Source organism: Dufourea novaeangliae, unplaced genomic scaffold (genome assembly GCF_001272555.1).
Source record: "Dufourea novaeangliae isolate 0120121106 unplaced genomic scaffold, ASM127255v1 scaffold7, whole genome shotgun sequence".
Classification (NCBI taxonomy): Eukaryota; Metazoa; Arthropoda; class Insecta; order Hymenoptera; family Halictidae; genus Dufourea; species Dufourea novaeangliae.
This window is the reverse complement of record NW_015373896.1, coordinates 4,805,353-4,929,398: the sequence shown is the minus strand read 5'-3', so window position 1 is coordinate 4,929,398 and position 124,046 is coordinate 4,805,353. Positions and strand designations below refer to the sequence as shown.

Sequence of the window (124,046 nt, the reverse complement as noted above, 5' to 3'; positions counted from 1 at the left end):
GTAACGGTCAAAAGCAATGTTTCGACACAACGAATTATATAATTATACATTATAGGGGCGGACATCGAAGTTTTAACGTGATAGAAAAACGATGATTTGCTTCGGCCACGAAACTTTTTTTCGATCGTCTCGCCACGCTCTTCTCGCTATTTGTCCCGACGTAACTCTTGCTCTGAGATTCACGGTTTTTGAGTTGGATTCTTCGATCTTGACTTCAGTCTCTTCCCTTCAAAATTTCAATTTTGACCATGTACATAATTTTCAATTAACGATCATTTCAACCACATAATTATTGACGTTCGCCTAGAACAACTTCTTTCCTGTCGAATTATACTTAATCACCAATTTCTAGATAATTATACAACGAAATCTCAAGTGTCCTTTTTGGAGGTATCTGCACTTTTCCTGTAGTAACAAGCACACCTAGGATTTCACGTATATTTGTTGTCCCTTACTTTATTACGATAAATGAAGTTCCAGTACCGCTTTATTGTACAGTGTCAATTGTACTATTTCGATGATTCTTGTCAAACCAAAATAAAATTAACCACTTAGGCTGATCGGTAATTAAACTATGCTGCGGTGCAAAGCTCAATTGCGTCCAAAAGAAGAAAATCTTTGTGAGCAGAACAGCAACTAAAAACAACGTTCGAACAACGATATTTCCATTAGAAACTGAAGTCAATGTAGCTTTAAAATTCGATGATAATCGCGTCAATTTCTCATAGAGTGAACAAACATCCAACGAAATTTGTATGTCTAAACAACGAAAACAAAACGACAGGGAAGTCAGATCAAAGAATCCAACCATCTTGGCCAATTTTGTCATTTTTTTCAAAAGGCAACAATCACACAGTGCCATATTTCTGGGGAGCAACGAGCAAGAGGGATCGCGTGTCAAAGGTGGAAAGAGGAGCGTGGACCGATGCCATGTCCCGGTGATCAACCGCGTGGATCCAAACGAGTCCTTTTGTAATAATTATTGCCGACAAATAATCACCGTGTTGCATGTACAGACTAGCCGTACCTCTTGCCACCAGGATTAAAGGACGCAGAAAGGTGAAAAATACGACAGAAAACGAGAGAAAACAGGTGAATCGCGGAAGGGAAACGACGCGAGCCATGACGATATATATTATAATATATGGATCGATCTAATGGGGATTCCTCGAGGTGACAGACTCGAGGGATCGGTCGTGGCCGATAAGAAAGAAATAATTAGAGAGGGGAAAAGAAATAAAGAAATACCGAAAGGCTTTCTCTAGTTCCGCCGGCCACTTGGTGACACGTTTGTTTCCGGAGTTTTCTCGAGGCTGCGGGGGCAGCGTGCGCGTACTGACGATTGCGCCCTGCGATTGTCGTTTGCGAACGTAGAGCAATAAAACCCTAAGCAATATTAATTAATTAATTAATTAACTCGAATAAAATTAGTCAGTCGGTTCGGGTAGAAAGAGAGTGAGTGAGAGTGAATGAGTGTGAGAAAGTGACGTTAAGCATCGGTAAAAACCAAAAAGAAAAAAAAAAAAGAAAGAAAGAGCGCAAGTGCACCCGTTTGACGCGTGTTTGTTAATTCCGGAAACGGGCGTAACGATCGATCAGCGGGGGAAAAAGTGGAAATGTTCGCTGGATATCATTCCACTTGCTTTCGATTCGATCGAGGTTCGTTTCGTTTGAACACCTCGACCGCCGGCCACACTTAGCTTTCTTAGGTATCGTTTTTTGAATTGTTCGAATCGATTTTACGGCCTGTATAGTATTTTATTATTTTTTTCTTTTTGCGAATTGTTGTCAGTATTATTATTACTATTAATGACTATTTGCAGCATTATCGTATTTATTATTGTCATCGGTATTTATTATATTTATTATGATTATTATTATTGACAGATTGTGTACTTTATTTATCCTTTATATAATATTTGTTCACCTTGTACGCCATATTCCGTTGCTTATTTATTATTATTGTTGGTGATTTTATTATTATTATTACGATTATTATTATTATTATTATTATTATTATCATCATCATAGAGGTTATTTATCGTGCAAATACAACGATGATTAGGTACAACGATCTGAATAGTTCTCGCGAACGCAATAAAGAATATCACGAATAAAAAATAAATACAGAAAACACGCGCAATTTTCGGTTTTCTGTGATCCACCAGACTGGATAACAACATGGCCGCATCCTAGGTGCCCTGATAAAGGTCGGCTTTATAAAGCCAGGTCCTCGCGTGTATAGTCGCTAGTCGATATAATTGGACTTCCGGAAAATCACTCGTACTCGGTACATCTTGCCCTACAACCCCATTCCCACATATAATTCTTCTACACACGCGACTATAAACACGTAAACTATCGCTCATAAGTATCGGAACAGCTGAGCCACATGAAGAAAATGTGATGTTTCGTAAAAAAAATGACATATTTTAGGTCATGCTTATTATTACATATTTGCGTAAATGATATCCATCGAACTATAATATCACCCTAAACAATACTCGTTTCAGACTTTCATCGATTTTGTGGTGTCTTGTAACATTTACAGAATACATTCGATAAGTGTTCTAATACTTAGGAGTGAAAGTGTATGTACGTATTAGATCGTAACTCGTAGTGGAAAAAGGGAGAAAATGGGCAAAGGATGCTTTAACGTGCTCGAATCACTTATTTTAAGTAAAAAAAACTTTCTAGTATTTCTCGAAGATTTCCAATAATCCTCCGTTCTAGTCGCGTGAACTTCCTATCCCACTTTACGAAACGAACAAATTTGTGATAAAGTAGACAATATTGCTTTCCATATAAATTATCGATGTGATTGCACGCGACACTTGCGAATGCACTTTTTTCCCAGTTGCATAATATACAGTATATCTTATGTACAATGGCTGTCAAAATTTTCCGGTCAATCAGTAACTTTAAAATATCTTTTTAAAAACACATGATACGAATAAACTCTTGATACACCCATATTAAGGACATTAAAAATATTCTTGCATAAAAATAATTCATTCTCCTGTTTCTCGAACAACTACCGACCTGGCAAAAGTTACGACAATAATACGATGAAATTATAATTTAACCAGAGACTTTTGGCAACCACTGTATGTGGATTAACCGTTGTAACTTACACGATAATTTCTCTGTATTTCCCAAAAAAAAAAGAAGGAAGTTCGAGCGCTTAAAGTTAAAACGAGTTTGCCGCGATCGAGGCAGTCGAGCCGTTGATCTCCAATTATATTGTTCCACGATGGTAAAAGAAAAAGGGCGCGGGCGGATGCAAATACATATTTCCTCGGCGGAAGTGGCGTCGGGGTGCCGTCGTTTCGCTTAGGTCAGAGTTCGTTACCGGGAAATTGCGTCGGGTTCGTTACCAGAACGGGGGAGAAAAGTTGCCCTCATGGACAATTAAAGTATTTTAATCGACCAACCGTTCGAACGTGCGTCCGAAACACTTCGGGACAGTATTAACGACCGAAACGAACCGCGGCCGTTCGCAATTATCGAAATAATTAACGGGTTTTCCGGCCGGGCGATCTGCTCTATCTATTCTCGAGTACTTTTTTCCAGTCGCTCGAGAGGGGCAGCAATCGTTGGTCCTACCCGCGTGTCGCGAACAGGAGTGTGTTTGTTGACACTCGAGATTGGGTAACTTAATTAACAAAGGAACAATCTACTTTTTTGTCCTGCGAAACGATCCACCCGATGGAAAACATTCTGTTCTTTCTGTATAGTCAAACTATTGTTAATCCTGCTGATACATATTCTGCTTTGTCATCGATGGTCATCAGTTCATTACTATTGTTTACTTGTGAGTACTTAAATGTGATGACTAGACTGGAAGTTTATGCAAATTTTAAATTTCAGACACTAATCTTTTAAATTAAAATGGAACTGAATTTTGAATTCTTTACTACGGTAATAGTAACACATAATATTATTAAAACTTCATTAAAACCTTTACTTTGTTGCATTTTCCAAGGTGAAAGATGCTATACATGTGTCAGCATCTATAGTTTGGTGATGACTATAACTTGCAACGATCGATTCACGATTGGAATCTAGAGTGAATGAAAAAAAGTGTACGTTTATAGCGTATTGGACTACCTGAAATACAAGAAAAGACAAACTGCTGATTAAAACGTGTAATAGCAATAATCTTTACGTTCACTATGCATTTAATATCAAAGACAATGTGACGTATATATTTACGTAGCTGTTACTAGCCTCCTATAATGCCTAAACTACTTACGAGTCCATTGATTCATATTGATTTTATTGTAACGTGGAATTTTCGTTAAATATTTACCAAATCAGACGAATTAACAAAAATATGAAACAAGAAAATTGAAATACTCTCGCCTCTCGGCGCACTGTCCCGTCCACGAACTCTGACGATTATATCGGTGACTATCAGAGACGATCGAGCTCAAATCTGTTGATCATGGTATTCGTTGTTACTCCGAGGTGCTCAAAAAATGTGTGTACAAAAAACCGTAGAAACGAGTCGAGAAATTAGGTATAGAGACTATCGACGAATAGATTGAACGCTCATTTTTGTAAATAAATTCCGGACCATCCCATCACAGCCACGATCGAAGCTTCTCTAACGCGGGAGCTGCTCAAACGAGGAAAAATGTCTGATCATCAATTTCGCGGGAACCAATATTCCTCGTACAAGACACCAATTTACACCACGTGACTTTACATTTATAAAGTGTTCAGACTTCACATCTCATCGAGATCCATAATAATATAAATATACAAAAATAGTTAAAAGGTTTCCACAATGTCTTTGATCGTTTGAGTGCCACGCGAATATAAGTGACCAATGGAATGTCGTCATCAGATAAACCGTATCTTAAATAAAAATTAGACAAAATAGATGATATTTATATAATTTTATGTAACCAAAAGTCAATGTAGTGATTCAATTATGCAACGTAAATGTAACTGATATTTCTATACAGTGCGTGCAAAAAACATCATCCGTGGCGATGGTCACCGTGTGTTTCCATGGAAATCGTTCGATATCGGACTATTACGCTCTCAAATGGTTAAAGTGACAATTTTCCTCGTTTGCCGGAAGGTCCACGGTCCACTGCTTCGAAAAATATCCGCCTGAACCACGCAACCCCTCGGTTCCCGGTCGTGCCAGCAACCGGAAGTGGCATCCAAATCGAATGGTGCGTTTACGATAATAGAGCACACGCTCCGACTAGCGGGCCTAGCGTCCTAATCTCGGTAAAACAGTATTTTTCATATCGACTCGAACGTCAGATTAGAACGTGAAACCTTAAAAACGAAGGTAAATATGCATCTTCGTCAGTACCAGCACCCAATATCGCAATACGTATAGTCGCCCTTTCGATCGCACTCGTAGAGACATTTCATCGTCACGAAACTATATTACGTAGGTTCTGAGCCTTAACGAGATACTATTTCGACGAATGTACGAGAGAATTTCGAGCCCTCTGCGATCGTTCCTCCATCGAGGAACGGGTTCACTCGTTTTCCCCCAGTCGGAAACGCGTGGCATTCACCCCTGATATATTTATTCTGTACATACACGCGAATATCTGTATCTATCCACGCGTAAATCATGTATAAAAGATCTTCCTAAGAGTATACACACGTGAATGGGACACATGTACACGTAAACACACCACGAACACAAAGGCTGCGGTACGTTTAGAAGCTATTAACTCTGTAAATCTCGTAACTAATCTAATCTTCCTCTACTATAAGCGACCATTTCGTCGCCTCTCGCTTTGTCTATTATAACCTATCGCTTCGATGTTTGCGTCACGGTGCTGTCCGGCGTTCTCTGTTCGCGGAAACAGCAACATCGATTTCCCTCGAGTGAATCGAAAGTCGACAGGAGTTTAGGACAGCTACGATCGATTAAACTCGATCGATCGATCGCGATGACCTTGAAGAAAGAGGAGAATTTTCAGTCAAAACGAACACGATGGATTACATGTGTATTAAATTAATTAACTCAGAAGAAAGATTAAATTATACTCAAATATTTTCCAAACATGGTCATCGACAACGTGGTCTCCTTTCCTGTAAATCGATCGTTGCTTCATGTTCCTCGATGCGTCTCCCGTTGTTCTCGATGCAACTGTTGCTGTTTCCAGGTCTTCGTGTCTCCTCGACTTTCCCCGTGCTTAAATCCTTCCGCCGCTATCTCGAGTATCTGTGCATCTTCGCGACTCACTGTCCACGGTTGGCATTTACCTTCGCCGCCCTCCTATTTCCGGTCCCCTTCGATCATTCCTCGAACGACGATCTTCGAACCTCCATCGAACATTTTGGAAAATCGATCGAAGACGCTCGTCGAATCATCGCTGACAATTCTAGATCCTGATTATGAAAAGCTGTGGGTTCTTTTCCGATCAACTATGCGTCCTCTGTATCTACTATACCCGCTGGTCCCTATTGCGCGTTGTTCTCCACATTGTCGCAACGTTGCGCAAGAGTGTATCCACGTTATCGTTCGATCAACGCTTCCGAGGCTCGCTGGGCATGGGAATTACAATAATTTGCTCACCTGCAGATCGTTCGTCGCATCGACCGACTAGTGTTGTCTTATCAGGTGATCGTGACCTCGCTAGTCCTATATGATTCTCGTGCAATTTAAATAACACGATTACACTGATTAGGACGATCGTTGGTACCGATTTGGAATCTGCAGCTTTCGGTAAAATTCGTTTCCAGGACACGGGAGGTAATTGATTTCAATCGAAAGCAGGATCGACCTGTCTTGATTTCTGACACGAAACTCATCGATCATCCTTTCGAAATCATAAGGATGAATGGTTCTTCGAATCCCGTCGATAAACGTGTCCGAAGGATTTCCGTGTATACCAAAGACCAGATACACTTTCGCTCTATCGCCGCGACCCTTATACTCCGCCTGAATCTTCGCTCCTTCGAACACTTCAGAAGACGCTCCTTTAAACACACAGCTGTCACTCAATCTTCTGTAGTCGATATCTCCATTGAAACCAAAAAGAGCCACACGAAATTCGGTGAACTGGGTGTGTTAAGTGAATCTTATCGTCAGACTGATGCAACGAACACCGAGGGAACATTGTCGCCTCACTCGGCTATAGTTGGCCCGGAATTGAATGGTGGACCTAGGTCGTTAAAATTCTTAAAAGCTGTAGAAGATAAAATTAACTTTTGGATGTTGGATGCCTCTGACGATAGCAAAAGTGACCATGCTTGGGTCCATTTAGAACCGAACTTATCTTTCTTTCTAAATATCTTGGAACGTGTTTCTTTGACGCATCGGTCTCCTTGTCGGAGTTAATCTAGATAAGCTGTTGCCATAAGCAGATTAATTGAATGAAGCTCTTGGAAGCTTGGATCAAATAGACCCAAGTTCTTTCTAGACGTATTTTGGATCGAACTAGACCTAGGCACCGTCCTCCGTAGGTTAAAATAGGGGTCGTAAAACGTATTAGGGGAAGGGGTACTACGAACCACCAATCAGTTTCGTTCCAACTATAGCGAAACATTCGAGTCAAGTCATTTAAAGGACGAGACTCTCGCCCCAATAGTATCGTTCGTTATATAGGGTGTCGCGTCAGGTTGATCCCTCGCCTTGTTTCCCGTCATCTCGATCGAAGATCGGCGAACAGGGCGCGGTGTCCATCGGACGCATCACGTTTTGTAATCCTTCCAACGAGAGCCTTGACAATTTTTTAACTATTCGTTAGTTGCCTTAGCGTAAAAGAGGAGAGTGGTGGGGGGAAGGGGATAAAGAAATACGGAAGAAACAGTCCTCCGGTCCAATTTAAAGTGATCCCTCGCGCGTTATTATCGAACGTCGGTGTTCCTCAACCCCGTAAAATCGCTTGATTCGGAATAATTATGATAAACAGAGGTTTAAATATATGTCCTAACCGACGCCGTAAATTTTGGTATCGTAGTCGAACTAATTTCGAAATCGAATATTTCATTTCGGAACGATGTTAAGGACTACTGCAACGTTTCCTGGCGAAAGGGACGAGGAACACTTTCGCGGAACGCAACGACCACCGCGACAGACCATTTGTTACGCGACCACGCGTTCCAAGACGAACTGGACACCCGTTAGATGTACAACCTTTGTGCCGCTACTGATTCGGCGCGAGGTGAAACGTCTCGATTCCAGTTGAACGAACCGCGAGTGTACCATTGAAGGTTCTTTGTCGATCGGATCTTCGTGTTAACGGGGAACGCGCAAGGCTTGTCCTTCGTCTCGATATTAATATAGCGATTAACTTAGTACACCGATATATACGATATATTATTATACATAATATATTTTATATATATAATTCCGACGAAACCGTAAACGATATATAACGAGTTAAGGAACCCGTGTAGCTTCGCCAACGTGACTTCCATTGACCGCGCGCATCGAGGAAATATAAACTTTACGGCGCGTTCGCAATCTCGATGCGTTTCAGTTCAAGAATCGCATTGAAAGCGTTGTTGCCTCGCAACGGGTTCGAGGCGGCCGAGTATTATACCTTTTAGACTCCGTCGATGATAATAACGATGCGCTTAAACAGCACGAACGTCACTTGGAGAACGATGTGTTCAGGATCTAGTACTAACGTTAAGTACGTGCGCACCAAAGTAGCCACCGTAAGCGTATTTTTCAACAAAACGATTCAAATGGTTGTCCAACGGACCCTGATTCAATTTCATTTTCGTGGTCGTCACCGAAAATACACGCACGGTGAATCGTAAAGTTGCAGTATCGATAACTTTGATGAAAACGTTTGATTTTCAAAAAGGAACAGATTACCTTTGTGTACTTGGAAACGTGACTTTCCAGAAATTCGATTGTACTCGACGAGACTTTCGTTCGGTAGAAAATAATTATTCCTTTGGATTTGAATGATTTTCATAAATTCCATATATTTTTGTAATAATGTACGCATTCAGATTGTAAATTTCATCCTTACGCTTTAGAAGTATATAATGTTCCGCTCATAGTATGTTTATTACAATGTGGTAACATAAACCACTTACCTTTTGACGGTCGAACAATTCAAGATCTCGTCCAAATTCTTCCAAACGACTGAGCCATTCAGACTGCTTTGTTTCCGAGTTCGAAATCGAATCATTCGTTCGGTGTCGTCGAATTATAGGTTAAATTGCCGGTGTGAACATCAGATAGGACGCGTTAATGAACCGTAAAATTCCTCGCGTGTCTGCAAAGTGGAAACACGGCGTTAGTTCTGTGGTTATGTACGCAAGCCTCGTGAGTACGCGTTTTACGGTACTCGAGTTTCTGCTTTCGGTTCACGAATCCCCGAACAGAATGTTTCGGAATAATAACGTCGCTGTTACGAGAACGCTTATTACGCGGAAAGTAGCCTGTTTTCGTTTCGAGCACGTTCCCGACAACTGCGTTTGGTGTATCGTTTCAGAGAATACAATAGCCTAGCCGTCTATGACGTGCATTCTTACAACCACACTTATTTTTATCGAGTAAAGAATGTTTAAACACTTACGACTTCGAAATTCCAATGAAAGATATTCAAGGTCCAAATGGTCAGACTGAGCGTCAACATTCGAATGCCATCATCGTTCAATCAACAATTTCACGAATATGCTTGAACACGATCTGTCAATAGTTCATGTTATTCGTACAAACTTATTATTTACGGTAGACCCGCGTCGTCTGGAACATTTGATCAACTCACCAAACGAGACCAACGGTGCGTGTATTTTCCATGAAATAATAATTATTACACCGTTATTCCAAACCGACAACAAAAGACGATTCTCCATCGCGATTAACCGCCAAAAGTCGACCCGATTTAGTTCCACGCTGGTCGCGCCATCTGCAATACGGTCCGGGATTATGCAACTATAATATAGAGAGCACGCACGCAGGCGTGGACGCGACATCGATGTCGTACGGTCGACGTGTGCAACGATAATTATTCCTTCTTCGATTTCGCGAAAGTCAGAGGGAACGGAATAATAAAACGAAAATGGCCCGTGCAGTTGTAAGCGAAGCGCGACAGAAAGAAAGAAAAAAAGATTAAAAGAGATTCTATAATATATTTTAACATGAGATGCAACGAAGGACGAGTTCGTTATATTTTGAGGGACACAACGAACAAGGGACAGTCGCGTAAACCCGATCGCTCACGCACATTCTTAAATGCATAAACATAATATATTATATACAACATATACATCTATGATATATACATATACATATAATATATAATTATACGCATAGCGGATTAACGAAAGCTCGAACACCTATTTATCCCGCGTAAATTACGAGATTACTAATCCCCATTAACGCAATCTATCCGTCGTTATGTCGGTCTTTTCGTTCGGTCGCATTCGTTTCCTCTTTGTTCACCTTTATCAACGCGATCTAGTGTAAATAAGAATCCCCGCGTAGTAGAGATCTTGTAAAGAGTACATACGTAGCGTTTAATAGAAACAGTAGCCGCGGTATCGAAAAAAGGTGGTGAGAAACCTTGAAGCGTTATAGTATGTAAGGGACTAGAGGAGATACACTATAAAATAAGTAATGTTATACTGGCGAGAGCTGGGTCCCCAGTCGGGCCAATATTCGATAAATATCGGTGTCAAGATGTATCTCCATTCTTTTTCGTTGTTTCCTTGGGTTCGTCCGTGATCGTAGGAACGATCCTTCCTTTAACTCACAGATGATGGAAGCCTGTCTCTCGACGTGACATTGCCCAGATTCGTCCGCTGTTAAGAATCAATATTTCATTTCCTCTCGTTTTAATACAATCGTGTTAGACGCTCGTGATTTCGAATTTCACCCCAGTTTCTTTGGCGTTCTATCGAGCATTTTTTTGTCCAACACTTTGACTGTCATATTGGTCAGATATAAATCGAAACAAGGATACATAAAATTTTACGATTCATATTTTTCTATGACGAGTCGTCGATTTTTGTTTGTATATTCGAAGAATATTGAAAAATTTGTAACGGGCAAGATCAGGTGCCATGTATCTTTCAGTGGTCGATATATTTCGTGTCGATTGACCTTTCGAGTTCACTTTGGCCCTCGTGATTTTCGATTCTCCGCAGTCAAAGTATTAAATAGAATTTTGTTACTTCGTATCGATAGTGATCGTTAGCGCGGATTGTAATTGACACCAAAACGCAATTAACACAAACCGCTTTAAATACGAAAATGCAACCGTTCAAATTACAATCCCACGTCGATAACAATTTCAATCACAGCTGATGTCGAATGCAGTTAATATCGGTTTCCGCTATATAAGTCAATAACAATCAGGGATCGATATCAATCGCAACCGATGATAGTTTCCTGCGTAATACCAATCTTGCCCTAACTTCTCCCCGTCAACCGCAACGTTATCGAGGCTCGTTGCTATTAACGACGATCGATAATTGAAACACAAACACGTTGCACTTAATATATTCGGGCGAAAGAAGGCTTGTTTAAACGTTCGTCGGAAACTGGGGTAACGATACGCGAGTCCCACTTACGGATAATCCCGAACCGCTAATAACACCAATTAACCTGTATCCCGGTAGATTTGCACACAGTGTATATCAGCACGAGACTGCAGGAAACATTAAAATTCGGCAAACACACGCAGTTTTTCCAAATTTACACGCGAAACGCAACGAATGGAACCGTGTTTGTACAATTTGAACATCGAAATTCCGCGGGACAATTTACTCGACATGCAAACGCACCGAAATTGAACCAGCCCTAAAATTGAGAACGTACCGAATTGAACGCAAACTACGTAAGGGATATACTCGAAACGCTTCAGTTATCGTTTGAAAGTTTCTGGTTTTGTTTAAAAATATACACGTGTATCAGTGAAAAAGTGTTGAAGGAAGACAGGCAAAAAGAACGCTTAATTGAACAGACATTTAACACTGTCGAGTTGCTCATAACTATAGACTGCGGATTTTATGCGTTTACGACACACGTTTATATTCAGAATACAATAAATTCGGGACATTTGTAGTGTTAATAGACTTTTCATTTCACGCCTTAACCCCTTGCCTTACGATTCTTTTGACGACTGTACTTTTAAGCATCACTTTATCGTTAATAATTTCCTAGATACAAAAGGAATTTTATTCTCAGGGCAAGTGTATCATTTACTCTAAATCATAAATATTAATACCAATGAAACAGAATTTCACTTCGACTCAAAGAAAATGAATGGTATACATGTTTATTAAACCCAGTTTGAAATCTTCATCACGTATCTGGCTCGATGTTATAAGGCAAGGGGTTAATATAAAGAAAATAAATGTTCGAATGATTTTGATTTTTAAAAACCGCGTGAATTTGCACGAACATCCGCAGTCTATTAAAATAACTAACCGCAAGGTGGACATCAGTCTCGAAGATCATCTAGTCGCGTGCAGATCTTTCGTGTGTGCACGTTCGATGCACGGGCGATATAACGAGAGATCGCCACGCGACATTCGCGTCGATAACGTTCGAACAACGAGATTAAAATGGCTACGTTATGTAACCGCATTTTGTGTCGTCGATGTTTAAATGTTCGTGTGGAACGAGAGATTAAACGAAAAAAAAAAATAAATAAAACGTTATTAAATGTTCAAATATACTCGGTGTAGTACTCGATAAGGGATGTAGGGGGGCGAATATCTGTGTCAATAATATTTAACGTACGGAAACGTGAACACCATGGTTTTTTTAAACAATTGAAAAAAAAAACAAGAAACGACTGGACCATTTCGGACGGTCGTCGCAGCGGCGACGTACACGCGTGCTCAAAAAACACGATGATAAATAAAAAACAAAAAAAACGTGATATAACTTAATCTCGCTGATACAATTTATACCGATCGCGTCGTGTCACGATTAAATATACTAATCCGTGCGCACCGATCTGGTCGAAAGCAATACTTCTCGAGTCTAGGAATAATTTCTCGCGCGTGATTGTCCATGAGTATGTACAAATATATTCGAACACCTATTAAGTGTGAAACACGTCGACGTTTCGCTATATTCGATAATTTGATAATTCGATGGGAGCTAACTTCGTAACGGGGTTCGATCGGTGCTCGAAACTTATATCGAATTCGAAGGGATTATTATACACGGTTCAGCTGGTGTATCAGGAAAGTGAAGGCAACGTAAAACTGCGTTTACATCCAGCGAACGAGCACGAACAAACACATTCGAACACTTTCAAACGCCATCAAACGCGTATTTGTCGATAAATCAACCGGAAATTATTCCCGTTAAAAATTATTGAAACCGCTGTAAAATCAACGGATTGTTCGCGTTTGTTCCTGTTTGTTTATGTTCATTTGTATTTATCTGTGCTCACACTACCGTTTTTCACGAATAGAATAAATCTTGTTCACCGCTGAAGCGTGTTCCGTATGTTACGATGAAACTGAAGGAATAAATAAGTTGAATAATATATCTGAAGCGGTAAAAACATCGTGTTACATGTTTTTCTAATAGAAATGCTCAATTACCATCTGAAGTACCGACCACCAGAGTTCGAGCATCCGGTCGAGTCGTCGTCACATGATTATTTACATAAGCAATAACGTATTACCCCGCGTTGATGATCGTTTGACAAACGATCCCCGTGTAATTCTGCGTGTGGTAACCCCCCCCCCCAAAAAAAACCCCTGACCGGGAATCCGCGCCCGATCGATCGACTTGAATTGCTCAAAGATCTAGAAACGAGTCAATAATCAGTCAATAACTCCATGGGAGTCTGGTTAGTCCAATTAAATGTTTGTAGGCGAGTTAATTGTTTATCTAGCGATTGATACGGAGTACAAAAAAAAAATGGGGGGAGTAGCAAACGAGGAGAAACGCGTTATCGTTTAATAAACCCTGCGCAGTTTATTGAATGCCAGTTTTTCGTTTTGCTGTCGATCGCGCGCGGCTCTCGGTCGGTAAGGAAGGATCGAACGAAAAAGTGATCATCGAGAATATCTATCGATTACAATCGAATAGGATGGAATCGGAAATTCAGTATTCGTGAATGAATATTACGTTCGATCCCTTGTTGATCCAACGATGATCCCTTTTTTCTTCCATTCTTGCGCCACGAGAATAATTCTCTCTGTAATTTTCACTGTTCGCTGATACTTTCCGCATTGTTTACGACCTACATTATGCACACCTCGAACGTTCGCGATTAATAATTACACTTCGACGAAGAACGCGTGTGTAGCAATTATTTTAGACGGTGGTTAGAATGGCACTAACGTTTTATCGTTGTGGGAATCTGACATTTTCAACGTACGATCTTATCTATCTTCTTCTGATCAGACTATCAAACTTCACGATCTAACACCAGAAACTGACGAACTTTTCGATATAATCCTTCTAAATCTTCCCGAATCTGAACTAACTTACGAAACAGGAGTTACCATTTTCCGAAATAGGCGCGCAGATGCGACAAAAAACGTCCTCTCGATCGAAATTCTCCTGACTTCCGGTCTCGATTTCCGATTTCAGTTGTCCGTGGTGTTCAGTCGCACCATCGTCGGCCATTAAAACTTCGCCGATTGCAAGTTCACACTAAAGGTGTAATTTTTCAGATCTATAACAAATGGCTATACGAAGGTGTGTCAGGCTCCACGGAACGACTCTTCTACCCCTACTCTTATCCCTGCCCTTTTATTGTCTCGGTGTTTTCTCATGCGTTGAAACGACTCTGATTAAATCAGATCTATTCGACAATTCCTCGTCGGTGTGATACCCCTGGGATACGCAATTAAGCGTTTCAAGCTTTAAGAAACGATTGTCCGATGTGAGAGGGTCGGTCCCGCGGAGCTGTGAAAAAAAAAAATAACGCAAGAAGGGATTAGGTGTTTTTCAAGTAACGTAAGAACGTGAGAAAGAGAGAGAGAATGTGTGAGAGAAACGTGTAAAGCAAGATAGAGAGAGAGAGAGAGAGAGAGAGAGAGAGAGAGAGAGAGAGAGAGAGAGGGAGAGAGATAGAGGAATGGAGAACGAAGGAAGAAGAAATAAAAGTGCCTATACACCAGTAAAAAATTATTCGTTAGTGTGTATAACGCGTTCCAACGAGTACGGAGAGTGTCAATTACAGGTGTTTAAAGACAAGAATCCACAAAACGAATATCCAACGGGGAGGGGAAAAATAAAAGCAAATACATTACGGTGATATAGAAGGAACACGACGAAACAAACGTAAAGCAATATCGAACGACGATCCAAGATTACAAATGCTTGGGAGTACCAATTTATTGACAACGATTACGACGAACGACGATAACGATTATTATTATTATCATCATCATTGTTATTATTGATCGCGAACTTATAAACTAATGAGTCTAACCGGCCCGTGGAACGCGTCGATCGTTCGTGACGGATCGATTAGGGAGTCCATTATTCTTTGGCGATTCACATTGGAAAGAAACCTATTGCGAAGACTTTTATAGAGTGGCAACGATATTGGCCCTTAAAGACCACACTATATTATCCTATCAATTCGACCACAAGGTTGGCGTAACCCAAAGCGTTATTTTTCGTATACATATATCAAATTTATAAGGAATTCAATCATAAATTTATATATATAAAAGATATCCTGACTCATCAACACTTATGAAATTATCCTCCCCTTAGGACGTAGGTATCCACAAAGAAAGAATTTTTCGAAATTCCACCCCTGAAGGAGCGAAAGGAGATAAAATTTATTTTCTGGGAATCTTTGTTATCTCGTAGTCCCGTTGAGATGTCCCATTCGTTTTTGCTTTAAAATACTACTTATTCGAATACCTGGAAAATAATCTCCGGATTCTTTAAAATTCCATTTACAGGAGATGAAAAATGGTAAAATGTACATCTATGTATTTTTCAATTTCTCTTCATCCAGATGTGATATTCCATTGCTTTTGTTTCAAAATGATACTCATACAGATGCCTGAAAAGTATTTTCAGGATTTCTTGAAATTCTATTATAATATTTATAATATATATTTGTTCTTTTTTCTTTTTTTTTTACAATTCAACGTAGAAACTGTTTAAAAAATAATGTTTCCAGATCTCGAAGTCTACATGAGCGAAGAAAGAAGCTAGTCTTTTGATAAAAACACCACAGCCCTAACTACCCGCCCTTTACCGTTCAGAAAGTGTCCTTTCAGGCAGGCCTGGGTCAACGTAATCCAGTGTGGTCTTTCAGGATTAAACGATATTCGACTAGAAATTTGTATAGAAATATAAACATAAGAAAATTTCGTATCGACGAAAAACACCCACCCGTTAATTTCACTGAAAAGAATCGCTGACGATCCCCGCGAATGTACGCTTCGACGCGGATCACGATCGGTTAGGGACGGATGTGATATAAGGTGAACCCTTACCTATATAACGCATACAGATTATCGATATCGTATATGCATTTGTGATAGTATCCTCGAACTGAGGGAAGAAGAAGAAGAAGAAGAAAGAAAAATAAAGGACGATAAACGTGCCATGAAAACATACACACACGCGACTCCGCCGATTTCGAATGAACGAGGGCTTCGAAAAAAGCAAACGAGTAATCGCCCTGAAGGTGAGAACGAACAGAAGAAAAACAAAGAATAATAATAATCCCTGCCTCCTCCGACGCGCGACTGATATTTACAGGATATTGTTCCAATTGGATGCTCCCAAGGAAGCCGGGGTATTCAAAAGCAATAACTTCGTAGGCGGTCGCGGTTCCCTCGGGCACGAGGTCCAAGGCCGCGGCCGATATTAAATATAAAGAGTAATAAACGGCGCAGAAATAAATAACTAACGAAAAGAAAAAAAATACACCACGTAATGGTATCGCGTATAGGGCCGAATGAAACGTTTTTAACCGTAATTGAAATTTTAATCGTAACGACGCCACTTACGCGGCGTTTGATCACACAGGCATACACATAGAACACACGGAACGTCATATACACAAAACACATACGCGTAACACACACGTAGTAGATGGATAATAAGCATTCGTTACTAGTTACAATATTAAGCTGTCGAATGGAGGAGTAATTAGCGGTGAGGTGGACGGGAGCGTAAGAGACAACAAAACAGAGAAACGAGACAAGAATGAGTGTGGTAGAATTATAGTAGGGATAACGAATCGTTTGAATACAGTCACACACACACACACAAATACACCACGTGTATATATACAGACACGTATATTACATACACATGCAGAGAGAGAGAGAGAGAGAGAGAGAGAGAGACGTACAGTGCGCCTAATAAACAGTTTAGTAAGACTTATTGCTGTAATTATTAAAAGAAAAACGAAGAGTACGGGGAGAGTAGCGATGGCTTTTATAAGACGACGTAATAACGATGTAACGCGACAATTATATACATATATAGGGCGCAGAAATAAATTACTCGTGGTAATTCGGGACGAGTAAACGGAGAAAAACGTGTCGATTAAGGAAACGTAGTAGAGAGAGAGAGAGTAAGCGTATGTGTGTGAGAAAGTTTGTGCGTGTAGATTGAGTAAATAGAAAAAGAAATTGCGCAAGTATCCATATTTTATAGCTTTTACTTAAAAAAAAAAAAAGGTACAGTAACACGCGGATTAACGAAGTTAACTATATTTATAGAAGGATACGTTGACGCGGTATTATACTCGATGAGATTCTATCGAATTACGGTAGGGCTGGTATATACATATATTTATATGTATATATATATGATTGCAATGATTTACCCGCTTCGATTGTCATTATCAAAACGTGTGTTCCAGGGGGGTGGACAACCGTAATCACGCGAATTCCGCCCCTCCCCCTGGATCAATAACCATGAAACCTGTCGGTCAGACTCAATTTATTTACCCCTCGATCGTCAAATGTATAAACCCCCGTGTCGTTTGGGACGTGTAAACCTTTGACACGCCGCGGTTTATACGTGAAATGAACCTCCCACCCCCCACCATCACTCAAACGTGTGATCGTCACGCGTCGATCATCGAACGTCGCGGAGAGACAAAACATTACACACACGCATCGTATTCTATTAAGGAAAAAAAAAAAAAAAAAAGAAACTATAACGATAAAAGGGAAAAAAAAGAAAACGTAATAAAGAGATTATACCTTGCATGAACTACGTAGGGCTATACTGCCGCCGAAGCAATACAAAGAGCAATATAGAGTTAAAACGAAAAGGAAAAAAAAGATAATTAAACGAAAAAACTTAAAGGTAACTAAAGGTAAACGATAATTACTTAACTGAGAGAAGAGAAACGCCGTAGATACACCTTCTCGATATTTCACACGTTACGTACACATACATTATTACCACTTAGACACACAAACACAGAGACAAAAGGACACGAAAAGCCTGTTACACTGACACACACAGAGAGACAAAATGACAGAGCACACGAAGCCTGTTACACTGACACGACACGTGAAACATTATGTATGGTCATTAATTTATTCTGACCGTAGTGCTAAATGTATTTAGCATTTACGTAGATCACACTAATTGCCTAGGTCGACAAGCTCGTCCGGGGTTCCTGTTGCCACGGGGATCATCCCCCAACTGAACCTTTCTCGTTTTTTCGATCCCCTCCCCCCCATTCACAAATAGTATATTACTTTGTCCCTACTCCCACCATCAAGAATAATGAGTAACAATTCTTGGCGTGATTTCCTATAGGTGGATGATTGGTGGCAAGGTGACCCCGGTCGAACGAATATCGGCTAATGAGAAACGGTAGTGATATTTAGAATTATTCCGTAGAAACGCTAATGTATTTCACACGGTGCCTGTGACAGCTAAGCTCGCTATCTGTTCAAGAACGAAACGATTGACAATACATTGTTGGAGTAGAGAGAGAGAGAGCAAACCAATTCGAGCCTGGTTCAAATCTTCCTTCGCAACGGCTCCGAGACGCCCCCTTCTCGTCCTTCTTTCTCTACGTGTACACACGAAACCCACCTGATTCTTCGTCTGAAAGATAGATTATTCTTCTGTTCGTATTTTGTGCCTCTTCCAACGGGTCGACTGACTTCGCTGAACCTCGAACGTTCTGTCAGAGATTGTTTCATCGATCGAACCGGGTATTCTTTGAATATTGCAGCAGGTGAAACAATACTCGCGGAAAGACACGACTAACCAAATGATTTTATGGAAGATTTTTTGTCAATTTACTTTATTTTCACTGGTAGGATGCTTTTGTGCAATGAACTTTTATATTTAATAGACGTTGCCAATCAGTAATTCAATTATAGTGACTCACAGGTTTTTTTTCACGAAAGCCTGTCACTTTTATTCCGACCAAATTATTAACCGAACGCAAATCTTATTTCGAAATTGCGAAAAATTTATCGCGGACGTTGATAAAAGTAAGGGTACGGAGAATATATAAATCAAAATTGCGTGAAGTTTTGACACCTAATTGTTACTATACTATAGTAATGAAATCGGTATTCGTTTCCATAAAATTCACCGATCTACAAATTTTCCCGCACATTACACCATTATCACTAAACAAAACATCGAGAAGATACTTTCAATTCAAAATATGTCTCTTCACAATTTAAGAAATAGTGAATTACTTATTGCTGCATCCAGTATTCCAAAAAAAAAAAAATTGAACACAAACACTTTTTCACTCACTGCACATTTCTTGTTAAAAACGTCCTTTTCGGTTACATGGAATGTAACAAGTAGACTGCAAATATTTATCGTATATTTACCCTTCCCTCGGTGTAACGAAGATTGAAAGACTTGGACCCCCACATTATATTTTTCGATACTCTTGCCAAGTACACATTAAATGTTTCAAGAGTGAAATCTTCGTCAGTCGACCTGTTAGTCACCCCCAAAAATCGAACTTTCGACGATGATGGATCACCGTTCGATCGAACACTGACCTAAAAGAGACGAACGGGGATCGTATTCGACTCCTATCCCTTCCTACCCCTGTAAATCCACGTGTCCTGTTTCTCTGAAGGTCGGGGCTACAAAACATTTTCGACCGACTCACGACACGGCTGTTCACGGGTACCACCTGGAACACGGTAGTATTAGCATGGTGTGAAAAAAAAAAACATAAAAAACGATAGTGAACGCTAGATGAATTAGCTTTAAGCTTCTTTCTCGTTAAGAGGGAACCTATTATTATAACGAATATTTACATATATTTGTATTATTTGTAAACTAGCGCTAATACAAAACTCCAATTTGTGCATCGACACGCGAAACAAAAGAACCGCCCCTTCCAACCCCCCGCCCCAAATCACCATCCCCCTTTATCCTCGATCCCCTGAAAGCCCCATTTTATCCTGGAAGCCCGGTTACTTACGAGCAATACGAAAACGCCCCAATTACCTAAATCCATCCCCCACCCCTACCACTACCCTTCCGCAACAACCCCCTCCGCAAACACCCCCTCTTGAAATTTCCTTGTTCCTGCTCCGCTCGATCGGACAACCTTTCTCGCGAGAATCCCGAACGAAAAACGAAAATGCTATATTCCCCTGTTCTCCTTTCGGTTTTGTAATTCTGCTCTATAAACGTCTCGTCTATGTAATCTTCTCTGTATGTCGGGCCTTTTCCTCCGAAAAACGAAGCGAAACAAGAGTTAAAAAAGTGAAAAAAAAAACGATAGATAGAGAGAGAGAGAGAGAGAGAGAGAGAGAGAGAGAGAGAGAGAGAGAGAGTGAAAAAAACGACACGACGACGAAACGACGAAAGACGAAGAAGAAGCAAAAAAACGAAAAAAACCGCGAACGAGCGTGGAATACGAGAGATGAAAAAAAAAAAGATACACGACCTTACCTATCCTGAATATGCTTCACACAACATAGCGTTGGATGGTAACGTTACAAGACAAAAAAAAAAAAACTAAAGAAGGGAAAGAAAAAAAACGTTAATTGAGCATTGTTATCTATGTAATACAACATAGGATGTTTTGTATTATATTTTCATAATAAATAGACACGTAGAAAAAGACGTATTAACCATACCAGTGTTACATTTTTTTCTGTCTCAGACCCGCCACCCCCACCCCGATAATATTCTTCATCCCTTGACGCGTGATAATTGTGTCTCGAGTTTTTTGTAATTGTTTTCTGCGTTTACAATATTCATTTCACCGAGTCGCGAAACTTTGGTCTTCTTTTTTTTCTTCTTCTTTCGAACGGAAATTCACGAGTATTCGTGCGAGCAAAGACTTCGAACACTTTATCGGAAATACTTGTCATCCTGGAGGGTAAATTTTCTCGAAACGTGTTTTATTTTACTGCTGTGACACAACGGTAGTCCGATAAGGGAATAGCAATTAACGTAAATACCACTGTCGTTCTATCGTTGCAACTATTCGACGATACGCTGACGATCGTTGTTTTGTTAACGCGTTTGACTCATCGTGGACAAGCATTAATTACCACCAGCACGGAGAATAATGATGATAAATAATACATTTCATATAACCGCGTGTAACATCGCTAATAGTATAATAATTCCTGATGTAAATAATAGAATTCCAACACCTGTTGGATAAAGAGACAATTTCCAATCTGTACAACTTATTATCGCTATATGAGTTGTCCATTTGCCAAAGTGATTAACTCTCCAAAAATACAAAAACACTGAATGTAGCTAAGCATTGATCGTTGGACATTAAAATTGGCAAAAAAATGATATTTAGTCACTTTGACCTATGAACGATTTATAATCGAAAGTAAAACGATTTTTATGGTAAAATATGCCAGCGACCACCAGCCAAAATTCAAGGCAATCAGGATATTTCAACGACAACGTATATTAATGCCAGATAAATGGCAATCTCACAGGTTCGAAAATAGGTCAATTATGCGGGACACGTGTTAAAAGTGTACGCTGTGCGTTGCGTAAGCTCACTGCGACGGCCTTATGATCGATTTTGTCAAGTCGACAGCGAATTCTTACAATGACAAACGATGGACTAGAGCAGAAGAAGCGACATTGGAAATGTCAAAGCGACCTGATCGGACGTTTACACGCCTACATAGCCATTTTTATTATTTTCAGTATTTTCAGCTTGGTTTTTCTTTCTGTACAACAAAAACGACCAGAACCGCTATAGAGGAGTCTGGTGAAAAAGAAGCCACCGAACCAAGTTCCAGCAGCGAGTCAAGCGTTATCTAATGGCTCGCGTCTCTTCGACGGGGGATGCTTTCATCGTCACCAGGAGAACCTATACACCCGGTCACGTATTCACTCTTCCATTATAAAGTAACAGCATCGATACCCTTCTCCTTCGGCCGACTATAAAAGCTTGTACGTGTTGAATTTAAGGAGACGACGGCCGAGTGCACAACGACGATGATGTGCGAATAGAAGAGGGCTGTGTTTCGAGTATACCCGAGGAATATGTAGAGCGTTCCGTCTGAGCGGAGCCTCCGTTCATGGAGTGGGAACGTGAAGTATGACGATACGAAATGTAAGAAATTGGTAATTATGATTGTTGATTTGATTGATTATTATGGAACTATTATTAATACTGTTGAAACAGGTACTAAACATGCTGATGATATGAAATATTTCTTGAATAAGATTGATTGCTCCTGTGGCATTTGAGAAGCTGTCTTTATGAATAGCATGGTTTCGTTGTGGATTAACTTTGCCGATATGGGAGTAAGTAAATGCAGATCAGTTAGTTATTGTTAAAAAAGTCTCTGTATAATAGAGTGACACTTAACGAGGTGTGTTAAGCTTTCCGTACAGTTAAAGGCACCTATCCACATGGTCGATGTTTGTAATACTGGTCAGACTTTCAGCCTTTCGTGACCAGTGGACATATACAGTGAGTCACAGAAGTACACGTACCATCGCAATTCTTGAATTCGAATGACAAATAATTCTTTAAGAAATAATAGTGAATTTTTGTATGGGTTGTTGGTCTTTGGTGTGTTCCTTCACCGCTTATTCTGCGAACTTGGCTTCAAATAATATGGAAATACCTATTTTTCAGTGACACTTCTGAATAAATGTTCGCACATAAATCCTGTAACGCTATTGTTATAATTTATGTTAACGAAATACTGTAGGCGATAATGTTGCAACTATACGAAACAAGCCACAAGAATGCTAAACGTAGTATTATCACAACAAACTCCATATTACTAACAATTTACGTGTACTAAATTAACGAATAATAAATTATAATATACATGTATATTCAGTGAAATAAACGTACTATGGTCTATTGTAATAATTATCTTCTTGTACTCATGAATTCCAGCGTAGAATAAGTAGAAACAGTGAGTAATGAACAGACACGCCAATCAAGTTCCACTTATTACAAGTACACGAAGATTTTGTTATATACAATTACTGATGGACCACATAAAACATTCGACATTTATCAACAGGGTCAAAAGACATATCAAAAGCCAGATTTACAACATACCACTAACTAGAACAATTTTCCATAATTCTCCTACGATCCTTCCATACGTGCTCCAATCGAATTGAATTTCAACACTGCCCTGACGCTGTCACAGACAATTTTTATACAGAAAAATATTTACTTTATAATCACTGTGCTGCTAATTGACGTTGAAATAGATCAAAAACAATTAAAAAATTTTCACGACATATCCTTATTCTATTGACACAGCATATCCTTCTACGAAAATACTTTTTACAATGCAAGTGCATATTTTCTGCCGTACATCATTCTATGTTATTGCAGTTACGAGCAATAAATCAGCAACATGGTAATGCCATAGGGTATATTATCTTATCGAATGATAATCATTCGTTATGTTTAGCACTACATAAACGGTCGTTCAGCGCGCACCAAAATCATGTTGCGCCGACAGTATGGAGCTTCAGTTCGTTTTAACACTTATCGTCCTCGTGACGTCGGCACAATGCGAAGTTTACACTTCGGTTGTGGAGACCGACATCGGCCCGGTTCGAGGTAGATATCTCTATACAACTACCGAATTGAAGCAGTTCTCTGCGTTCCTTGGGATCCCGTACGCGGAACCACCCCTTGGCGACCTCAGATTCGCGGTAAATAACATCAGAATTATTTAGGGGGATGTTCTAGTCAGGATTACCATTTAATGTCACCGACACGATCTTTCAGTCTAGGCGCAGCACTTCTCAAATCCTTCTCAACGTTGCATTATTCAATAATTACTTTTAGAACTGTTCCATAATTTGTAAGCAAGAGGGTTAACAAATTATTCTTGTTTTCAATAATTTGGAAGCAATAGGGTTAACAAATTATTCTTGTTTTCAGAATTACTGAAATCATAAAGGTGCCTTCGTCGGAATTCATGCTGACTTATAATTTATTGCACACTTTTTTATTACACTATATTATGGTATATTGTATATCAAGTATATGTGTTATACAATTTAATTTGATGTACATTCCACGCTGGTAGCTTTTTTTTTTTCACGTAAAAATCAACTTAATTTGAAAATTTGCAGAGCTGGAAATCGAAAATGATTACTTTCTGACTTGCGACAAAGTTACCCTGATTGAGTCAAAGTTACCCGAAATTACGTTCCTTTATTTATGTTACAAAGTATTTGTAACTACGATCTAAAGTACAACAGCTCTCTTTTGTGATGACTGTATTCTATTTTTCAATCGGTCTACCAGCGTCTCATGCAGAAATATTAATGCTCTTGTGGTTAAGACATAAATGGTCATACAATTTACCATCGAACATAATATATCGTGTTTTAAGTAGGGTCATTAGTGATGGATATATACAGTAACAATATTTTCATAGTGAGTAGCATTTGAAGAACATTTAACCGTTTGAGTATCACAGGTATATAACGGTTTAGGTACCATTTAGCATTCTTACGGTTAGTGAAAATATGTGCGTTTGAAATTTAAAACCATTATTCAAGCATTTATATAACGGTTACTATATATAATGCAGGATCAAGATCTACAGAGGCGACGAAAATAGTAAGAAAATTAGGAAAGGTGGAAAGGCAAGATGACTCAATTGCTCACTTTTTCCTAGTTTCATGGATCCAACAACAGAACATCAAGTTTAACATTCTAATTCGCCTTTCACCGATTTATTTCGATCATCATAGAATCCTGTACCGCATCGAGGGTGGTCTGACGTGTTCAATGCAACTGAGGACTCATTGGCGGTATGCCCGCAATACATTATCTCTGGAGTTTTTGGACAGGAAGATTGTCTGACACTGAACGTGTACACTCCTGCGGTAATTCTCTCAACATTCTATTTATATATAATACTATTCACAATTTACATATCATAATAATACTGAATTTACATATTACAATACAACCATACTTACCATATTAGTAATGACTAAAAAAAAAAGAACCTGCCATAAAACATAATTCTCCTGCCGTAGTTTGCAGCAGCAGCCATTTCGGTGAACGTGATCTGAACCTACAACAATTGAAATCAGTTAATTATCTACGAAATTTTTCTACAAAGATTTCGTAACTGCTAAAGTCGAATTTTAAATGATAAAAATATGAATTCTAATATCTATAACGTTTTATAACGTACAGATTTCAATTCGAAAAATCCGGAAAATGTAATTAACTAAATCAAAAAGAGAAAATATTGATTTCCCCAGTGAATGAATAACATTAAATAAATGAATATTTCTAATCGATGACACGAAAATTGTTAAATATCAATATTTAATCATTTGCTTATATCAGTACTTAATTTACCTGTTTTTACATATAATGTTCATTTACTGGTGCATAAACCCCAGATTATTTTCTGTTGAATTTTCAAGATATAGAATAGATGTGCATATTTGTAAATTAATAATCGAGTTTTGCAATGTACTTCGCGTACCGTTACAAAAATTCCATTCAGATAAAGTGTCCTTAAATTTCGGTAGGTGAAATTCCCGAATCCCGACAAGCCTTACCCAGTGATGATCTGGATCTACGGCGGTGCATTTCTGTGCGGAGCAAATCATCGAATATTCTATGGGCCAGACTTATTGATAGAGGACGACGTGATCGTCGTCGCAATGAACTATCGTCTGGGCCCCTTAGGTACTGCAAACACTATAAAATCTCGATTAAAGCTATTGACGGACGCTTTATTCATGCAGGATTTATGTCGCTCGGAATAAAGGACTGTCCTGGTAATCAAGGCCTGAAAGATCAGAGGCTTGCCATGCAATGGGTGCAGAGAAACATCGCCAAATTCGGCGGCGATCCGAATCTTGTCACGATATTCGGCGAGAGCGCTGGTTCTGCCTCGACCTCGTATCACTTAATGTCGCACAATTCGCGAGGTAAGTGGAGTCGAAGTAAATCTAAACGCAATTGCCTTTTTCCTTGGTCAATTATTACTAGTCTACAGATTTTTGTGCAAAATTAACATTTTTAAAGTAATTTTTAAAGACAGGAGCAATCGTGGAAATTTTTTCCTTCTTGGGTATCTTATTGGAGTCAAGATAAAATAGAAAACTCGTTGGATCGGATTAAGTAAACTCAAAATATAGTAAAACCACAGTAACATCGTTTCCTTACCATCGTGATCGTTTCGTTTGCAGGCCTGTTCCATAGAGTAATCCTTCAGAGTGGAACTCCTTTATGCACATGGACGTACCAGACAGAAAGATATGCTACAATGAAAGCCCAAGAATTAGCAAAACGTACGGGCATTTTAGATACAGATCCCGAGCAGATCTTGGAAAAACTGAAGAACACAGAATTACATGAAATCATGAACGCTGCAGCGGACATGGGCTCCGTTATTTATAGGGTATCGTTAACATTATGAACTTTCGTTTAAATTTATTGACTCGTTGATAGACCGACTTTGCAAAAAAAATCGAGGATTTGTAACGTTTCACATTGTAACGTTCCTTTTGTTATAGGTCGAGGCCAACTTCCCGTTCGTGCCAACGACAGAATCCGCCGATCCAGACGAGGCAGTCATCACCGAGTGTCCGTTATCGTATTTCGAATCCGGTGATGTCGCCGATGTGCCTATAATGTTGGGATACAATCACAATGAGGCGATTCTGTTCACGGCGGGTAAGCAATTTATATCGATTTGATTCTGTAATATTCTGTTTCCATTAATTGCTTCCGAACTACGACTGAACAATTTCTAAAAAACATGGTTTATACATTTAAAAGAATATAGTGACAATTGTTGGATCAAAGTTCTGTCAAAGTCGCGTATAAAGAGACATCAATCGTTTCAATGGGGTGTGATTCAAGCCCTACTTGCTTTTATGAATCTTTCTAAAGATCATTTTTTTCCTCATCCTTTAGTTCCTGACGATGTCCAACGAATAATTTTCAATGAGATAAGCTCGGGTTTGAACTTAGCGGGACTGAACTTCGCGGCTGATTTCGCACAATTGGCGACAAATATAACTGGTTCATCCTTCGGGGACTTGACATATGTAAGTAATCTTCTGATCAGATTATCGTGCAGAGTGGTGGACAAACATACTCGTATAGTATAGGACGAGTTATTTGCATCGATCCCCTCGAATAACTTCGAAACCGTCGATGATACCGTGACACATTTCAGATAAAAATTAAACCGTTCCGAAGGGGATATTAATTTCACGTGAATAGTTTTTTTCTGTGGCTGAACGCGTAGAGGACATATGAAGGTCAAACTTGATCTTTTAATCAGAATTATATATTTCTTAATGGATTAATCAATGTTGCTCGTAATTCTCTATAAAAAAGTGTTATTTATATCGAAAAACCATTGGTTAAGGAGATATTTCAATTTCAAAATTTGCAATTTATATTTGTCTAGCGTTCACAGTGGAAATTAATTATGACTCGATCCAGTAACAATACCTGTCGACCACTCGCAAGAATTGCTCGTATCTGACTCCGAACAAAGTGCTATTAATTTTTTCTTATACTTTTCAGATGATTACAACGTATTTCTTCAGATCGCCCATCGATCTCTCGCAACAGATGTTGGCTAGACGCAACAGTGACAAACCAGTTTTCTACTATCAATTGTCGTACTCGGTGCCAACTAATCTGCACAGATTTTTCGAACCTACTTTAAGCGGTAATCAATTTGAAATGGTTTAACGTACATCATCTGGTACATAACACAATCATCTGGGAATCAGTTGTTTCAGGAACATTCTTGTGAGACATCGTATTTATTATAAATATGTTCCAGGTACTTCTCACATTGACGACATCGGCCAGATATTCCAGACATTTGGTTCACCGATCGATCCGTATAATCCCGAAAATGTACGACGCAAGCAATTTGTCAAGTTGTGGACCAACTTCGCCAAATACGGGTAAGTAAAGACATACTGACTCAGAAACTATAGAACAAGACCATAGTAACAATAATGGCATTGCTGATTCTTTTTTGAAAATTTCAATCATCTTTTCCTTTACTGTTTCTAATGTTCGGCACGTATAGTTGAGAGAACTAGTTAATTATATATATGTCTCAAGATTGAGAAAGACAATCGTAAAATTAGACTCTACAATTTTGTGACGTTTTTAAGATGTTTCATTGACAGAATAATTCATTTATTATTTAATATTAATTATTATTTTATCTGTTCACAGGAACCCTACACCACCTGGCAAGTCTGACGTTGTTTGGCTAGATTCAAAATCAGGCGGGCTGCAGATGCAACTTGAATTTAATAATTTTCACATGACACCTCGTGAGATTGACGAGGACAGTGTGAATTTCGTGCAGAAGCCATTCATCAAGACTTTACCAATCTTACAAAACTGCAGAAACAATATTTTGGAGGGCTTCAATATTTTCGACACAATATTATAAGCGTCACTCCTCTAATAATAGAGTTTAAGCCCATGAATTCGTATTAGCACTGGTATGATCCAGCGTATATTGTTGTATTCTGTCGATATAAATATTAATAAATACCCGATTAATCATGGAGAAATTGCACAATCCTCAATAACTGTGTATTAAGAGTCAGTTCAATTTTATTCTGTACAGAAAATTTATTGTATAGAATAACAGGCATCGCTTTTGTACATATTTTATATAATACCAAATAAATTCAGACAGTCTTTCATGAAAATGTAAGACGAAATTGAATACATTTGTAATGACGTTAATACCATTTTTTAAACGGTATGGCAGTCACTGCCAAGCACAATACCCATGAAAATACCAATCGAAGAATTTTCCCTATCCTATAAATCCTGTAAACTTCGTCGAATTTTTCACATTAAAACACACCTAACAAAATCGTGTATCTTGATTCCGGTTAGATGAAATTAATAAATCGTTGAAAGTATATTATGGCTATCAAAATACTCGATGTTTATAGAGAATACTAAATTCATTTGGACTATATTTGATGCCAATGTCAATGTTAATAATGATCGAAAAATTCTGACTTTTTAAAAAGTCGTTTGAAACTTAATATTATAAATAAAACAATTACTATTAAATATCCCTTATGAATATTAATACTTAGTTGTTGTTTAATCATTTCTTTTCTTATCAAAGCTAACTGGCTGGAAGCGTATTCTTTTGATCCAATTGGGTTTTTTCTAATGTGAAAATTTCTTTTAAGTCATCCACACACGATTAATTGACCTCGTAGCAAACTCGTTACGCTAATCGATAGATTTTTTACGTTGTTCTTGATCATGTACCATGTGACTCACGAGAAATATTATACTTACAAATGTCGCCTGACATTTGGGATGTAAAACTACAAACATTACCTGTCACGTACTATAAATTATATTCTAGTTGGCTGGAAACTATTTGTCAAATATTTTATTCTTTCCCATTATCTCCTTTAAAAAAAAAAATCGGTTTTCGTTGTTGCACTGTTGACAGCTATTGTCCGATCGAACGGCTAGGAAAGAATAGACATAGATACTTATCTATTAGCTGCTGTATTTACTGAGAGCTGTGAAGCATTTTTATTAAACGCGAAAAAAACTTTAAACGTGTTTTTCTCGAAACTTTTTAATTTCTCTTGACCTTTCCCTGATTGCAAATGACCGAAGGTTCGGATCGACTTGAAAAAATTACAGGATATTTAAACATGTGCCATTTCCCGCCGAACCTTTGATACAGTTCGCGAAAATTCGAGATTTTTCATAAAACAAATTGAACTCATGGTTTTTTAGCGCAGAAGCCAGGGTGAGTTTTTCTTGAAAAAATCGTCGATCTTCGATCACCCATTTAACAATTTTTATTTTTTATCAAAATAATGAAATAATTTTAAATGAAATAATTTTGACAAAATAATATTTTGTTTGTAACATATTAGGTGCACTTAGCACAATTTAATTCAAAAGTGAGGTGTACCAGAAATGGTGTACGGTTTATTCACAGAAATCCTTCACCAGAAGACAAATTCAAGAAAAATTCGAAACGTTTACGTTTACAGGACATGCTAAATGTTATTTCACTATATGTAAGTATTACTAATTGTCAAATATTAATTATTATTTAGTCTTATCAAAGCTAACTGGACCAGTTGGACTTTGTCTAACTTGAGAATTTATTTTAAATCACTTTTTTCTCCCTGCAATTCTGAATGCATCAATTATTAATATTAATATACAAACGAGGGTAATTCATCTCGAGGCGAGCTCGTTACACCAAAAAGTAGACTATTTACGTTATTCTTAATCGCGTATCGTGTGACTCACGCGAAATATTATACTTACAAATGGCAGTTACGTCGATACAGTCGTCTAACATTTCGGGTGTAAAATTACATAAATTACAGTCATGTACTGTAAATCCTTTTAGCTAGAGACTGTTTGTCAAATATTTTATTTCTTCCTATTATCTTCCTTAAAAAAACGGGTTTTCATCGATAAGCAGTTAGCAGCTATTATTCGATGTGTTTGAGCATTCGTGACGTTTTCATATATTTCGATACACCAAATGTCTAATCTTGCCGATTACAATTAGAAAAATGCCACATTAAATAGTATCCAATGTGCAAACGTAAAATGAACTTCTTACGTGTAACTTCTTCGAGCGCAAGAATAAATTTCAAACCTATTCGGATCATCAAGTGCCTTGCATTAAGAGTAAATTTTGGAAATGGTGTGCCAGTCAAATGTCAATTGAAACGAGTGAACCGTAATCAGGGGTGAATAATCAAAAGTGACCACAAGATCTCGAAATTCAATTAAACCAACGGAAACAGAAGAAGATGAAATCATCCTTCCAAACAAAACTGGTAAAACAATAGCAGACCACGTATGTCTAGTAAATAGAAAACTTCCCTGACCGAGCATTCTTAGCAATTCGAATGGAAAAATTTGGACACGTCATTAATCAATGACCAAAATTTTACTGCAAGTAATAATTCTTTCTTCGACGATAACGCAGCACTCGTTCGTTCACATTGTAGTTTTCGCATATATAAACCAACAGACGTTCTGTGACCAGCACGTTCAGTATCGTCGAATAGCAATCGCATAAAAAATGAAGCTCCTCGTGGTCGTCGTTGTGGTTGCCCTCGCAGTGTCATCTGTGAGTGGTTTCCTCTTTGATATTCCTATAAAGCTAGGAGCAGAGGCTCTTAAAGACGGTGTGGCCCTTGGAGCACCAATACTGGAAAAAACCCTGGGCATCATATCGAACTCTAAACGCGATGCCGAAGACACCGAGGAGATCAAGAGCGTTCAGAAGCGTGGAGCTCTGGAGATTGGCGGAACGATCGTGGCTGCTGACGCCTTCAAGAAATTTGCCGAGTTTTTCATTGAAATATTCAAGAAGATCGTGGAGGGTATCATAGCGCAAATACAAAACGGATCCCAAAAGAGGGAGGTTGCCGACTCGGTCGTGCAATTACTGGCGAAAGGTCGTTAAAGTCTAGAAGATGATGGTTCGTCGAATTGGACGATTTTCAAAAGAGCCTCGACGATTATTGAAGGATTGATCGTTGGTTCTGTTCTATTAAGTGATTCCAGCATGGGAAAATATCGATTGTAATCCTAATATTTTCAAATATTTTACTGTTTCAGTAGTAGAATGCCAATATTTGACTTTGAACGTGCGAATAGGGGATATTCTGCACGTGGTAGAATATTCGAGAATATGTTACGTACTGTATTCTCTTTTGTTCTGTTGGTAGTAACTGTGCAAACTTAGATTACAGGCGGTTATAATTCACGTCATTTTCGGAACAAAGAGTTCCGTAGTTGTCGATTTTAAAATTCTAACTGTATTTTTCATAATTACCCAGGGTAGGTTTAATTAATATCTTAACCATTTTTTACAATTCAAAATACATTGCCTATTTTTGTTTAATCAAAGTGACGTAGGCTGATGGTGACAGACGATAAATATTTCTGGTAATCCCGGAAAATATGGCAAATGTCATCCGGATTTAGAAGTCCTCGCTGAATCTCTTAGATTCGCACTTTGTAAACGCCATCAACACGGCGTAGTAAAATGCTTGTTAAACTGTTCAGATCAGGTGGGCCACTCAGGCGTACTAGGTAATGGCAACGCAGGTGAACCAGGTAATGGCAACCCAGGTCAACCAGGCAATAACAGCCCAGGTGAACCAGGCAATAACAACCCAGGTGAACCAGGCAATAACAAATCAGATCAACATGGCGATTGAGAATTAGGAACTATAAATGGTACCATGTGTATCATTATGACATGCCACGAAAATGTCGAAGATTTTCCAGTCAACTCTGATACATTCACTCGAGCAGTGAACCCTTTAGATTTTACTGTATTTTATTTTGCTTGTAATTCTATGAATAATTAATAAGAAACTTGATAGATTGCATATTATATGGCAGTTCATTTTTCCCTCTCCCTGACTTTCGACCAGCAAATAGCTTTGTATTGATAAGAAATGTTAGTTAGAGTAAACCGAAAAACGAGAAGATCGGATAATAGATAGTGATTACAATTGTTCTGTTTTCGGATAGAGAACAAACTAGTCGCACCTTTTCTTAGCAGCAACAGACGTATTGTCACATGCAGCGGAAATGCGATCTCTGATTTGTGGGAATGTTTTTCTGAACGATGAATTGATTGTCTTTGATGATTTGTCCTTTGTACCTTAATTTGAGATTTATTTTTTAATCGAACCGGAACTCTTAGAAAATTTAAAGCCTTCAGAACTATTCCTACTTTTAGAACCTTCAGAACTCCTACAATTTTTTGAAACGTCTCGAACTTCTAGAACGGTCCGAATTTTAAGAACAGTTTGGGGTTTGAATTTACATGTAGCAATCGGCTTTTATTAAATTTTTGTATTAACTTAATCAAGAACGTTATTGCTTACGAACCAGCGAATTATGGAGTGGTGTCCACCTTAAAGGTGGTTGTTTTCGACGATTCTCTGATTACGTCTACCCACGATGACCACGAAATTGAACTTCTTCCTTGAAGAAATAGAATACCTATGTCCGACTTTGATTGTGAAAATTAACAATATTGGTATTTGAAATAGAATATTCAAGAGTATGTTACATTCTATACGTTATTTTATTACTGACTTTTTCATTGATTTATCCATTGTCCAGACTCGATCGAATGCTTTTGTTTAAACCTCGTTATGTCACAAATTTGCAGCAATACAGAATAGGAAAAGGTACGTAAATCTCTTTTGACCTCTTGTTCTCCCTTTATTTGTAAATGGTGTGCCACTCGATGTCAATTGAAAGTTCTCAAACGCTGGAGCCTAAAAAGTTCTAACAAAGTGAATAATCAAAAGTGATCTCAAGATCTGGAAATTAAATTAAACCAATGGAAACAAAAGAAGATGGAATCATTCCTTGGGAACAAAACTGGTTAAAACAATAGCAGACAACGTATATCTGGTAAAAAAAAAAAAAACTTCCACGACCGAGCATTCTTAGCAATTCAAATGCAAAAAGTCTGACACGCCATTATTCAATGACCAAAATTTTACTGCAAGCAATAATTCTCTCTTCGACAATTATGCCACGCGCGTTCGGTTACATTGCAGTTTTCGACAATATAAACCGACAAATGTTCTGTGACCAGCACGTTCAGTTTCGTAGAACAGCAATTGTATCGAAAATGAAACTCGTGGTCGTCGTTGTGGCTGCCCTCACGATGTCATCCGTGAGTGGTTTCCTCTGGGATATACCTATAAAGCTAGGAGCAGAGGCTCTTAAAGACGGTGTGGCCCTTGGAGCACCGATACTGGAAAAAACCCTGGGCATCATATCGAACTCTAAACGCGATGCCGAAGACACCGAGGAGATCAAGAGCGTTCAGAAGCGTGGAGCTTTGGAGATTGGCGGAACGATCGTGGCTGCTGACGTCTTCAAGAAATTTGCCGAGTTTTTCATTGAAATATTCAAGAAGTTCGTGGAGGGTATCATAGCGCAAATGCAAAACGGATCCCAAAAGAGGGAGGTTGCCGACTCGGTCGTGCAATTACTGGCGAAAGATCGTTAAAGTCTAGAAGATGATGGTTCGTCGAATTTCGTCGATTTTCAAGAGAGCCTCGATAATTATTGAAGAATTGATCGTTGGTTCTGTTCTATTAAATGATTCCAGTATGAGAGAATATCGATTGTAATCCTAATATTTTCAAATATTTTACTGTTTCTCGTGCTGTATGTAGCTGCACGAAAAAATAAATATATTATTCTTGCATTAAGTGGTGTTTTATTTGTCCCTAATCCCTTGGTTCAGAACAATGTAGTCTGTCGAAGTGTGGTTGGAATTGGTCAGAGGTTAGATATAGAATGAAATGTAAGTGAAATACTGTTAATTTACGACGGAGACAAATTAACTGCATTTTAATATATCATTCCGTATGGTTGCTTGATAGAAATATGAAGTTCAAGTTCGTTCTGGTCATTAATTTTCTGCGAGTAGTAGAATGCCAATATTTGACTTTGAACGTGCGAATAGGGGATATTCTGCACGTGGTAGAATATTCGAGAATATGTTACGTACTGCATTCTCGTTTGTTTTGTTGGTAGTAACTGTGCAAACTTACATTACAAGCGGTTATAATTCACGTCATTTTCGGAACAAAGAGTTCCGTAGTTGTCGATTTTAAAATTCTAACTGTATTTTTGATAATTACCCAGGGTCGGTTTAATTTGTTTTTCGTGTGTATTTTTAGTGGACAATTGTTAAGTAAAAATTATCCAGTGTGAGAACCACGATATTGTGCTTTTATTTCTACATAAACACAAAAAACGTATTCTACATACTTTGGCTGTAATTATTCCATCACCCACTGTGTCAAAGATTGTATAAGAAGCGTAGTATCGTATAGGAGAGTTATCCAGGGAATGATTTGTCCACACAACTATTAAAATATTTCGTCAAGAAAATCTGCCAATGAACACAATAATTAATGTCTTAACCATTTTTTAAAATTCAAAATGCACTATTAAGTGGAATTGAAAAATTCCACCCATTAATTGGCAACACAATCGTAATTCACCACACGACACTCGATGACCAATAAAATACACTAAGTATTGTACGAAGTATAATAAATGTTATTGATATGTGTATCTATTGATCGAGTTACGTTGCACTCTGGATTATATAAACCGGCTAACTGGCTTAACTTCGCAAAATAATCTTGCACAGAGATGAAATTCCTATTCCTCGTGGCTGTGACCACCCTGGTGGTAGCGGTGAAAGGTAAACCGTCACAAAACTCCGAGAAACATTTAAAAATTGGTTATAATTCACGTCATTTTCGGAACAAAGAGTTCCGTAGTTGTCGATTTTAAAATTCTAACTGTATTTTTCATAATTACCCAGGGTAGGTTTAATTAATATCTTAACCATTTTTTACAATTCAAAATACATTGCCTATTTTTGTTTAATCAAAGTGACGTAGGCTGATGGTGACAGACGATAAATATTTCTGGTAATCCCGGAAAATATGGCAAATGTCATCCGGATTTAGAAGTCCTCGCTGAATCTCTTAGATTCGCACTTTGTAAACGCCATCAACACGGCGTAGTAAAATGCTTGTTAAACTGTTCAGATCAGGTGGGCCACTCAGGCGTACTAGGTAATGGCAACGCAGGTGAACCAGGTAATGGCAACCCAGGTCAACCAGGCAATAACAACCCAGGTGAACCAGGCAATAACAACCCAGGTCAACCAGGCAATAACAACCCAGGTGAACCAGGCAATAGCAACCCAGGTGAACCAGGCAATAACAAATCAGATCAACATGGCGATTGAGAATTAGGAACTAGAAATGGTACCATGTGTATCATTATGACATGCCACGAAAATGTCGAAGATTTTCCAGTCAACTCTGATACATTCACTCGAGCAGTGAACCCTTTAGATTTTACTGTATTTTATTTTGCTTGTAATTCTATGAATAATTAATAAGAAACTTGATAGATTGCATATTATATGGCAGTTCATTTTTCCCTCTCCCTGACTTTCGACCAGCAAATAGCTTTGTATTGATAAGAAATGTTAGTTAGAGTAAACCGAAAAACGAGAAGATCGGATAATAGATAGTGATTACAATTCTTCTGTTTTCGGATAGAGAACAAACTAGTCGCACCTGTTCTTAGCAGCAACAGACGTATTGTCACATGCAGCGGAAATGCGATCTCTGATTTGTGGGAATGTTTTTCTGAACGATGAATTGATTGTCTTTGATGATTTGTCCTTTGTACCTTAATTTGAGATTTATTTTTTAATCGAACCGGAACTCTTAGAAAATTTAAAGCCTTCAGAACTATTCCTACTTTTAGAACCTTCAGAACTCCTACAATTTTTTGAAACGTCTCGAACTTCTAGAACGGTCCGAATTTTAAGAACAGTTTGGGGTTTGAATTTACATGTAGCAATCGGCTTTTATTAAATTTTTGTATTAACTTAATCAAGAACGTTATTGCTTACGAACCAGCGAATTATGGAGTGGCGTCCACCTTAAAGGTGGTTGTTTTCGACGATTCTCTGATTACGTCTACCCACGATGACCATGAAATTGAACTTCTTCCTTGAAGAAATAGAATACCTGTGTCCGACTTTGATTGTGAAAATTAACAATATTGGTATTTGAAATAGAATATTCAAGAGTATGTTACATTCTATACGTTATTTTATTACTGACTTTTTCATTGATTTATCCATTGTCCAGACTCGATCGAATGCTTTTGTTTAAACCTCGTTATGTCACAAATTTGCAGCAATACAGAATAGGAAAAGGTACGTAAATCTCTTTTGACCTCTTGTTCTCCCTTTATTTGTAAATGGTGTGCCACTCGATGTCAATTGAAAGTTCTCAAACGCTGGAGCCTAAAAAGTTCTAACATTAGATTTTAATAGTGAAATAAAAATTCCTTTCTGAAACGAGTGGATCGTAGTCAAGGGTGAATAATCAAAAGTGATCTCAAGATCTGGAAATTAAATTAAACCAATGGAAACAAAAGAAGATGGAATCATTCCTTGTGAACAAAACTGGTTAAAACAATAGCAGACAACGTATATCTGGTAGAAAAAAAAAAAACTTCCACGACCGAGCATTCTTAGCAATTCAAATGCAAAAAGTCTGACACGCCATTATTCAATGACCAAAATTTTACTGCAAGCAATAATTCTCTCTTCGACAATTACGCAACGCGCGTTCGGTCACATTGCAGTTTTCGACAATATAAACCGACAAATGTTCTGTGACCAGCACGTTCAGTTTCGTAGAACAGCAATTGTATCGAAAATGAAACTCGTGGTCGTCGTTGTGGCTGCCCTCACGATGTCATCCGTGAGTGGTTTCCTCTGGGATATTCCTATAAAGCTAGGAGCAGAGGCTCTTAAGGACGGTGTGGCCCTTGGAGCACCAATACTGGAAAAAACCCTGGGCATCATATCGAACGGTAAACGCGATGCCGAATACACCGAGGAGATCAAGAGCGTTCAGAAGCGTGGAGCTCTGGAGATTGGCGGAACGATCGTGGCTGCTGACGACTTCAAGAAATTTGCGGAGTTTTTCATTGAAATGTTCAAGAAGTTCGTGGAGGGTATCATAGCGCAAATGCAAAACGGATCCCAAAAGAGGGAGGTTGCCGACTCGGTCGTGCAATTACTGGCGAAAGATCGTTAAAGTCTAGAAGATGATGGTTCGTCGAATTGGACGATTTTCAAAAGAGCCTCGACGATTATTGAAGGATTGATCGTTGGTTCTGTTCTATTAAGTGATTCCAGCATGGGAGAATATCGATTGTAATTGTAACATTTTGAAATATTTTGCTGTCTCTTATGCTGTATGTAGTTATATGAAAAAATAAATATATTATTCTTGCATTAAGTGGTGATTCATTTGCCGCTAACCCCCACTAGGATTTGCTTGTGCGTAGCCTATACTTTAAGTCAGAAGAGTTTGAACCAAATCTTAAAGATACATTTGGAGTCCTGTGCTTGTTAGTTCGATTACAAGGGGTGATAATTAGTGTCATTTTCGGATCGAAGAGGTAGGCGGTCAAATTAATTATTAGGGCCACCTGCATAAATGGTTGATTTTACAATTCTAACTATATTTTTGATAATTAGGGAATGAATTCTCAACTCAAACATGAACACTTAATTTCTTTCTTCGTCTGATCTTTATCGGCATAATCCCAAAGGAACAGTAGCTATGAATATGTTATACAAATCTTGAAATTCAAATTATTTTATTTAACCATATTATTTATTCACTTAGTAATTAATATGATCCCGAATAACGGAAACAGACAACGAATATTATCAATATTTCATAGACTTACGTGAAATTGATATTATCACAAAAATAGAGGACTACTGATCGATACGAGTAATGATTTTCCGTAAAGAAGAAGACTACCTTCATCCACGCAACACTGGAATCGACCAGAGCCATCCATTGTTCCCAATGCAAACGTAATATATCGTACATCGTTCGATGTCCAATAAAATACAATTAATAACATTCTGTCGCCTTACAGCTGCACTTGACAATTATGTAACCATCAAGTCACATTACACCCTGGGGTATATAAACCGTCGTACAGACTCGATTAGCATGTTCACCTTCGCACACTAATCGTGAGCAAAGATGAAGTTCCAACTCGTCGTGGTTGCGTTCGCCCTTGTGGCAGCGGTGAACTGTGAATTGTCCTTAAACATCGGGAAAGAAGTGGAAGCTGGTCCGCTTAAAGGCGGTATAGGAGCCGGTATCGAACTCGGGGTGGATAAGTCCAGGGAATGGGGTCGGAGACACCATGGCAGGGACAGTTCAGGAAGCTCCGAGGAATGGGGTCAGGGACTAGTTGGCAGAAAATGTTGGAAAAGCTCCGAGGAAGGGGGTCGGAGAGAAGTCATTGGTAAAAACCTTCCGGACATAGACCTTCTGGGCAAAACCCTTCTGGACATAGACCTTCTGGGCAAAAACCTTCTGGAAAAAAAACTTCTGGACGTAGACCTTCTGGGCAAAGACCTTCTGGAAAAAAAACTTCTGGACATAGACCTTCTGGGCAAGGACCTTCTGGGAAAAAAACTTCTGGACGTAGACCTTCTGGGCAAAGACCTTCTGGGCAAAGAACTTCCGGACATAGACCTTCTGGGTCTAGGAGGACTCCTCGGTAACGATTATGACGACAGCTCCGAGGAATGGGGTGTAGAACTGCTTGGTAACAAACTTCTGGGAGGAGGCTCCGGTGGATTATTGGATCTGGGACTCCTTGGCGAGGATGGTCTGGGAAAGCTTGCCAAACTGAACATCGACAATCTCGGCAAAGAAGGTATATTGCGTCTAGGCCTGTTGGGTATTGCAGACATTGGAAAGAAAGATCTGTCAGGCCTGGGCAAGCTCGGTCTGGGCGACTTCGGCAAGAGAGGTTTGGAACACCTTGCCAAATGGGGTCTGGGAGAGATTAGCAAGAAAAGTATCCAGAAACTCGGCCAAGTTGGTTTGGAGGAGCTCGGCAAAAAGGCTTTGAAACACCTCGCCATACTCGCTTTGGAAGAAGTGAGCAAAAAGAAGCTGGAGCTAATTAATGACTTCGATCTGTGGGACATTGGCAAGCTAGGTCTGGAAAACCTTGACGTTTTCGGTCTGGGCGAACTTGGCAGGAAGAATATCCACAAGTTCGACAAAAGCGGTCTGGAGGAGATTGGCAAAAAAACTATTCAACATTTGGGTATAGTCGGTCTGAAGGATCTTCGCAAACGGGGTGACGTGGATTTTGATGACCTCAGCGCTGAGGAGATTGCAAAGAAAGGTCTGGAAAATCTTGCCACACTTGGTCTGAAAAAGTTCAGTAAAATGGGTTTGCAGAAGCTCGGCAAGAAGGATCTAGAAGAGCTTGGCAAGAAGGGTTGGCGCCATCTTCGCAAACACGGCGCTGAACACTCTTGGGGCCTGTTGGGCCGACATGGTCTTGGAAAACGCAGCATAATTGAAATCGAGAAATCTGGACGACACGGAAAGGACAATGAAGGTCACCATGGAAAGGGCAACCAAGGTCACCATGAACATAGCAACGAAGGTCACCATGGAAATGGCAACGAAGGTCACCATGGAAAGGGCAATCAAGGTCACCATGGAAAGGGCAAGCAAGGTCATCATGGAAAGGGCAAGCAAGGTCATCATGGAAAGGGCAATCAAGGTCACCATGGACATGGCAACCAAGGTCATCATGGACACGGTAACCCAGGTAACCAAGGAAATATCGAGCATAATCGTGGAAAGAGGGGTCTCTTTCTCGATGCACTTGTTACTCAAGTCGTGCTCAAGGCGATTGTTAACTACTTGGGCATGAGATGGGAGAACGGAATAGGATTTGAACTGGCGAAATAAGACGTCTAATTTGACACCATGTGTAAGTGACAAACGTGGTTTTAAATGGAACCTTCGGAACAGTTGTGTGGTCAAATAGTACACTACTGGCGAAAAGTATTGTCTTATTTATGCACTATTTGGTGAAATTCAATGTTCCATAATTTTGTCAACGTTCGTTAGAATTTGTTTGAACGAAGAACGAATTAAATCTTGAACCTTCTCTTTTTTTTTATCTTTCTGCTCGATTTTATTTAACTCGAGGCCCAGGGGGGAAAGTCGTCCCTTATAAAGAGGGTTCGCAATTGTGGCGTGGTGTCGGACATTATGATTTTTGGCTTCAGAACTAGCCAAACTGCATCCAAAACGGATGTTTTTTTAACAAAGTTATAACCATTTATGGAAACGTTTACCTTTTTATGGTTTCATGTCTTTCCTGCATGGCACTGTTCAAATTGTTTTTCAAGCAATGAATTTCAAAACAATAAAGTAGAGAAATTCATGATATTTATGTAACAAGAATAAAAGTAAAATATTATTACAATTGTATAATGAAAGATAAAGAATAAACAACGAATAATGGTATTAATACACATTAGTACATATTAATATATATTACTGGCAATACTTCTTGTCAGTAGTATATAAAAAAAAACATGTAATGTATATATATTTTCAGGTATTATTATGTTTCGTATTCTTTTTTTGTTCATAGATGTGCCAGTATAATGGTCAACGGTTCTCTCGTATCCCTAAACGGTCAGTGGACGTAGATGTTGCTCCACACTGACAACGAATCAACGCTTATAATGGAAATATTATTTTTAGCTTCGTAGTAATAATTCTGGGCTAGTATTTTAAAAATAAATTATCACTTATTGTGCAAAGAAATAAAGTATATTTGTATATTGAAAACTATTTTCCCCTTTATTTCAACTGATAATGGTCTTTAACGCGAATTTACACTTTCACACTTTGGATCTGCAACCTGGTTGATTCGTCCACAATTCATTCATTTCACCAAAAATAGAGACTTCGTTAACATTGAATGCTCACTTCGGATGAAAACAATCTTTACACCTTTCAGTCTGGATGAATCATCCTTGCCTTATCGTTAGACAAGTTCTATTGAAGCATTAACTTTTTTGGGATACTTCCATGAAAGTACCATTAACCGTGTTGTTTGTTACACACATTTTTATAACCTTTCACAAATTTTATCGAGAATATCTAAGCTGTAATTAAAACGTTGAAAATTATTTCTAATCTGGCAACCATCATTTTGTCTAAATTTCTTCCTCTCGATCTCTCATCGCACAAATTGTCATGCACAAACGACGAAGGCCACGCTATATGATCGCTTTGTAAACAATATTGATATTTGGAATGCACTTTCCGGATACGTGACAATATCGCCGACGTGTGCGGAACACGTCTTCCTGGCTTCTGTGATACACACGTCCACCTGGCTTCTTTTCCACCGTCGTCGAATCCCATACCATTTTAATGTTCCCGAGGGTAAAGAACGATGACGCGCGAAATCCAAATCGTTCTCTTCTTAGTGGTATTATGCACTGTGTGTGTAGCAAAGAATGATCGTGAAAGTGACGTGGTGAGAACGAAAAATGGTCGTGTACGTGGTGTGATAAAGCAAACAGTTTGGAATAAGATAGAATATTCTAGTTTCATGGGGATCCCTTACGCGAAACCGCCTCTTGGACATTTGAGATTTAAGGTAAATAATGCAAATTACCTGGCACAGTCTGATCACTGGTGATACTAATTGTAAAAAGTGTAGGAATCTAGGAAAAAGTGGAAGTGAACAATGGTTGCCTTGAACTCTAGTTTTTTTAATACTCCTGCTGCTGCTTCAACGACCACAGGGACTTCCGATTTTATTAGTTTCTTAACTCTTCTTAATGAGTCTAACTTTTCATTGAACAAACGTTGAAAAAGAATTCTATTTATAGCAATATTTGTCGCAAAAGAGTGTGTTGTATTTATTCACAGCCTCCAGTTCCAGTGGGCTCATGGAGGAGGACCCTGGCAGCTGTCAAAGAGGGTGATGCCTGTCCCCAGATTGACTTGTTCACAAACGAATACATTGGGAACGAGGACTGTTTGTACTTGAATGTGTTCACTCCTCAGGTAAACATTATTTTACATTGAACTTCTAACACTTTTTTTAACAATAGATCATAGTATAATTTCTAATAGATTGAGGGGTAGGATTATACATAATGGTCCATTATTGGTGGTGCAAATAGCAAGATGGTGACTCTTTATGAAAACATAAGTTCAATGTTAATAAAATTTAAGTAATATAAATCTTTAAAGCAGAATAAAATTTTCTTATATAACTATGATTTTGAGATAATCGTTATCACAAAGATTTATGTTTAAAATAAGTAGAAATGGAAAGTTATGGGCAGACAAGCTGGTCGAGTCATATCCATTGATTCTCATCAAAGTACCCACTTTAAGTGTAACAAATAATCGAAACAGCAAATATTGTCATGAATATTAAAACAAAAGAATTAACATATCCTTATTCGTCTTCTCTGACCTCGAAGTTGTCAACGATTCTCAAAGTATCAAGTGATTACGTCCTTAATCCATAACCACCTTTCATAATCTACAAACGTCATAAATGTTACTTAATAAGAAGCATAAATGACAGTTTCCTTTGAATCATAGACAAAGTTCAGACCACGATCAACCCTGAAACCTGTGATGACTTGGATATACGGAGGATCCTTTATGTTGGGATACAGCAACATGTCCCTTTACGGGCCTGACTTCTTCATAGAAGAGGACGTTGTCCTGGTCAGCTTCAATTATCGCATCGGTGCTCTCGGTACGTTCATTTATGCAGACTCCTCTCGATTATTGTCTGGCTTGTTCTACACGATTATTGTCCACGATTAAACTCCGCTTGTGTTGCTGAGGTTCAGGATTCAGGCAAAAAACGAATTTACAATGGTCTGAAGCATTCCTCCCTATAAGATTATTGTCCTGTCGCGGAGCCAGGTTTGGGACAATAATCAAGACGAGTCTGTACTTCGAATCTCATTTAGAAACGAAGTCTTTAAATGATATTCCATAGGATTTCTATCGCTGAACCATTCTGATGCTCTGGGCAATGGAGGTCTGAAGGATCAGAATCTGGCACTGCGATGGGTGCGGAATAACATCGCTGCGTTTGGGGGCGATCCAAACCAGGTGACGATCTTCGGTCAAAGTGCTGGCGCTGCATCCGTTGGATTGCACGTGTTGTCAGAAAAATCGAGAGGTACGTTCCAAAATGATTTGATAAACATTCTCTTCTTCAAAGACTTCATCGATTATTCAAGTGAAATGTTTCTATCATAATCGTCTAATTTAATTTTCTATTGTATCTTAACTAGTAAGATTCACTTTAAATATTTCTGTAAAATATAGATACGAATGCAGATTCTGTAACTCAGTATTTTACATGAATTTCTTTTTGCAAACATCAGAGAACAAAGTATCAATGAATGCTTATACTCTGAATTGTATATTGTATTGTCTTTTCCTGTTAACATAAACAAACGAAATTTCTTTGTGAATCACAGGTCTCTTTAAGCAATCGATCCTTATGAGTGGTTCACCTTTGTGTCAGTGGGCTTTTCATTCTCCAAGGAAAGCTCGTATGAATTCTGAAAGACTTGGCCATTTACTTGGTCATAAAGCAACAAACACGGACGATCTGGTGGAGTTCCTTTATCAAATACCTGCAAGAGATATTGTACACGCGATGATGAAGGTGGACCTGGTAATTACATAATTCTTAGGTTTTTCTAACGATTAACAGCAATTGTGATTATTGGGGCCTAGGTATACTATAGTGTCAAGCATTGCACATAACTTCCTGTTTATGGATATTATTTATAATTAGTATTCCACCCTGTATTTTAAACACTTCCAGGGTCTGCTGCCATACCGACCAACGATAGAGAATTCTGAGATTGCACCCGAAGAGAGTACATTCTTGATTAAATGTCCCATAGAAAAATATCTGTCAGGGAATTACACACCGAATTCTATGATGTTGGGTTACACTCACGACGAATCGCTTTTGTTCTTTGAGTGTGAGTACTATGAAATATATTCTCATTCCAATTAGGTCACGATTGACTTACTTCTCTGAAATCGAAGTTAATTACTTTAAACTTTTATCCTTTATTGTCCTCTAATTTTCTAGTGTAGAATGAACACCCTTCTCTAGCATCGACTGTTAATTTTACTATCATTATAATCGACAATATTTTTGAACTAATTATCATATTCTAAAATGCATACGTTTCTCTGTGTTCTTGCCACAGATATACGTGGAGCGCCAAACCCAACGGAAACAACCAGAAAATTGATCCGCGAAGTAACCGGCATCAACGGTGTCTGGGACAAAATACTCGCGAATCTGACGGAAGAAGCTATGGAATCGATTCCTAATCCGTACTTAGAGGACTTATTGAAGATAATCACCAATATCTTCTTCGCGGCTCCCATCGATCTAACACAGAAACTGTTGTCGAAATGGAACCACGATCATCCCATTTATTACTATCGACTGTCGTACCAATCGAAGTACAGTTATCTGAAAACAAAGATACAGGGTATGTCAGCTTTCTCAGTATTTTGAACGTTTTATGGTAACATGATTGCTTTCAGGAACCGCCCACACGGATGACATAGGATTTCTGTTCAATGTCAAAGAGATGATCACTCCTACCGATCTGAATGATCCTTTTAATGTGTTCCGGAAGAAGATGGTTTCCTTGTGGGCCAATTTCGCTAAATACGGGTACGATTATCTTTTCTCTTCGTCTCCACAACTTTCCTTTCATTTCATGTCAGTCGAAAAACTCTCGAAAATGTCGGTCGAGAATAATACTGTGGGAGTCTAAGAAATAGGAGAAATCTAGGCAATCCGCCTTCTTTGGATCCTTCGACTGTACATCGATGTTTTTGGATGCTTTGTTCCTAAATCGATATCTTTAAACCCTTCGACTGACAATCGATGTCTTGGGATACTTCGATCCTAAATCTTTGGATCCTTCAATCACAAATCGATGATATTTCAAAATATTTTTCTCTTTGCAGGAACCCAACGCCGAAATTGTCAAACGACAATGTATTCGACGTGACCTGGTTGGACAGCACGAATTCCGGAATGCAATTGGAGATCAACGAGACTTCTGTAATGAAGCAGCGTTTGGTCGATAAATTGACTGAGGTTTATGAGAATCATCTGCTTACTGTATCTCCGACAAAATATTCCTGCGGATCGACATCGACCGGCAGTTTGAGCATCTTTTAATACATTTTCAATACTTCATTATTGTACCCTCAATATTTTGATGTACTCTTATTCGATATTTATACTCTCAATGACAATCTGTCTTCCTAATAGATATAAGTTACGTAGCAGGCGAAAAAGAATACCTAAATGTGATTTGAAAATCAAATACAACTTTCGATATGTGTGTGTCAAGAAAATAAAAAAATTGAGTTTTTCTCTTATTTTATGTTACTTCGATTTATATTTCGATAGTACCTACGAAAGAATTTTTAACACTAGAACTATCAGCATCGAATGTATACTAAATTAAATTTTATAATACAATAATATACAGAATATATAAGACAATCTAGCATAATATACAATAAATTACAATTTGCAGAAAATTAAAAACCAATCTAAATTCCGTCAAAAGCACCATTATATTTTCAGTTTTTATGTTTATGCAAATTCACAATTTCGGATACGAATATCCAAAGTTAAAATGTATTAGTTGTACACGCCTATTTTAACAATAAAATAAATCTTGAAAAAAGTAAGTAGCTAGAGTATGACTTATGCAAAAAATTCAGTATGCACACGTGAGTGTAATTCATAGTTCCGTTTGGGATAAGTAAATGTTAAACTAGTAATTCTTCTATTTCACTCGTCGTTTAAAACATTACTTTTATCATAGCGTTTTAACACATTCAATGCCTCGACCACCAGTTATTAACACATAATACAAATTCAAATATAACACAGTATTGTCGGCGTGAACGGAAAGTCAGTAGAAATGGTCTCCACGCGATGAACGTGTAAATAACTTTATTGTCCTGCACTATAAAATATGTACCACGTGGGACAGGTGGCAGGTCATGATCGTACTGTTTAATTTTCCATAATGATTCATCCTCGTGGCGAAACTAGTCTCCACAATCGCGTGAAAATGTGTAACGAATTACAGAAAATGTACCAAGCAACATATATCATCGAACAAATACGATGAACAATGATTTGAAATATTGCCATCGTGGATGACAAACATAAGAAACTCGTGTCACCGTCCACTACGGCGTATATAACCGTGTGGAAATCGATCAAGCACAATTTTAGTTTTGTGCGCTGATCTTGAACAAAATGAAGTTCCTGATCATCGTGGCTGTCGGTGCCTTTGTCGTTTTGCAGGCTGAATGCAGAGTTGCAAGTAAGTCTAATACAATAACTTCCAATTTATCCAATATGGACCCGTGTTCGAAAAGAATTCTACGAGTGACACAAGACGATACTAACATAAGAGTGGAGAGTTAGCTCGATGAATTGTACTGTCGAGAATAAAAAGCTTCAACTCTTTCAGAGGGAGCTATCTGAGAATTGATTTTGATATATGCACCAGGGGACTGCTATGAATATGTATCAGAAATAATAGAAATACTAACATCAAAGGAATTCTGGAATAATAGAAATTCCCAAGAATAATAATGTTCAGATCGCCATAACTTTCGAGAGTAGATGTCAGGTTTGTGTCTATTTGACAGTGAATTCCAGTGAAGATGTAAATCCATTATATAACTGATTTGAAGATGTAAATCTATTATATAATTATTGTATAACTGAAGTTGATGCGGGCGTTGATCTAGGCGTCCAAACACAAGTCGGCAAACGTTCCATTGATGCTGATTTCGAACTCGACGTGGGACCCATTGGTGCTGGTATCGAATTCGGCTTGGGATTCGGTAACCTTGCTGATGGGGTCTTGGGCACAGTCTTAAATACGGAAATCGGAAAACGTTCCATTGATGTCGGAACAGACCTGGGTGTCGATGCCGTTGTTGACGAAATCATTGATGCAGAAGTGCAAACGGCAGTAGAATCAAACGTGGGACTTGATGGACTTTTGAAAAAACGTTCCGTTCTTGGAGATGGTCTTTTGAAAATTGGACAAGGCCATAAGAACCTACTGAATGGTGTACGCGGACCCCTGAAACATCTCGGCAAGAAATGGAAGATAGGCGGGAGGTAGAAGGTACGATTTTTCATAGATCTCGTATTTAATATTAGAACTGCCAAACCAATCAAAATGAAGGATTACAGATTTACTGTGTTACCATCACTGATATTAGAATGGTGCTTTTGACGGGATTTATGTTGAGTTTTAATTTACCACAGATTTTATTTTTTGTTGTATTACGCTAGAGTGTCTTTTTATAAATGAAATCAATGTTATTAAATCGAAACGCAACATGTCTGTTAATTTCGACGATTTTGTTGTTATTAAAGATTGCAGTGTATTATTGTAATTGTTTTCGATAATATTGTTGTGCTTGCTTATATTTTGTTTGTTTGCAGAATACATCTGACGCAGAGGACGGTCACGGTTGATTTCCAAACTAGGAAGGAGATTGTAGGTCGCTTTAGAAGAAAATACAGTATGTAATAACAATATTCAATCTGCAAATAAATGTAATAATCGTGTATTAACGACAGACGTTGTTCTTCTGGATCCTTGATAGCTTGAACATTATTTTCAGAACTATAGACTGTTACTGATCAATGGAACACAACTGACAAAACATGTATAATAGTTCTTATAATATGGTAATAACATTGTTATATAATAATATTATTTAATAGCAAACTCCACTATACAATATCCACTTTTAATTCAAGTTATCCAATTTACCCATAGTTTCTTAAAGCATTCAAGGTTTAGGCCATAGAAGGACGATTCAAATTGCTCATTACGATGCTTCAATTAATAGATCGTGTATAATAATTACAACATAACTTAAATTAATTAACAAAAAAAAAAGATGAATGGCAAAAATTATAGAATATAAGCGATAGTATTTCCTGTACTAAGTACTATAGCAATTGCTGTTGGATTATGAAAAATTTCAGAACCAAGCACTTTTGCATATTCAACACCGTAAAGTTCTTATAGTTAGTTGCAATTTTAGTAGAGGGGACAGAAATAAGTGACTGTACTGTTGTACATTATTATTGCTCGTATTATTATTAGTGGATCCAACAACAGATTTGTATCATTATTACATATTCAGAGAAATTCAGATATGTATACTTCGATCTTCCCATATCTAGCCGGGTCTGTAGCGTTAATTCTACAAGAGATTCAATTCTAGATGAGGTCGGTGTATGGCGTTGCATAGGAAACCTGTTTGCAGCCGCTGGTAATTGGTAGAATCGAGTACAGAACGGACTCAGAAGAAATAACGTGCGACAGCATGGCACGGTCAATCATTTTGCAAGTCGAGTTAATTTCGAGCTGTCGTCCCGCCCTTCCAGACGGTTCCCAAGCAACCTCGACTGGGTTATTGAATGGAGGCGTAGGATCTCTATATACAGAGGAAAACGTACAAAATCAACTCCCAATCTATACAAAATATTTATCCGCCTAGAGGTCTTCTTCTGACCCAACGACATTTTCATCTTCTCAACACCTACTATGATCCCCCAATTCTATCTAGATAAATTCGATACTTATTTTCTGAAAATACTTCTTTAAACTGGAAGAACACGCAGAAATTTGTGAGTACATAATATATGTGTTTACGTTTCCGCAGGTTCATATTTAGTGTATACAGACTCCTCTCGATTGTCGTCCCGAAATCAGGTCCGCGCCAGGACAATAATCTTATAGGGAGAAATGTTTCAGACTCTCATAAATTCGCTTTGTTTTCTGAAGGCTGAGCCTCGGGAATAAAAGCGGAGGAGCAACAAAATATGCTCTTTTCAGGTTCCACCCCCTCCCCAGTGGTGGGGATGACGCCTGGACAATAATCGTGTAGAACAAGCCAGACGATAATCGAGAGAAGTCTGTATGTCATAATTCCTTCGAAGGCAAAATAGAAGACAAAATCATAAAATACGCTCACGTTGTATGTTTCATGCATTGATTAATTTCTGAAAATAGGTACGGCATTTTGTCTGATCATCAATGATGTACATTAACGTATCAGTTTGCAGGTATTCCTATATTTTTATCTGGCATTAGAATGATAACGTGGTGACGTACCCGTATTTCGCGAAGTTTGCCCACAATGTGACCATCTTTCGTCGCATAACGTTGAAAGCATCATCTGGATTAGGCGCGCTACCCAGAATATCAGTGTTGAATAATAGAGCAAGGTCATCACCATGGCCGGTCTCTGAAGTAGAAAACAACGTCGACTTCACGAAATTGAACCAAACTTATTTCTCAGTAAACGTACGAAAAGATGGATACTCAATGTCTTCTTATTGATTTATACATTAAAAATCTTTCCCCATATTCGATTATTCTATGAATTACGCTTTATATTGTACAAGAGAATAATAAAAGTTCTAGAGATTACCTTGCGGTGGAAGTCTGTCCAAATCCTTTTTCGGGAAATCCGCGTACGACAGTAAGTAAAAGTAAACGGGATGTTCATCGCTGTATTTCGCGAAAAATTTTTGAGTGAAATCAACACCACTGCTCATAGTTAGGTTCGATACAGTCTACAATCAGAGTAAGAAACGTCATATGCAGTAAATTTAAGTTATTACAGTGATTCCTCGATGAATGCGACACGAACAATAGTGTTATTCCTACCATTGGGGGCGGAACCCCCTCTGGAACCAATCGAAACAGAGTAAACAGTAGCTAAGCAGAGACACTCATCGAGACATTACTGTAGTTAGCATTGATCTCACTATCTATCGTTTATTGCTAGCCCAGCTTAGATTTATTGTACCGTTTCGTGAATACTCATTCATTTCTAGTACAATAAACGATCGTTATGAGATCTTGAGATCGTAGAACGATCGCGAGTTCAATCGAGATTTTTTCTCTCCTGTACTATGTTTTACTATATTAAATCTTTCTTGTGTGTATAGTTGACAGTAAGGATATAGCGAGGTAAATTCATCGACTCCATAATTGTAAATTCCTTGTGAGAGTGAATAACTCTAGATAGAATTCTTGCAACCAAGGTCACTTTCACCAGGGGGAGAAATTGATTTAGAAGAGAATACTTTCGATTAGGCTTAACGTACTAAACCTGTATTCATATCTCTGCTGAGTTAACTATTTCACTATATCGTCACGGTGAACTATACTTGATTTTTAATGAATGCATAACGATAGTTACTCCAACAGTTTCCCCAAGGATACGTTTGACCATATCGTTATTCAGCGCTGAGTTAGTCACTTCGTTATTGATGGCTACAACATACAACGGTATACGATATCACTATCTCAAAGAAAAAACGTTTCCATAACAAGTTATGGTTAAAATCTTCAAATATCTAATAACTAGACTGCCGATGCTTATGCATTTATAACGTCCTCTAGTTAGAAAAATATAATAAAATAAAGATTTTAATGAATTCTAATGTGATAGTATTGAAACCTCTAATACACGAAACAAAATTCTGTCAAATTTTACAACATTTTTAAACATCCATAATGAGTAATGTCAAAATATACTACGTCTGAAAATTTCTGTAGCCATTGGAAATTTATCGATTTATTCGTACACTCACAGTCTGAGAACGAAATCAGTTCATCGTAAGTGAAGCCCAACATCTTGTCGCACTTCTTGAACTTGCCCGTCATGAACAGTGTTATGGGGCATTCGGTGAGGAAAACGCCGTCTATGGTGGGACTAAACGGCAACGACACCTGCGGTTTTACCAGAAATATCATAAACAGTTCTCATCCGTTAAAACTCTTACCGTACGTTGAGGTAACTTCGACTCAGTCAGGGATGTAACTTTGTCCCAAAGTCAGAAAATGATCATTCTCGACTTTGCAGTACTGTCGCAGATACAGTGGACTCTAACTATATGGCCACTAAATATATTATCACGCGAGGAATTTCCCCTTAACACGTACTTTCGAGCACACAAATTCGCTCCCCACCACGTTGCGTACGCCGGCGCACCAGCACGACCCATTTTTTGCGCAGGCACTGAGGCCGAGGCTATGACGATAAAACTTATCATGGAGGGGGCTCTGAACTCATTGCCATTTACTCCCCGACAGCCCCGACCATGGCAATATAATTAGAGTCCACTGTATATGCACATGAAATACCATTTCACGTAAAAAAAATCACCTTGATTTAACAATTTGCAAAGCTGTAAAATCAAAAAACGATTATTTCCTGACTTAGGACAAAGTTACCCCAACTTACGGTACCATTAATGAGCAGAATGGATCACGCACCGATGACGGGATCAGGCTAATCTTTTCTGTCCCCCTAACGAGATCTTCAGCGTTCGCTCGAAGGTAAGATTGCAACAGTTGATCGGTGTTGGAATTATCGAAATTAAGAATAGAGGCTAACCGACGAGCGTTCCGAACAGAATTGGATGGATTGCGGTACATGAATACCAGTGGTGTTCCGCTTTGACTGATGGATCGAGTGAACAAGTCTGTGTCAGGAGGGAGAACATGGATATCATCAGAATTTACCATATTGCAATGGGAGTAATTAATTATAAACATGGACTTTAAATACCGCTTGATAACTCGGACAGGTGGTGAAGGACCACGGACGAGGATCCAGCACTCTGCCCGAATATCGTCACGTTGGCTGGATCACCACCGAAAGCAGCAATGTTGTCCTTTACCCATTTCAGGGCCAGATTCTGATCCAGCAGACCTGCGTTCCCCATTGCGTTCGGGTGGTTCAGGTGCAAAAATCCTGAAATGTTCAATTGCGAGCAATCCAATTCTCGCGAAACGAAGATTCAGTGATCAAGAACACGAGACCTAATAATCGAAGAATGAAATGTTCTACACTGAACCAATAAAACGTATGGAATCCCCATTTATGGAAACTTATGTGTGTTCACGTTTGGTGTATAATTTCTATTTATTATTCTATTACTTTAATTTCGTACTATTATTCGATGTATTGTAATAAAGTCAACCGAACCATAAATGGCAGCTCCTCTCGCAGGGTAGGCCTAGCTAAGTTCTCCAAACAAAAGTTCTTAGCACGTATGCAAAATGGATTAGAAGACCTTTGAATTAGACGATTTTGACCTCTGCTTTAGAAGAACTTTGAAGAATATATAATAGATTCTTTATTATTAGTATTACTTTTCGACTTCTACGATACTCTTCGTTAACCTTTAGATCCAAAACTCTGCTTCTGGATCCTCTAAGTGGACCACTTCGCTATACTCTTACCTTTGACCCTATGAAATCCCTACCTAAAGCACCAAGACGATAGTTCAAGGTGACAACGACGACATTTTGCTCCATAAAGAAGTCAGGTCCGTATGTCGACGCGTCCCCGGATCCATGGATAAAGGAACCACCGTAAATCCACACCATGGTAGCTAACTTAGGCATCGAATCGTCGAACTTTGTCTATCCGAAATAAATCAAAAGTCTTGTTAGAAGTTATATCGGATACAGAATTTACAATTTACGTGATTTAACTGATGAACAATCCGATGATCCTTACCACGGGAGTGTGTACATTCAGGTAGAGACAATCTTCGTTTCCTACGTACGAATCGCCACTTAATTGTGGACAAACGCTGCGCTCTTTGCGAGCGTCCAGTACATTCGTCCATGGATCAATTGGGACGGGCGGCTGTCACATTGATATTAATAATAAGTAATTCTAAGGATTATTGCTACGGAGCTTTTTGGGTGCAATAATTCCTGTCGTCTTGGTGAAACTATCCGAACGTTTTGTTAGCATTGCAGATAGCTTCATCAATGAATTATTGCTAAATGTGTCTGCCCAAAAATAAAACTTTTTATTCTTTATATAAAAAGATTAAAAAATCTATATACAATTTTTTTTATTATAAAGAATAGCACTATTTAATCGAAAAGGGACAAAAAAAATGTCTTTGTAGAGAAATAGTCATTTCCAAGCAATGTCAGTTACTGTCTTAATTAATTGAATCTGAAGCCAAATTTTGGCATTGTTAAAGTACTTCGAACAGTATTCAGCCAATTTTTCTGTCAAGACAACCATAATAATGTATTATTCGTAACTAAATGAGGATCCCGATGTAGATGTTTCGAAGCATATGCTCAAGATCTTGTTCCATGTAAAATTGAACTTCTGACTGTTAGACGTTCCATTCTAGAATCTTTCTATAGTTTGGCCTACAGTTAACTATATTTCCAGTTTATAAATTTATCTGCTAAATCCGATCCAACAGTTTCAAAATACTTATGAACCTTTTGATTATTTTACTACTTGGGTTTACCTTGAACCTGAGGTCTCCAATCGGTGGCTGAGCGTATGGAACTCCCCTGAACGAAAAATACTTGACATTATGCCATGGTGTTTTCCATACAGACCCCTGAACCGGCCCCGATTTCGTCTGAACGATAGGGGACTCATCTTCCCCTCGACACTGGCCACCTGTTGCCAACAGAATAGAAATGGCGAACAGTAAACCCGCCATTTTGATCGCACACTCGATTATATTAAATTTTCAACTTTCCCACTTGACGAACAGCACCAGTGCCGTTGAATTATCGGTTCTAATGTCGAACTGGTGCGGAAGCAATTTCTTATATACAGATCTATGGACTTAAACGATTCATCTGTTTCAATAGCAGTCATTAATCGAAAAATGGTTGTTTTATGTATGAATAACGTGTAATCGTGCATGATATAATTGATTCTTTTATCTTTAGCAGTTGATAATTAGCATTGCAAGATACAGACGTGAATATGATACTTTATTTTAGAGTACACTACCGCTCATAAGTATTAAGACATCTGGCCTGTACGAAGAAAATATGTTTGGAAAAAGTTATATATTTCAGGCCACTTTTACTAGGTCTCAGTAGCACAAGCGTTGTTCATTGAGCTGTATTATCTCTTAAATAATATTTCTTTCGGACTTCCAGTGATTTGGTAATTGTCTGGTAATATTTACTGCACATTCGACGAGTGTTTTAATACTTATGAACAGGAGTGTAGTTCTGCTTCGGGTATGATTCCGCTCCAAAGATCGAACTAAAGAACACGTGCATTCGTCTGCAAACGAAACACAATAGGCATAATCATTGAAAATAGTCGTATTTGTTTTCCCATCTTACAACGTAACCGCTGTTATCGATCACGAATTGAAAAAGGAAGAATTGCTAAACAGGTTGATGATAATAATATATATGTCTGCAAGTGGGTGTGATTAATACGTAATACAATGTTTTCTTAATAAAATGGTCAAGACTATTTTAGTTCATCACGACGATCCATTGCTCTTGACCTGATACACGTATCCCATACGACCTAGAAATCCCGATAGATACACTTCACGATGGTAAATTCCGTGAATGTTATCTCTACCAACAAACGAACCTATCTAAGACATAGGAAACAGAAGACACACGGTGAAATATAAATCAATAGAGGTTGGACCGTTAAGTTATGATAAATTGGGGGTTAAATCAATTTACAACTGCATTTTGTGAATCAGAAGTATATGCAATGGAAGACATAGTTACGATCCTGCTGGAACATAATTGGGATCATAATTTTACGTTTCTAATTGTTACAAGTATTGTATTTGTTCCATCCGCCATAGTAATACGAACAGTATCAACATAAATAAAAAATTTAGATTGTACTGTGACGCCACTGCAATTTTGACTATTTCCCTTCAAATAAACACGATGCAATTGCCATTAGCAAAAAAATGAAGAGATCCGAAATCTGCCTTCATTCAGTCGCAAAATTATATATCCTGACCATAACAACATAAACAAATCCGATTTAAATTTGAAACGCTTACATAATGGCACCACAATGCTTCATGTTTCGTCGAACGAAGATATTGCACGCGATCATTAGCAGAAAAGGAAGAGATCAGAAACATACGGAAACTCAATTCTGTCTTTATTTAGTTTACTATGTTATATCACCCGACCATAACAATATGAACAATTCCGATTCGAATTGGTAACGATTACATAATGGCGTCATAGAGCTTTATCTTCCGTCGAATGAAGCTAACGACGCCATTAGACAAAAAGAACAAAAACCAAAGACTCGATTAAATCTCTAAGCAGCTACTGATACTTCTTCTCCTGATCCCGGAAGTCTTAACGAGTTCGATTCAATCTAGAAACGATTCCATGTTAGCGTCATAGTACGTCATTTTCTGTCGAAATTGCGAATGACGACGACGTTACTAGAACAGAAGGAACAGATAACAATCACGACGTCCATAAATTATCTGGCTCCGTAATGGTGATGCTCCTCTTCACAGAACCACCTTTTCGAAATTCGTACAATATATGCATATATATATGTATATATATATGCGTACAACGAGTGGCGACACGATGGATTAAGATCTGTGACACACGTCCTCGTCGATTCAACGAAACGGGAAACGCTACACAGAAGCAACGAAACTGCCTTCGCAATGCTCCAATTGCTCGATCTCCCGTGATCGAAAGTGAAATCTGTTCCGAGTGTATACCTCGTTACTCTTGCACAGTGTTTTATTAATTCTAAGTGCAACTTCGACGCTGGTCGTGCTAACGTTCGCCGATCGATCGATTTCTTGGTGGGAACATATCGGTGTCTTGCACGCACGAAGAAGAGGACTGATGAGTTTTCATCCCTAATTAGTGATCGTTCCACGTTGGAACTGTGGTATACTGACGTGAGAATTCATCGAGGGAAGTTTATTTAAGGCACCATCAAGACTGATCCTCGAGTTGGACGAAATCGTATTTTACGAGATTATTGGTAAGCTCGAAATCTTTATTGTTTGTTGAGAAGCCACGAAACGCGGTTAAGCTCCGTGAAATTGTATTTTGGCACCCCTCGAGTGTTATGCTGTCACGGTGTCGAGAAAAATCATGGCAGAATGGATGTTATTGAAGAAGATATGTTTAGGGAAATTCTACAGTGGGATTTTTTTATTTTTTTTATTTTTAATTGTACTTTTTATTTTAAGGCTCGCTGTTGTTATTGTTCAGTAGAAATAGTTAAGTAGAATGAATGTAATCTATTTCTGGTGAATTAATCGTGTATCTCTTTGAGATGATTGTTAATCGAATGAGAACTGAGAAACACTGAGAAGTGAATTACAATAGACAAATGAATATTTGCACTTGCGAAATATTCACGACACGACGAAATAATGCATACGACAGGTTTGAGATAATTCCAAAATTTTCAAGGTGCTCAGTGAACCGATCAGAGAATATTCAGTTAGTGTGAGTCTATAAGTTAATATTTTTAAAATAAACAGTAACTTTTCGTTTTGTTGTTAGATCATAAGTATGGCAACAATAATAGTAAACGAGTAGTTTATAAATACATTGTACATATTCACATGGAATACAATTAAAAGTGCTAACAATCTTGCTTCGTACTTTCAATGCGAGTGCTGAAATTCAAGGACTTCTCAACGTCATAATATTCGAGGTTATTGAACATACTATTACATCAATTATAGTGATAGTGGCAGTGGCACATACAGTGATAGTGGCACAACTTAAAAAATATACGTTTCAGAGGAGAGGCTTTTTAAAAGTTACGTTTATACAGGTAAAAATAAAAGTCCACCCGCGGAGGATTAATCCTAGTGCTCCTATGGCCGGGTCACCGGTGAGTCGCCAAATTGTTTATAATAGATCGACTAACTAAAATTGCGCAATATGTCTAGGGGTCATGATCGACCCGGCCACAAGTTTCGACAGTTCATACTTCGAGGTCGTTGAAAGTGACCTTGAAATTTAAACGAATACTTAAATTTAAATGAATAATTAAAATTTAAATGATTCTTCTAGAACCGGTCATAAGACTATTAAATTTCTATTGTGTTCTAATCTTTCTGAACTAGTCCACAAAAATCGATATTTCCATAAACATCCGCAATTTAGTCATAAATCAATGAACATTTGCATACATTAATGTTATCAGCGTTCCGCGAGCTCGACTGTATGATACATTTCGATGGACAAACCAGAGCAAACATCCTGACAATAGATAAAGATAAACTAATTTTCTCCCGTATAATCACCGTGTTAATTATGCACTGTGTTCCCGAAATCGTGGTACAATCAGCCTGACGTGATTCAGCATGCAAAAATAAGTCGAAAAAGAAGAATAATATTTTATCATTTAAAGCTCCATTTTCGAGAAAATTTGAATTTACAAAATTCATGTGACTCCCGTGTACTTCTGGCAATAAGTAGAATCAGCCTGCAGTGAACAGACGCGTTAGCCAACTCCTATTCCACCGCCCGTGTATCGAACTTTTCAAGTTTGATTTCCTCGAAAGTAAAGCATCATTCGAAAACATTTTATTTTGCAGTGGGTTACTTTGAGGGGGTTCGAAATAATTTTCGACGACAGAATTAATAAGTTACGTTTCATTCTACCAATCCTGATACTTTTTCGATCCCAACAGTACTTTCCCACTTCCGACAAGTGCTCGATCTGGTTCCGCAGTCAGGCCGAACGTCGCGTTGAACATCGTAGCGCATCAAAATATCACCTTCCACGGGAGCAATTTAGTTACGAAACAGTTACGGCAACAACCTTCGTGTTGTCTATTGACACTGTTACATCAGCACGATTAACCGATCGGTGGATCGCCACGGTACCGATCCCATAGACGCGGCAACGCAAACATCGGTTCGTTTATTCGGCTGCCCCGGCATCCCCGATTAGTGACACGTGACCGAGTACCCAATGGAAAATGCAATCGGTGGCCAACGGGTACGTTCACTCCGGTTTACGTTCGATTCGTTAGTACGCGATAGAAACGACTCGCGTTATCACTCCTCGCGCGCGCGACGTTGATCCGTTCTCGATCTTCCTCTCCTCCCCTGGTCTGCTCGCAGCCATCGACACGTAGTATATTATCAACCTCCGTGTGACGATCCCACGGCATCGTGGAGCACTGTTTCGCCACCATGACAGGTTTTTTTCTTTCATTTTTTTTTTTGTTCTGTTTTACGAACGATCGACATTGAAAATATCGTCGCCGGAACGATACCGATCGATTAACCCTGTAGGGGGTAAAAATGATAGGATACTTATCGAGGTACTTTTCAAGAGATTTATGAACTTTTATTACAAATGTAACAGTAAGGACCTTATGATATTTCCAAGAAAAATATTTTGTTTGGAATTTTGTGAATAAAAAATAGCGAACACAATAGCTGCACGACCGGTATGTGTTTACCATTTGTCATTCTGTGGTGGAATTTAGCATATTATAAGAACCTTTTGGTACATTTTTAATAAAGTTCACAGAATTCTTTAAAATCACCTCCAGTATTATCCTATCATTTGTGGCCTATTATCGTGGCGTTAACTTTTAACGGTTAGGCACTCCTTACGGGGGAAAAAATTATCGTTTGCAATTAGTTAACTTAAAGATTGTCCCAATACGTGAACCTCAGGTTTATTTCCACGAAAGAAAAACCTGGAAATATGATTTTTCTAGATGTGACGTCTGCCTACGTCACACTGGGCGTTAAAGGGTTAATCACCACGGAGTTTACTTCGACTGAGTTTCGATTGACATTTGAGTTTGTATTAGATGACAGAAACTGATGAACAACGCACGACAGTGATTGTGTTAGATATATTGGTTTTAGAAGTACAGTACAGTAAATCCTCGATGAGTGCTTCTCGGCACCGACAAGAAGAGATCCCCAGGTGTAATGTTAAGTTTTTAACGAGGTTTAGCACAGTGATAAAGTTTGAAATTCTGAAGCCAATGATATTTGTTTCAGCCGCATATGGCCATTAGTTTATGATATCTTTAATATTCAGTGCCGAGGAGCCTTCGAACACTCAACGAGGAATCTTTGTAGATCCCCCTATTAGACAGAGTATACAGTTAGGAAAAGGTTTACTCCCCTTCAATTTCTATGTCACTTTAGGAATTTTCCAGAAAGAGCTTGGAATGATTGTAATATTCGATACTTATATCTGCCTGGAATTATTCATACGCGAGATTAACGTACTCCGTTGTTATTGAACTTGAGTGATTGTCGATCGAGTTGGAAAACACTGAACGATAACTGATTGACGTCTGTATAGGAATATTGCTTGCCACTCGACTCAATAGTTTTCATTCATTCTAGCCAGATTAAATATCGAGTGTTTCTGTAATTAAACTTTGGAAGATTATATTTAATCTCTGTGGAAATTGAAATTAATTAGCGTTACATGCAATATTTCATCGAGTGTTAACGAGTGATTCCGAACTTTTGGCTGATAGTGTATGACTGAAAAGAAATGGCGAAAGAGTCATAAAACGTCGACCGTTTATTTTCTCTTAGATTATATTTCTGTTTTTTTTTTAAATAAATGTTATATTTATTTTTTTAAACCGATGTGTACGCTTTCTTTAATTAATCCCTTCATGCTATCAAACACAAATTTTTCATTGGAATGGAATAATTATACGAATTTCTCAAAAAACATGATGACAGTATAGAAATTTTGAATTATATAATTGTTTCGAATCATCACATTTTCTTCGCCCAGACCAGGTGTCGTAATACTTACGAGCAGTAATGTACATCATTGTTACATTTGTTAGGTGATTATTAAACAGCGAAATCACGGAGGAAAATTAAATTATAAATGTACGAACTGTTCACAGACTATTTAAGCGACGAGATGTCGGCGACCACGCCGGAATTAACAGTCAGACGGCCGGTCTATCAGCAGGACGAGCTAAATCACCTGTGCAACTACGTGAAACCCAAGGAGGCACGTAAGTACCTTCTTGTCTGGTACATCACGGTTTGTTTTCGGTAAATTCCAATTCATACTGACGGCGAACGTGTTAACAGGTTTGTAAATCGTGTATTAAGAACGGCGAGTATCGCTTATCTACTGTAAACAACAGTCGTCTTTGGTTGATTAGCAAAAAAAATTCGTTGACTTTGCAATTGCAGTGACAGATGTGGGGAAATGTAGGTCATTTCGGTGAATCCGGAGTGTTAGACAGCAGTTACGTATTTGTGAACTAATTGGGATATCCCTATGTATATCTGGATCCCAAAGTGTATTAAGTCCACTTTTTTAAGAAACTGATATTTTATATGCTTCTCGTATCAAATTTTTCACTCTTTCTAATGGTAAAAATTATTTCATTCTAAGTTGTTTAGTTATTATAATAGTGTAAAAATGATATTAAGTCTGTATCTTGTTCCGAGTCAAACAATCTAAAATCTATCACATAGGGGATTTAATTTAATGTTCACCATTTCTACACAAAAAAATATGATCGTTCCAGTATTGACACGAAGAATCCATAAGAATTTAAAAATATCAATAAATGGTACAGTTTTACAGAAGATTTCATCGAAATGCAAGAAAATCAAGCCTCTGTCGATTCTGAAAAATTCTATACCGCTGATCGGCTGGTTATCGAAATACGATTGGAAACACGACACACTGGGCGACATCATCGCTGGAATTACTGTCGCGGTGATGCATATTCCCCAAGGTACGAACATTTGACAACTACCATGCATTACAAGATACGGTTATTCAATGTCCAAATCATTTCGAAAAGCTACATCTACCATTGGAAGTGTTTCATCAATTTATAATAAAAATTTATTTCATCATAGTGCTATAAATACTACAATTTTATCGTGGGATCTAAGTGGAAGAAGAAATATTGACGAATAAAATATCAACCAAATCTTCGAAATCCTCGTTCATAAATGTAACACGAAAAACAGAATGCAATGCAATGTAAATTCACCGGAAAAAATAATTCCGAGTGAAGTGTTGCGTGAATGCAACAACGTTGGGTTCTAATGGGTTAACGAAACAGTATTTCCAATTCAAACGCGGCCTCGTCAATTCTCGTCAATTGTAGCTTTCCACGGCTGTTCCCTTTAATCGCGACTTTCGTCAATCAGAAGGGTCAATATCGTTTGCATCGGAACGCTCTGCTCCCCAGGAATGGCGTACGCGATATTGGGCAACGTGCCGCCGATAGTCGGCATTTACATGGCTTTCTTCCCCGTTCTCGTTTACCTCTTCCTCGGAACGTCCAGGCACAATTCAATGGGTAAGTCGCCCGTATGATTCAACGACTCCGCAATTACTGTATCACCCACAGACTTCTATACAGGGTGTTCCTTTTAAAACAGGCCACCTAAATATCTTCTCTATTTGTGATCGTACGAGAAACATTTTTTACGTAATTTAAATGGTTTCAAGAGATGATCCAGATGGTGGGCAAAATTACATAAGTGAATTTAAACTTTGTAGAGTAAATTTTGTATAAGTAAATTAAAAATTTTTAGAGCTCAAAGTCATTTCAAGGTCATACTATTATACATAGATAAATGAATAATAATGTAGGCTATAAAATATAATAGGAAAAATTATGTGCATATACGTAAAATAACATGGGTGATCTTGAAAAAACCATTTTTGCCGCCAAAAGCAAAACATCATTTTGCCTGGGAAAAATGTTTTCCATTAATGGATTAGCCCCTTAAGGCAATGCAACTTTATCCTGTAGAATTTTTAGGTGTTCCTATTTAAATGCCCCACCCTGTATACATATAGAAGTCTGTAAGACATATGTACGGAAATGGTCCGACTTCTTTTCTTTTTTTTTACGATCCACGGATCTCCGTTCATTTCTACGCGACATTTCCAACTTTCGTTTTCGACTTCGCTTTCTAATAGTCATCCGGCGGACAAAATTGATATTTAATGTCCCGATCCACGCATCGTACGTTAACGCGTGGTGGCGCCTGTGATTACTCCTCCATACGTATTTGTACGAGGCGTCTTCGGAACGGGAACTACTTCCTAACAAATATTTGAGCGCCCGAGTACTCGGATCGTTAAGCAGATAACGGAAGAGATTCTTAATGTGTGCTAACAAACATGTTGCTGTGAAAAACGATACACGAAACAACTGCGAATAATTATAAACTTTAAAGTTGAGAATGCATAGAAGCTCATTGGGAATGTTTCGATGTCTGCGACTTCAATTTAATTTAACACTTTTTACTGTGTATTATTTATATACAGTAGTGTGTATACTTTATATTATGTATACACAATGTTGAAGACGTAACTGGAACACTTCGAGTAATGCGAATCACGCAGTGATTCATCGTTTCTTCCTTGACACCATAATTATCATGATTTTTCCCGTGTCAAGGCACATTCGCGCTCATCTGTATGATGACCGGAAAAGTGGTCACGACTTACAGCCCCCGAGGACATTTATCTAGCAACGTTACCCAAGAAACCGAACCAATGTCCTCCGGTGGCGATCAATATTCACCGTTGGAAGTCGCGACCGCGGTCACGTTCACCGTCGCCATGATCCAGGTAATTATTCCCCCTGATTTTTTCGTCCTCGCTGGAATCCATACCGAGAGGAATACGATTTATCTGGACCTCATTCGATCGCAGTTGGCGATGTACGTGTTGCGGTTGGGGATCATCGTCACCCTTCTCTCGGACAGTCTCGTTAGTGGGTTCACCACCGCAGCGGCCATGCAGGTGTTCACGTCGCAGGTGAAGGATCTATTAGGACTGATCAATCTGCCCACACGAAAAGGTCCTTTCAAACTGATTCTGGTGAGTCTACTGATATCAGATGAAACGATTTTTTTTTGTTTAGGAAATTGGGAAGAACAAAGTGACCTTAAATGGAATACAGTAAAGACTCCAAGAGAGTTTGAAACTTTCACGGTGCATTGCGATATAAAAGTGTGAATTTGCATGGACAATTTAATTGCGATTAATACCAAATCTTTAAACGTAAGTTTTAATGGAATTGTGAAGACATCGTTTACTGCAATTCATGTACGCGGAATTAAGTCGTCAAAGCTCGAGTATTAAGTCAACACGTCGAACCAACTGTGTACACAAAACCGAATGAATATTTCTCGTTCGTTTCTCGAAAAAGAAACATCTCAAAACTTTAATTTCATTGAAAATGTTACACGTGTGATAATCAAACGTAGGTTTTATTGATAATCTATAGAAACAGTAGAAGGATTACCCGCAGTAAATGTTATTCGAGGAAGTAATTGGCTGCATGTTGCCACGCGATAAGAACGTTTACACGTCCGTCGTCGGAGTAGTCAAACATCTCTTATTTTCTTATCGCCTCACTGATCGAAAAATCTGTGTAGCTAGTCGTCAACGCGCACCACTGCCATTAAAATGCTGCAGTGTCATTTTGGGGCGAAAAATATTCATAGTAATATTTGAACAAACGTCGGCCAAATATCACACGAGGCGAACTATCAGGAACAGATCATTATTAATAACAAAAGTTCCAGGATTTCGTAAGAAATTTCATTCAGAATTTCTCACCGAGGTCTATAACTGACATTAGGTAGTAGTATATTCAGTCTGTTCCAAAATACAAACAAATAACTTCGATTCCATTAAATGGACCATTCACAAAAACGTCCAGAAATGACTTCAACACAATTAACACTAGAAGTACCAAAGCATTCAAAATGACACATTAGTACTTTCTTACAACGATGATTAAAATATTCCAATCATACGTTTTTTCACATCTTTCAAATCTTTCCATTGCAATATGAAAAGAAAAGAAATTAGTTAATCTCCGAATTTGCATATTTTCGAAAGTTTGTCACGTTTATCGATCCTATAGAAATGCCGTCAGTAATTCCACTGTTAAAACATCACGGGAAATTTCGCCACAGAAACACTTAACTTTATCACCAATAGTCTACACCTAGAAAATACCCAGGCACAGGAAGTAACATCGAAAAGTCGGCCAGTAGCCCGACGATAATGCACATTTCACCGATCATTAACGTCGTAATACGGTCCTTGAAATTTCGCTTTCGTACGAATTTCTATCACCTAGCGACGATTAACGAGCCATGTCGCGAGACCTCGATTCTGAACAATCGCTTTCGAACGATAAAAAAAAAGGAATAATCATTGAACGTTTAATTTGCTTTAGCCGTAAATAGACAGGAATTCTTTGCCTGTGAAATCACGTGAACCACGTAACGGATCTATCGATTAGAATTACCTCGTCGAAAGTAAAAAAATAAAGAGCTCGATCGATGGTTTTCCGGGGTTGACCGTGTTCTCCATGAAGATTTACAGTCATCGTTTCCGTGACATCATAAGAATGATCGAACTCGCGTAAGAATGAAAAAGTAAAAGTGGTTAATAGCCGCGTCTACTTTCCTCCGTGCCAAATAAGTCGATTGACGTTGCTACCGTCTAACTGCCAGTGATTATTCCGTTTGTCGTTTCCGACGTGTAATACCCTCGTTAATGGACGGACAGCGCGCCGACTGTCTGGCCGCCATTTCTCCGCGGCGACAGGCGAGCGTAACAAAGTCGCAAAAGAACCGCAGCGAACGCATGGAATTCTGCGGAAAACTTTCCATCGGTTGTTGCACGCGTAGAGTAATAAATCGTAAGTCCTCTGACTCAGAATCCAATCCAGTTTCCTTGAATGGTTGGAATTATTGGAGGGAGAATACGTCGAGGATCGATAAATCGAGAGTGGAGAACGTTGGAGTTATTGAAAACGTTTCCTTTGGTTGGGTTTTATGTAGAATTGTTTCGAGTAATGTAATTATTGTAGGAAATAATGAAGTAAATAATAGAGGAGGATTCTTGTAGGTGGGAGAAGAGACAAGGATGCATATTTTAATTGTTTATGGTTGTTTCAGACTTACGTGGACGTCCTCAACAGCATCTACGACGTTAATATGGTCGCCGTCATACTCTCTGGCGTCACCATCGTGATTCTTGTCATCAATAACATTCTGAAGGTTCACCTGAAAATAATACCGTCTCTATAAACCAAATTCTATTAGTTCCTATTATCTTATTATTGTTATAGAATAATTAGGCCCCACCCTGGAACAGAATTGAAATAGAATCTTTTTTCTAATTCTAAAAATAATTATAGTAGATTAGTAACGGCAAACTCAATTCTATTTTTTCAGCCAAAATTTGCAAAAATAAGTCCCCTCCCGATCCCCATCGAAATGATAGCAGTCCTGATCGGCACGGTTCTCTCGGTCTACGCGAATCTCGAAGGCGCTTATGGGGTTGTCACTGTTGGTCACATACCAGTCGGGTAACACAATATTCCTTGGAGAACAATATTTCAAGAGAAAACTAACTTTCTAAATCTAATAAAATCCCTTTCGTTTTCTTCCCCAGCCTGCCAGTCCCGAATCTGCCGCCGTTATCTTTGGTACCAAACATTCTGGTCGATAGTTTCGTCATCACCATGGTGTCCTACACAATATCCATGTCTATGGCGTTGATATTCGCGCAGAAGTTGAGCTACGAGGTGGACTCCAACCAGGAATTAATGGCGCAGGTAAATCAAGAAACGAAGAATCGAATAATCGAATCCTCTTAAAAGGATTCCAAGCGAATCGGTATTGTACCTCGAGCCTCGACCTACTTTCATCTTCCATACGTACATCTAACGATAAGTTGAACTTGATATCCACACCCGTAGCGGTTGACTGAGACGCGACACTCGGTGCAATCTAAACTAATTCTGTGATTCTAGTCACAGACACGGCCTAGTTTACTAAAGCTTTGATCTAGCAAGGCTGGCTTCTTGGCCGCGTTAACGGCCGCCACGATAATCACCGTCCAAACGAGGAGAACGACGATTCACAGATCGTTGATAGGGACGAATATAATAGAAAAATGTTATTCAGGAACAAAAACGTGATTCGATGATTTTGCAGGGCGTCGGTAATTTAGTTGGATCCTTCTTCTCTTGCATGCCCTTCACAGCTTCGCTGTCCAGATCCCTGATCCAGCAGACAGTCGGCGGACACACACAGCTGGCTAGCTTGGTATCCTGCGGAATTTTGATCAGCGTGCTTTTGTGGATCGGTCCGTTCTTCGAGCCTCTGCCACGGGTAAGTTATAATTAGGAACAACTGAATTAAGTCAGTAATCACTTAAGACCACACGAAGATCTTTCATGTTAGATACGTGTAACTGATACAAAGGCTCGTATTGTTTTTACAGTACACACTGTTTACATATTGATTGCGTGAACATACGTCGTAAGCTTATATTGTATAATGAATATATGTAGCGGGCAATGAGTTACTTTCATTTATTTTCTACGTTTCGATTGCGTGCGCCTCTCACTCAATACAATTCGAACATGTCTTACAAGGAAAGGCACGGAAATGCCCCCTTCCGATTTTGATGAAACTTCGTATGTCTGTTAAGCAGTCAAAAATAAAGAATACGTATTTTTTTTATCGGCTGAGACGCGACTTTAAGGGGTGAAACCACACAGTCTATCTATAACAGATTTGCTAGACCAACACTAACGAACAACGATCATATAGAATAAAAATGAAATCCTGTCTAAACAGTGCGTTCTAGCCAGCATAATCGTGGTGGCGCTAAAAGGAATGCTGCAGAAAGTGACAGAGTTCAGGAGGTTCTGGAGACTGGAGAAATCAGACGGGGTCATCTGGGGAGTGACGTTTATGACTGTGATTCTGCTGGACGTAGAATACGGACTGTTGATCGGGATCATCCTTTGCATTGGAAAACTGATTCTGTTCGCCGTGCGTCCTTACACCTGCACGCTCGCTCTAGTACCTGGTACTGAGCTTTATCTGGATACCAAGAGATATAAAGGCGTATGGAGTAATAGTAGCCCCTTTATTTCGTTTTGCTCTTATCTGTTAAGCCACGTGCCCACACGAAAACAAGTCCAGGCAGCAGTTCTTAGTCTGTTATCAACTCAAGAATTGGATTCCCATAAACTCTACCCTTAAGAATAAATGAGAAAATTACGACGACTGTAATACATTATCCTTGCATTTTCAAGTCGATTCATAGCATAAATTGGAGAGTTGCTCTTTGGCCTGCTGTCAATCACTTCACGAAAGTAAAACAATCAAGTGGACACGTGGCATTACTTTCCCTTTTCATAGCGAAGCTAAAAAAAAAACGGATGTGATTTATTCTCATCGGACATCAGGTCGTTTAGCTTGAAAAAAATTTCCTCGCACGCTTCTTTTATGCAATAATGTATCTGGTCACAATTCAGGTCGGACCGGTCTAGCACCGCAGAATTTCTTAACGCGGAAGTTGCGTTCCTTTTTTCCAGGCCGTCGAGCTACCGGGAATAAAAATATTTCACTACTCCGGTAGTCTGAACTTCGCCTGTCGGCAACAATTACGCGACGAGGTGCACAAAGTTGCTGGGCTGATGCCACGGAAGGAGCCGGACGTGGGCTTCAAGCACGACGAGCTGAAGGAAATTAAAAAGGTGAGGTCGTAACGCACGTTTGCGGCTTCGCGATCGATTCGTTCAGGTGATCGTACGAAACTTTCACGGGGCAAATGTCCTTTGACCTGGTCTCGTAAGACGGAATGAACAACACGGAATAACATTATTGATTAGTTTCACATCCGTAACTTCGACGTGCTAGAGAGTAATAGATGATATCGAACCTTTTACCTAGTGAAAGATTCAATGTTACGTCGATGATCGAACTTTTCCAGAAGGCTAGAGGATATCAAATTCCCTATTTGCATAACATTCGCAGTCTACTTGTTACTTTATATTAACACTAGCACTACCGACGATGGACATATTTTTATTTCTATCCGATAGATAAACCTGACAATCTTTTGAAAGTATTCTAATTTATAAATCAACTACTTTCGTCATATTGCAGTAAAAGTTGTATCCATTGACTGAGACCTTGATTTGCTTCAGTCCTTCTGACTGCTCTAGAAATTCTAGCGTGGATGAACAAATAGTAATACGTACTCTCCCACTGACAGTGCCCATAGGCGTAGCCATTATAAAATTTATCTTAAGATAAATTTTGCCCCACTCCCCTCCTAATCCTTCGATTGATGAACTGGCTACGCCTATGGCACTGCCTGCTTAAACTGCGCGCAAAACGTAAATCTTTCCACGACCAAACGGACTGGATTACGCAACGGAACATCGTAAAAAAAAAAGAATTAATTTCCTGGTGATTGAATTATATAGCTGCGCACCCTGATACTGGATTTCACCGCGGTGAGTCACATAGATCTGGCCGGCGCAACGACCGTTGGAAATTTGATCGACGAGTACTCCGAGGCCGATATATCCGTGTACGTCGCCGGCTGTTCCGGTGAGTAGACCACCTCCGATCGTTCGAGCGGTTAGAGGGGAGGTGGACAGATCGGAAGCGGAAGCGCGGGGAGACGACGATCGGTTTACGCGATACGACGAAACGTCGGGCGCATTCAACAGCAACCGTACTTACACGGTTTGTTAACGTATCGCAGGGCCTGTTTACGAGATGATGAGAAAGTGCAACCTGACGGAATGCAAAGGCGGCCTGTTCGCGGTGTTCCCCACCATCGGGGACGCGGTGAATTTTGCAAGATCCACAAACGAGCTGTCCTCGACGTCCGCGTGGTGCTCGTCGAACCACGAGGACACTACAAATACGGCGCGACTGTGATGATCCAGGAACACGAATAAACGGGAACGTTCGTTCATGGCTTCCGATCAGAAGCCATTTTAATCGGAGGGCACTATACTCTGGTTATTATGATGCTCCATGTACAGTTGAACGCTATACCTCCCCCTTTTTCGTAGAGGTGATCTAGACTGCAATTTTTATGCATTTACGGAATAGGTAATTGTCTATCATTCAGGATATTGAAATGTTAAATCAATAAAGGAAGATGAGGTTCTTACCCAGATAGCACATGACGCCTTGAAGACGCACATTTTAGGGCTATTTTAGGTCTAAGGCGCTTTTAAGCCGTTTTTAAGGGGGCCGTCAACTGCTATCTGGGTAGTTAGTTTTGGGAACTTGGCAGAAGTTTGTAAATTATCCCATAAGAGTCTACATCGGTTCTAGATATTTACCTATTCGTTTCTAGAAAAGAATCTATCTATGTTCCGGAAAATATCGTGCAGATTTAGACATTATATTTCGTGATAATGTTTATTGTGATATCACAGATCACAACAGTACATCGCGATTGAATTTATATCGACGGTGCAAATACTTATGAGAATGAATTTGTATGTACATGTGCGAAAAATAGTTCAATATTTATTTAATAATCATTCATTTAAATGAAACGAATTATATAGTAATAAAATTTCCCCAAGGAAATATTCGATACTGTTGCCCTTGGCGACATAGGCTCGGTCTCGTTTCAGATTCCGTGCATGCAGAAGCGCGTGTCAGTCTCGTCATTGCACGTCGCTACGAAATACGAATTTCTAACATAGTTGCATGCATCGCGCCGTTAGAAACGCGTTTTCCATTCATTGGCGACGTGCAATGTTACCTTGTTGCTAGACGATTTCGAAATTATGCGATCTTAATGTGACAATTTCAAAGAATCAGAACAAATTGTAACACTGACATTTGTCGATACTTATGAACAATGACGGAATAGGAAGTATAGGAAAATTATTATCGGCCTGTTGTACTTAAAATGTAGCTGAACGAGGTTCCGTAATAAACGACATTAGTTTCAGCTACTCTTATGACAATTGTTGCAATATAGAATATTATTCTCATTTAATTTATGTGTAGTATTCTATTTCTGTATTATTTACTAATGTTTATCATTTATGTAATGATACTTTATACATTGTAAGATGTAATAAAATAAACCTAAATATTTATATACTTGTTATGTAGAATTGAGCATTACCTACCATCGCGTTATGTTGTATTGGATTACGTTGCAAATAGAAATGTAAAGTAAGTATCTTTATTTATATGTCTTAATTTAATCTTTAACGAACTGAAGCTTAGGTTGTAACTAGTAGAATCAAAATTCGCGCCACGGAGAAACCTACACGTAAACTGTAAGTGTTGCGTCTGCGCGAGCAACGTCAACACCTGTGTGTGTACGTAGCTCGTTGGAACTGTAGTACTGTGTAATAACTATCGGTATTTTAGTATTATTTGTTTAAAATGAGTTCGTGGGTGCAATACATCAAAACCATCCCCACGCATATGGTAAATTTATGAATTATTCTAAATTTGATATATACTTCACTTAAATATGCATCAACCGTCTTACAATAAGGTTATGGTTTCCAACACAACAGATGTTGTGTATACTGATAAATAGTTATTATTATGAAGAATCATTACTCTTTTTTAGGACTATGATGGCCAGGCACGGGTAGAAAATTTGTCACGAGTCATTATAACGTTATTTGGAGTAAGATTACATACTTAAAAAATTTGTCTTCATAATGTCAATTAATTGGTGTCTATACAACTGATTTACATTTTAGGTAGTTGGATTAATATGGGGATACGTTATTCAACAATTTTCACAGACAATTTACATACTTGGTGCTGGATTTGTAATGGCTGCTTTGATCACAGTACCACCATGGCCCATGTACCGCCGTAAACCTTTGGACTGGCAAAAACCACAGCCTGATGTCAATGTTAAATCAAAGAAGAAGAAATAGTTGATTGCTAGTTATAATTATATTGAATAATGTTTTGTTATACGTTACACGAAAATATTTCTTAATATAAAGAGAACCAAAACATTCTGTACATCATCTTGCATTTAAAATCATATATTTATGACATGATTGAGAATGTATAAGAAGCACTATGTGCTATGTATAGCCAGTTGTCTTAAGCTGATACAATTATAGTGGTTCAGAAAGAAAAAGGTCAAGTGTAGGACCATCAATAGATTCATATTCATTACTGAACTCTGAGTATTAAATATATCCTAGAGAGGGGACGTAAAACAATATTTCACTATTCTTATTCCTTCCTTAATACTATGTGATTATTAAAACTGAAGGTACAAGAAAAACCAAGAGCTGTCTATGCATTCGAAATGAATATCACTAAAAGAAAAGAAAACGTGTTCAACGTTTCGTAATTCCTGCCAAACGATTCTCTCCCTCGATTTCAATATTATCGTAACACAACGCCGTCCTTGAGACATTTTGCCTGAATCTTATTTTAAATTCCGAGCAGCAGACGCAAAGCGTCAGTTTCGCCTCTGAACAACTGTTACAAAGCATGAATGGCGAATACTGTCGCGTGTCGTTGTACCGCTAGAAACGCGTTTTCTAACCGGTGACGACAGTACACGGTCATATGTCAACACTTGAATAAAACGAAGCGTGTCTAATTAATAGTTTTCGTTTAACCGATCGGTGACACGATCTCTGGCACGAACGACGATGTTAATTTCGATTGTAACCTCTTCCTGTAGTTCACGCAATTATGGAAGGGGGAGAGGAACGTGATGGAAATTTAAGGCGCGAACTTTTCATAACAAAAATTATTTTCATTCCTACATAATATGATTCAACATAGATGATATTATATAATTCGAAAAAGGATAGACTCATTAAAAAAGAACAAAATAAGTAGGACATTGAAGGATACCTACAGATTTACTTAATTGGAAGATGAACAATTTTGAATATCCGCCAGTCAACCGCCATCTTACCAAACACGGAAGATTTAAACTACGAATTATTATCACTTACTTTTTTTCAAAACTTTTTCTTTCGATATTGTGCTATGATTCAATTTCTATTATACATGCTCGTAATGCATGCTCGTGTTAGATTCTCCTGAATTTCAATAGAGAAATTCACACTTGAAGGCATTAGAAAGCATAATATACGTAACGTGTGCATTCTATTTGTAAAATGATAAGCCAGAGAAATTGCGCAACGGAATTAGCCCACGGAAGTTGTAACATTTCAAATAATCTAGCCGCTAATTACATTAATGTTTCACTTACTCCGAATAAATTTACGTGAATGTTATTTCATCGACGCGTATATTACTGTAGCGATTTTTGCCACTGGTAAACTACACTTACCGAAAAGAATTGAAGTTGATGGCTGTTGATGGCAGTTGACATTCAATTATATGACATACATATATTCTTTCACTGTCCACACAATTCATATATGTAAATTAACTCACTGTTTAAAAAAATATTCATCTAAACTGGCGCCGAAAACAATTCACACGGAGCAACTTGAACGTATCGCACCGGCATCCCCGACCGTACTGAAGTTCGTTTGTATACACATAATATACATACACTGCTGCCGGTACGTCGTGTTGTTTGTTTACAATGAGTTCGTGGATACAGTATGCCAAGTCCATTCCAACGCATATGGTAACTTCCTAACTTTACCTTGAATTAATATTAAATTACTAATACCACAAGTACCTTTCAAATAATGTTTTGCTTTCCTCATGTTTATGTAGGTTATGTTAGCATCTGTCAAAGTCAAATGACGTAGCTGCTTGACATTAAACGAAAGTATCTTTTTCATTGATACTATTAACTTTTCTAGGACTATGAAGGTCAAGCTGGGGCAGAAAAATTGTCCAGAGTGATTATAACATTATTCGGTGTAAGGCACTGCATTTAAAGTGTTTATGCTTCATGTCATCAATAAAAAATTGTTTTCATATGCCAAATTTATGTTCACAGGTTGTTGGATTTATATGGGGATACGTTATCCAGCAATTTTCACAGACAATGTACATTCTTGGTGCCGGATTTGTGATGGCCGCTTTAATTACACTACAACCATGGCCAATGTACCGTCGTAAACCTTTGGATTGGCAAAAACCACAGTCGACAATTACAACCAAATTAAAAAAAAAAAAATACTACTGACTGTCTATAATTCTACTTAAGACATTTCCGTTATCGTAAAATGTATTACAGTTAATAATAAGTATTATACATTTTTTATACGAGTAAATGAATGAGAGGAGTGGAATGAGAATGATTGAATGAATGTCTCTACACCTTGTACCATTGTATTACACACATATCACTTTTCTAATGTATTTATTATTACGCAGTCTATAGCTTCCTGACAAATTCATACGCGTGCGTTTATCGAAACGAGACCAAAATATTAAAAAATACTCTAAAGCACGATTAAATCGATCCAATTACATAAATCTAATTACCGTCCATGGTTTGTCGCACAAACAGTGTATTGTTTACAGGTGGAAACTTATAATCATTGCGAAACGCAACATGCACGACGATCGATGTAGTTGTAGACGATCTCACTGACCCGTCTATATAAAATATCGGGCTCAGAATTTCCCTTCCGCTTCGGAACCGCTGTTATATAACCGTCTTCGGCCAGAGGAAGGAGCCTCGTAACAAGGTTGATCCTGATTCCGTTTTCTGATCGAGACTCCAATTCCGGATCCAGTAAATCGTGTTTGCCTTGAACAATTAGCCGGCGTTTATGATTTTTATGCCGCATACCGTGCACCACCCATTGGATCGATTCCAATGTTTGACTTTCATCGGCCACGTTCCTCATTTTCTCCCGTGGCACGCTAACCGAAGCATATTTCCCTCAAAATTGGCCTAACCGAGTGGACTTTCACGGGACAAGAAGAGGTAGAAATGTTTTTCGTGAACGATGGAGGGAGGGGATAATTGCAAGCGGTCCTTACGTAAACGAGGAACGATTATAGGCACATCGAAAACACAAACCGTCGCAACTTCTCCAGCATCATTTTATTTTCTTTGTCCTTTTGCACTCTCGTCCCCTTTCGTCGATTGTTGCACGTCCGCGTGCTTGTACCGAAAACGCGAAAAAGGATCCCGACTTGCGTAACGCCCACGATCTCGTTGCAAACGTTTTAACAGGCGTTCCTTTTTATCGATATTGTCAATGGCCCAATACGAGAAATCAACATTTCCATTGTACAAAGAAATCCTGCAGCAACAATCCCAATTCCTTACATCTACTCGATCTGTTTGTAAGTGATTTATCTCCATTCCCTTATTTGTCATTAAATACTTCATATTTTATCCATTACAATATTCTCCATTTTTTAATAAAACTTTGCTCTGTTCTTGTCACCAGGAGTAAGACTTTCAACGAATGAGAGTACCTAAGAGGTAAGGACAATTACAATATTGCCAGTTACATGTTTCCTTCATTCCATGCAACATGAGAAATTTCTTCCGTTTCGAGCACCAATTAATCCGAAAGTAAACGAAAAGAAAGGATTGTCCATTTTTGTTACGTTACCTGAAACCCTTTGATCGAAAGATCATGTTACCAAACATTCAGGAACCACTTTCACTATTTAGGTTACACTCCGGATGGTTCGCCCAAAAGGTGGACCGAGTCCGAGTAGCCCTTACGTAATCACGATGTGACTCTGGACCTCCTCAAAATCACCGCGAATTGCGTCGTACGTATACCTTCTCGCCTCACCTTGTTACTGGGTGCACCAGCCACGCAAGATACACGCCAGGTATACAGACAGGGGTTACGAAACGCTTTCTCCCTGTATGATGGATATTTTAAGTATGCAGTCTGCACCACTTCCTGCAACACTGGTTGGGCGAGCGGCGTACACACACACACAAAAAAAAAAATAAAAATAAAAAACAAATAAAAAAGGACAAAAGAAAAGTTGGATGCAACGTACACTGTCGCGACACCGTGGACGCCGTGATCGTTACCTTGCTCTTAACACTAACTCGTTTTCTAAAAAAAAAAAAGCCGACCATCGATTGGAAAAACCGGCATTTACCGATTCGACGTGTCCCACCGAAAGCGCATAGTGTCCAGAGCTAAATGCATTACATACACAGTACATATTTCATTCTGAACAAGTGAACCGTGGCATCAAAACATTTTCCGTATCGTTGATCGTGACCGTATCATTAACCGAATAGTCCCTGTTGTCATCGCTTCGTGATCGAGTCCTTCAGGAATCGAGCATACAAAAAAATCCTGATGTTTCGTAAAAATGATATTTCTTACAGAGGAAGGACCCCACTGACCGATTTCGATTTTAACAAGGTTTCTAAGGCGCCTTCAAGCCGTCTTCAAGGCGTCATGTCCTATCTGGGTTACGAGGCGGGAATGTTTATCTATCCCCATGCGATAAACACGTTCTTGTCCCATAACTTTTCACACATGTAATTTCCGAACAAGATTTACGCAATTCTCGATGCGAAGCGAAGAACCTTGAAATTTGACAGATTAACGGTTGTCGTTATTCCGTAGGAACTGGAATCAATAAAATTTCGAGTGTTGCAAGCGACGCTCGATCGCGACACGGGATGTTGCGACTTCGATGATTTTTGCCTACGAATTTTATACTCAATTAACACGGCAAAGTGTACGTGTGTACGCGAACTCCACGGTTCCGATCGTTTCGGGGCCAAGTCGCGTTGGGTCCCGGTGATTACCGGTGTAAAAAAAGAAGAAGAAAAAAAACGTTTCGAAGAAACCACGTTGGGAATACGATCCTCTAATGCGCCGTTCGACGGCCATTGTATTACCATTAATATTGGCCTGGGAAACGTGGAAAGGATTGACAATAAGCCTAATTGTCGACCGGAAGAAAGACCGTTTCGCAACTGACGAAAACGAGGGGCCTGTAATTTTTTTTCAATTAAGCGGTAGCGTTGTTTGACGCTGGATGGAAATCGTACGGACAGCTTGCCGTTAGACAGCCTCCATAATGAGATTTTCCTGTTCCACTCGGCCGGTTCTGGTCCAACGACGATGATGGTTGATTCCGATGCAATGATTAATAGGCGATAAACTGGTGTGCTCTAGTTGCGTGCGTTGCAAGTCACACTCGAAATTATGTCATCGAGCGGTGTCAACGTTTTCTGTTACGTTTGATCGGAACGACGAGACGAATTCCGCCTTTCTTATGTATTTCGACACCTCGCGAGCCCAGCACGCAACCAAATTTCTCTTTCTTTTTTTTATCCGTGAAACAACACGGGAGCATTTTAATGATTGTTGATTCGACAGTCATAAAATTACTACCATATTAAAAACAGGACCGAGGAAGTAATTATTATTTGTGTACCTTGGGGAATGGTATTTGGTCAGTATTTTGTTATGACAGTGTTGATAGTGGATTTGGATATGGAAAGAAGGAAATGATACAATTTCGGGTACGATGTTATTTTGTGTACCTTCTGCGAGTGAAATCGATCACGTAATACAACAAATTTCGCCAGTGTCCACCTGAATGTTACGCGGGAACGGAAGAGTTATCTTCCGAATTGGACATAATTTTTCGATTTAAAGGCAATGGCTATTGCCAAAATAACCGACGTTTATGCAACGACTAGTTTATCAACATGTTTCTTGTTTCTCGGAGCGTTAAAGTGTCGAAAACCGTTCATCTTTCGATCGTCTTAGATGGGAGTTTTATTTTAATTGGTATTCGTGCATTAATTAGCTACTTACAGATTTTTTCGGGATCACAAACACGGTTCAAGAGAAAGTTTATAATGCATAAGATGATTATGTTTCATGAAAGTTTCGAGATAAAAAAATGTTTAGATTCGAATCCCGCTAAAAAGTATATTTTTTTAGTGCTCTGTACTATGATTCTATTGAACACTTTCGCGAAACCAGTGCAGGTTACTAAGGTTGATTTTATCTTTACGTAGTAGAGAACATTACGGGGCAGGTGTAAGTACCCATAAACTTCATTCAATATGCGCTTCAAAAATTACGATAACTCGTAATGCATCCATTGAACGAAGCTTTCTCCTCGCTGCCGTTAGAAGTGTCGATGTTTCCCGTGAAAAAATTGACGATCTGTTCCTGATGGAAATAGGAAACGATTTTATTTGAAAGCGGCTACAAGGAAACGATATTCGTCGCGATTTGCAAGCTTACTGTGGCACGACACTCTCCAGTCATTAAACAGATTGTGTCTAACCTTCAATTTTGCTACAGATTACTTTACTGAACATATACATGTACCTGATATTTTTCTTTGTAAATTTGAAACTGCAGAAACTGAATTCTGAGATCTCTGCAGCGTGTTTTTAACAATTACCTCTGATTTATAATACAAGTATAGCAGCAGTGGTTAACCACAGGTAACTATATTCAAAATTATCCTCGTTCTGAAACTCCAATAAAGATAATATTGCCTTGCATTTACTAACAGTAAAAGTTATCAGTTAATTCTGCTTGCTTTAACTTGAGTACATTTAATCACGATTTAATAGACCTTGCCTACGATCATTTTTCCACTGCGTATTTTTGCTTACTACTAATTCAACCTCAATTATGTATACATCATTGTTGACCTAGAAAATCTTAACTCATGACTCGATTTTTTTTTTTACCTATTCCATGTACCAATAAATAATCCAATATTTCGTTTTTCCCTTAAATTAAAAACACGTTCGTGAACTTTCATTCAGCGAGAATGGTGTGAAATGCTGAAAAAACATTACTCCAACCAAAACCCATTCGATCCAACGCACACGCACGTTATCGTAATTTCATGAAAATCGCCTTCCCATCCCACCTTCCCCCATTTTCCCGCCTCATCCATTAATTCAAATGATAAAGGAATTAATCCTTGTTACAGAAACGAAGTCATTTCATCGACAAACAGTGGATTATTTATCCCTCCACCCAGTACATCACTTTCCACGTTCCTCGACCATTTCCTCCAACCAAAACCCATTCGATCCAACGCACACACACGTCATCGTAATTTCATGAAAATCGGCTTTCCATCCCGCTTTTCCCCATTTTTCCCACCTCGGTCTCAGGAAACAATCGTGGCGTACAGTTCTCCGCCAATCGCGTAACGATTTCGCGGACCAATTATCGTCGTAATTACCGTTTTTGCCGTTCCAAGCATTCTGGCTTCGAGAAAAATTTATCATCCTTCCCGGCCACGTGCCCGCACGCACTATACGCGTACTGTTACGCAGCCGTGTGTGGCATCGCGGGGAACGCGCGCGCGCGCGGAACGAAACGCGTAACCATGAGACGGCCGCTTCCTACCGTTTACGTAACCGTAAACTCGAGCGACTTTGCTCTCCCACCCCAGCTGCGCGTGTTGGCTTTTCACCGGGTGGTTTTGGCCACCTCGGCCACGTCCTTTATAAGCACACATCCCCGGTCCGTCAAAGCCAGAAACGTATCGACATCCGTGAACCAACGGTCGTGTGCTCAGGCTCAACCAGCGTTTACGTTCGGTTTTTAGTTGTTCAGTTTTTTTTTTTTTTTTTTTTTTTTTGTTTACCTGAATTTTTCGTCGTTCCGTTCGACGGCCAACGGAGTTCCGTTTTTTTCTTTCCTTCGAAGAAAACTTTACCGGATCCAGCCGACCAAGATGCGCTCCCAGTCAATTGCTGTGAGTAATGAGCTACTTGGAGAACGAGCTGTGAACAGGGAAACGGTTTTCGTGATCGGTAGAACAGTGTAGGAGTGATTTTAGACGATACTTACTCGCGATTCTTGGTGGACTTTTCGATTTTTTAGCGACCTGTTTTAACTGAACTTCGCTGGTGGTTTTAACACTTGGGTTTATTGGGCGGGTTACGATAGGATTTGATCGGTTCGAGGTTTTAGGAGGGGAAAGAAGTTGAGGGTGCCTGTAGTTGATTATTGTTGTAAATAATTGAAATCTATAGAGTTTTACCTTTTTTCTTTCTCTTGTACTACTTACCTTTAGTATTAGGAATTTCAATTTTTTGTACTTCCTTTTTAAGCTTTGTGTGACATATTCCAGAGGGTCAAGTGTAATAACAGAACTTACTATAGTACAGTACATTTCATAAATTTCCTTCTTATTATTAGACACTAGGCGATGTAGAAAAATTTTAGCTTTAAACGAGACCCATTCCAATTGCAATTCCACAAAGTTGCTTACGATTGAAGTTTGATAAAAATCAAGCGACGTTACTTTCACCCCGGAGACGCGTGATCGCACGAATCACGTACAACGAACTAGTGAAACTTCAAAAAGGAAACAAAAAAAAAAATGCCCACCGTGCATATAAACGAATCGCGGTGCAGTTGTCACCTTATGGACGAATCACAAATTCACGTTCGTGTTGCAGTTAATCGTGTTCGGAATACTGGCCGTGGCCTTGTCTTCGCCGGTGCCAGGCTACCATGGGTAAGTCGAAGTGTCGCATCGTTTATTGCAAATTACATTTTACAGTATATATAATATTCTCATGAATACAATGATAAAAATATTACGAGTTTATTTTAGTATCCTTCAAACATTTTCGGGGTGAATAAAATGCATAATACATCTCTAATCTTACTAGATACTCTTGCAACACTCTATTATAATAAAAAATTATTTATAGATTGTAAAATGGAAGATTTCTAACCATATGATTGTCTGACTTTTTTACTTCCTCAAAGTGAGAAAAATTACCAAATTGAGAAGCTCCTGAAATTTGATTACTTATGTTTTAAATATCCTATATAAATATTATACAGAAGGTGATTCTTTGTAAAAAAAAACAAGTCGAAAATATGGAACAAAAGTTTTACAGTTTGGACTTCGTTTTCGAGAAAATCGACTCTGAAAATTAATACGAAACGCGTGTGTTCCTCGTGATAGTAAGTAGAAACGGTACGTAATGAACAGACGCGCTGACCATGATTCTATTCAATTGCACGTGTATCCAGCAGATTTTCAAATTCGATCGTATCTCGAAAACGAAGTCCCAAATAAAAACATTTTATTCTATATTTTCCACTTATTTTTTAATTTAGAATCATCCCCTTTCCGGTTGTACCACCAGTTACCGATCACCCTATCATATGCAACACAATATATCTTTATGTTGCACTTATTAAATTAACGCCGTTCCAAATTAACATCTATTTGAATAAATTACAATAATGTATGGAAAAATATACAAATTGCAACATTTTTGTTGATACAGAACCACAGTGCTATTAAACATGATAAAATATTTAGCTGCATCAATAATTACTAGGCTACAAATTATACGCATTCACAGAATATAAAAGTATATAAAATACACTAAAATACAAAAATTCGGTCTAGTTTAATATTCACTTTAGGTTTCCTCTATTAGAATCCCTAATAGAAGAAAGAATTTCCTATTTTTACACCTGCTGTTATAAATCACTTCATAAAATGACAGTTTCCACAAAGATCCGCGGTCTAACGATTAACGTACGTGAACCGAAAGCAGGCTTGAAGCGTCAATTACCCCGTTTTAACGAGAAATCGATCGCCTGATTCTAGTTCGCACCACCACGTCCGCATCCACGTGCCTTATCACGTGCACACGGTCCATCATCATCACGTGAAGAAGATACCTGTGCACCATGTCGAGAAGGTGCCAGTGCCCGTTCCGATCCCAATCCACCACGTGAAGAAGGTACCCGTGCCCTACCCGGTGCATCACGTCGAGAAGGTCCACGTGCCCGTCCCGGTCATCGAGAAGGTCCATGTGCCTGTACACGTACCTGTTCACGAGGAGAAACCATGGTGGTAATGGGAGCGCTTCGCCTGTCGGCTTGTTATTATTAGGTAACGTAGATATTCAATTTCTACCACATTTGTACCAAAAAGTATCAGGTTATTCGAATTTTTACTAAATTATACAGAAAGGTATAATTAGAAAAAAAATACAGTATTACCTAAAAATATCTGCAGTAAGTTCTTACTGTCGATAATTGGTAAATGTTTGTACGAAGTATTACGTTTACTTTGTTGCAGGTTGTAAAATGAGGGGCATTCGAGTTACTAGAATCACACGACACTACACTCTCGTTCACGCCGATCGAACCGTTCCAGGAAAATTATTCACAGTAGGACAGAAATCAGGAAAAACGAAAGAGGGAAATAGTACAAAACCCGACTCGAACTGCCTGCGTTAGTTACTTAAGTGTGTAATATAGCGTATCACTCGGTATACACATGTGTGTACTTAGAGCAAAGATATTTGTATATACTTGTATTATGTTGCATTATTTTTTTTTATACAATACACGTGTTTGAGAAACGTCGTGTGCGTTGTTTCGAGTGTCTACACCTTTGGTCCTTCTTTCTTTCTCTTCGACTTCATTTTCTATTCCGATCGTAAATTCATTTAATTGTTGCAAACATTCAGGAAATTTGTTTATCCTCAATGTAATATTTTTGTCAGTTCAATTTGATAATTATGTTATTTATTACAACATTGTTTCGCTTCAATAGTCAACAATTATATACAAAAACATAACAATCTTAATACATAATATAACATGAATACTTTTTAAAATAGCAATTTGTCAGTCCGGTGTTCACCATTCTTCTACGTGCTCGTGTCCTCCATCATCTTCTTCGTGCTTTATGTGGTGAATTTTCTTCACGTGAGTGTGATGATGCTTGTGAATGAGCTCGGGTACGTGAATGATAAAGTGTGTACTGAAAGTAAACAAAAGTGGATTGAAACTGTCAATGGTAAGATGATAAGAACTAATTAGTAGTAATGAAATATTTACTGTTCGTGGTGACCACCGCCGGGTGAAGGCATCGAGGACACTAGAGCGATCGAAACAACCAGAACGAAGAAGAAAACCTGGAATAGAAATATGCAAGGTACATCATTAATGAAATATTTGGTAATTATACAATTTGTGTACCTAGAATTGAAGAAAAAAAAATGAACAGAAAAGAATTGCTTGAGTTATTAATCGTAGACACTCCAAGGTTCTCCAATTGAAAAATTAAGCAATTTAAATTGAACTTAAAGTGTTTCTTATTAGAAGACAATGTTTCTACTGATTGAATGTTTTCAATACTCAAAGCGTGTCAATTCAATCACATTTTGTTACGAGTAATAGAATCTTAGAAATTGCTTAAAATAGAAGAATTTATAGACAATCGCTTTAAGTAAGTTCAATGCACTATCTGAACCTGATTCACGTTTTCCAGTTTAATACCGAACAGGTCGAATTGCTGCAACCGGGAAAATAATATACAGGGAATAGTCTAGACGGAGAAACCTTGAACGGATGTTTGAATCTACACGGAAATATTTCGAACAAGATCAAAAAATATATCGATCGTGTTGCGTTACAAGTTCAGGTGAAAGCGTCTAGGATACGATCAACCGTCATTAAGAAACTGTTCGGTGAAATGTCTCAAGCCCGAGATAGTCTCATTGTTTCTAGCCTAACACCTGCGTCCATTAAATTCGTTGTTATCAATTTTTTAATTCCACGTCTGGTCATAACAATAGCTTTACAAGTATAACAAATTCACAATTGAAACATTAGATTGAATAATTAGCTTTTCGAATTACTAGATAAAGTTTTTAAATTAGAAACTTGTGATGATAATGAATCGTTCAATGATGATTTATATTTTCCCGTAGAATCCCATAAAAATCGATAGATTTAACAAATCTTGTGTTTTCAGTAAAGAACATTCATTTGTTACGCCCTGTATGATGAAACTTGGGTCACGTATGACCCGAAATTGGAAATTTTCTTTAAGACGATAATACTTCGCGTATTTCTTACCAGCTTTTATTTTCATAACAAGTAAAATCTAGGTAAACTTCAAACCGTTTCGGATATGGTTTATGATAGATCAAAATTGATCCAATTCTGTCTACCTTTTGTTAATGACCGACTATTGAAGCGAAACAAGTGTTCAATTAAAGAAACATTCACTGTTCCCCGAATCTATACGATGTTCAAATTTGAATGCCACAAATTTCGATTGAATATTTTCGAAAGCACTGGAAGGAGAATTATTGTTAATTCGACACCCACGTGTGTTCTCTTGTCCATTGTCTTCTGGGTGCTGATCTCCACTGGATACCTGTGTTTTCCGTGTCCGCTGCGCTCCGGGAACTAATGGACGCAATCCTGGCAAGCCTTATAAACGGAAGCATAATCAGTGAACGGTACAGGAACGAGCAGAATATTTCCTGCGTGCACCCCACCCAACCACCCCTTTCTCTCTCACCTGAGATTACATGAGAATTTCACGTGCACCGTTCTATCATTGTCGTAGCCACCAGACGGTGTTCACCGAGAAAGACGCGATCCCTTCCTACGGGAATTCGGACCACCTTTATGGGTAGACTACCGTAGAAGGAAAATTCTTAATTGACGGATTAAAAACGAACGGCCATTTTGGCCCTTATTTGGAGAGAAAGGATCATCGGTTCTTCTGGTGTTTCGAAGATAGCTCGGATCGTGAAAGTTGCAAAATCTGATTATCAAAGTGATTATAATACTTTATTAATATAAATAGTATAAATAGCATAACCATTGCAATTTAATTAGTTAGTTTATTAATCTAGAGTGGTTATTTGTCACAATTTGTGTCAGATTAAAAGATGCAACAGGGAAATCTTTGTTAAAAAAGGATTGGATTTCCTGGAATCTAGGTAATTTAAATTTATGGCCTCTGATATCAAGGTAAGCTATGATTACTCTAATTTACGATCGATATTTGTTACAACATTCAAGTTGTAAATTATTGAACGGTTGGGTGTCCATAATAGTTAACTTGTGTCTTTATAGAAAGTATATAAATGAGAAGAATTATAGTTCTTGGTTCCATACGAATGTTATCATCAATCAGGCTAATATTTATTAGGAATTACACATTTTACGGTGCCTCGCATCACCACCGTTTCGACCGTAATTGAACATCTTGTTTATTCTAAGCGCGGTACTGAAACACCCAGCTACTTGACAGTTTTATTACCGACATTACTCTGGCGGTTTGTTACTTCGAAAGCCTTCCTCTCACGAATTCCCGTATAATTATGCTATTGTCCTTCATAGTTCTCTCCACCGACATTTTCTTTGTGGCCATTGAAGATATTTTTTTAATTCTTTGGGTATGGTAATGAAGTATATGGCTTAAGTTGCTCTCTATATGGCGTTACCATTTTCGCTGGAGAAGTGGTGAAAACGCCCCTTCGAGAATCTTCAATCCCTTTGAAACTAATACTCGCTTTCTCCACCTCCTATTACTGTAATGAGAGCGTTAATATTTATCGATACGTCGAATAGTATTTCAAACATTCATACGTGAAGAATGCTGTCACTAAATGGTACTTTATCAATTTATCACACAGGTAGAATTTAAAACTTTGTATTTTTAACACTTACATGTACTGGAATCTTACTATAAATATGAGAATAATTTTTTATAGGGTAATCTATGGTGTTTTTCAGTGAAAAGATAGAGGAATGATCAATTTTACCATTTAGATAGACCGATTTACCGAAATTTCGAGTTCGCTGCTACGCCTATGGGGCGAAGAAAGTAAACGGAGAAGTACTTACATTTTTTTTTTCGCAAATGAATGTAACTCCCACTACCGTGGTAACTACGTGTTACACTTTTTTCCTGATATTTGTAGTATTAAGAGATTATGTAAATTTTCATCAAAGTGAAAACTATGGAGGATATTTATTTTACATAGATTACTTTTCAAATGATACTTTCAATTATTATTTACTATTATTGTTAAATACAGTAATATTCTGAACGTTTATGTCCAATTTGTAGCACTTGGAAAATTACAAGTATGCAATTATCATAAGAATGAACATAGCTAGTTAGTTGAACTACTTAATTGTAACAAATATTGCTAACTTTACAAAAATGATTACGTTACAATAGTGACATAATGTGTTAATCAGCGTGACAAATTAATTAGTCTTTATTATCTTCACGGACGTTTAATTGAAAGTACATTATTGTCTAATTTTATAAAAACGATTAATTACGACTTCAAGGAACGTAGAATGCTGAGTATGCAGTCTTTGTTGCAATACGACGTAGAAAGTTCAATTTTCTTTTCAATACGCTGTAAATCCAATTAGTATAATTGGTTTATCCTTAAATTTCCGACAGAGCGCAGACTCCTAATGCGTTAACGGTATCCGATTTTTATTAAACTTTCGCTACTTTTTCATGCAAACTTACGATCGTTTTCCGACAAGCAATGATACATACTATCAATTCACCTAACATCACAAGAGTATTCGCGATTTCATGAAGATCCATCCACAATTTTCTACTTTCGAATCTTCCATCGCGTTACGCTCAAGGTATTTTGGTTTTCCACATTCTGGATAATTAAATATATACAAAAATACAGATAACAGTTATTAACGGAATTTAAAATTCTGCTCCATTTGAAGTTTAAGAAATTAGTCGTTTCCTCCAGTTGTTACACAAACAACCAATCTCGAGCGGTTGGAATGAGAAAACCTCGAGCATCAGTGATCATGGATCAAGGGCAACATCCGTGTTGGCGACGATCCACCGTGTGTAGTGGCACAGGAGTGAAATCGTCCTCCTCCATGACATCTGCTCTCTTTCACTTTCCGCTTACTTTCCATTTCACACTAATCTCCGCTCGGCGAGCACGAGCGCGCGTGCAACTATCGTCGCAGGAGTAAATGCTTCTATTACGGCGGACCCTTACGACGTGATCGGAATGACCATGACTTTATTAATTGCTTCCTACGATAATTAATTACCCGCGACATGGAAGATACGGTCAGATCGAGCAGAAAAAGAGATTTCTCCATAAATGTTTTATTCGAGACAAATCGTGGAACATCGAGTATCGAGGAGTGCAATGACTGAAGAATTAAATCCGCTCAGATTTTGGGGAAGAACAGTGAATTGTTAATACGAATCTGGACGTCGATTTATGATAAACAATATCTGTGTAGGGTAAAAATTCCTGAGCACTATCTTGAGAATGTTACATTTACGGTATTCAGTTTTGAAATTTGATCGCGATGATTTTTAATTATTTCAGCTCTAGCGTTATTATATTCATTCGTGACGATTTGTTACTGCCTTCTGCATTTTAATTTATGGATAGTGGGTAACTGTGCACTTGGATTTTGCACGAAGCCGAACCTCTGTTTAGTTTCTGTTTACTCCGTTTTTATTGGTCCCAGAGAGGGAGTCCCCAGTGGTAGGAATAACGCCATTGTTAGTGTCGCATTCATCGAGGAATACACTGTATATTGACAAATTTTGAAAAATATTATATACGTAGATCTGTTGAGCATGGAATAATAAATACTAAATACCATTAAATTCGTTTATGGGAAACTTCATGATTAAACTAATGAATTTCTATTTTCAAAATCGTTCGAACGATAAGGAACAATCGGAAAGGCGTCGCTTAAAAAACGTACAAAACGATTTATTTAAACATAACGTAGAGCAGCAGTATTTACATAGCATAATAGTATGTACAAAACGCAACAAGTGCAGCGAGCAAACAATCAGGTATGTCGCAATCGCGAGAAGTAATTAAAACAACTGAAACGGCGCGCAAGTCTGTACGGCCTAGGTATTTCGCGAACCATCGACCTTAAATACCAACTAATCAACAATTTTCGAAAATTACGATCTAAATCGAACACACATAAACGGAACAGTATACAAAAATTCGTCTTCATTTCGAACAAATATCTTCAATAATCACGCAATTATATCTGTCAGTTCGTTGGAAAACGTGGAAAAATGGTGCTTTCAGAATTCACTAGAAAAAGAATAACAAGGACGTTCAACTTGATAAATGAAAACTATCGGTATTCCCCGGTAGCGTCTATATGCTCGTTTTCCTCCAGCAAGTCCATTAAGCCCGGAATTTCATTTCCAACGGATGGAAAATGATTAGTCGTTCACGTCGGACGAATCGTGTAAAAATACGAAAGAGAAAATCATCGCGAAGTGTGTCGAGCCGGGGCGAAAATCAACGGGAAATCGGGGACCGTTCGTCGAGAATCGGTGCCTTTGTTCTGCTTATAACTGGCAGTGCTGTTGAATCGCGATCGAAAGTCACGTGGCGTCGGTGATCGCGTGATTCGAACGTGACTGGATGATCGACAGTCGGAAGTCGGTCAAACCGTCGTGTCGGAGACAAGGTATCGGTCCCCCGAACGATTTTATTTCTTCTTGTGGTAGCCTGAGAAGCCGCCGCCACCGCCGCCACCACCTCCATGACCGCTCGAATACGAATCGTAGCCTCCTCCGCCGCCGCCACCATGGCCGCTGAAATAAATATTCTACGTCAGTTTCGTTTTTGTTTTATTGGAACGTTGCGAGCAACCGTTGTGAAAGTATATTAATTGGCGAAATTTGTACCCCGGTGACCTACTACTGCATTCGATCATTAAACGTGTTTCGATAACACGGAAGACATTTTTTTCGCGTACCTTCGGTGTGGTCTTCCGAGACCACCATTAAATTGTGGATGAATTTAAATATTTTAATTTAATTACATGTTGCTGAATCAAAATTGGCAGAATTTTATGAATAGAGGAGTACGCTACCTGCTACCGAATCCTGACGATATGCTGTTACCACCATAGCCACTGGATCCCAACGAATGATGATCACCACCGCCGCCAAAACCTCCTCCATGACCACTTCCACCTCCGTATCCTCCTCCGTGGCCACCTCCACCTCCGAATCCTCCTCCGTGGCCACCTCCGCCTCCAAATCCACTACCGTGGCTAACGACAAATCCACCACCACCTCCTCCGAAACCTCCGCCACCGTGATGGTCGTCTAAACCACCACCGCCTCCGTATCCACCTCCTCCACCTCCTCCGAAACCTCCGCCGCCGTGGTGTTCATCGAAGCCTCCGCCGCCGCCACCTCCGTATCCACCTCCTCCTCCGAAACCTCCGCCACCGTGATGATCATCGAGGCCACCGCCACCTCCGTATCCACCACCTCCTCCTCCGAAACCTCCTCCACCGTGGTGTTCATCGAAACCTCCGCCGCCACCACCGCCGTAACCACCTCCTCCTCCGAAGCCTCCACCACCGTGATGATCGTCGAGGCCTCCACCTCCTCCGAATCCACCGCCGTGACCTCCTCCGAATCCACCTCCATGTCCTCCACCTCCACCCCCATGTCCTCCTCCACCACCTCCTCCGAAACCTCCGCCACCGTGATGATCATCAAATCCACCGCCACCACCTCCATAACCACCACCTCCTCCGAAACCTCCTCCGCCGCCGTGGTGTTCGTCGAATCCTCCGCCCCCAACTCCGGGACTGGTTATGATGATGTCTCCGTGGCCACCTAAAATAGATCCATCATTACTATGTTTAAAAAAGAAGAGTGTTTTTCTTGGTCTTTCTATATTTTTTATAAAAACTAAAAATCCTTTGTAGTAGATGCTCAGTTTTTAGATTCTTCAAAAAATTCCAGATCACTTGAAGATGCATATTGTGACTTCAGTGATCTTGGTCTCCCTCTGTTTTCTATAAAAACTGGAAGTCCATTGCAATAGGTTCCCAGGTTTTATATTTTTGCAAAAGTTTCTGATCAATTGAAGATATATATTCTGACTTCAGAGTTCGTTCACTTTACAGGTATCTTAGGAACGTGTTTGTTTTGTATTTTTTTTCATATTTCAAATTAATCATTTCTAAACAAAAGTTTCTGTATAAATGTGTAATTAAAGTTTGTAGGATGGAATTTGAAAGAGAATTAGGGATCCACTATGTACATCACACCAAGGTAGTAAAAGTAAAACAAACTATGTACGTGTGAATTTGCAAAGCAACTGGCCCGACCTACAATCCTATCGTGGTGAAAATGCAAGATTGCGAACAAAATAACTGTGGATGCGACTGCAGCACGAATTCTTGCCATCGAATCAAGCCGGAAGTGAAAACCCACGAAACGAGTTCCACGGGTTGAAACGGTATTCGTGTGACGCGAGAAGAAACAGTGAACGTATTTTTTGCAAATAGCCAAGGTATCGTCGAAAGAGAACGTGAGAATGGATTTTACACATTATCTTCAACGAAGTTGTGAAATTGAGATTACGTTCCCTATGAATCACTAGAATCTTCATTATCTTTATTAGCGACATTGTCAAAAAGTTGTATACTTTATGCCACGTTTATTACTTCACAATAGCATAAGCATAGCCCATCGAGCTTTAATATCCCCTAAGCAATATTTCTTTTCTACTTTCAGCTATTTCGTAATACCTTCTAGCATTTACTGCATATTCGATAAGTGTCCTAATATTAATTACCGGGAATGTAAGTACTACAATTTTTGTTGTGCGAGTGACATGCCATCTAGATGGAAAAATGTAACCGGAAGCACTGGTATTATAAGTTATTCATCAGAAAAAATGTTAGAATCCCCGTGAGAAAAATTGTAATTGACTCTTACCTCCACCACCTCCGTGGCCACCTCCTCCACCATGACCACCGCCGCCAAAACCGATGTCGTGTCCTCCACCAAAACCACTTCCTCCAAAACCTCCGCCATGGCCACCTCCAAATCCTCCACCATGACCACCACCGAAACCTCCTCCAAATCCACCGCCGTGACCTCCACCTCCTCCTCCTCCAGGGCCACTGACTATAACGTGATGTCCACCACCACCTCCACCGCCTCCGTGGTCATCGTGTTCTTCGTACTTTATGATTTTCTTCTCATCGTGCTGAACTATCTCTGGCACATGGATTCTTATGTGTACACTAGAAAGTTGATAAATACGGTGATATATGAAGGAAATTATTGTAAAGAGATTTTCATGATCCTTGCGAGCAAAGATTGATCGTAATTATGGATAAGATTAATGTACTTACTGTTCGTGACCGAACGTGGCGAACGCAGTGACCAATGTCGTCGCGAAGATGAAGCATCTTACCTGAAGACAGAGAATTTCTTGCTCGGTAATGTTCTTCTTTATTTCTTATTTTTCTAATGTAAACACTGTATTCAGTGTTATGGAACAGGTTACCTTAAAACCGCAGAGCTCATTGGCTCGTAGTTATACCTGATTATTCAATCCCAAGCATTAAACCATTATCATTGTATCTCGATAAAAAGTCCAAGTATCGCATTACTTGCATTATAAACGTTTAAGTCAATTAAATTGCTATAATAATTATGACAGTGTAATAAAACTACTAGCACAGTGTAAATTATTTCGTACACACGACTCTTAATTCTACCATTGATTAGCACTGTTTCTTAGTCGTCTGCCCTAGCATCCGGAATCCAATCCTCACCTTATCATCAACAAATAACCCACGTAATCCCCATTCAAAAGCAAATAAATGTACAATGAATTCTTATTTTTCAAATTACCTCTATACAAATATGAACCGTCGTACTCATTCACAGTCTCCAAACAAGAATCTCGCCTATAAATCCATCACCCGATCATCACAAATACATCTCCCCTCACTCAACCAACAATCTCCCCAAAAACATCACAGACATAATTCTCAACCAAAAAAATCCAATCGTCCCCATCACAAAATCCTCGATCCCACAACCGAACACAAGCCCCCAACAATCCCAATCACCCAATAGTCCCAACAGAGGCAAAATATTCCCGCAAGATGTCCGGCTTACAGCAACTTTCGGCTCCATGATCCTCTCTCTCCGTGTCACCGTCCTCCTCTCTCTCTCTCTCTCTCTCTTCCTGCCTCTTCCCGATCAGCTCGCCGCTATGGTCAGGAACACACTGTCATATATATCCGGCAAGGATCCTGCCTATATATAGCGGGCCCCGAAGGAAGTACCGGAAACGGAGTCAGGTGGGGGATGGAGGCGATGATCGGTGCCCAACCAGCGTAGTAGACTCGAAGGTGCCGAGAGGAGACGGTGCACACACCGATTACCACCTGGTGGTTCCCGTATGCTTGGACATGTTAGTGTGTGCGCGACCACAGAGGAACGGCCGTGACCTAGAGCCCAGCACCAGAGAAATTCGCGCTCCGGGCGGTATTCGGCGTCGGTATACGTCGTACCCTTTGGGGTACATGAGAAAATCGGCGACAAGACCGAATCTTCTGGGGACTTCGTCAACGCGGAAAGTGAACGTCACAGACTGCTCAAATTCGGTCTTGTATGAGCTTTCATTACGGAAACGTCGCACGAGAACCATTAATTCGGCGTTAGAACAATGGTATAGTATACAGGGTGTTCCACCTAACATGAGCACCTTTGGTATCTCACTTGCTTTTTTGATTTGCGGAAAATTTATTTGAAAATGATGTTCATCGACATCGATACATTTTTCTACTAGTGATTTTGTCGTAGGTATTTTATTATTTAAGTCTACTATTATAGATTTGTGGATGTTTCGTACTCAAGGTCACATAATGGTCACACTATTCTAGGTTATTAGATTGGTCTTGGTCTCAACAATTACGCCATGTTGATAAAAATATGTAGTACCGTTTAAAAAAACATCGATGACCTTGAAATTTCGAAAAATATGACCTTGAGAACGATTGTTGTTTATTATAGAATTTGCTTCTTTTAATCAAAATTCTTTCCCCTTACATTTTTTGTGATCTTCAGAAACAAGTGAGATATTGATGGTGAGGTAGGACACTTTGTTTCATACAGCTTTTAATTCTCTACCGGACTATGCATTAAACACATACTAAGGTTATAAGTTAACGTTATGAAATAGTAAAAATAAAACAAATCGAAGAAACGATAATTATTTTGTCATCTACTATATATTATTGGCTTAAGAATAACGTGGAGATCTCATTGCATTTGACGAAGATTTGTTTTTTATTGCATTTTAAAGAACACTACAGGCTATAAATGCATAAAATCTGCAGTTTAGTAATTAGTATTACGCTTTGAATATTTATGTTTCATCATCTGTAGTGATAGTGATTCGTTGTAAGAAATTGTACATTATTAACTTCGCAATATTTGGTTAAGTCGTTTTCACTACTTAATTAATGGTCGGATGTGAAACGACTTTTTTCAAAGATAATGACAGAAATGAAGCAGTGAAAGGTTTATTTTAATCGCGGAAGTGAAAATTTAACTGGAACGTTGTCTCGAAGTCGATAGCGTCAGGTGCTTTATGTAACAGAGAAATGATATAAATTTTGGGCGGTCTTTGATATTGAAGCATTACAACGTAGCGCGCGTGTCGACGACCTGAAAAGTTTCGAATAGAAAATCGAAAGTTCTCCCCGCGTTACTGTGATGAATGGATTTTAAATGAAAACATAGTGTATCAATGCTCAGACATTCCACGTTATATCGGTACAATAACTGTGACGAATCCCGAGATAATGTTTCCAGGGGATTCTAAATCCAACCTACTTTTTTCCGTTTCTACAACAATGATCAATGATAACGTAAAAAAAAAATACCGAGGAAACAAGCGTGTACCAATCGAACGTGAGAAAGCAATTCGCCGCGAGGAACTCTCACGAGTCGCTCTAAACGCAATAACGTAAATCTCTTAATTAACCGGCCGCGCTCTTTCTTTCATTTTCTATCAATCTTACGAATTCCAGGAGCAAAAATCCTTTCACTGTTCTTTCTTTTTCGTGCACGCGTGTGTCAATGCCCTATCGATCTCGCTTGACCGTCGAGAAACCGAGGATGTGGGTTAAATTACCATAAATGGTAGCAAAAAGTGTTCGACAAATTATATTTTTAGAAACTTCACATCTCCTTTTTTACTTAAGTCCTTAAAAATGATAATTTATATTTCTCAGGCTAGAATATCAACGATATTCAATATTTATGGACAGAGATCGTTTATTTTTAAAACGAGGCTATTGAGCTGGCAATGAATATACTATTAATTTAATGTATTTATAATACCCGTGGTTCCCTAAAAATCATTGTCTATCAAATTCATATTTGAGTTCAGTTTCTGACTTCGTGAACATCAAATTTTCAAGAGAAATTCGTATAATACACAAGAAAAATCTTCGATGCTATAAGATTCGTGGGAACAATATACTGGCCGAAATTTCTATAGTCATCTTTCATAAATATTTTCAACATACCACCAATTTTAATGTCCCATCGTATCTGTTTTTATATTTTCATTAAAAAAAATAGAGGTTTCACTAAAAATAGTGAAAAACAATTGTTAATCTCAACTTTACAGAAATTTCTCAGTTTATTTTTTTTTAAATTATATTTCTATTTGCTTTTTTTAAAGAAATATTATATTAATTTTTTTTAAATCGATATGTACACTTTCTTTAATTAATCTCTGAATGCTACCAACACAAATTTTTCATTGGAATGGAATAATTATAAAAGTTTATCAAACAACAGTGACTTCATGGAAATTTCGGCCAGTGTATTTTCAAATAGACGTTCCAAACTTGTTTGCAAAAGTTGTTGTTCCCTTCTCGAAACACTCTCCAGCATTCCTACAATGCAGAACAAGTATATTCATCGAGCGTGTCGCGTTCCCAGCGATATGAAACAAGTACTTATTCGTCGTAAGGAGATATTATCTGCGCGCTCGCGCGGCAAAAAGCGCGCGCATTTTTCATTTCACTTTTCATGCTGCACCGTGCTGCAAACTTACTTTTCCTCCGAAAGGTTGTTGCATCGATCGGGTGGACAGTTCTTTACACGGTGCGGGAGCACACGCGCTTTCCCTGATTTCCAGAATAAAATGAAACAGAGAACGTCGACGCGGTGATTTAACGAGCCCCGGCGCCATGCTCATCGCGAATCGCGTCCACTTTGGGCGGTTGCTCGGAAAGTGAGTGATATTCGGACCTTTCTCTTGGCTCGTTTGTTACCGGTGGATGCACTTGATCAGCAATAAAATTGCTCCGTTCCCGTTACAGAAGGATTTCGTGGCGCACGCCCGTGAAAGAGATATCAAATTCCGAGGTTTCCCTTTCGTGAAAATCCCGCATAGTTTGGATAATGTCCGAACGGCCTGTTTCTGCGAAGGTTATAGTCTACGAAATAAAATTAGATCGTAACTTGAATGGAACCGTCGTTACTAGGTGAGGATTCTTCTGCGAAATAACATTTTATAATGTCATTCATAAAGACAAGAACCGAAATGGGAATTTCTTTTCTTTATTAAATATCTTATGGGATTAGAATAAATAAAAAAATTTATTGCATCTGATGTTAGTGTTCTCTTTTATTGGATTTAAAGCCTAGACATTAATTTTGCATGTACCTGATGAATATGAAGTACTGAGTCGAAATACAGGTCCTATAATTTTTTTTCATCGACCTTCTAGAAGAAAATAATGTACTAGCAAAAAAATATGTACTTTTATTTTAAATTAACTCCATTTCAGCTTGTCCTAAATGGGGAAGATAAAGTACCTTGTCATTCGTATTTATTGTATTCACCTAGTGATTCTTACATTTAATTCTATTGTAATATCCTCATTAGTGTAAACTATATTAATATACGTTGGTATTTAGAAATGATAATGTTTCGAAAATAAATCTTTAAATTGTAGGTTCAATGGATTTAAGTGTTAGCACGATCGTGGGATTAATGCTGAATAGATATTTACGCGATGAATGGTGCTTTCAGTTATGTAAATTTCGATGTTTGAAAATCGTAACTTGTTAACCAGGGGTATTATACAATAACGTTTCTCACTTTCAGTAATTCCAAATAAACACATCGAAGTATCGCGTACACTTCCTTTATTTCTTGGCGCAGAAGTGTAACTATTAGCTGGAAGAAACGGCGAGGAAACGTTGCATAAGTGCACTGTTGTCGAAAAGTAAAAGTACAATTAGCTCTCGGGTAATCGGCCTCAACTAGAGCCTTGCCACAACGTCCTCCGGATAAATAGTTCAAATACTCCGGTAACCAGTTTACTCTGATTAAAAATCGTCCCGTCACTATCACTTTCAGTCATGCCTACGATAACCGAACGCTGTAATGTGTTACGTTAAGCTTCCGATCCTCTCCCGTTCTACGTCAATTACTCATTGATGTCTCGGCTTCTTAACTTTTCCGGATTTGTTCAGTTTTAACGACAAGCAGAATTAAATTTATAACTGTATAGAATATCTACGCACTTTTTATTTATTGTCACATGACTTTCAACAGCATAAAACAGAAAGACTGGTTCAAGAATTTATTCCAATCATTTGAACGGAAGGATTACATATTCTCAAAACAGTATCCACTCAAAAGAATTAATACACAAGCAGATATGATCTGTACATATATATTGTTATTCATATTCTCTTGTCATCATGAATATTCTTGAATAACCTTGAATGACCTTGATACACCCAATAATAATGTACACCCCATATAGTCACATTTAAGAAGGAACAGTGTGTCACAATCCTACAAAACTCATACGTTGATTAAAACCTCCCTTAAACCTTATAACTCCTTGAATCTTCACCCAGCGAACAGAGATCGAAATATTACTTCAACCCTAACACTTGCCACCTCACATCCTATCGATCCTTTAACCTTCAGCCGGCAAATATTACCGAAAAAACAGAGTCCATCCGAACCCATCTGTCTATACAAATACAAAACATAATTATAACAATTACAGGGGTGACCCACCATTAGTACCTAAATTGAAATCTAAATTTAATATTAAAAACCACGTGTCCTAGCCACTCCAAAAGGACCCTGTATTCACCGTTCTCGCTCGACCATTAGACATTCGAAACACGTTGCATCGTTAACATAAAAAGAACAGTAGACCCAGTTTGGATGTTCGAATCGTCTCATTCAACCGATCTCCCGACATGCAGTCTAAAAAAACGTCCAGCAAAAATCCCAGAAAGGGGCAACCAAGTATCTGCCTCTACCCGCCAATGCACCCCTATTTGGGCTCGATCGCGCGGCAATCAAGGTGTGCACGAAATCGTAATCACGCCGATCGAATAGAAAAACAAGTCCGGTCGGTTCTACGGCGGCAACGAACGACGGGAGTTAAACGCCTCGATGAAAAGACGAGCTGTCTGCTCGATGACAAACAACCACGCGACGCGTCCAGTGAAACCGAGCGTGAATCGCGGCTTGACATTGCCGCTTGCCAGGGGGTTAATCGGTTTGAAAAGTCGCGGGAACGCAGTTGTGGGGGGGAGGGGAAAATTAAGTAATGCGAGACCGTCGCGGAATCGAATCGCGAAACAGCTCGGTGTTTGTTCTCGCGGGAACGAAAGCGACCCGACAACGTGCACGATCGTATCGATTCTCCCGATCGGCGCCACACCTTTCTGCACATCACGTTTGAGGTTAGGTTTCACCGGCGTCGAGCCAGTCGCGTTTCCCGTTCCGTTCCGGCGGAACTAAAGGCTCCGTTGCACCTGTTCCACGATCGTGAGATCATTTCTGTTGGAATGTAGACGGAAATCGATATCGATCCCTGATGATCTACCTTCACGCCTCGGAAACGGCTACCTATCGACGGGGGTACTCTTAACTACCGGTGAGTCGATTTTAATTAGAATCTCGTTGCGAAGAGTTTCCTTCGATTGGTCTTTGCCGTGGTTACGGTGTAGGAGTAAATGTGAAAGATACAGTACGTTTCGATGACTTAATGAGCGTTAAAAAAATCTCAATGACCTTGACTGACCTTGAACGAGCTGTTCTTGTTAAATAATGTCCACGAGTAATCCTGTGTTATTTCATAGGGGAATTAACCCAGGTTGAATACCACCCCTCCTTCCAACGACAACCTACCTGAAGACATTACTTCAAAGAAGGACATCCCCTACCAGTTTCGGTTTCCCTAGTATCCTCTTATGCAATTCTATCTTCTTATTTGATTCTTCACTATCCTCAAGAAGAAGAAGACTTTACATATGTTAACCTTGAATCCTAAAAGACCTTCGAACTCGCACTTCTATACAAGCCTCAAAAACCTTGAAAATACCTTTACAACACTGCCGTGACTTTGGACGACCTTGAGTCATTCCGTGTCACCAATTACCACCCACGTTACCAGTTCGAAAGACCATTCCTGTACAAATAGAAGAAAGTTGATGCAATCACTCAAAGGGTTAACCAACGATTACCCTCTACCTTAAAAGCCACCTATTAGTCACCTGTACCCATTAACTAGCCGTAGCTGTTCCGTAAGTAGAAAGCTAGCCTCCGATGACCGAACGTCAACATGTCAGCGGCGCGATCAGGACAATAACCTCGCGGAGTAGCCGGTGGTTCTGTCGCCATGTGATTACGCTTCGTTCGCGAGCAATTAAGCACGCTCTGAGAACGTTCATCTTTCGATGAAACGACCGGTAGCTGGGTTGCTGTCGGGGAACGAAATAGAAAGTGGCGGGACGAAAAGAACCGGACGAGAAAAGGGAACAAGGGGGAAGCTCGACAACGAGGATGTAACACATGGTCGGAAGGGGGGGATGAGGAGAGATCGAAGATTCGTGAGAGGCCGCGACGAGGTGACTCTCGCGGTGCCCCTTCACTTCCATTTTCGTGTACCAACGATCAAGGAGGTTGGATTCACGTGTGTATGTACTTGATCCTGTGCTCTCTTACTTTCCAACTGGACTTCCCGGGTGATGCCCTTTGGCCATCTTCCACTTCCGACGTCCACGCTGTAAAAACGGTGTTACTGGTCCTCTGAGGATCGATTGCTAGCATTCTGATCATTTTTAGCTTGCAACCACCTTTTATGTTTCAAACCTGCGTGATCTCACAATTTTTTAACGGGTTGCAGGTTTTTATTGTGATAATGATGAATGTGTTGAAGGTTTTTTTTATTATGTTGTAATGTTAATTGTATAAGTACTAAAATTGCAGGAAGTTTCCCAATTGACAAGCAAAAACCTTGTAAAGTGGTTGTAAGTGAACCCTTGTATTTTAACTGTTAATTAATTACATAGATAGTAACATCGTTGCAAAATGTACTTCCCCCCACCATGGAATGCTTTTCGATTCTACATTTACCTTCTAAACTTTCTTTCGATCAACAGTTTGTTGCACACGATTGTTGAGTGACACGTTTTCAGGCAAGAAACCGAACGCCATTAATTAAATGGTCTTCAGACAACGTAAATTGAACGTTCCTTTAATGGCTGCAAGCGTGTCGTGCGAGTGCATCGATTAAGCGAGTGCACTTTCGTTGTATCGCGCACGGTTGAATCACCAGGAGATACTCTTTGACCTTTTCCTTACGGTAGAAACTCGAGGTGTTCCGACAACAGGGAATCAGGAAAAAAAAATGCTTGCTTTCCCGCGAAAAGCAAAGCAGCCGTGACGATAGACGCGTCGACTAACCGTGCGTTTATCATTTCTGCGTGCGACGCGCGGCATCGCGAAATTACAGACGATCGTAAGAGGCTTTTCATTTCTTTTTTTTTTCCGGCGTGTGTAACGCGGGAAATTAGAGCACTCGTGCGGAAAATCAGGAGAACACCCTCGTTCCCGTTTACATCCGCGATGAACACGTTTCCTTGTTGCGTCTTAATGACAGAAGCAGAATTGTTGACGTTCCGTATCCTGTTCTTTCTTCCACAATGGAAAGTGGTGATGCTTGTACATTTTCGGGTTTGTCCGTTACTTTGAGGTTATCTGCAAGAGTCGCCATTTTGAAAGGTGGAAATATTTATTAGATATTATACATATTACTTATATTTATTCAAAATAATTATATCTTTTTGGAATGATACAAAAAAAAAAGTAAAAGGTATTTTAAATTAACTTTCAATTCGGATTAGTGAGTTATATCAAGGGGCACCGTCCGTCATCTTGGATGATGTTCAGTGAAATTGCATAAATTGCATCTTTAACGAGACTAACAGGTAAAAATAGAGAAAGCTGTTAATAATGAAGATTAATATTTTATTTTAGTTATTCATACACATGAAAACGGTCAAGTTTAAGTCAGTTTCCATCAACAGTTTGTAAAATTTTCTGACTTTATCGTAATATCTTCAAGCGAGCATCAATCGACCCATCAATAATCATAACATCATTAAGTCAATAAGTGTTAACATAATTCATTTAAATTCATAAGTGGTATTAATATACGAAAATTAACACTATTCGTTATATGTTCCTCAATGTCGAAAATGCTCTTGTTCCTGAAAAAGTTGTACGAACCAGGTCTACACGCGCCTCGACCCGTTCTACCACTTTTTTGCTTCACGCGAGAAAGACACAAAGTAACTGAATTGCCGATCTTGCGTGCTCCTATGGGAATACCGTGCGCTAGCTTGAATATCTTCTGAACAGGAACATTATGTTCTCCATTCCACCGGAATAGATCGAATTTGATAGATACTTTCTTTCGATCCCGTTCAACGCGCGAAGCAGGCTGTTATTTTCCCACTTTTTTTCTAATTCGGTACAGGACGAATACTTTCACGATTTAAATAAAGTAGATATACCGCCGTTGAATACCCTGGGAAATTGAGTTCATGGAAAATGTACCTGGAAACTGCTACCTTATACCCTGGGAAACTGATTTCATGGAAAATCTACCTAGAACTTGCTACCTCGGTATGTAACCTCGAGTAAGTTTCATTACAACGTTCCTCGAAGACATGAACATTAATTCACAGTTTAAAGTGTATCAATACTGGAGAAATATTACACTTTAGAAATCGATGCTTAACGATTTAATGGAGGAACGGAACCATTTAGAGCTACAGACTCCTCTCGATTATTGTCCCGAATTCGGGTCCACGCCGGGACAATAATCGTATAGGGAGAAATGTATCCTTGTAAATTCGTTTTTTGCCCGAAGTATTTGCCCACACAAAAGTATGCGCTTGACAGGTTCCACCTCCAGTGGTGGGGATAACAGCTGGACAATAATCGTGTAGAATAAACTAGACAATAATCGAGAGGTGTCTAACTGTGTTCACGCCAATTACATAGGAGGAAGTCAATTCCCTTTTAAGGAAGTTCACAAGAACCTCTTTGGATTGGTGACCGCCGTTGTTCTCTGTGTTAACCTTCCAGCTTCCACGTCGATTGTGGGGGGGGGGGGGAGAGTTGGTGGCGGACGAAGCGGGGGCGGCGAGCTGAAAAAGATCGAGAGGATCGTGTCTCCTCACGGAGGAGAGCAACTTTCACGACTTTCGAACGTTCAGCCGGTCATCGGACCTCGGAGTGAAAGTAAACGGGGAAGATGTGATCCACCGGACGACCATGGCATTCGATCGTCACTTTGTTCTTGTACGAGGAAACGGGGACCGATCCCCTCATCCGCGATGACCGGTGGACCGTGTATCCGATCGCCACCGTTAAGCCCGTTTCACAGCTGTGTAAAATGATTATTTTTCCTCGACCTTGAGACAAATGATATTGTACAATTAGTAAAATAATAGCCACAGGTCATTGAAAATAACTAGAAAAGACTAACATCGTTATATCGATCGAAAAGTTTGATTCATAAATAAGTTTCGTAATCCTTGAATTAAGAATGTTTTACAGGTATGTAAATTTAATATTCTAGTATGACCTTGAGGAAATTCATACTGGGTTGCAAGAGAAATAGTTTACTGATTGAAAGTGACAGTGTATGTTTTTTGTGATGCAAACTGTTGACTAATGATCGGCAGTAATTAATTTCTGTTTCCGGGCAGTTCCATGGAAATGTAAATCAAATATTTTGGTGTAGTCTTGTAAATTAATTGCAGGTGTCATTTGCAATTATATAAATTGAATATTCTAGTATGACCTTGAAAAATTAATATTGTATAGCCAGAGAAATAGTACACTGATTGAAAGTGATACTGTGTCTGCTGTGATCCAAACGTTTGACTAATGATCGATAACAGTTGGTTTCTATATTAAGGCTGTCACACAAGAGCGTAAATCAATTATTTTTTTGTAATTTTGCAAATTTAATTACAGTTGCCTGGATGAATCGATTAGGTCTTTAAAGTGTGACAGTATCTATATCTATTTTAAATTTCTATCTGTATGTGCGTTAATTAAGGAGAAATGACATTACACGAAACACAGTTCCAGCATAAACATAAAAAATTTACACACGTGTTTAGATCAGCTTTTCATCCTGGTAATTTGTAGCTTTTTCAGGGTAATGATCAGGTTCGTAATGAGAACGTAGATCAACGTAACATTTTAATTGAACGACCGTGATGGTAATTGCATCCAGCAGGAGAAAATGCGGTATATACTTTACGAACCGTTTTTGGGCATCTTTCATTACTTTCTACGTTTTTTTTTTTAAGATGATGTTGCAGCTTGTCACGATAGAAGGAAAGGTACGAGGTTCGTTTATTTAAAAATATTTCAGATGAATGGTAGAGATAATGAATATCGGACGCAGATCTCCTCGTGCTTCTCGCAAGAAATTTTTAATAACATTCACCAAGATTTAAAGTTCTCGTTCGGAGAGAATGTAAACGAAATTGAAAATAAGTACCGTACAATTTGAAACATTCGCTGAACACTTCCGATTACATTTATGATTGTTACAAAAACAAATCATTGATATTGTTATCGTTGTTTCATTATTTACAGTGTAAAACATTTACGAAAGAACTATCAATTCAAGCTACGTGATTGCCTCGAAGCCTTGATACGAAAACGACCGTGCAATTGAAGTCTACTTCAAGGGAACTTTCCACCGGGAGAATCGCCTTTCCCACCTTTCAGTCTGTCATCAATTAATAGATAAAGAATGACTTTCACCGATATGTGAGGAACGCATTAAAGCCTGCATGTTAAGCACCATGCATATTCGCATGCAACCTTTTCACGTCACCGTGCAATAAAACTACGCACATCGTTCGGAATTTCAATTTCTAATCCTGTTGCAATATCGAAAAACACCGATTATTTACAACGACATAGAATCATACACCGATTAGGAACGCATAAAGGAATATCATTGAAATGAAAAACAGTCTCATCATTTCTAAAAAAATCATAATAACACGATCATTCGATATAATATTCTGACACGTTTGTCGGATCGAATTCAACGAAATCGGTTCACCATTCTACAAATTGAAACTCTATAAATTACTTCATCGACACTATCCATTCGACATCTTCAACCGAAAACAATCAAATCGTATTCCAAGCTCGTCAGAATCACCGAGAACCACCTTCGGAACCTCCGTGATCTGTACACAAAATTCTAACCTAATTGCACATGGATCAGACGCCCTCCATGCATGTCAGTGTACCCGTAAAATCGTGCAAAGCTGAAGGTTCCAGCGTTACCCATTGACCGTCTGCGCGAGCGACGGTAGGGCGTTGTTTAGGGGAGCATTGAACCCTTGGAACGGGTTGGTTTGAATGGGCATAGATCGAAAATCGTGTGGAGGTTCCATAGTGTCTTCTTTTACAGCGTAGCCTTGTTTTGGTTGTGCAATATTCAAGGGCCAGGCAAAGGATCCACCGAAGGAAGAAGATGGCTGAAGGTTCGAGTAGCTAGGGGCCAATTGCTGGCCCTGATAGCTACCAGCTAAACCAGAAGCTCCGTTTAGCAGATATTGGGGCCACGATTTTGTCATTTCCTGGAGCTTCTGTTGGTACTCGCCCAATGATACGCTGTCCCTGATCACGATACCCTCTTTGCTACCCCCAATTGTAGCAGCTGGGATCCCAGAAGGCAACAGAACGTTCCCTTGAGGCTGTGGCGACACGTTACTGTACAGTTCCGCAGCCTTCTGTTGAAGAAAGAGAAGCTGTTCCTTCCCCTGATCGACGACACCGCTGAGATCGATCGGGCTGTTCGCGGTTAGCTCCTTCTCGATCGATCTCGACGAATAGAATTTCTTGCGATCGTTCCTCCTCTCGTTGTAACTCATCGCGCTTTCTGGATCGGCGAAGAAAGTTTCTGGCAGCGGGGACTCTTGCGAGTGTCCCGATGAAGGATACTCCGGGCCTGTCGTGGAGTAGGAGGTCGGCGCGTGCACTTGCTCCGATTGCTTGTGCTCTTGCGGGCCTGGGTATCTGGAGTGGATTTTTATTAATTAGTGAAAGTGCTCCGAGTGATTGGCGTTCGTGTGACATGATTTCATCCTTTTTTTTGTTCTAGCGGAATTGGATCGCGAGTGATCGTTGAATAGACACTGTGGGTTTTAGGCGGTTGGAATTGGTGCAAGTGAATAAAATACAGGTAAATAGGAATATTGATAATGTTTAATGCACGTTTCAGTCCATTTTTTGTCTTGTTGATACATTCATCGAGGTAATATATTTGTACTTTGAATTGTGTTTTTGTAAATTGTTTTGTAACTACAAGAATTTGTTATTATGTCCACAGTCTAGTGTGTTAGTTGTTTTTTACTAATAGGTAATTATTAGATTGTTTAAATATTTACTGTGGTATGTGAGCTTTGTAGGTTTGGAAACTGTATCTTGGAGGAAGTGGAATATTCCGTCGATGGTCAGACAGACATGCCTGAAATACTGGTACGTTTCATACAGACTGGGCAAGCATTGGACGATTATCTCAAGATTGGTAGGTAATTCCTATTATTGTACTACCTTAACAAGTAATTGTAAAATATTCTTTGCATAAGTATTGTATAACTTTGTGAATTCCAAAGAAGATGAACATCGTGCACCTCAAGTTAATCAAGTAAGACTTCAGGTAGCTTGTAACAATTATACTGATAATATAGTTTCTAAATATAGAGAAGCAGAATCTCTAAAACATAGAAATTCTTTCAAAATGAATAAATTTCAAAAAATTCATGATTGAAACAGCTCTTGCTAATTAATGGAACTCAACGAATCCTCACAGAATCCCAAAACCATAAAGATCCTCTCAAAATAAGAGAATTTCAAAGTTGTATTACTGAAACATCTTGCACTAACCTTATTAACGATAACTAAATGGATCTGAACGAACCCTACCTGATGCACAAAGAGCTTATATATTCACTTCAAAAAATTTCTTACAACTAAAATTTCGATTCATTGAACTACTTACTGAATAGTTCTCAACCTCAACCATGACAATTACTTTCAATCTATCAAAAACTTTTCAATTTCTAAAGAAGAAAATAACTTAATATTTGACCATTTCACAGGTGAGATGACATTTCCATCTCTTTCTCGACCGATCAAGAGGTTGTACTTGTAACTATCACAATTACTTTCAATCTACCAAAGACTTTTCGATTTCTAAAGAAGAAAATAACTTAATATTTGACCATTTCACAGGTGAGATGACTTTTTCATCGTCGTTCGATCACGAGGTTGTAATTGAAGTTGTACTTGAGCCCTGTTTACTCACTTTTCACGGCCGAAGGAGAAGCTGCCCTTGATATGATCGTAGGGAACGTAACCCTTGCCGTAGGAAATCGCATGGCTGATGTCCTTTCCGTACGGTATGTTCACGTGGTTCACGCTCTCGTGGCCTTGATCGAAGTCATCCCCGCCGTGGGGATACGGCGGGCTCGAGTACAGGTGTTTCTTAGAGTGATAATGTCCAGGTGTACCGTGATATCGACGGTAATGGGGTTCCTGGGAGGACTTCCTGTAACGGGGAGCAATTGGTCGCCACGATGACGATGGGCTACGTCTTATCTGCTGCGGCATCACAACCACCACTTTGCCGCTGAAAACAAAATCGAAGGATAATGTTATTTGCGTGTGAATCGAACACGGTCTGTTTACGCGGTTAACGTTTAATGTGCGTGTACTTACGCGTGGGCGAGGAGAGGCTCGCTGATCGCCAGAACCAGAATGCAGAAAGCCTGTGGACGTTGAATGGATGTTAAACGATTCGGGGTGGGCTACTTAATTAATTGTTGTTGGGATTGTACGTTTGAAATCTGGATAGTCGATTGAATTGTGTGGTATTATTAAATATCTAAGTGGCTTGAGGGTCGATAGAAAATTTGATATTATTATTAATACTATTACTGAGATATGGTAATGTGCACGACGAAGATTAAAATTGCGAATTTTCTCGTCTTTGCAAAGTTAAAGTTCATTTTAATAGATAGCATTTAGACGGAAGTATGTGTTTGTTTCTGAATACGATATTTAGATGGAATTGACAGAGTACCAGAGGGAAAACGAAGATATTCCTATGGAAATTATTATACACGCGATTGATTAATTTTTGTTCGCTGTATATTTATAGCAAATGTAAAATACAATTGCATACCATCTTCCAAAGAATACTAGACTGCGGATTTTGTACATCTGTAGAATATGCAATTGTATAAAAGACAATGAAACAAAAACGTTAATGACGGTTTAATAGAACCTGTACGTCATTTGTAACTTTACCAAAGCCCGAAGACCAATTCAAGCCACAAGACTCACCAGAATTCAAACGTATAAAAATATTCCAAGAAATCCTAAACTTGCATAATTATCCAGAATTTAATTACACCTCCATAACAAACAAAACTAGGGCAATAATTTACATAAGTAATTTACATTTAACCCACACTGAATCATTCTACTGTTCCACTTTCATTAGTTACAGAAGTGTAGCTTAGCACCAAAGCATCCCCCATTCCTCTTCCCATCTAAAAATCTCCATTTCAAGATCCAGACCCAGCAAAAATCCAAAAGCTCCCGACAAAATCTCAGTTACTAACAATTAATCGTCACTTACAGGCCACCACATGTCGATCAACCTTCTGTAAGCCCTCGTCGCGATAAATCCTCGGATCGAAAGGGTCGCCTGGCACACCGTGGCCGCCGTGGTACCAGCTGAATCCGGCTCCCGTTCTGATCCGTGTTCTCCAACCGGTGCGGATAAATTGCAGCGGGCCGGGGCAGGCTTCTTCTCTTTTATACAAGATAAAAAGAGCATAATCGAGGTCCGGTGGACGAACGAACGGCCGGCGTACGCCCTCCCACTCGTCCTGGAAAAGAGATCGCGTTCTCCTGTATCCTACGCGACGATGGAAATGGGTGTGGGCACCGCGGGGCTGGGTGGCGTGCGTGCACAGGACGGACAGTTGAGCGCACGGTTATCATAGACCTCGTTGGTATTTTTGTTTCGGGGGAAATCGACACTTTCTTCGGGCGGCGTGATCACGGCAACGACGACGCCCGTTTTAATCCCTTCTGCCAGAGACGTTTAACGGGCGGCCAGTACACGGCGGATTTGCACTCTGTGCTTTCCAAAACGCGACCAACAAGAACGGCCGCGGCGCTCTAGATTTCAACGGCCGACGTGCGTGTAGAAGGTGTTTCCTAAATGGTGGTGCAAACGATGGGCAAAGATAAGTCGAATAACTATTTTTCGTACGATGCTTCGTTTTTCAGAAAATCACCTGGATAAGGCGTCTGGTCTTTGCAGTCTGATTCTACTTATTGTCGCTACGAATATGTACGGGTTGGATGATCTTTGGAAATTGATTATGTTGAAATATTGATTTAAAGGAAGTAAATATAGTAATTTTACAATTGATAAAAAACAATAAATAAACATTTTGTAAACTAAATTATCCCTGTTGGACTGCGGTTTGTGTGCATTTGTGACCAATGTTTGAAATAGAATAGAGAGACAACTTTCATCAGATGCAATGTATTGTCTAGTTTAGTCTGAAGCTACTGAGATAGTTAAGAGAAGAACGTAATTCGTACCTTTGTTCTTGTATTCAAGAATTACTTTAGAAAATGTTATTTTGCATACAAATTTGCAGGCTATTGATTCTTTTGGAAACGAAGTGTATCATGGGAAAGAATCTTATTCTATATTTAAAGAATCGTATGCTACCACTTGCCCCATTGGTTCAAGGATTCAATGGACCCTATTATTAAATGTGGAACATTTTCACAGGGTGGATTCTAGACATCAAAATAATTATAAAACTTCGTACACAGATATATTCGATTTCGCTTCATTTTTTAGATATATACGAAATTTTTTTCACTTCCTTTAATGGTCGGCTGAAACGCCTGGAAGCAGGCAACTTCGTAGTAGTATTGTACTTGGGGTTGCCAATCGATCTTTAATATGAATCTATCTGCTTTAAGAAAATAGGGTTGTATCAATACTGTCGAATGAAATCACACTACGTCAGATGTTCAAAAAATGTTTGAAAAACTTCACAGTTTGAGAAATTGTAATACCTCCAGATGTTTCTATATCTCGTAAATTGTAGAGAATGTATAGTTTTGCATGAATCTGGTTTTGAAGTATATATAAATTGAATATATAAATGTACCTCTCCTTTGTAACCATATAATGTACATATTTCCTCGAAGGAAATCAAGTGTATCAAAGCACGAATGTTTATTATCTAAACGCCACTCTTATACACTAACAGAAATTATATAATTTCGTGATACATACTCTTCGATAAATTACCCACATTGCATGCATTATGCCATACTTTCTCAACCTGTTAAAACGCGATCTGCTAAACACAGCACCGAAATAAGTCTGTTACTGTAATTTCGAAGCGTGAGAAGACAGCGTAACGATCACGATCGATGGTTGGTCACAAAATCTTACTATCTTCCATCACGAACAATTTACTTGCGATTCATAATTCATTAAGCTAAATGATTCTACAAGAACATCGGCCACAATCGTTCGGTTTTAATCTTTCGCTTGGTGGTATAATTCTTCTTCAAGGTTCCTTGCGTCGATCGTAAACTTTGGCTTAAATAATTGTTTGCTTTCTCTGTAATTCGCTCGGTTATCATTATTCAACGGCTTCTTAAGATTTTTTTACCGAAAGTCAGATCTCAAAATTTGTCGACGGTTTCTTACAGAATCTAGAGAAACTCGACACCACATTGTTTTCGTCCGTAAAAATAAAATTCACAGGCACTTTGCGCTTGTTAGTCTGAAAATCACGCCTGTATCAACGGAAATACCATCCAGTTAATTAACATCGGTTATTATCTCTGACAATGAACAACAAGTAGATTCGTAACTCCTAGTCAATGATTATTAACCCTGCTAATACATATTATTTTTTAAATTATATATTATTCTGAAAAAATAGAATATTTGTTCTAGTTCTCCATCACATGTCGCCATTTTAAAACCATAAAATATTACAATGTACAATACTCCAAAACCCATAGATAAAGTATTAAGAAGAAAGTACAGAAGATTCCGTTCGAAATGTGTCAATTGAAACCACGAAGAAGAAAAGAATTCTAGAATCAACATAGAAGCTTTACTACCGAAAGTAAGTAATTCGATCGACTGACACTTGACGGATGAAATATCATCGGTTCCTGCGCGTGATCTTTGTTCGTCGAAGCAGGACGAGAATTTTCACCGAATATTTCTCTCCTTTTGTTCGACATATCGTCGTTACGGTCCAGATATAGGATCTTCTCTCGCGTTATCGGTGTCGTTAGCGTAAAAAGCGTAACCCCGACATCAATTAGCTCATTCACGCGACGGAGATTCGTGCGCCAGAGGATCTCTCGCTCGTACGCCGATCGACGGCGGCCGACAGAATAGGATAAACAACGTTCGAAAGTCATTCACTCCTTAAATGCACGATTTTCAATGTGTAAGTACGAAGGATAAAGGCGATCGCTGACGGTGAAAGCGATCGCAACGAAAGTACCGCCCCGTTCCCTTTTTTTCTGCCCCCCATGACGTTGCATTTACATAAACATGGGAAACGGTTTACCGCTCGCGATCGATCGGTCGATTTAATGCAACCCTCCGGTAAACAAGTGATACTGAACTTATTTATTAACTGTAGGATCGATATTGCGGGCGTGGTACAATTTAGAGATTGATTCTTAACAGTTTAGATGGATTGTTCTTTTTTTGGGAAAGGAGGAATAAATTAGGGGAATTGATATTTAGCACTCTATTTTATACTGCTCGATTAGAGGTGCAACTTGATTATTGGTAAAATCTGTTTTATAGATCGCAACGACTGTTGGGAAAGTATTTTCATGGTTATTAACGCAGTATGTGGGTATTTCGTGTTTTACATTCCGTGCATGAAGTGGTGAACAAAACGAGCAAAGACAGCTTTCCATGAAAATTTCTTTATTGGGCGACGTAGGAATAGGTAATGAAACTAATGTATGCAAATAGAGAAAAATGTATTAATGACGCGAAATGAACGAAAGTCGCCGTGGGAAAGTACATTTCGAATTTCTACATTGCTGTGGATCGTCGCATATTCAACTGCGCCAAGTTTCTTAGCAAAATGTAGAACACTTTTTGGTAGAATAAATATTATTTACTACTAAATGTTATTTAGTATTATTCAAAATTAATGTCTCTAAATAGAAATGATTGCTTTCAACAAAAATGCAATTTTTAGACCCATGTCTTTTCATTTCTTAATAATTCTAGTATCAACCCTCTTTGACTCAACATTTTTCAACTCTGAAAGAAGAAATAAATAAACAGTACATTAATGCAACGAATAAATGAAGTATTTATGGTATAAATAATTTACACAAGAAGAATGATTGTTTTTAATACGAAATCACAATGATACTATGTACGTAGATTTTCAAGAATCTTGGGCATGTAACTAACAAACATCGTTCGTGCTTCACGATCGTTTCCAATTTAATATTCATGAAAGTTAGAAAATTCTCGTCCGGCGCCTGTAAGAATATAATAAGTACATACAGATACGAAATTCGATTCGAGGAGAGAGCGTGTGGTCTGGTAGAATTCGTAGAGAAATCCGACGAAAACAACGGATTGTTATAGAAGATATGTAATCTTCAACGCGATCGATGTAACAAATTTGTGATATTTACGACATGATTTATACGGACAACTTCGGTGCCGTGGTTACAAGATCCCGATCGAATTTCACGAGCGCCAATTCCGCCGAGTGAAAGATCCCATTGTGTACACGAGTTTACCCGTTACTAACGATTGCTTAACGCTAGATCGAAAAAACAAGGTCTTCAACGGTAATAGTAACGTGTGTAAATCTTTGGTAACTTTCTAGAGTATCGTCATCAACGTCGAAGTCGTAGAAATCGTAAAGAATGTAATAAAAAGACAAAGTGAGGTTAAGATGGCGCCTCTTAAAGAAAAATGGCGGACTTCTGAGGTTTACGACAGTGATGGGCAACTCGGCCCGCTCGGGCATGCTGCCCGTACGGGCAAAAGGCGGGCAGCCGCGGGCTCCTGTGCAGGCAATGCGAGGCAGGAAACATTACGACATATTTATATCTTTTAATCTGTATATATATATATATAAATGCATCAAATTCACAATGTAATCATTGATTCAAACCTTTTCATTTCTTTATAAGTTGAATGCACTTAAATAATTTTGAAGAATTTATATAAATGATGGGTCATATATTCGATTAACATACTTACCCTTCATTTTCGTCCGATCAAAAACAAGTAAGAATATCGATGTTTTTCTTTTCAAGGATCGTTCCACAATTTGTATACGTGGATGAAAATAGTTTATGCACGTGAGAACGCGGAATCGAATTGGCCGATCGCTCGAGTCCGTGGCCGTTAAACGGAATTCCTGCAGTAGAGAGTTCACTGTCACGGTCCCGCGATCCGCGAAGGAAAAGGATAACGTACTGGTCGTTTTCGTTTTCGCTCGGTTCTCCCGTTGGAATGCACTGTTACAATTCGGTCTCGTTCTGCGTTCTACGAGAGGAAGGGAGGCGGCAAGGATCAGTTTCCCTTTCTCCTATCGTCTGGCAAATGTGCACGGGATCGTGGAACGCCGCGGACGGATCGGTTTACCCAGACGTACGACCACCGATTTCTATGGATCCTCCTTCTGGATCGTCCAGGGACGATGGAACGGATCGGTTTCGTGAAAGGGAATATTTCAGAGCAGGGACGGTGTAATGGTACCGGCCAAGAAGAAACCACGATTTCCGAACGAGAATTCTTTCCCCGCGAATTCTCGCGGTTCTTCCTGCACGGCAGCGACTCACAAATCCTTTCTACGCCCTCTTTATACGTTCTCCAATTGTGAAGGTTGCTCACTGAAACACTTCGGACGCTTTTCCTTCCTTAGTTAAATACAGGGAGCACTAATAGTCCACGAAATGTAGCGATTTTTCTGGTGTCCTGCACCGAAGGATGGAAAAGCTGCAAGATTTGTGATCATAGATAATATAGATCTTACGAGTGAAGTTGAGAATATGTTATTAGAATATTATCAGATTACGATGTAGAGAATAAACGAGGAAAGCAGTACCATCGAATATTAGTGGTGTACCTGAAAATTTATAGAATATTAATACAAAATTAGCTCGATGCAAAATGTGTATTAATGTGATGTTAGTAAGAATATTTCGTGATTATATCATTATTGTTGAAAAATGTTAGAATCAGAATAATGTATGTAGAAATGTCGATTAATCTAATATGATTCGAATCTGAAGTACACTGTAGAAGATTTCACACATCGAACGCAATGATCTATTATGAAATATTATATCTATAATATATATTCAAAGTATGTATATTGTAAACTTCAAATAATTATATTACAAAATCAAACATAGTTCCTATTCAATTACCAATTGTGCACCGATTCTTGCACGCGAAACCACCAAACCCATTAATGCTTACACGTACCTACACGTTGCAGCTTATATGAGACACCCGAGAGTTGCACAGCGCTGGAAAGGGATCCAGACGAAAAATTCTCGGATAACTTTCATTAGCGTTTGTCCGGGCGAGTGGGCGTCTAATCCAGGTTTCGAAACTTTCTTAAACTCGTCCATCTTATTTCACCGGACACACAGAACGTTCGCGAAAACGCTAATCTCTTTTAAAAAAAAAAACCAGCAAATAAGTATCCTCGCGTTATGTAAATATCGCGAAAGTGTTTCGAAAATGAGACATCCGTTTTTAATTACAACCATCACGATCATCGATTACTTACATTCGTATTTAACCATCGATGATAATCATCGAACAATATGCAAAACTAATCCATGGTCCTAGATTCACGATTTCATTGAAATTTTGTAGAAAACTCGAGAAACCAGTCTTTCTAATCCCGACTTTGGACAACTCGATCCGTATCATTGACACGCTGCGCTGGACTTTAAGTTGCACATCCATCTGGTCGAGATCGATATCACTCGATTCTCGTATGTGTATTGTATCAGATGAATTTCTGCATCGTCGTCGGTGAATCCCGCGTGACGCGACGCTGTTATCTCGCGGATCGTCGAGTGAAACGGGCGTATATACTGTAATGAGTAGAAATTACTCGAAACAGCAATTACATTATATCAAACAGTTCGCTGACCTCCCTCGCATACCTTCACCATGATCGTGTTCTCGACTGTCGAACGCATTTCCCATCGGAGGAAGCATGCACCTATCGTGCACGCACTGTTATTGAACTTGAAAGATGCAATCAGAAATTAATTGAGGAACTTCGACTAATTACAAGTTCCTGTTCCTGTGGCGGTCTTCCGCGAGTGTTTCTAGGTTCGTGTATTCGGAGAGTTGAAAATTTAATGACCACAAACGTAGGAACTGAAATAATTACTTTACAACATATTTGTAACAATATGTGCATAAATTCAGTAAAACATAGCTTAAATATTATTCAGACTTATAACAATAAAAATAATTCCCTTTTCTGTAACTTGTAAATCTTCTGTACGATGTTCAAAGCTTCATATGGAATAGTTTCATACATTTGTCGTCGAAATTTTCATTCTTGGGGACATACGATAGATGGACTAATGTGGAGGGGTTGCGAAGCAGGACACATCACGAGTCACGAGTCGCGATTCACGACATATTTGTGTGTGAAGAAAATGATAGATACGTGCTCTCGTTCACACATTTCACTCACCACTGCCATATGCCAGCATGCTGCACGTTGTTGACCGCTAGTGAGTTTGGCGGGCGCTGAGTTACCCATCACTGGTATATTTATACAAAATTTTACATAATATAGACAAAGGTGGGCTGAACAGTTGAGCACGCGATGCACGACGTCTTAAGGCTTCTGCAACATTTCTACCTTCAGTTGGAGGCTTCTGAAGAATTAGATAAAGGTATACAGGGATTCATAAATTTGTTCATGGAACGATGTTACATTTATTTGACTAAACTATGCGCAAGGTTGTCAATCTTATTTGAAGGTTCACAGAAAAATATAATACAGAAAGATGGTAAAAACAAATGTAGTAAGGGATTAGTAAACACGATTCGTTTGAAGTGCTGTATACTTAATTATTAGGTTGACAGTACGCGATCAAATGTGCGAGCCACAGTATCAGATCCAAACACATCCACAAGTTTCGAAAAACAACCCCTAAGAGAAATCAAACGCGGAAAAAGGTGGAATGTCGCGTAACTAGTATCATCCGGTGCTGCCTACGTCCCTAATCTCCGATGGTCACCTGTCCACCAGCATCCGACTGACAAGAAGATCTCTAGACGCATTGCGATCGGTCCCCTCGTTCCCAGACACGAGACACACGAGTGAAACGAGAGATCGGGGAGCACCCACCTCGTATTACGAGGCTGATCTTGATCTTGGCCGTTCACCCGGCCAAGTCTCTAGCTTTCATTAAAAAGACCAAACGCTGCGCTCGCGCGCGCGGGAATTACACGGTGTCGAAAGAAAAAGAGGAAACCGAAGAAAACAACGACAGGTAGTAGTCAGGCACCAAGAGGATCGAGGTGAAGGGTAGGCCAGTGATTGGTAGTGGTGGGGCCCCGGCTGTGTTGGTCCTCCGGTTTTTTTACCGTACGTATTCTCTATTAGCCGGATCCTTTCACGTGCGCAATGGCGGACCGGGTGCAAAAGATTCCCTTTCATTCTTATCCCGACTCGAATCACGTACGTGTATAAAAGCGGCGGCCGTGTGCATGGCAGACAGCAGATCAAAACCGCGGCTTAAACCGCCAACTCTATCGCGAGGAGGAACACCCGGTAGTTGGCACCCTCCTCCGGCGTGCGCAACAACAACAACAACAACAACAGCCACCAAATACGTCTGCACAGAGCCTGATTAATCGCGATCTAGCCACACGACAGTTCCCCAGGGGCGCAACCATGACCAAGCTCGCGGTAAGTCGTCCCCTGGATCACCGGTGTCGGGCGGATTTTTCGCGGAGTTTTTCTCGGAGGAGATTTTCCGTGTGCACCGTGCTACGTTCGACTGGAATCGTACCGGATTGTTTTATCAGTTTGGGGTTAGAAGCTTCTTGGAATACCTATCGATGAATCGAGCCGGCTTGGGTTTTTGTGAAAACGGTTTTTTGGGCATTTTTGAGGATACTGTACACCGAAATGGCGGTGTTCCTCTGGATTTTGGCCTGTAATTTTCTTGTCGGTGCGGATGTTTTTCGCGGCAAATAGAGGATGTTAATAGGATAGAGGATATTCACGGGAATTTATGGCACAGGACTTTGTTCAGAGTAGAAGAATATTTACATGTTTTTTGGAAGGGCAGTAGGATTTTCTCTGAAGATTTTTCAGAATTTCGTGCGTAGAAATTTTGTTTATATGATTTTATCGTACAAGACTTTATTCGGAATAGAAGACGAACGTGTGCATACGTTTTTTAAGAGGCAGTAGGAGTTTTTTTTTAAGTTTTGAAGCGTTTGGATATTTTTTCGAAGAGACTATTTTTGTCTGAAGTTTTTCAAGAACTTTTCTGTATATAAATCTTGACAAGATTTCTTTGTAATTGTCAGAGAAAACAGAACGCATCTCTCGCATAGAAAGCATAAAACTTACAGATTTAAAAGTAAAAGATTTCTCCGCATTGTATTCGAAAGTATAAAAAATAATTACGAAATATTTTCAGTATCCCGATCGATCTTGCTAAACAAACGATTCTATTTTCCAGGCGGTCTTTGCGGTAGCCTCGTTGCTCGGTGCGGTCAACGCTGGCGGGCACGGCGGTGGACAGTAAGTTCTCTTTTGTTTGCTTATTTTTTTATCTATCAAGAAAAAATTCACAACACAATCGATCTATAGTGACCAATAGGCGGGGCAGCCTATATTTGCTCGAGACTAAACGGACAGAAAGGAGTTAACAAACCGTGTCCGGCGGTAGAGACGTCGTTGAAATGCGCGAAACTTTCACTCCGGGACTTCCCTTATCGACAGTCGTTGCAATTTTCAGTCGGCTATTATCGAAAGCAACGATGATGATCGAGACTGTCGATCGACCGCGTGTTCCGCGCTCGTTGATCATTCCCAGTCGACGACCTAGGAAACGGGTATTCCAAGCCGTTGCGTGCACAACTGTCCATAACGATGACGCGTCGGAATTAACGATCACAGATCAGGACTAATTGATGGACGTCTCGTTTATAGATTCGTTCGAATTAATCGAGGGAATTGCTTTAATCGTTACGTAGATTGAACGAAGTAACCCCCTGGAGATAACGCCTGGACAATAATCGTGTAGAACGATCCAGACGATAATCGAGACGAGTCTGTAGTATCACCCTAAAATAAACCATTGGTATTATTTTAATCTTTCAATCATATTTTCCAGCGACCATGTGGTGATCCACGTACCCTACAAGATCAAAACCGTCCACCACACGCACACGATCACCAAGCACATCCACCACGGTGGCGGAGGTGGCGACAAATACGAGGTTTTGGGCTACACTGTCGGCCATCCCATTGATTTAGGTCACGGTGGAGGTGGTGGTGGTGGTGGTCTGGGTGGAGGTGGCCACGATTTCGGCGGCGGTGGTCACGATTTCGGTGGCGGCGGTGACTTCGGCGGCGGCCATATTGAATACAGCAGCGGCGGCGGCGGTGGCGGTGGCGGCGGTGGCGGCCATATTGAATATGGCAGCAGCGGAGGAGGTGGCGGCGGTGACATTGGCGGAGGACACGGAGGATTCAGCGGTGGATTCGGCGGCGGAAGCTACGGGGGCGGCGGTGGAATCGGCGGAGGTGGTTTCGGCGGCGGACACGAAGATTGGGGTGGCCATTAGTGGATCCACGTTGGAGATGTAGGTGTAGGTCTCTTCGCGAAGTTCCGGTTGGTTGCTTGAAGCAGTTGAAGATTAACCAGGACTAACTTCATCCTTGGATCGATACACAGAAACTTCAGGCCTAGAGAATTTACTGGTGTTTGTATATTTTATTGGGGTGTACCAATGAGGAATTCGATATTCTCTTAACACTTTGATGAGTTATGTTTATGCAGTCTGGGCCTTTAAATTTCTTGAATTGGGTACACGTGATAGTTACTTAGAAGATCAGGACCATGATAAGTTTTAGTTTACGTAGATTCTATTTCGTCTTGACCCTTTAGAATCTTTATGAATTGTAATGAACGTGTGACTCTGGAATATTTTTGGTTATCTTGTGAAAGACGGACACTTCAGTAACGGCTGATAAAATTTTATACACTGTTGTATTCGATACAGATTTTCTGGAGAAATTACAGGAAAGAATCGTCGAGCTTCAAGTAAACCAACATGCACCCCCCTCGCACGACAATCGCAGCTTCGTCCTAGAGAAAATTGTATTAGAGAGATAGATAGTTTTATCACTTGTGACTGGCGTTTCCCGTGGAGTGCCGCAAAACCATACCCACCCATACACACACATCGACACATTTAATCACCCTGTTATCTCTTTACCTCTCGTCCTAGTCTCTCATTAATCCGTCGACACATCACTCGTACTCATATGTAAATATTGTTACTCGTTTTGTTTTGTCTTTTTTTTTTTTATTATTGTTACAAACCACTGTATTGTTGTCCTTATCGTACCGCGACTCCGAATAGTTCACTTGTATGTTTACCGTGTCGCGAGAAAGTTGAATAAATTGCGTGTGTACCTGAAACTCACCCCCTTGATACCCCGTTTGTATTATCTATTTATTTCCCCGTTACTATATGCGATCTATCGTGAACCATACGCTACGAATACTTCAATTTTTTATGAAAATTACTGATGAAATAATTGTTTTAATATTCTGTAGTTGAACTACGTACAATTAATTATTGGAGACTCTATTCAGATCGACTAACTGGGCTGAAAATTTATATTTTTCGTCGAGGTAACGATATATTCTAAAATGTTACTAAAATATGCTTCGTCGTTTGCAAAAATCGCTATCTGTACTATAGTTCCCATATTGTACACGTCTTTCGTTTGAACAACTCGTAGATAAACTGAATTTCAAATAACTACCACATTTTATAGTAATTGACGATCTTGGAAATTCTCTAGACGAGTTCAGAAATGAAAGATTGTTCCTTAAATCATGATCCAGTATTTTCTCATGAAATCTACATTCTTTTAACACAGCCATATCTGCCAAAAAACGCATTGAATGTATTGGCAATGCTTCCGTAAGTTTAGACAGTAAAACATAAATAATGTTTAAAGAAGAAAACAAAGAATCAGTAAAAACATAATCGCAATGAAATTTGCCCTTAAATCTAGTCCAACAGTTTTAGAACCGATTAATTTACACCGACTAATTACTGTCGTCGATAGTATCGAAATGTCTAACCAACGCATCGCAGATCGTAGGACCAAACACTGAAGCACCAAAGAAAATTCTACAGCATTTCTTCTAAAGACTATTTACAAAAATTACACATTCTCCGCAAAGTTTCCAAAAAAACTACAGTTTTCTGAATCGTCGACGCCTTCGACCTCTATCTCGCTTGTCCCTGGTGTTCTGATAGTCCACATCATCGACGAGATATCGTCCAGCGTCGGTTTTCCCATCGGAATTCTCTTTGAATCCATCGTTGTCGTTGTCCTCCTGTTCCTCGTGATGGTCATCGTGAAACTTATTCGATTGACCCGATCGAATGTGCCCACTCTCCGATTGCAAGCCCTTGCTGTACCCTTCTTCATAATTGTAGGAGATGACCTCCTTGTTTGGGGGTATATCATTCACGTCTTCGTGGACTGCGTACTGACCATGTCCACGGTTCTTCGTGTCCAAATTATTGACGTCGAGGTACAATTTTGGAGGATAGTTGTCTCTGTGATAGCCGTACATAGGGACGTGTTTTTTAGGGCCTTGGAGGTTCTGAGGATCCTCCATCTCTAACCTCTCTCGATCACTTTGATCCTCGTGGTCGTCGAATTGCTCGCCTTCCTCGTCTTTGTGGTCGTGATGGTGACCGTAACTGCTCCAGGAACTCCAGTTTTCGTGATGGTACTCTTTGTGGTGGGTCTTTGGCTTCTTTGGCTTGTGTACGTGCAGGAATACCACTTTGGTGTGGATGTGGTGCTTGATGATGTCTGGCACGAGGATTTTTAAGTGGACGCTGTAAGAGGGCATTGACATTGTTAGTAAACAATGAAATGTATGTTCAGGTAAGGGGAAATTGCGTACCTTCTTATTGTTCGATTGTTACTTATATATTGTCTTAAAGTCGTTGTAACAATATTAAATTTAATTTGGCACACATTAGTATTATTTATGTGAATACTGTTTTGATGATTTTTATATTTAATTCTTAGGGTAAGTGTACAGTTACGGTGAACATGGAATTTATTTTACTTCTGGGAAATTATTGATAATAAAGTAACTCCAATATACGAGAACGTCAAAAAAATCGTCAGGCAGGGAGTTCATGTTAGAAGTTATGTAGAAGTGAAAACGAGAGTGCATCGTGCGGTCGTTGATCGGTCGCCATTATCGACAGGGAAAGTATAAATGATGGGCGCATTTTTTGTTAATGTTGAATGATCAATGAATAGGCATAAATTCTGAAGACTTCTAGGACATTAATCATGTGTACACTCACTGTCTTTTATTAGCACTTCCGTGACTGGTGACTTCGATCAGTAAGATTACAAAGAAGTAATTGAAGATCGTCTGTAAAAGATGAATTACTGTAATTATTCGACTAACGAAATGGTACATATAGTTTCCTAAATTCTCGGAACATTATTCAAAATGAAGAATGCTTCGCTAATAAAACATTACCTAAATACACTACGTGAATACGTAAACCGAAAATTGAAGAATCATCGAAAGATGTGAGGAAGTTGATTTCTATTTTCCAAATAACAAATCAATCTAATATATATTAACAATTGAATAGACTAAATAGATATTTACTGTAATATTGAATTCTGAATTCCTCTAAAGGTTTCTGACCACTTTTAAATACGTCAACATGCAATTAATATAAAGTCTGCAATAAATTACGCAATATTTCAAAAGATTAAATTATTCTAATACAATATACTTCGTAATATTTTATTAACTTCATTCAATTTACCTTGAGCATGACTTCAAACAACGTTATTCCGAATGGCAAGAATGACAAGTGGCAGACGCTGCCGACAATAAAATGTCCGACATCCTCGAGGATGTTCCTCCTTTATATTCCGCCTCTGTTGTTGACCAGCTTACCGCTATCATATTAAATGTAATGGAACCACGGAACTGCGATCGAATCCCGCGGAATTTCACAGTTGACCGAGCAGCTTTCGCCGTTTCATTGAGACATGCTTCATTCGCCAATCCGCTTCGAACGAAATGCTCCGAAAAAACGTGTCGATGTGGTTTAACGAAGTTCATTGCCGCCCGGAAGTCGAAGCCTGTCGATCATCTTTGCACTTCCGATCAATTCGTCACGTTTCTGTGAGAAATTCAGGTACAATGACATTAATAATAATCTTTTGTTAACATCTACTCCTATGTTATATTGTTTATTTATTTTCTTTTAATAACAAGTGGGACAGTTATTGGAAATGTTTCAGGGATTGAGCATTTAATTAACTACTTAGATGTATCCTCGAATTCTTCACTAATGTTAAATTAACTCCTAATGTTTAGGATATTTTATTTGTTAAATAGAATGAAAGAAGTCGACTTTAATGTTTTGTGGTTGATCTATTAGCAGGATGTTCAAATACCAGGAATATTGTGCAAATGATGACAGTGTAAAAAAGTATTGCATAGTAATATTTATTAACTTAGTCCTTAATAATATATAATTCTAGTTACAATACTGTTCCATCGCGTTTGTACATTGTAATGACTAATGACTATCATTTCAGTGGTGGTTCACAACTACACGTTTAATAAATAGATCCGTGGATCCGTTTATCTAACTCTCGTATTTATCGTCCTCCTCCAGATCCTCGTGCTCGTCTTCGTGATGGTACTCATGTTGCGGTATAATTTTGTAAATCGTGTGCGTATGCTTCACCTTCTTCACTCTGTAGGGCACATGGATGATCACTTTTTTTCTATATTAAATAATAAACCAGCATTATTACATTTCTCTTGTGTCTTAGACATCAACAATAAAATCAACTTTTATGCTCACGATTCTGCAGGTTGCTGCAAGAGTACTAGAAACACCAGCAAGGCGATGCCAAACTACAAAAAAAAAAGTAATACAAACATTACACACAAATTGTCTATAAAAAGAAAGCGAAGAATCGTCTTTTTAGGATTTAATGATAATACCAATTCTTTTGTAAAGAAAAATCTAGAAGAGACCAGAAATAATAAAAATAATCTGTTTATAAATTTGTAATATTTCTGTGTATTCCATAGAAATTTTACAATAGAGTCTCGTACCAGAAATGTTCCCCTCATTCTGCGGAAAAAACGGATATGTATTCGTTTGTCACCGTTCGAACACGCGATTCTTGTTCCACCTCTGAAATACACTCGAGAAATGGACGCCTTCTGCGCGAACCAGCAACAAACCTTACGTTTATATACATGGAGTTGAAATTAGCGAGGCGAATCGTTTCGTAAATTCCACGAAACTCCCCGCCACCGCGCGAAGTACACATCTCGATCCTCCAGGCTGAACAACCACCTTTGTTCCACGATTAGCTTTTCACTTTTTTTGCTTTTCACCAAAACACCGCGTCTGCCCGGCGCTGATATGCACAGGAATTAGATTATGTCCGCGGCGAGCAGAACGGCGATTTGTATTTACAACGGACACCAAACGTATCGATAAGATCGAAGCACGATGTATCACTCGAAATGTTCACACGTTGATCGCAATCGTTGTTTATTCGATTTCTTTTCGTTATAAACCCCACCTTCAGTTTCCATTATTCTTTATCGTACAATCAAAGTTCACGGAAACACTTAAATTTACATAGAAGACCGTAGCCTCCACTTTTCCCAAAGAAATCGCAACGGTTTGTGGAATTTTTTAATTTTCCATTCTACTTTGTTATAACCAAAACTTGGACTGTTAATTAAGGACAGTGGAATAGGAAAGGTGAGCTGTAATACCAACCTTGGAAGGTCAACTAACGGTCCACTGACGAGAACTTGAAGAATTGTCTACGAGGATTATGAAAAATTGCGATAAATAATCTCATTTAATGGTTCCGATCATAGGAAAATTCCTGGCTAAGCGAAACGTTTCCAACTAGTCTGAAGTCGTCGAAGAACTGATGCATCCAGGAAACGGCAGAGGCGACTGCACCTGTACTTCCTCGAGGCGGGATGCACCCAACCGCGGATCAGGTGAACCAATTCATGGCACGTACCTACTCGCGCAATTAAGGGAGAGATCATCGAAGGTATACTTAAAAAGCAACACAGGGAACGCATAACGGATGCTTGTACCGGGTGATTCAAAAGCTGTTGCACAAAATTAATAAAGTCTAAGTTCTTTAAACTTCCATGAATGAAAATCGCCTCCAAACATCGAAAGATCAGTACTGAGCTGAAGAGAATAGTCTATTTTTTTAATAAGTATTTTAGTTTCTAAACGTTATACCTGAAGTAAATCAATATTTATAAGATGTATCAATAAGTAATTTACTATTTCTTTTTAATACATTGGTAACACAGTTTAAATCTAAACTACCTTTCTACCCGTTTCTTCTTTCAAAATGGCGGCGAACATTGAAAGAAGAGGACAAATATCTATTCTAGTTCCCTCTAAAATAAGTATTGAATTCGACAATATATACTAGTTTACACAATCGTACACTTAATATTTATATTGTGAACAATAGGTTCATAAGATGCATACTTATTTTCAATTTTACATACGTATTCACAAAGTTGTTGCCTACAAAGTAGCTGCTACTATGTGTCTTGCAAAGATGCTCGAATGTATTTGAACGTTTTCGTGCTGCCCCCAATTCTTATAATCCTTAAATAACACAGAATAACCCTTTTGAATCGCCCTGTACATTCGAACGTCACAGACAACCGGAGAAACATCTCTCTATCAGCGCAGAGAAAAACGATACGGCTCTCGAATCAAAACATAAATCCACGTTGGTTCGTTAAAACAGCGCCGCTAGTCACCTAGATAATTGACAGTTCAAACAAGCGAGATAATACCGGCCAATTTAAGTTGCTAATTGCCGGAAAATTAAATTTCCCGCGATTCTATAGAAATAGCCCCAGTTTTCTTCCATTCGTAATTGCGACGTCTCTCCTCGCGAACAATTTCCAACGAAATCGTACACCGTGTAATTTATGTTTCATAATAAAACTAACGTTTTCGTTTGTTTCGCCGTGATTAATATAATCGCTCATCAACTGGATAATTACTAATAATTATAAAACAGTCGACAAGTATGATGCTCATTTGCAATGTGTATTAGAAAAGCGATCGTTGTGTATTCAAATGTATCTGAAAATCTTCACTTTCTTTTAACGACTTAGGAAGAATCGTGAAACGGAGGCGGGCATTAAAAGTGAATTTATAAGCGATACCGTGATACGAACAGCGTATACCGATCGAAAAAAAAAAAAAAGGAAAAAAAAAACGAACCAACCGACACACGCTAACGAAGAAAGTGGTTTTAAGGGCTTGGATCCATCGACTGGCTCTCACATGAGTAATTCATCGATCAACCGTGCCCCAAACCAGGCAAAAACTAGTTCGCTTTCCATTATTAACTCGATCATTGGACTCGTCCGACTAGGCATACCTATAGCGATCGTGCTCGAGATTTTTCGACAATTATCCGTCATCGTTTGTACAAGCAAACGTTGTCAAGAATGTCGTCCAGTATGTGTACGTTTTTTCCACCGAAAACGTTTTACGCCGAACCACTTAATTAACAGTGGACGGTCAATTAACAGTGAAAATCACGCCGGTGAAATGGAAAGCGGAGGAGGAAAAAACCAGGCGGTATATCAGTACGCAACACGCAACAGATCGCCGCTGGTATAATCGTTGCAAGAGGATCCGAAACGGAGGAATCTTTTTTCTGCAATGGAAGCGGCGAATCGCAGACCGGCGTGACTGTTACGCCGATTATACACTCTTAACGATCGTCTTAATTTCACGGGCACAACGTTTATGGATGTCCGTGTAAACGCTGGAACAGTCACGGCTCCGAAAGCTCGTCGTGTTTCGTGTTAATAGATGATTTTTATACTCCTCTTTGAGACACGACGGTGAATAGAACTCGTGACTTCTGAAGATCTTGGTTTCACTCTTTTACCTTTGATTCCAAATACAGTTTAATCGACGACATCCGTTGCGTATTCCTAAGGAAAATAATTACCCAGAGGGAAAACTAGTGAAAACAGCGATCGATTCCGAGATCTCACGAACAATGGTGTTTTTTTT

General features: G+C 39.0%; 12 protein-coding genes across 12 annotated transcripts; 8 read left to right on the top strand and 4 right to left on the bottom strand.

Moving 5' to 3' along the window:
- The first annotated feature begins 23,842 nt into the window (after positions 1 to 23,842).
- On the top strand, positions 23,843 to 28,916 carry LOC107191975 (cholinesterase-like). The gene is made up of 10 exons (XM_015581134.1): positions 23,843 to 24,037; positions 25,091 to 25,225; positions 25,889 to 26,048; positions 26,108 to 26,293; positions 26,555 to 26,766; positions 26,882 to 27,041; positions 27,285 to 27,418; positions 27,906 to 28,053; positions 28,171 to 28,297; positions 28,578 to 28,916. The coding sequence occupies exons 1-10, from the start codon at positions 23,843 to 23,845 to the stop codon at positions 28,798 to 28,800; spliced, it is 1,680 nt and encodes a 559-aa protein (XP_015436620.1). The 3' UTR covers positions 28,801 to 28,916.
- A 10,105-nt stretch (positions 28,917 to 39,021) lies between these two features.
- Positions 39,022 to 41,674, top strand: LOC107192399. The gene is made up of 2 exons (XM_015581643.1): positions 39,022 to 40,637; positions 41,475 to 41,674. Exons 1-2 carry the CDS (start codon positions 39,038 to 39,040, stop codon positions 41,486 to 41,488), a joined length of 1,614 nt encoding a protein of 537 aa, XP_015437129.1. The 5' UTR covers positions 39,022 to 39,037; the 3' UTR covers positions 41,489 to 41,674.
- Positions 41,675 to 42,287: 613 nt separating this feature from the next.
- Positions 42,288 to 46,100, top strand: LOC107191964 (acetylcholinesterase-like). Its single transcript, XM_015581122.1, has 9 exons — positions 42,288 to 42,494; positions 42,770 to 42,907; positions 43,463 to 43,616; positions 43,866 to 44,051; positions 44,356 to 44,555; positions 44,679 to 44,886; positions 45,106 to 45,396; positions 45,452 to 45,584; positions 45,884 to 46,100. Exons 1-9 carry the CDS (start codon positions 42,288 to 42,290, stop codon positions 46,098 to 46,100), a joined length of 1,734 nt encoding a protein of 577 aa, XP_015436608.1.
- Positions 46,101 to 47,188: 1,088 nt separating this feature from the next.
- On the top strand, positions 47,189 to 48,087 carry LOC107193361. The gene is made up of 2 exons (XM_015582773.1): positions 47,189 to 47,268; positions 47,702 to 48,087. Exons 1-2 carry the CDS (start codon positions 47,202 to 47,204, stop codon positions 48,082 to 48,084), a joined length of 450 nt encoding a protein of 149 aa, XP_015438259.1. The 5' UTR covers positions 47,189 to 47,201; the 3' UTR covers positions 48,085 to 48,087.
- Positions 48,088 to 49,054: 967 nt separating this feature from the next.
- Positions 49,055 to 54,573, bottom strand: LOC107193360 (cholinesterase-like). The gene is made up of 10 exons (XM_015582772.1): positions 54,288 to 54,573; positions 53,525 to 53,656; positions 53,268 to 53,427; positions 52,568 to 52,753; positions 52,273 to 52,481; positions 51,588 to 51,726; positions 51,194 to 51,267; positions 50,417 to 50,561; positions 50,098 to 50,230; positions 49,055 to 49,417 (listed from the first exon to the last, which is right to left on the bottom strand). The coding sequence occupies exons 1-10, from the start codon at positions 54,486 to 54,488 to the stop codon at positions 49,201 to 49,203; spliced, it is 1,596 nt and encodes a 531-aa protein (XP_015438258.1). The 5' UTR covers positions 54,489 to 54,573; the 3' UTR covers positions 49,055 to 49,200.
- A 6,085-nt stretch (positions 54,574 to 60,658) lies between these two features.
- Positions 60,659 to 69,599, top strand: LOC107191953 (solute carrier family 26 member 10-like). The gene is made up of 13 exons (XM_015581110.1): positions 60,659 to 60,791; positions 61,368 to 61,529; positions 61,995 to 62,105; positions 63,219 to 63,391; positions 63,476 to 63,643; positions 65,743 to 65,844; positions 66,022 to 66,155; positions 66,242 to 66,404; positions 66,787 to 66,963; positions 67,435 to 67,707; positions 68,181 to 68,342; positions 69,078 to 69,204; positions 69,362 to 69,599. The coding sequence occupies exons 1-13, from the start codon at positions 60,659 to 60,661 to the stop codon at positions 69,538 to 69,540; spliced, it is 2,064 nt and encodes a 687-aa protein (XP_015436596.1). The 3' UTR covers positions 69,541 to 69,599.
- A 1,352-nt stretch (positions 69,600 to 70,951) lies between these two features.
- Positions 70,952 to 71,550, top strand: LOC107192593 (signal peptidase complex subunit 1-like). The gene is made up of 3 exons (XM_015581891.1): positions 70,952 to 71,067; positions 71,216 to 71,275; positions 71,352 to 71,550. Exons 1-3 carry the CDS (start codon positions 71,023 to 71,025, stop codon positions 71,532 to 71,534), a joined length of 288 nt encoding a protein of 95 aa, XP_015437377.1. The 5' UTR covers positions 70,952 to 71,022; the 3' UTR covers positions 71,535 to 71,550.
- A 1,425-nt stretch (positions 71,551 to 72,975) lies between these two features.
- Positions 72,976 to 73,785, top strand: LOC107191944. The gene is made up of 4 exons (XM_015581099.1): positions 72,976 to 73,231; positions 73,324 to 73,328; positions 73,413 to 73,472; positions 73,553 to 73,785. Exons 1-4 carry the CDS (start codon positions 72,976 to 72,978, stop codon positions 73,739 to 73,741), a joined length of 510 nt encoding a protein of 169 aa, XP_015436585.1. The 3' UTR covers positions 73,742 to 73,785.
- A 14,039-nt stretch (positions 73,786 to 87,824) lies between these two features.
- Positions 87,825 to 98,284, bottom strand: LOC107191933 (glycine-rich cell wall structural protein-like). The gene is made up of 5 exons (XM_015581087.1): positions 98,171 to 98,284; positions 90,504 to 90,565; positions 90,088 to 90,392; positions 88,212 to 88,896; positions 87,825 to 87,930 (listed from the first exon to the last, which is right to left on the bottom strand). Exons 1-5 carry the CDS (start codon positions 98,282 to 98,284, stop codon positions 87,825 to 87,827), a joined length of 1,272 nt encoding a protein of 423 aa, XP_015436573.1.
- Positions 98,285 to 102,834: 4,550 nt separating this feature from the next.
- LOC107191924 lies at positions 102,835 to 106,403 on the bottom strand. The gene is made up of 4 exons (XM_015581075.1): positions 106,203 to 106,403; positions 105,278 to 105,366; positions 104,865 to 105,188; positions 102,835 to 103,573 (listed from the first exon to the last, which is right to left on the bottom strand). Exons 1-4 carry the CDS (start codon positions 106,401 to 106,403, stop codon positions 102,835 to 102,837), a joined length of 1,353 nt encoding a protein of 450 aa, XP_015436561.1.
- An 8,161-nt stretch (positions 106,404 to 114,564) lies between these two features.
- Positions 114,565 to 116,474, top strand: LOC107193319 (ctenidin-1-like). The gene is made up of 3 exons (XM_015582722.1): positions 114,565 to 114,579; positions 115,364 to 115,425; positions 116,021 to 116,474. Exons 1-3 carry the CDS (start codon positions 114,565 to 114,567, stop codon positions 116,472 to 116,474), a joined length of 531 nt encoding a protein of 176 aa, XP_015438208.1.
- Positions 116,475 to 118,123: 1,649 nt separating this feature from the next.
- On the bottom strand, positions 118,124 to 118,801 carry LOC107191914 (sex-determining region Y protein-like). Its single transcript, XM_015581064.1, has one exon. The coding sequence runs from the start codon at positions 118,799 to 118,801 to the stop codon at positions 118,124 to 118,126; it is 678 nt and encodes a 225-aa protein (XP_015436550.1).
- Between the last annotated feature and the right edge of the window lie 5,245 nt (positions 118,802 to 124,046).

What these genes read in the sequence shown, in the direction of transcription:
- LOC107191914 (XM_015581064.1), bottom strand. Translation starts at nt 118,801, where the DNA reads ATGTCAATGCCCTCTTACAGCGTCCACTTAAAAATCCTCGTGCCAGAC.
- LOC107191924 (XM_015581075.1), bottom strand. Translation starts at nt 106,403, where the DNA reads ATGCTCTTTTTATCTTGTATAAAAGAGAAGAAGCCTGCCCCGGCCCGC. An exon ending in GAGCCTCTCCTCGCCCACGC is followed by an intron (nt 105,189 to 105,277) that starts GTAAGTACACGC and finishes TTTTGTTTTCAG; the next exon opens with CGGCAAAGTGGTGGTTGTGA. An exon ending in TTCTCCTTCGGCCGTGAAAA is followed by an intron (nt 103,574 to 104,864) that starts GTGAGTAAACAG and finishes AATCCACTCCAG; the next exon opens with ATACCCAGGCCCGCAAGAGC.
- LOC107191953 (XM_015581110.1), top strand. Translation starts at nt 60,659, where the DNA reads ATGTACGAACTGTTCACAGACTATTTAAGCGACGAGATGTCGGCGACC. An exon ending in GTCCTTTCAAACTGATTCTG is followed by an intron (nt 63,644 to 65,742) that starts GTGAGTCTACTG and finishes TGGTTGTTTCAG; the next exon opens with ACTTACGTGGACGTCCTCAA. An exon ending in ACCAGGAATTAATGGCGCAG is followed by an intron (nt 66,405 to 66,786) that starts GTAAATCAAGAA and finishes ATGATTTTGCAG; the next exon opens with GGCGTCGGTAATTTAGTTGG.
- LOC107193360 (XM_015582772.1), bottom strand. Translation starts at nt 54,488, where the DNA reads ATGGCGGGTTTACTGTTCGCCATTTCTATTCTGTTGGCAACAGGTGGC. An exon ending in TCCTTGGGGAAACTGTTGGA is followed by an intron (nt 50,562 to 51,193) that starts GTAACTATCGTT and finishes CTCTGATTGTAG; the next exon opens with ACTGTATCGAACCTAACTAT. An exon ending in GCAAACTTCGCGAAATACGG is followed by an intron (nt 49,418 to 50,097) that starts GTACGTCACCAC and finishes CTCTGTATATAG; the next exon opens with AGATCCTACGCCTCCATTCA.
- LOC107191944 (XM_015581099.1), top strand. Translation starts at nt 72,976, where the DNA reads ATGACATACATATATTCTTTCACTGTCCACACAATTCATATATGTAAA. An exon ending in TGATTATAACATTATTCGGT is followed by an intron (nt 73,473 to 73,552) that starts GTAAGGCACTGC and finishes TTATGTTCACAG; the next exon opens with GTTGTTGGATTTATATGGGG.
- LOC107191975 (XM_015581134.1), top strand. Translation starts at nt 23,843, where the DNA reads ATGGAGCTTCAGTTCGTTTTAACACTTATCGTCCTCGTGACGTCGGCA. An exon ending in TGAACGTGTACACTCCTGCG is followed by an intron (nt 25,226 to 25,888) that starts GTAATTCTCTCA and finishes AAATTTCGGTAG; the next exon opens with GTGAAATTCCCGAATCCCGA. An exon ending in AATGTCGCACAATTCGCGAG is followed by an intron (nt 26,294 to 26,554) that starts GTAAGTGGAGTC and finishes TTTCGTTTGCAG; the next exon opens with GCCTGTTCCATAGAGTAATC.
- LOC107192399 (XM_015581643.1), top strand. Translation starts at nt 39,038, where the DNA reads ATGAAGTTCCAACTCGTCGTGGTTGCGTTCGCCCTTGTGGCAGCGGTG.
- LOC107191933 (XM_015581087.1), bottom strand. Translation starts at nt 98,284, where the DNA reads ATGATCAGAATGCTAGCAATCGATCCTCAGAGGACCAGTAACACCGTT. An exon ending in CCGGGAAGTCCAGTTGGAAA is followed by an intron (nt 90,566 to 98,170) that starts GTAAGAGAGCAC and finishes CTCTGTCTTCAG; the next exon opens with GTAAGATGCTTCATCTTCGC. An exon ending in AGGAGGTGGCCACGGAGGTG is followed by an intron (nt 88,897 to 90,087) that starts GTGGAGGTAAGA and finishes ACGGCGGCGGAG; the next exon opens with GAGGTTTCGGAGGAGGTGGT.
- LOC107193361 (XM_015582773.1), top strand. Translation starts at nt 47,202, where the DNA reads ATGAAGTTCCTGATCATCGTGGCTGTCGGTGCCTTTGTCGTTTTGCAG. An exon ending in GGCTGAATGCAGAGTTGCAA is followed by an intron (nt 47,269 to 47,701) that starts GTAAGTCTAATA and finishes GCGTTGATCTAG; the next exon opens with GCGTCCAAACACAAGTCGGC.
- LOC107193319 (XM_015582722.1), top strand. An exon ending in GGCGGGCACGGCGGTGGACA is followed by an intron (nt 115,426 to 116,020) that starts GTAAGTTCTCTT and finishes CATATTTTCCAG; the next exon opens with CGACCATGTGGTGATCCACG.
- LOC107192593 (XM_015581891.1), top strand. Translation starts at nt 71,023, where the DNA reads ATGAGTTCGTGGGTGCAATACATCAAAACCATCCCCACGCATATG. An exon ending in AAACCATCCCCACGCATATG is followed by an intron (nt 71,068 to 71,215) that starts GTAAATTTATGA and finishes ACTCTTTTTTAG; the next exon opens with GACTATGATGGCCAGGCACG. An exon ending in TCATTATAACGTTATTTGGA is followed by an intron (nt 71,276 to 71,351) that starts GTAAGATTACAT and finishes TTTACATTTTAG; the next exon opens with GTAGTTGGATTAATATGGGG.
- LOC107191964 (XM_015581122.1), top strand. Translation starts at nt 42,288, where the DNA reads ATGACGCGCGAAATCCAAATCGTTCTCTTCTTAGTGGTATTATGCACT. An exon ending in TGAGTGTGAGTACTATGAAA is followed by an intron (nt 44,887 to 45,105) that starts TATATTCTCATT and finishes TTCTTGCCACAG; the next exon opens with ATATACGTGGAGCGCCAAAC. An exon ending in TCTGAAAACAAAGATACAGG is followed by an intron (nt 45,397 to 45,451) that starts GTATGTCAGCTT and finishes GATTGCTTTCAG; the next exon opens with GAACCGCCCACACGGATGAC.